The following is a 124,478-nucleotide window of genomic DNA, read 5'->3' on the forward strand; positions in this document are numbered from 1 at the left end:
GGGTGCGGGGGCGGTGAGAGCTGGGTGGGAGAGCTGCTCGCGGCCCTGCCTCCCTCCGCCCTGCCTACCTCAGTTTCCCCATCTGGTCTTGGGACCTAGACGGAGACCTGGGCTAGTGGGGGCGGGGGGTCATCCCTGCCTCCGCGGGTGCATGACCTGAAAGTGGAAACGCTTGGGACCGAGAGGGGCGCTCCAGAGAAGGCCGGGGGGGGGGGGTGTTAGCTGGACGCCCTCCTCTCTCGCCTACAAAAAAAAAGTGTTTTTATTTCTACAGGGACGTGTGCAGAGGCGGTGGGAGAAGAGAAAAGGGAGACCAAGGAGGTTGGGGGGAGGGGGCCAAGAAGCCTGATTCAGACTCGGAAATGGATATTGAACGTGGAGGCCTGACACCCCCACCCTCGGCCACGTGGACGCGCACAAGGGCTCGCAGCCCCGCCGCGCGCCTGGGCCGCAGCCGCAACCGCAGCCAGGGCGGCCGGCAGGGGGCAGCCCGAGCCGGTACCCAGGGCCGGGGACTGGTGGCGTGCTGACCCACCCCGCCCCGCCGGCTGATCCGGGATGGGACCGGGCGCTCAGACGCCTCTCCAGGCTGCAGCATCTCCCTGACCGCAGAGGGAGGTGGCCTGGGTGCGGGCTCGGCCTCAGCAGGCTTTGAGCGGCAAAGATGCCCCCACATGTGGCTGCCACGTGCACCCACCGCTGACATCCCAAGGCTGCTGGCCAAGCCCCAGGGACTCCAGTTTCTGGCTCCACTGGCAACTGGGCTCCAGCCCAGGTTACCCTTGGGCATCAAAACGGAGAGGGGTGCTTGGTGGGGAATGGGCAGAGGGGACGTGGTGGGGCAGGTCCCAACCCCCCACTGGACTCCTGGGCTTGCAGCTAACCCTCACCCACCACATCGGTCACCCCTCTGCTCCTTGGACTCCTCATCTGCCTGCTGGGCATAATGGATGGCCCGGTCCTCCCTGCCTTCCACCCCAGGGCTTCGGCACGGCCCAGCGGGGCAAAGCACACGCAGCCGGGCAATAGCCCCCCCATCTCTCCTCCGGCCAGCTCCCCGGGAGGTCTCCAGGGCCAGGTGAGGGCGGGGCAGGCCGGGGTCTCTATGGCAGAGGCCCCCCCAGGGGCTCAATCTCTGAGAAAACTCAACACAAATCCAAACCGGCCGCAGAAGGCAGGGTGGCTGGCCAGCAGCGGGGCGAAGGGAGGAAGGGAGGAAGGGCAGGTTCCCCATCTCAAACCTGTGAGCCCTGAGTGGGAGGCCGGGAGACAGAGTTTGACAAGCTGGGAGGAGAGCTGTCTGTCTCCTGTCTGTGTGTCTTCCAAGTGGAAGCTGGGGGTGGAGCAGGCAGGGAGCGAGAGGCCGCCTCGCTTGTAGCATTAACAAGCTCCACAGTTGGGCAACACCCAGACACACACTGAATACAGACACGCGTGTACACACTTCCTGGCTCCAGGCCAACAGGTGACACCAGTATTTCCAAAGGTTGCATGACGACATGCGCACTCAGGGACACACGTGTGGGGGGCACTCTGCAGCGTGTGGAGCAGGCACATAGCCCACCCCCCCCACACACACACACACACACTCACCCCCAAAACCAGACACCTGTGTGCCTGACACGGGGCTCGGCGGCGCGGACAGATGCGAGAGCGCACAGCCAGCCCGTAGCCCCGGGGTGCGCCAGCCCTCTGGGTCCGTTCCAAGTCGGGGCCTCTCACATGAGGCCCAATGTGTCATTTCCCAACAGAAGGAACAGCGCTCCTTCGCAGCGGGGGGCGGGGGCAGGGCTCGGGGCCGGTGGTGGGCGCGCGGGCACGTGCAGGGGCAGAGCGCGGGTGAGGGAAGGAGGCGCGGGGCGGGGGGCGCGGGGGGGGGGGTGCGGGCTGGGGCTGGGGGCTGGGGGCTGGGGGAAGGAGCCCCAGGAACAGAGTGCCTTTGTGAGGGTGTGTGCGCCGCCGAGCCTGTGTGCGCTGGGTGTGGGTGTTTGTCTCCCTGTATCCGCCTTCTCTCCCGCTCTGGACTTTTAGCCTTCCTGGGCTCATCGTCCTCATGTGCTACCCTCTCCGTCTCGGGGCTCAAATTGGGGGCCCTGGTGGAGGAGGGGGGCGCGCTCCAGGACCCAGTCCAACCCCAGACGTTGCCTGAGGCTTCCCTCCAGCTCCCCTCCCTTCCTTTCCTCCCTCCCTCTCTCGCTCTTCCTCCCCCCCCCCCCCAGGGCTGGCGTGCCAGGGGGTGGGACATGCCAATCACTGGCTGTGTCTCTCCGCTGCCAGCACAGGACGCAGCTCCCCCCGGAGCCAGGTGTTTGGGTCCCTGGAGACACCGCCGGCCGCCCCGGGAGGCAGAGGCGTGGAGGACCCCCCCGGACCCCCGTCCAGCCCACGTGAGTGCACTTGGAAGGGTGCGGGAGGGGCCAGCAGGTGGGGCCTGGAGAAGCAGGGTCCTGGGTTCAAGGTGGGGACCGGAGCACAGGGAAATGTGGGTGGACCCCAGAGAGAGGAGGGGGCCGGGGAGGGGTCTAGAGACCAGGGGGCTCGCAGCATTGGACATTGGCTGCCCCAAATGCCCGGTCCCCTGTCTGTGAGTGGACACACCTGGTGTTTTTCTGGGGTTCAACCGGCAGAGGAGATGGAGACCCCCTTAGGGAACTGGACCCGGAGCCAGAAGGGATCAGGCTGCCACGTAGCAGGCACAGCCCCCAGGACCCCAGGGACAGAGGGGAAGGGCAGGGGCAGCCCTTGTCATCAGAGCGCCCTGAGGGAGGTTGAGCCCTCCAATTGGGGTACCAGTCCCAGAACCCCTCCTCTCCTCCCTCAGGGAATTCTGAATCCCACCCCCCCTCCACCTTCAGCGCCCCCAAGATGGACTGAACCAGGCTGCTGGCCAGATGGACAAGCTGGATGCCAAGGTGGGTGTTAGGCCAGAAGCCAGCAGGAGACCAGGCCAAATGCCCCGGGGCTCCCCGGGGACACATGGGCACATGGATGGCCACGCGGCAGGGAACATGGTGCCGACATGTGAGGCGGCCGGAGAGCACTCCCCATGGTCTCGGTCCTGGGCTTCTTCAGGGGGGGGTCACAGCGCCGTGCCCAGGTAATGCACAGGTGCCCTCCCCGGACCCCCAGATCCACAGCGTGGGCATGGGCTGGGGGCCAGGAGCTCTGCTTGTGCCGGGGAGAGGGGGGTCAGCTGGCACCGGGTCTTGGGGCTGCTCAGGTGTGTCGGTGCCAGTAGACAAGGGTCCACCTCTTCCCACAAAGCAGCACACCTGCGGCTCCACCGGACTGACCGGCCCTGAGCCACGGCCGGAAGGAGCCCGTGTGCCCTGCAGCCACGCAGTGTCCTGTCGCCGGGTAACCAGCTGCTCGCTGAGCTGTCAGATGGGAGCTGCTCTGCCCCGACCTCAGCCATCAGGCAGCCGATCGCCACTGCGATCCAGGAGGGGAGGCGGGGGAGGAGATGGCGAAAGCGGGCTGCAGCAGCTGTGACTCCTGGCTCCCCGCCCCCCCCCCCGGGCTGGGCCTGGGGGTCTCAGAGCTGAAGCCCGAGGCACAGAGAGGATCCGGAGTGTCAGCAAGGGGCTAGGCAGAGGTCATGTCAGGCCTGGGAAGCAACCTCCCCATTGTACAGGCGGAGAGACTGAGGCTGAGAAAGCGGAAGGGACGTGCTCATGGTCACGGAAGGGATATTTAGGGGCCCACCCTCCTGGCCCTCAGCACAGCACTTGGGCCTGCCTGAGCAGGATGGCGGGGTTGGCGAGCTTTGGGGAGCGGCGAGCTCTGGGAGGCGGGAGCTCGGGCTCCGCGGGTGGCGGGTGGGGAGAGGTGGGTGAGTATCTCCCTGGGTTTCTGCTGGCTGTGATGCCATGGTGATGCCTAGAAGGGTGGGTGAGGGAGGGAGGGAGAGGAAAGGAAGTGGGGAGAGGAGCAGGAGGAGGAAGAGCAGGGGGCACAGGGAGAGGAGGATGAGGGCCCAGCACTTCCGAGGCCACCTGGAGGGTGGGGCCCAGGGCCCAGCCTGCTAGCGCCAGGCCCTGGTGAAGGTCCACCCACAGCGAGGGGACCTGGGGGGGTTCCAGGCACGAGCAGCATTAACTGCTGGCTGCTGCCCTCTGGGGAGTGTGGGGGGGCTGTTGAGCCTAAAAATGGGATCAGTTGGATCTGCTTATGCCTGGTCCCCGAGGCCGGGCATCGGGGGTGGAAGTTTTGTGCACCTTTGGTGGGTCAAGAGCTACCTTCAGAGCTAAGTCCGCCCAGGGGGAGAGAGCGCTCTGACTGCCGGCTTCGGGTTAAGGCCCCATCAGAAGGGACAGGTCAGGTGCCCAGCCCCCACCCCCACCTCGTACCTCCGTCTCCCCAAACTGCCCCTTCTCTCCAGTCGGGGCTGCAGGCTCCCAGGCCCAGAATCACAAGATGGCTTCACTCCTCCTTCCTGAACCTTTCGCCAGCACCCCCACATTCCGGGCCTCCCCCCTCCACGCCTTGGCCAGTGGGAAGATCCCAGAGACCCCGGTGTTCAGGAATCCCTTCCCCAGCCTTCTCTCCCGGCCTCCCGCCTGGCTCTCTCCCCTCCCCCTTCCTCTCATCATCCAGATCCCCAGCCCCCCGGGGATCTGTCCAGGGCGCTGGCGGTCAATAGCCTGGCTGGCCCTGCTAGAGGCTCTGACCTCATCCCTTAACTCTTTGAGTCCAGGGTGGCTTTTTCCTCCCTGGACACTGACAGGCCCCATCCATGCCCACGCCTGTCTTACCTCCTCCCCGCTTCCCGGCGGCGGGTGAAGCAGGGCCCCCTTGGTCCAGCCCCGGCCCCCAGGTGAGGATGCCCGCGGCTGTTCTCCTGTGCTCTCAAGCCAGCCCGCAGGGCCTCGCCCAGGGGACAGGGACCTGGCAGGTGAGGACATACAGGCCTGGAGGGCACAGAGGGACCACGCTCAGGAGCTGGTCCTGCTCCTTGCAGGCTCGTCCTCATGCCCCGGCCTGGAGCCAGGCAGGACGACGCCACGTGCACACACATGTATCTGTTCCACAGATGTTTAATGAGCAACTACTGTGTGCCAAGCACAGGTTCAAAGCCGTGAATGAGGCAGGCACAGCTCCTCCCCTGCCTCTCAGAGCTACAGTTGCACCTCCCCCTTCCCACCACACTGTCATCGTACATCACACAGACAGACAACAGGCACTGCCACACACACACACAAGCCAGATCCTAACGGAGGGCTGACACCTCCCCAGTGACTGATCCAACCCGGGGTTCGGCCAAGCTTGTCCAGATGGACAAGGAGGCTGCTGAACCCCCTCTCTCCACAGAGCAGGTTTTTTAAAAATATATTTTTATTGATTTCAGAGAGAAAGGATGAGGGGGAGAGAGAGAGAGAAACATCAATGATGAGAGAGAATCATTGATTGGCTGCCTCCTGCACGCCCCACACTGGGGATCCAGCCCGAAACCCAAGCATAGTCCCTGACCAGGAATCGAACCGGGACCTCCTGGTTCATAGGTGGACGCTCAACCACTGAGCCACGCCGGCCGGGCCCCACAGAGCAGTTTAGAATAGAGACTCAAGAGGTTCGCCTCGGAGGAGCTGCCGGCATCCCAACCCTGGTGGCATTGCTGACCAACTCGCGGGGCGCTCCTTCGGTCTCTAAGCCTCAGCACCCCCTAAATAGAGGGGGCCCCTAAATATCCCTTCCGTGACCATGAGCATGTCCCTTCCGCTACTTTACAAGGAGTTATAACAGGTCGAGTAAGCATGCGTATAATGCTTACAGCCACGCCGGGTATATTGCAAGCAGTAAGTACCAGTTGCTGCAATAATATTAATGAGATTACGTAACGCTTCCCAACAACCTTCATCAGGAGGCCGCAGTCCTGGACGGAAAAGCCCCTCCCCGCCTCCTTGCCCCCCAGGCGTGACACCCTCGGGGGATGAGTCCCAACCCATCCCCACAAAGCTACAGAGTCACCCACCACTTCTGACTCTTACTCAGCAAGGACACGCCCTCACGCTCACACACTCATCCCGCAGAAGGGTCACCAGGTCGGAGCGGGGCCTTGCCCAAGGTCACACAGCCAGAGGAGAGCAGAGATAGGCAGAGGCAGCGCCCAGGACGACTGGGGGCGGCGGGGGGGGGGGGGGGGGGAGTCCTCCCCCAATCCCCTGCATCCCCCATCGACTAACTCCGCCCCCAGGGACGTTTCACAGAACAGGCGAGGCTAATGCGGCCTCCGGGTTCCCTTTCGGTGGGTGGGATGGCCAGGTGGGATGGCGGATGGCCTCTAAGCCCCTCCTCTGCAGACGTTCCGGGGCTGCTGGACCCTGGCACCCTGGCTTAGCCCCGGGCTCCGTCCCCAGGAACCAGCCACAGTCTCAGAGCCTGGTCCCTTCACAACCATCATCTCCTGACCTTCGTGGCCTTGAACAGGCAGAGGGCTGTCCCCCTTCAAGGTTAAGGAGACCCACCCAAGGGCACACAGCAGGGACCAGAGCAGGCCTCCCGGGGCTTCTTCTGAGCACATCCCCATCCGGCGAGGTCTGGGGGGGACCCGCTTCTGGGTTTGGCGGACAGGCCGGCCGGGCCCGCGGCTCAGAGCTGCATCCCCGGAGCTCAGAAGCCCCAGGGGCTGGCAAGAATCAGGGTTCAGTTCCCCAGAACCTCTACTCTCCTCCCTCCCAGGCGGGCGGCCTTGGTCCTCCCAGTGGATAGACCGGCTGAGGGGGAGGATGCAGACCCTGGAGCCCCAGGTCGGGCCGAGTCCCCCATCGCTCCCGCTTCCTGGGAGATATCAGGGAGTCCCTTAGCCCCCCCCCCCCCCCCGCCCAGTGTCTTCATCTACAACGCAGAGCTAGGAGCCCCCCTGTGGATTAAGGGAATCCTGTGGGGTGTCCTGTGGATTAAGGGAAATGGTATGCCACAGCAGGGGCCCGGCATGCAGGAGGCGATTAATTATGGCGGTTATCAATATGAAAATGAGGAAGTGGGAAGGGACGTCCGCCATCGAGGAGAGGGACTCCGCCTCCTCGCCTCCAAGGACCGCTTCTTCCCTCGGAGGCTTTTTGTGATCCATCAACGCCCTCGCCGGCTCCCCACAGGAGCCTGGCAGCCCTGATGGGCAGTGGTGGCCGCGGGGAGATGGCAGTCCAGCCCCGGCTGAGACAACATGTGAGCCGCCAGCCCCTGCAGCCTGGCCTCGGGGATGTGGGTCCTTTCTGTTCAGCGTCCTGAGATGTTAGTTTCAGGATCCTGCACCATCCTCCCAGATCCTGCACCATCCTCCCAGATCCTGTACCATCCTCCCAGACCCTGTACCATCCTCCCAGACCCTGTACCATCCTCCCAGACCCTGTACCATCCTCCCAGACCCTGTACCATCCTCCCAGACCCTGCACCATCCTCCCAGATCCTGTACCATCCTCCCAGATCCTGCACCATCCTCCCAGATCCTGTACCATCCTCCCAGATCCTGCACCATCCTCCCAGATCCTGCACCATCCTCCCAGACCCTGTACCATCCTCCCAGACCCTGTACCATCCTCCCAGACCCTGTACCATCCTCCCAGACCCTGCACCATCCTCCCAGATCCTGCACCATCCTCCCGGCTGGCCCACCGCCCCCGCCGTGCGTGCGAACAGCAGTGTGGGGCCAGAGAGGGCTGTGCCGGGGTCTGCTCGGGAAGGGCCAGAGCGGCTGGGCGTGCATCGGATCGGGGAGTCGGGAAGAGGAGCAGGCCTTTGACTGAGTGGCATTCCAGGGCCAGGCGCTCCGGCCAGGGGGCCGCAGGGCAGCCAGAAAGCAGGGGTTACGCCATGGCGGATGATCACACGGCTGGGAAGGGACGGCTTTGAGATTCAGAGCCAGGAATGCTGGAATCGGGGTGAGGCGAGCGAGGCCCTCGTCCCAGAGTACAATTGAAGAGGGGCACGCAGAAAGCCTCCGTAATCAGGATAAACACTATAGCAATGTAATATTTCTAGAAATCAAATGGCAAACTACCCTCCGCGGTGGGTGCGCCGTGTGCTTTTGTAAGTTCCATCGGACCCAGGGCCAGGATTAGGGCAAGGCGTGGGTGACGGGGTGTGTGCGCGCGCAAGTGCAGGGTTGGATCCTGTGTTTGTTCAGACTTGTGATTTATTACGGATGTTTTGCATTGTTTTCCATTTTTAAATATTGCATTGAACTGTCCTTTGCTTGATTCCTGAGTTTTGAGGCACTTCCTGAAGTGGCCCACCCAAGGGGAGGGCCTCCTTGCCCCACCTGGTCTGGTCCTGTGAGGTGTGGGGCGCGGGTCAGGGGTGGGCCAAGCGCCTGGCTGAGCGTTGAAGGCTGCCCCATCGCAGGAGGCGCAGCCACAGGCCCGCAGCTCCGCTTCTCACGGAGCCCTTCAGGGCTGGGCCCAGGTCGCCGCTGGGGCTACGGAGCAGGCAGCACCCAATCTAAGAGCCAGGAGGCCTGGGGCGACCCGGTGCCTTCTCTCCCTTTCTCTGGGCCTCAGTGGCTCCATCTGTGCAAAGGGCATGACACAGCACTGAGCTCAGACCAGAGGGACCCGCGGGGAGGGACCCTGTCAAGGGCGGTGTCCACCAGCTGCCTCGCCGGGAAGCCCGCCAGGCACATCCGATCCCAGCCTCCCACCCAGCGCCTGACTTCGGTTAAGAAAGGGAAATATTGCCCTAACCGGTGTGGCTCAGTGGCTAGAGCGTCAGCCTGCGGACTGAAGGGTCCCAGGTTCGATTCCGGTCAAGGGCATGTACCTTGGTTGCAGGCACATCCCCAGTAGGAGGTGTGCAGGAGGCAGCTGATCGATGTTTCTCTCTCATCGATGTTTCTAACTCTCTATCCCTCTCCCTTCCTCTCTGTGAAAAATCAATAAAATATATATTTTTAAAAAAAAGAAAGGGAAATAAATAACATTTCCACGTAATACTTTAAAGATCCAAACTGGCAAACTCTGCCCGCCCCCCCCCCCCCCCCCGAGGCCGAGCATCCGTTTTTAAAAAGTTTCCCTGGAACCAACTGCTTGGGCTCAAATCCTGGTTCCGACCTTCCTTGCGTATCTTGTGCAAATTCTCTGGCTTTTCTCAGCCTCCGTTTCCTCATCTGTAAAATGGAGAGGGGAGCCATGACCCGGTCACAGGTTCCCGGCTGCGGTGGGACTGGCGCTCAGGGCGCTAGGTCACGGCCATGATCACGGCGGTCACCAGGAGTCGGTCTGTGATTAGGGACCCGGAGTCCGAAAGCAGAGGCGCCCAGGCGGCAGGGAGCCCTCACGCGGCCGGAGCTGAGTCCGCGGGCGCCGGGTGTGCCCGGGGCCGTTCCAGGCGCGTCTCCCCTCTTGCCTCCCTTATGCCCCACAGCAATGCCTTGATTTGTTAGCCAGGAACGATTACCCCCATTTTTCAGTTGAGGAAACCGGGGCACACAGCCGCCGTGTCGCTCGCAGAGATCACGCCCCCCGTCGGCGGAGTAGCCAGGATTCCAACGCAGACGGACTGGGTCCTTCCCCGAGGGCGTGAGCCGCGCCCCGGTGTGCACACGGGCCGGACACACCGACAGCCACAGTCCCTCTTGCTCGGGGTCACGCCCGGACCTCTCCACACTGAGAGTGGCTAGCACGCACCGACAGTTCACCTGGAGCTGCGATGGTGCCCGCCGCCATGTGCACCGCGGTCACACGCCGCCACAGCCACTCGCCCCCGAGGCCATCTGTCACGCAGCGACCTCTCACGGGCACCGCATTCCAGTCTCCGTCACAGACCGGGTTTCCGGGGATGGCGGGCCTCGCGGGCCCTTGCCCAAAACCTCCCCTTGGCATGTTTCCAACGGTGCCGCCCCTGAAGCCACGGCCGCCGGTAGGGGGAGACCCCGGTGTCGTGGGTGGCCAGGCGGACACCTGGGGCCCCGAGCGGAAAGGGAGCCGCAGAGGCACAGCGCGCGGCCACGGCCGGGTGGTGGGGCCTCCTGCCTGGCCAGGAGTTGCTAAGTGCCCGGCCTGGGTTTTTTCTTTACCTGAACTTGTGCTTGGGCTGGACTCCGGGGTCCAGAACAATGTGGGGGACCCTGGCTGGGCAGCTCAGGGGGTTAGACCATCGTCCCGATACGCCAAGGCTGCAGGTGCGAGCCCCGGTCAGGCCACATACAAGAATCAAGCAATGAATGCATAAGTAGGTGGGACAGCAACTTGATGTTTCTCTCTCCCTCTCTCTCCCTTCCCCTCCCCCCCCCAAATCAATCAATAAACCTAAAAAACAATTTTTTTAAAGAGAGAAATCTGGGAGATCTTCCTGTTCCCCTTGCTGCCCCCATGCAGCTGGAGCCCAGGAACAGAGTGGGGAGGTGGAGAGGCCTCCCACACCCCATCTGGGGCCAGACCCCGCGCCTCTGGGAGCTGAGTCCCTGCCCCTGCTGCCTGCTTTACTGCAGATCGTCTGCCACCGGGCGAGGGTCCAGGCCCAGCACGGCCTCCCTGCTGCCCTCCTCAAGGGCCTGACGCAGCTCCAAACACCGCTCTCTCTCCCTCTCTCTCTCCCTCTCTCTCTCTGTCTCTCTCTCCCCCTCTCCCCCCGCCCCACCGCACCGCACAGATACACACTCACACAGGCCCCCTCTGCTCCCATCTCTTCCCCCTTATCTTCTCGGGAGCCCTCCCCTGCCGTCTCTTGTCTCCTTATTTGACGGAATTATCCCCCTGGAGCTCCACGTGCTCAGAGAGAGAGAGAGAGAAGTGGGTTCTAATCCCCCACCTGGGTCACCCTGACCAGGCCTGGCCGCCACGGCTGCCTCGGTGACCTGCGGGTCCTAAGAGACCTTCCCCCCGGAGCCGCACGACAGTAAAATTAGATAATCCAGGGAAGTGCTGAGCATTGTGTCTGGTGCGCAGTAACTGCTCAGTAAATGAGGGCTTTGATCAAATTTAGAGAAATGCTTTGAAAATGTGGCAGTGCTGTCTACAAGAGCGCGTCTCCTGCGCCCGAGAATTAGCAGCAATTTCCCAGCGAGGAGAGCACTGAGTCTGCAGCCCGAATGGAGGAGCTGGAACGAAGACTCGGCTCCCCAGATTCCAAAGCCGCCCCCACCCCCAGGCGGCGGGCAAACCCATGCGCGGCTGGGAATGTGCGTTATAATGACTGTGTGTGTGTGTGTGTGTGTGTGTGTGTGTGTGTGTGTGTCCGCCAGAGCAGGAAGGGCCCAGCCTGCCCAGGAGGGTGGCGCTGTCTGGCCTGAAGTCCTGGGAGGGTGGGGCTGGGTTCCTAGCCCCGCCCACTCCAGGCGGTGGATGGTGTCCAGCCTCCCAACCGAAGCCCGTGTCCTCTCTTCCCAGGTGATGACCCCCCACTGAGGAAGCCCGCCGTGTGACCAGAGGAAGGGGCTGCCCCCTCAGCCCCACCCGGCCACCATGAACACCTCGGCCCCACCCGCCGTCAGCCCCAACATCACCGTCCTGGCACCAGGAAAGGGTCCCTGGCAAGTGGCCTTCATCGGCATCACCACGGGCCTCCTGTCCCTGGCCACCGTGACGGGCAACTTGCTGGTGCTCATCTCCTTCAAGGTCAACACAGAGCTCAAGACCGTCAACAACTACTTCCTGCTCAGCCTGGCCTGCGCCGACCTCATCATCGGCACCTTCTCCATGAACCTCTACACCACATACCTGCTCATGGGCCACTGGGTCCTCGGCACGCTGGCCTGCGACCTCTGGCTGGCCCTGGACTACGTGGCCAGCAACGCCTCGGTCATGAACCTGCTACTCATCAGCTTCGACCGCTACTTCTCCGTGACCCGGCCCCTGAGCTACCGCGCCAAGCGCACGCCGCGCCGGGCGGCGTTGATGATCGGCCTGGCCTGGATGGTGTCCTTCGTGCTCTGGGCCCCGGCCATCCTCTTCTGGCAGTACCTGGTGGGCGAGCGGACCGTGCTGGCCGGGCAGTGCTACATCCAGTTCCTCTCCCAGCCCATCATCACCTTCGGCACAGCCATGGCCGCCTTCTACCTCCCGGTCACGGTCATGTGCACGCTCTACTGGCGCATCTACCGGGAGACGGAGAACCGGGCCCGGGAGCTGGCGGCCCTGCAGGGCTCTGAGACGCCAGGCAAGGGCGGAGGCAGCAGCAGCAGCTCAGAGCGGTCCCAGCCGGGGGCTGAGGGCGCGGCGGACACCCCTTCGGGGCGCTGCTGTGGCTGCTGCCGGGCCCCCAAGCTGCTGCAGACCTACAGCTGGAAGGAGGAGGAGGAGGAGGACGAAGGCTCCATGGAGTCCCTCACGTCCTCGGAGGGTGAGGAGCCGGGCCCCGAAGTGGCGATCAAGATGCCCATGGTGGACCCCGAGACGCAGGCCCCCTCCAAGCAGCCCCCCAAGACCTCCCCGAACACAGTCAAGAGGCCGACGCGGAAGGGCCGGGAGCGCACGGGCAAGAGCCAGAAGCCGCGCGGGAAGGACCAGCTGGCCAAGCGGAAGACCTTCTCGCTGGTCAAGGAGAAGAAGGCGGCGCGGACCCTGAGCGCCATCCTGCTGGCCTTCATCCTCACCTGGACGCCGTACAACATCATGGTGCTGGTGTCCACCTTCTGCAAGGACTGTGTCCCCGGGACGCTGTGGGAGCTGGGCTACTGGCTCTGCTACGTCAACAGCACCGTCAACCCCATGTGCTACGCGCTGTGCAACAAGGCCTTCCGGGACACCTTCCGCCTGCTGCTGCTCTGCCGCTGGGACAAGCGGCGCTGGCGCAAGATCCCCAAGCGCCCCGGCTCTGTGCACCGCACCCCCTCCCACCAGTGCTGATGGCCCCTCGCCCTCACCCTCCACCCCGGTCCCGGGAGCGCCCGGTCGAGCTGGCAGCACGGGGCTGTGACCTGAGACCTGGGGCCCTGCTCCGTCCCTGCAGGCTTCCCAGGCCCCTAGGTCACCTTCTTGGACAGCCAGAGAGACCCTGCCAACCACTCTGCCATTCCCAGGCAGGGAGCGACCCGGGGAACTGGTTTTTCTGTCCCCTGCTGGGTGGGAACGGGCTCTTCACCCGGAAGGAGGCCGGGAGGAGGATCCAGCCCTTGGATTCCTTGTTTGCATTTAGGCAGGAAGTCTGCCTGGAGCCAGCGGGGCGGGCCAGCAGAGAGCTTTACCTCGGCAGTCAGCCCCGGCCCCCTGGCTGGCCTGGAGTGCGGTGGGGAATGGCGCCCTCTGTGGCCGCAGCGGGGAACTGGCACCAAACACTGAGAGAAAAGCTTGGCTCAGAGGGACCAGCCCCTGGCCCCTCCGCAGGCACAGCCCACTCTGCTGGGCTCTAGGCTCACTTTCCGAGAATGCCCAGCCCCCCTACCAGTGTCCGCAGAGCATCCCCGTGGGGTCCCCCTCCAGGCAAATGTCCCAGCATCAGCAGGACAGTGGCCCCACAGGGCACCAGCTCGGCTAGTCACACGTCAAGTCCCGAGGCAGCAGCAGGACCGGACGCCTGGTGTCCACTAGGTCATTTCCTGGGGAGTGAGGGCAGGGTGCCTGCTGTCCAGCCTCACGCCCGTACCCCCTGCCCCAGAGAAACCCTCAGTTCCTCCTGGCTCACAGCCGCCATGCAGATCTAGCCAGGCCTCCTGCATGCTGCCTGCCTCCAGCCCACCCCACACAGGCCCGGCCCGGCCAGCGGGTCCTCTCCTGTGAGCTCCCCAGTCCCGCCCATGCATGGCCTCCCAGCCACCCTCATCTCCAGACCCCGCCTGGCCCCAAATACTCTTTCCTTCCATCTCAGCAAGTGCTGAGTCTGAATAAAGCCTCATAACCCCAAGGATGCCGAGGTCCTTCCTCCCTGTGTTGGGTCCAGCACCTGGTCTTGGGCCAGGGCAGGATCGGGGCGGGGGGTGGGGGGGACAAATACTGCGGGATGTGCACCGCTGCCCTGACGGTGCCCCCCGAAGGGCAGCACGGAGAGGCTGGACCTACTGACACCTGTGGGCCCAGCACCCAGCCCCGGCTCAGGTGAGTAGGGCTGTATGGGCAGGCCTGGCTCCTGGCGGTAGGCAGGCTGGGCCTCCAGGCAGTAGCGCTTCCCAAATGTGCTTGTCGTTGGAGGTCAGGAGACCACCCTTAAGGTCGGTGACTCACGAGAAGGACACAGAACTCGCGAAGCGGTTACACTGGCGGTTGTAGTTTATTACGGTGAAAGCACACAAATTAAAGCCACAGAGCGGAGTCCAGTGAGGCCGGGGCAGCTTCCAGGGCGTCCTGGGCGGCACCTCCCTCCCCAGCAATGGTGTGGCGACCCGCAGGGGAGCAGGGAGCGGGGAGCTGCGCAAGCAGGCTCCTCCCCACCTCCACCCCCACCCCTGGCCCCGCAGGCTGCTCTGCTCGGCCTCCAGCCCCTCCAGAGGCTAAACTGCACCGCGTGGCCCGGGAGCCCTCTGTGACCCCCACGGCCCGCAGAGCCCTGGTGTGGCTGCAGGCCCCAGGCGGGCTCACCAGGCAGGCCAGTCAGGGCGCAGGCGCGCGCTCCCGGCCAGGCCAGGCAGGGCCACGCTGTTTGGAACGTGCGGGTTTGGACAGCCCAGACCTGCGTGGCGGATCCTCGGCACACAGTGGCCCTGACCAGGAGCCCCTGGGAACTGGAGGGATCTGTGCGCTCTCGGGGTCACCCCAGACTGACTGAGTCAGAAACTCTAGGGCGGAGCCCAGCCACGTTTCAGCACGCCCTCGGGTGAGGACTGCTGGCCCGCAGGGCTGGGGTCCAGAGAGAGGGGGTGGAGATTCACCCCCACAGCTGTCAGGACTCCCAGAATCCTTTGGAAAGGAAGCTTGTGGGGCAGCCCATGAAGAGGTGGACAGAGCAGGCTGGCCAGGGACTGTGAACAGTGACTCCAGGACACAAACCCCTCCCCCTTCCCCCAGCCCCGTGTCCTCAGGCCCCTCCCCTGTGACTGCTCCCCTCAGCCCTGAACCCCCTGTTGGAGGCGGGTTCTGGGAGGCGGGGGCCCAGGAGCGAGCAGTGCTGGAGAGCAGGGCGCTGGACTCACACCGCTGGCTCCCATGGGGACCCGGAGTGGACGGTCCAAGCCGGCACGTGGATCAGGAATGGGGCCGGCACTGCCCCTGTCCCAGGCACAGGTCCTACCGGCCTGCGCCCCCTCCCCACCGCCTGAGGGAGTCTCATCTTCAGCGTCCTCGCCTCTGCCCGGAGCAGCCCCGGGGAGGCGCTAGAAGAGGGGGGGGGGGGGCCTGGGGAAAGCACCCCACGGGCTCCATGTCAGTCACCGCAGGACCAGGCTCTCCCAGGTGAAGGCCAGGAACGAGTCTAGTGTCAGACACACCCCTTTCCACACGCCTCCGGCCGAAGTCCCAAGGAATCCAGAGTCCTTCCCCCAACCCTGACCCTCCCCCCCAGCCCAGCCCAGGGAGGAAACGGCCCGGGGGAAGGAGTATGGGGAGCAAGCCTGGTGGAGGGGCGTGGGGCCCGGCTGCTTCCCGGAGCTGTGCCTGTGCCCCGCAAGCCTCTGAAGCAAGAGCCCCACCGGTCCAGCCGCCAGTCTAGCCGCCGGTCCAGCTGCCGGAGCTGCAAGAGGCGGCTGAGCCAGACGTGCACCAATTCACCCCAACGCTGCCCCCCACCCCCACCCCGAGGAGCCCTTCTTGGCCCCAGAGATAAGGGCCCTTTCGTGCCTGAGCATGAAGTTGGGAAAGAATAAGGTGGTTCTATGCCCTGACCGGCGTGGCTCAGTGGATAGAGCGTCGGCCTGCAGACTGAAAGGTCCCAGGTTCGATTCCGGTCAAGGGCATGTACCTTGGTTGCAGGCACATACCCAGTAGGAGGTGTGCAAGAGGCAGCTGATGGATGTTTCTCTCCCATCGATGTTTCTAACTCTCTATACCTCTCTCTTCCTCTCTGTAAAAAATCAATAAAATATATTTAAAAAAAAAAAAAAAAAGAATAAGGCGGTTCTGAACGCCACCCCGTCCCTGGCAGGTTGTAGCAGGCCTGGAGAAGGGCACCATGCAGGTTCTCTGTCCTCTCCTCGCCCCCCCCCCCCGGCCATCCCTCCCGCCCCCTTCCTCCTCCCACCCCTCCCCCCATTCGCAGCATATCACTTTAGCTCCACCTGCAGGCAATCGAGGGAACAGTCCTGCAGGCTGGGCTTCCTTCCAGACAACAGGACTGTAGGACCCCAGACAGAGCAGATGGCTTGGCCGCCTGGGCTCCTGCCCCCGCGCCCGGGCAGGGACCAAGGCCCCGAAGGACCAGCTCGCGGCTTGGCCGCTATTGTAAACCTGCAGAGGCAGCCCTCCCTCTCCCCCGTGGGCCAACCTCCCCAGACAGGGGGGATGGGTGAGGGGAGACCTGGCCCCTGGGGCATCTCCCCGTCCTTCATGGATCTGCCTCCCAGGCGTTGGGGACCTTTGGAGCCTGGCTCTGATTTGACGAAACGGATGGTGAGCCAACCAGAAATTCAGGCAGGTACCCGCTCGCCTGTACGGCACAAGGGCCTTTGGAACGCCAGGTGCCCACACCCGCCTCGGCCCTCACGGGTCTGAGTGCTTAGGCAGGGGTCCTCAAACTTTTTAAACAGGGGGCCAGTTCCCTGTCCCTCAGACCGTGGGAGGGCCGGACTATAGTTTAAAAAAAAACTATGAACAAATTCCTATGCGCACTGTGGGCCCGGACGCGTCGGCTGCTAAGCAGGACAGGCAGCGGCACCCGGCGGGCCGGATACATGTCCTCGGCGGGCCGCATGTGGCCCGCGGGCCGTCGTTTGAGGACCCCTGGCTTAGCGGGTGTGGAAACGCACACAAACGGCGTGACTCTAGGGAGCAGACGGCCACACGGAGCGGCCGGAGAACTTCTCCCTCCTCCCTCCCTGCCCCCGAACTTCCCGCCCCCAGTCCCAATCTCCCTCTTGGCATTCCGGGCACCCCACTCACTCAGTTCTCACCAGAAATCTGGGCATCGTCTCAGATTCTGTCTCCTTTCACCCCCGTGCCCGGTCAGCCTGTCTACCTGCCGAATAGATCCCAGATTCACCCAGGGTCCTCCATCCCACCTCACTGGCCCCGGGCAGGCCTCTTGCCCGAAATGCTAAAATAATCCCTTCATTCAGATGTTAGCAAGCTTTGTCTGTAGTGGGGCAAATAGCCGACGTGTGAGCCTTTTGTGTAGGCCCGGGTCTTCATTACAGTCTGCCGCAGCTCTGCCACGGTCGCCAAGAGCAGCCATAAACAGTACGTGAGTGGGTGAACTGGGCCGTGTTCCGATAAAACTTTATTTGAATTTCGCTGAGATTTGAACTTGTATCATCTTCACATGTCACAAAATATGACTCTTTTGATTTGCTTTTCAGACACTTAAAAATGCAAAACCTGCCCTGACCTGTTTGGCTCAGTGGATAGAGCGTCGGCCTGCGGACTGAAGGGTCCCGGGTTCGATTCCGGTCAAGGGCATGTACCTTGGTTGCAGGCACATCCCCAGTGGGAGGTGTGCAGGAGGCAGCTGATCGATGTTTCTCTCTCATCGATGTTTCTAACTATCCTCTCCCTTTCCTCTCTGTAAAAAATCAATAAAATATATTAAAAAAAAAAAAAAGCAAAACCCGTTCTTAGCTCACAGCGGGTACAAACCCAGGCCCGGCGGCCGCGGTGTGCCGGCCCCTGCCTTCACGCCCATCCATTCTCCATGCCTCCGCCAAGGCGATTTCGCCAAAACGTAGATCCGATGCCGGCAGTCCCTTGCGTGATTCCACTAGTCCCGTGGTCAACAAACTGCGGCTCGCGAGCCACATGCAGCTCTTTGGCCCCTTGAGTGTGGCTCTTCCACAAAATACCACGGCCTGGGCGAGTCTATTTTGAAGAAGTGGCATTAGAAGAAGTTTAAGTTTAAAAAATTTGGCTCTCGCCCTAACCAGTTTGGCTCAGTGGATAGAGCGTCGGCCTGCGGACTGAAGGATCCCGGGTTCGATTCGGGTCAAGGGCATGTACCTTGGTTGTGGGCACATCTCCAGTAGGGGGTGTGCAGGAGGCAGCTGATCGATGTTTCTCTCTCATCGATGTTTCTAACTCTCTCTCCCTCTCCTTTCCTCTCTGTAAAAAATCAATAATATATATATATTTTTAAAAATTTGGCTCTCTTGCCAAAACCGGTGTGGCTCAGTGGATAGAGCGTCGGCTTGCGGACTGAAGGGTCCCGGGTTCGATTCGGGTCAAGGGCATGTACCTTGGTTGTGGGCACATCCCCAGTAGGGAGTGTGCAGGAGGCAGCTGATCGATGTTTCTCTCTCATCGATGTTTCTAATTCTCTGTCCCTCTCCCTTCCTCTCTGTAAAAAAATCAATAAAATATATCTAAAAAAAAAAAAAAAAAAGAGTTTGGGAGCCAGAATTTGTGAACTCGAACAAATGACTTCCTCGTCCCAAGCCTCGGTTTCCTCGTCTGTAAGAGGAAGAGAAGCAGGCTGGGCCTGTGGGACACTGAGCACTCAGAAAACACGTTGTGGTCCTCACATTCCCGCTCCGGCTCCTCTGTCTCTGCCCAGCCAAGTCCAGGGGTGCGCGGTCGGACCAGGCCCCCCCCCCCACATCAGCACAGCACTGGGAACGTTGGGGCCCAGAGGACAGTAACTGGTCATCATATTGCTGCCTGGGCAGCTGGGAACAACAGGCTCCTACGAGCATTCTGCCCGCCCCGACGTGTGAACAAACTCGCTCTTTGAATCTCGAAAATCCCTCAAGATGGATGTTGCTGTCCCTCTCTGTGATATAAGAAATATGTATTTGTGCCCGGCCAGTGTGGCTCAGTGGTTGAGTGTCGAGCTATGAAACAGGAGGTCACCGTTCAATTCCCGGTCAGGGCACATGCCCAGGTTGTGGGCTGGATCCCCAGTGTGGGGCATAGATTCTCATCATTGATGTTTCTCTCCCTCTCTCTCCCTCTCCCTTCCTCTCTGAAATCAATAAAAGTATATATTTTTTAAAAAGAAATATGCATTTGCTTTTTTGTCTCAGTTCCTGACACAGAACTTCTAAAACCCTTGGAATTTCCTGAATGACGGAGGTGAGAGGAGCATCTTTTCCTATTCACAATAAACACCTTTAAAAATAAATATATTGCCGAAACCAGTTTGGCTCGGTGGATAGAGCGTCAGCCTGCAGACTGAAGGGTCCCAGGTTCGATTCTGGTCAGGGGCACATACCTTGGTTGTGGGCACATCCCCAATGGGGGGTGTGCAGGAGGCAGCTGATCGATGTTTCTCTCTCATCGATGTTTCTAACTCTCTATCCCTCTCCCTTCCTCTCTGTAAAATATCAATTAAATATATTTTAATTAATAAATAAATAAATAAATAAATAAATAAATAAATAAATATATTGATCCCTAGCCGGTTTGGCTCGGTGGATAGAGCATCGGCCTGCAGACTGAAGGGTCCCAGGTTTGATTCCCATCAAGGGCACATGCCTGGGTTGCGGGCTGGATCCCCAGTGGGGGGTGTGCAGGAGGCAGTTGATCAATGATTCTCATCATTGATGTTTCTATCTCTCTCTCCCTCTCCCTTCCTCTCTGAAATCAATAAAAATATTTTTTTTAAAAAAGAAATATGCATTTGCTTTTTTGTCTCAGTTCCTGACACAGAACTTCTAAAACCCTTGGAATATCCTGAATGACGGAGGTGAGAGGAGCATCTTTTCTTATTCACAATAAACCCCTTTTAAAAAAAAAATGGAGTTCAGAGAGGAAGGGAGAGGGAGAGATAGAAACATCAATGATGAGAGAATCATCGATGGGCTGCCTCCTGCACGCCCCTCACTGGGGATTGAGCCCGAACCTGGGCACGTGCCCTGACTGGGGTCGCTGCTCCTGAGTGAGTAGTGAGAGAATCCTGGAACCTGAGGAGGGGCTGGGGAACCCCCTGGGTTACAGCCGGGTGGTCACAGGTACCGGTGACACCTGAGACATCTCAGATGAGGCCGGCCGTGGGGATGAGCGGGGACCTGCGGCCCCACGCTGGCTGCCGGCCGTCAGAGCTGAGCTGGATTGATTGCGGGCCACCCATCAGAGGCGGGAGCGGCTGGGGAGGGGGAAAGACAACACATTTGGTGTCGGAAGTGTTGGGAGAAACAGCAGTTCCCACCACCTCACAGGTGAGGGAACAGGCTGAGGTTTAGTGGGGGGCAGAGCAAGGAGGCCGCCCCCCGTGACCGCCAAGCCCACGCTCTCCTCCTGCCAGCATATCCACAGGCCCCAGGCCCCTGGCCCCTGGCCCCTGGCTTCCACCTCCCCGGTCAGCCATCCCTCCCCCTTCCCTGACCCCACACAGGGCGGAGCCGCACTGCTGGGGGGAGCCTGAGGATTGGCCCTGAACGGGCACAGGCCCCGGCCCTCAGCCAAGGCGCCCAGGGTGCCATGTCACTCCCCTTGGACCTGTCCCCCTCAGCTCCTTGCCTTATTCCCAGAGGAATTCCCAGCTTTGCCCTCCGTCCTCCTGCCCCTCCCCGCCCCCTCACAGCAGGTGTGCTGGCCTCCTGTGCCTTCATTCAAATGAGACCAGACTTGGCCAGTGTGGCTCAGTGTGCTGGAGCATCTTCCCATGCATCAAAAGGTTTTGGGTTCGATTCCCGGTCAGGGCACGTACCTAGGTTGTGGGTTCAATCTCCAGTCGGGAGGAGTATGGGAGGCACCCTATCTCTCTCGCTCTCTCTCCCAGTGAACATATTCCTCAGGTGAGGATTAAAAGGATTAAAATAAAAACCTTGCCGTCACTGAGTTCATTTTACCTCCTGCACGTATCTGCCAGTGCTCCCCTTCCGGCTTAACAAAACCCTCACAGGGGTTTACACCTCCTGAAAACAGAGGTGTTAATTTAAATGTTATTGCCAGGGCAACGCATTGTTAAGGAAGACAAGCGATCAGAATCGCAAGCTTTTCCCAGTTAAAGGTGACTTTCAAAAGCCAAAGCAGCAGCCGCCTACATCTCATTGTCTTGACAAGACTCCTTTGTTAGAAATGACATTTGCAGGGATGGCTTTGTGGTGCAGAAAGGAATCAGCGTTTATTTCTGTGGCTTCCGAAGAAGAGGGAACGTTTTTCTCCTTACCGCACTGATATTTGGGGGTGGGGGGTAGGATCCACCAGTTAGAGCAGTGGTTCTCAACCTTCCTAATGCCGCGACCCTTTAATACGGTTCCTCGTGTTGTGGTGAACCCCAACCATAAAATTATTTTCGTCGCTACTTCATAACTGTAATTTTGCTACTGTTAATGAATCGTCATGTAAATATCTGTGTTTTCCAATGGTCTTAGGCGACCCTGCTAGCGGTTCTCAACCTGTGGGTCGCGACTGCTGCAGAGCCTAAGACCATCGGGAAACACAGATATTTACATTACGATTCATTAACAGTAGCAAAATTATAGTTATGAAGTAGCGACGAAAATAATTTTATGGTTGGGGGTCACCACCACAGGAGGAACCGTATGAAAGGGTCGCGGCCTTAGGAAGGTTGAGAACCACAGCGTTAGAGGGATCTAGAGTTGTCAAGGTCAAGCGCTGATTGGTTACCTCCAAGAGAAGCAAAAGCCTGTCAGTCAACCTACCTGTCCCTTGAACAGCGGCTGTGCATTCTCCTGCATCAGGGCTTGTCCGGCCGGAGCCGGCAGGGAGGCGCCTGGGATCCGCGCTCAGACTCCGATGCGGACTCCACAGGTCTGGGGCGGGCCCGAGATTCTCACAAGCAGGTGACGTGGCTGCTACTAGCTCCCAGACTGACACTGTGTGACTAGGATGGTCCTGGGCGCTTACCCCAGTCCTCACTCTCCGCTGATGACCTATTTCCTGTTTCACTGCCAAAGTAAAAGCAGCCTGCGGGTGGAATCCCGCCAGCTCCCACCTCGTCTAGGCACCGGCTCTGTGCTCACATACTCCACCTGCTCCGCCACCAGCTTCCAGGAAGGCCCACCCTGCTCCCCCCACACCCCACCTCACTAGATCCCACCCCCTCGCCCTGCCTCCAAGGCACCCACCCAGCAAGGCTCCTTTCCCCACGACTGAAGCAAATATGCTGTCGCTGCTGCCAGCTTTAGGGGGGAAAAAGCCTCGCCCTGGCCAGTGTGGCTCAGTGGGTTGGGCGTCATGCCGCGCACCAGAAGGTTGCCAGTTTGATTCCGGTCAGGTGCCTGGGTGGCAGCTCCATCCCCAGTAGAGGGCGGGAAGGAGGCAGCTGATTGATGTTTCACTTTCACGTGGATGTTTCTTTCTCTCCCTCTTCCTTCCTCTCTCTAAAAATCCACAGCCCTAGCCGGTTTGGCTCAGTGGATAGAGCGTCAGCCTGTGGACTGAAGGGTCCCGGATTCAATCCCAGTCAGGACACATGCCTGGGTTGCGGGCTTGATCCCTAGGAGCGGGGGGGCGTGCAGGTCTGCACCAACGCCAAGTGCATGTCCAGCCAGCGTCTGACATTGCCACTTAGAGATCTACTTGTTCTCAACGGCACCGAGCCCCAAACAGCTGCTCCCTCCCCCTGTCTTTCTTTTTTTATTAAATATGTTCTTATTGATTTCAGAGAGGAAAGGCGAGGAAGAGATAGAAACATCAATGATGAGACAGAATCACCCCTCGGCTGCCCCCCGCTGGGGATTGCACTCACAACTGAGGCCTATGCCTTGACCGGGAATCAAACCGTGACCTTCTGGTTTACAGGTTGATGCTCAACCCCCGAGCCATGCCGCCAGGCCTCTTCCACTTTTATTTATTTATTTTTATTATTTTTTTTAATTTATACTTTATTGGTTTTTTACAGAGAGGAAGGGAGAGGGATAGAGAGTTAGAAACATCGATGAGAGAGAAACATCCATCAGCTGCCTCCTGCACACCCCCTACTGGGGAGGTACCAGCAACCAAGGTACATGCCCTTGACCGCAATCGAACCTGGGGCCCTTCAGTCCGCAGGCCGACGCTCCATCCGCTGAGCCAAACCGATTGGGGCCACTTCCGCTTTTAAAGCCAGATCCCGGCAGGCTTCCCCACCTCAATAAATGGCAAATCCAATCTCCCAGCTGCTCAAACCAAGAACCGTAAAGTCACGTTGACTCTGCTCTGTAGGGCCACCCCACGCCAATCAGCACCGTTGTGTGAGTGAGAAACGGGCCCCCTAGCCGAAACCGGTTTGGCTCAGTGGATAGAGCGTCGGCCTGCGGACTGAAGGGTCCCGGGTTCGATTCCGGTCAAGGGCATGTACCTTGGTTGCGGACACATCCCCAGTAGGAGGTGTGCAGGAGGCAGCTGATCGATGTTTCTCTCTCATCGATGTTTCTGACTCTCTATCCCTCTCCCTTCCTCTCTGTAAAATATAAAATATCAATAAAATACATTTTTTTTAAAAAAAAAAAAGAGAGAGAAACGGGCCCCCACTCGTGAAGGCAACTGGACCCAGGACACGTCAGGGCCAGGGGAGCGTGTTCCGAGGGTCAGCATCGCCCACACTCCACCCCAGCAGCCGAAGGCTTTGTGCCCAAACACAGGGACACTGGCAGCGTGTCCCCCCCGGGCAGCCTCCAGCCGGTCCAGTGGGAAGACAATGGGACTTCCTGCTGCCTGATGCTGGCTTCCGGCCCTTTTTGCAGATCTGGTCCTGCCTCCTCCTGGCAGTTCCTGGTGGCCTTTCAATGAATTCTTCTGCTGCTGCTTAAGAACACCACGAACTCCCACTAATACGATCTAGAAATGTGTACAAGTACCACCCACCCTTGAAATCAGAAAAACCTTTTTCTCCACCGATGATCTCCCAGTCACCAAGGCTGAAGGCTAGCTGGGACAGCCCGGCTCCATCCGACCCGGGCCTGGCCTCCCTCCTGGTCCCCGTCCTCTCCCCGCCGCCTCCCCAGACCGCCAGGCCTTCTCCTCCTCCGTTGTGGGTTCCTCTCCCGCTGTCTGTCCTGTAAGTGAGGCCAGTCTTCAGGGCGCCAGCCTTCTCACCCCGCACAATCACAGGCATGATCCACACTCGCAGTCTGCACCCCCACCTCGACGCCTAGGGCTCCCCCTCCCCCTGCTGAAAACCTCCACCTGCAAGTCCAAGGGCGCCTGCCCCAGCACACGTACCCGGAGCCCACCCCACCCCCTCCACCGCAGCTACCTCTCCTCCTGCCGCCCCCACTCAGCTGCATGCCCCAGCCTGCTCCCCGCTCTCCCCGGCTACACATCCAGGTCACCATGCAGCTCCCTTGCCCCCTCACAGGCCACCCCCCTCCACCATGAAATCCTGCTCCTGCTGCTCTTGAACTGGCCACCAACCTGAGCTAAATGTACGCTGCTGAGTTTTCTGTGCATAAAAGTAATAAAAAGTTCTTCTTCAAAAGAAAGGAAAACTCCCAGGCTCACCCTTTTGGAGATTCCAATTGAGTAGGTGTTGAATGGGCGAGTTTTGTTTTGTTTTTAATTCTCATCTTATTGATGAGAAAGAGAGAGTGGGGGGGGGGGGAGAGAGGGAGAGAGAGAGAGCGAGAGAGAGAGAGAGAGAGAGAGAGAGAGAGGGGAGAAGAGAGAGAGAGAGAGACAGAGAGAGAGAGATGGGGAAGGGAATAGTGATGTGAGGGAGAAACGTGGATCTGTTGCCTCCCGTACGCACCCGGACTGGGGATTGAACCCGAAACCTAGGGATGTGCCCTGAGCTGGAATCAAACCCCCCACCTTTTGGTGCAAGGGGCGATGCTCCAACCAGCTGAGCCACACCGGCCAGGGCGATGGGAGAGACTGTCCCACAGGCATCTGAATAACCAGGTGGAGAACCACACGCGCCAGGTGGGGCTAACGTGGGCACAGCTGTTGTCGCCCTGCGCGCTTCAGCCTGCTTGGCTCACACCACTCCCCAAAACTGTCCAAAACTGTGCCCCCTGGTCCCTCACACTCACTGTGTCTCAATTCAGTGGCTGGACGTAATGTCGCCTGTACCGCAGAAATGTCCGCTCCAGTGAAGTCACCACTACCCCGATCTCTCCCGGATTAAACACTGCCTCTCTGTCCCCCCGGGCCTGGCTCCCAGTGGCCTCGAAGTCTTTTTTTTTTAATTGATTTCAGAGGGGAAGGGAGAGGGAGAGAGAGATTGAAACATCAATGATGAGCCCTATCCGGTGTGGCTCAGTGGATAGAGCGTCGGCCTGCGGACTGAAGGGTCCCGGGTTCGATTCCGGTCAAGGGCATGTACCTTGGTTGCGGGCACATCCCCAGTGGGGAGTGTGCAGGAGGCAGCTGATCGATGTTTCTCTCTCATCGATGTTTCTAACTCTCTATCTCTCTCCCTTCCTCCTCTCTGTAAAAAATCAATAAAATATATTAAAAAAAAAAAAAGGAAACATCAATGATGAGAGAGAATCATTGATCAGCTGCCTCCTGCATACCCCCTTCTGGAGAGCGAGCCCGCAACCCAGGCATGTGCCCTTGACCTGCATCGAACCCGGGACCCTTCAGTCCACAGGCCGACGCTCTATCCACTGAGCCACACCGGATAGGGCGGCTCGCAGCCTTGATCTCAGGGCTGCAAGTGCTGGCACACCTGCTACCCCTCCCAGTCAACAGAGCCGGGAATGGAGGGGCAGGGCCCGCACCTCGACCCCTTTGTCCCGACACTGCGCACACTGCCTGCAGAATGTCAGTCCCTTCCCCGGCCCAGGCAGGTGTTGGCCAGGGCCCCGGGGAAGGGGGAAGACGGAGGCTAGCGCCACAGGGAGCTGGACAGGGGGCGGGGCCTGTGTCCAACGGCAGCTCCAGGGTGTCCAGGAGGCCCTTTCCCGCTCTGGGCCCCCAGCCTTGTCCTCGATGACTTGGAGCGGAAAAGTGAGTCTCATTAAACCAGGGGTGGGCAAACTTTTTGACTCGAGGGCCACAATGGGTTCTTAAACTGGACCGGAGGGCTGGAACAAAAGCATGGATGGAGTGTTTGTGTGAACTAATATAAATTCAAAGTAAAGGAGTGGAGGGGAGAGCAAGAGAACCCTCCGCTCTTTCGGCTCCGCAGGCCGGATAGAACAGCCGAACGGGCTGGATCCGGCCTGAGGGCGGTACCAGGATCAGAGCAGTAACTCAAAAATGCGGAGGGAATGAAGGAGCCCCTGCCGCTGCCCCCACCCGCTTCAGGGGCCCTGCCCTCAGCTCAGGCTGCCCTGAGGCCGGCATCCTGGCTCCTCCCTCATGACCCAGGGGTGAGAATTCCCACTGCGCAGGGTAGCTGGGGGGCTAATGCAACAGCTCTGTGACCGCTGATGTCTTCCTTCCAGCTGGAAGGTGGGAGGTGAGGGGCAGGCAGCTCATGGAACAGCTTTTCCGTGTGTGTGTGTGTGTGTGTGTGTGTGTGTGTGTGTGTGTGTGTTTCATTAATTTCAGAGAGGAAGGGAGAGGGAGATAGAAGCATCAGTGATGAGAGAGAATCATTGCTCGGCAGCCCCCTGCACGCCCCCTACTGGGGATCGAGCCTGCAACCCAGGCATGTGCCCTTGACTGGAATCAAACCCAGGACCCTTCAGTCAGCAGGCCAACGCTCTATCCACTGAGCCACACCGGCAAGGGCCATGGAACAGCTTTCTCAAACTCCAGGGTGTGCAAGCTGATGTTCTCACCTGCCCCCCGCAGCACAGAGGCCAGGGACCCACAGGCCCCCGCCCGGCGGTGCTGAAAATCTGACCGTGCTCATTCAATTCTTGGTTTATTCATCTTCCATTTTAAAAACAGATTTGGGGAAGTCAGTGTCCAATGGGGACCGTCTCCGCTTGGCATCATGATGCGCTGGAGGTGGTGGTGGGGGGGGGGGGGTGGTCACACGGTGTCAGACGGTACTTACTGCCACTGAACTGCATAGTAAAAACGGTGAAGTTTTGTGATGTGTATTTTACCACTTCTTATTCGTTTGGCTCAGTGGAAGGAGCATCAGCCCGCAAACTGAAGGGTCCCGGGTCCAATTCTGGTCAAGGCCACGTACCTAGGTCGCCGGCTCAATCCCTGGCCCTGGTTGGGGCGCATGCGGGAGGCAACCAATCCATGTGTCTCTCTCACATTGATGTGTCTCTCCCCCTCCCTTCCACTCTCTCTAAAAATCAATGGAGCCCTCACTGGTTTGGCTCAGTGGATAGAGCGTCGGCCTAGGGACTGAAAGGTCCCAGGTTCGATTCCGGTCAAGGGCATGTACCTTGGTTGCAGGCACATCCCCAGTAGGAGGTGTGCAGGAGGCAGCTGATCGATGTTTCTCTCTCATCGATGTTTCTGACTCTCTATCCCTCTCCCTTCCTCTCTGTAAAAAATCAATAAAATATATTTAAAATAAATAAAAACCAGTGGAAGGATATCCTCGGGGAGGATTAACAACAGCAACGTCCACAGTGAATCGCAAAGCACGCAGTCACGCGGAGGCCCCACCTGCAGCGACGCCACGTCACGAACGGTGGGTCAGAGGGGCCAGGAGGCCCGGGGAAAGCAGGGAGCTGGGGCCCTGGGGAAGGAGCCGAGGGGGAGGAGGTGGGGCGCCTCCGGGAGAGAGGCCTGGGTTAGACAAAAGCCAGAGGGGGAGGAGAGGGGAAGACCTAGGCAGAGGGAGCCGGTCCAGCTGGCTGGCGGGCTGGGTGTGTCTTCCCGGGAATTGTGCTGGACCCGCAGAGCACGTGCTGGCGTCCGCGCCTTCCCGCAGGCAGCCTCAGGCACAGGTGCAGAGCGGGCAGCCGGGGCGCAAACAGGACTGGGCCTGGACTTGACCTGCGCCCTCCTCCAGGGCACCCAGAGGCCCGGCCCAACCCTCAGGAACTAGCGTTCTTTTTTTTTTTTTTTTTTTTTAATATATTTTATTGATATTTTACAGAGAGGAAGGGAGAGGGATAGAGAGCTAGAAACATCGATGAGAGAGAAACATCGATCAGCTGCCTCCTGCACACCTCCCACTGGGGATGTGCCCGCAACCAAGGTACATGCCCTTGACCGGAATCGAACCCGGGACCCCTCAGTCCGCAGGCGGACGCTCTATCCACTGAGCCAAACCGGTTTCGGCAGGAACTAGCGTTCTTTTCGGTAAGGCGAGGAGGGCCAAACTACCCCGACCACGACAGAGAACCTCGTGATGACCCCGGAGGCTCCGACAGCAAAATAAAAAACAGCAAAATAAACGCGGGACCCAACCACTGGTGGCCGCACCCCTGCTCCCACCCTGGCGCGTCCTCTGAGCAGTAGCGACCCCCACCCCATCAGCCAGCCTCCCTGCGGAACGAGCAGCCAGGGAGCCGGCTGAAACCCGCCAGCCTGCGCCCCGGCTCAGCACCCCGACACCGCCACCCTGTCCCCTCAGACTGTGGTGAGGATCTCATCTGGGCAGCCCAGGAGGTCATGGTTCGGCTCCCGGTCAGGGCACAGGCCCAGGTTGCAGGCTCGCTCCCCAGTGTGGGGCGTGAGGGAGGCAGCCGATCAATGATTCTCTCAATGATTCTCTCTCATCATGGATGTTTCTATCTCTCTCCCTCTCCCTTCTCTCTGAAATCAATAAAAACATGTATTTTTTAAAAAGAACTAGCCCAGCCGGTGTCTCAGTGGTTGAGCGTTGACCCATGAACCAAGAGGTCGCAGGTTCGATTCCCGGTCAGGGCACAGGCCCGGGGTGCAAATTCGATCCCAAGGAGGGGGGTGGGCATGCAGGAGGCAGCTGATTAACGTTCTCTCCCATCCATGTTTCCTTTGCTCCCTCTCCCTTCCTCTCTCGCAAATCAATAAAAACATTTTTTTTAAAAAAGCACTCATCCGGTCTGGAGGTCAGCCTTTGCCCTCGGCTCTGGGCGGTGACCTCCAGGCCCCGGATGCCCTGACGTGAGCATGGGGACTTCAGACCGCCTGCACGGGGATTTATGAGGAGGCTGTGGGACACGCTATCTCGGGAGGACTAAAGGTTTTAGCCTGGACTTCTGGGAGGGGCTGGGACTAAAGGTCAGCTGTGGGAGCGAGCGGTATGTGATTAAGCCCCAAGTACACTCTGGAGGCCAAAGGCTGGGGGATGCCCTGCTTGCCCAGTGTTCTATGCCAGGTCTGGGGGGCGCCCTGCCTGGCCAGTGTTCTATGCCAGGTCTGGGGGGGCGCCCTGCTTGGCCAGTGTTCTATGCCAGGTCTGGGGGGCGCCCTGCCTGGCCAGTGTTCTATGCCAGGTCTGGGGGGCGCCCTGCCTGGCCAGTGTTCTATGCCAGGTCTGGGGTCCGGGACTCCCCGGGAGGAGCTTCGTGGTTGGATTCCGCCCTGAGAGCTGTGCACCCCGCCCTCGGGTCCGTTCCAACAGGCACCCTCTCGCTATAATAAAACTAATCTCAGTGCTTCCCGAGTTCCGTGCGTTGTTCCCGCAAGGAGCCGGAGGGTCACAAGCTGGCAGCGGGTGTCTGAGGGGGGACAGTCTGGGGGGGCATGCCCTCACTGTTTGCCCAACTCTGCAGCTGCGGTGTGACCGCCCCTGCCAACTAGCCCTCATCCCCCGCCCCTTCCCTCCTCTGGGTCCTCAGGGCCAGGCACGCCCACCCCAGGCCGCCGGGAAGCTCCTTCCCCATGTACCTGCCCCGTTATTTCAGGCCCTTTGTTCAAATGGCACTTCCTTGGTGAGTCTCCCTAGCTCCCACCCCAAACGCCCACCTCTTCTCCTGCTTTACTTTTTCTTCTTTGACAACTACCACCGAAAAGTTTATTCATCTTACTTCTTTCTTCAAAAATATTTTTTATTGATTTCGGAGAGGGAGAGATAAACATCAATGATGAGAATCACTTAGCTGCCTCCTGCATGCCCCCCCACTAGGGATCGAGCCCACAACCCAGGCATGTGCCCTTGACCAGAATCGAACCCAGGACCCTTCAGTCCGCAGGCCAATGCTCTATCCACTGAGCCACACCAGCCAGGGCCATTTAATCTGCCTCGCCAGGATAGAAACCCCAAGGCGATGGGGAGTTTTGAACTTTGTTCCCTCCTGTACCCCAGGACCCAGAACACTTCCTGGCACATGCTGAGTGTGCAATCAAGGCCTCCTGAATGAGTGGCCTCTTGTACCCTTTAGACAACAGGCCGCCCCACTCCCACTCCACCCCCTGAAAGGCTGTCTGCAAAAACAGGAACACGGACCACACTCAGCTGCAGACCCATTGCTGAGGGAGAGTCAGCAAGACCGACACCTCAGGAGAGCACGCCCAGCGGGGGAGGAGGCCTGGGCGCTAGGCCCAGAGACCCGGCCGACACCTCCCTGTCCAGGCTGGCAGAAGTATGCAACTCTCAGACCCTGATCAGCGTGGGGAAGGCCCGGGCGGGGGGAGAAGAGGAGGAGAAATTCCTGCCATAACAGAAGGTGGAGGGCAGACAGGCCTCACTAGGCAGGGGTACCTTTTATTTGAAGCCAGAAAACACCCTATTGGGGGTTCATCTGTAATCTGTGACAGTAAAAAAAAAAAAGGAGAAACCAGAACCCAAAGGGCCTGGGGAGGGGAGGGGAGGGGAGGGGAGGGGAGGGGAGGGGAGGGGAAGGGAGGGGAGGGAGCAGGCCACGGATCAGGCCACGTAGGGGAAGCTGAGCAGCAGCCCCTCGTGGGGCTCCAACTTCAGGCGCTCCAGCTCGAGAGAGGCGCCCTCCTCCCGGCCCGGCCGGGTGCTGAGCAGCAGGTCGACCCTGGCGGGCAGGCTGGCGCTGGCGGGCAGGCTGCTGGAGGCCCCCAGCCGAGCGGCTTGGCCCACGTCCCCGAAGTTGAGCACTACCAGGTACCGCTCGTTCTGGTCCCAGTGGCGGACGTAGGAGAAGAGGTTGGGCCCCGAGGGGAGCACGTGGAAGTCTCCGTGCAGCAGGGAGCGCTCCTTGCCCCGGTGGTCGCTCAGCCGCCGGAACAGGGTAAGGAGGGAGCCAGTGTCTTCGCTCTGGCCCTGCAAGCGATGGAGACAGAGCGGGAAGGGATGAAGAACTCGGCTGGCTGCGAACTCCTACAAGCCACCGGCCCGGCTGCTGGTCAGGCCCTGCCCCTACAACCCGTACCTTCACAGTCATGTTGGAGCTCACAGGTCCCGAGGTGTTGAGGGAGCTGGATTCATCCCACAGCATGACCGGGGCCTGCTCAGGCTGGAAGGCAGGGAGAACAGGACTTGGGGAAGGCTGGCCCACTCCCCCTTCTCCTCCTCCTGTCCCTCCAGCCCCCCGCAGGCCCTCCCGCCCCCACACCTGACATCTACTGGGCTGGCTCCCCCTCGGGTCCTTGCACTGCCCCTCGGCCAGGGGGCTCTTCCCCCAGACAGCCCCGAGCCGGCTTCCTCGCTCCCCGCCTCTGCTCAGCTGTCTCACAGGGCTTCCTGCGGCCACTTGGAACACAGAAGCAGGCTTTCTTCTGCGGAGCTCTGTGCTCCAGGCTCGGCGCACGGGAATCACTCCGTAAAACGTGGGGAATGAATGAATGAATGAATGACCGGCTCTAGAGATGCCAGCTCAGGTGTCAGCCTCCACGCCTGTGGCCAGAGCTAAGCGAGTGCCTTCCGGTCTTACCCCATCCCTTCTCTCACTCACCTGGCTCCCCCACTAAACCAGGAGAGCCCAGCAGAGTACCCACTGTCCAATGAATGAATGAATGAATGAATGAATGAAGTGACGGCTATCGTACTGAACACTATCTGTACGACACTGCATTTTAAAGTAGCCGTCACTTTATCTGAACCACCTACAAGAGAGGCAGCCTCACAGAACCGATGACCGGGACGTGGAGACGTGAAACCGCTCGCCGCGGCCACACAGCTACGGCCAGGTGAGTGACTAGGAAACCAGCGCAGCGCCCCCGGGAGTCACGCCTGTCCGTGGCATCCACGACTATCTCGGCGGATAAACACGGCTCCCCACTGCGCCGAGAAGGCAGCACCCAATACCTGTCCGGGAAGGGCAGCTGCCTTCAGGCCGATCTCGTCCCCGTAGCTGAAAACCGGGGTCCCCGGCAGCGTGAAGAGCAGCAGCTGGTAGAGTCGGAGGAGTTGAGCCGGCACGAAGGACGTCAGGAGGCCCTTCTGAGACAGCTGTAGGAACGGGCGCGCTGGTGAGCCCCAAAGCCCCCGCCGCCCGTCTCGCAACACCCCTTTCCTCCAAAACTCACCCCGGCCCCCTCCCACCACTGCGGCACTCACACTCCAGCTGCACCAGCGACTGTCATTGGTCAAATGCCCGCGAGTGGCATTTAGGTACTGGGTGACCAGCACTTCTGCATGCTCCCCAGTGAAAGGGGAGGCCGACAGGTACGAGCTAGTCAACAGCAGGTCCTTGGTCGGTTCGAGCAGGCTCAAGATCTCATGAAGGTTGGAGGACCCAGTTCCTGCAATCAAGAGCCTGCAGAGAGCCCAGCAGAGGTCAAGGTTGGTACAGGACAAGAAAGGAAGGAAGGAAGTGGGGAAGACATCTGAACTAGGAACTCCCCCCTTCCCAGGGCCCAGCACTCCACTGGGGGCACCCCCCCCCCCCAGAGCTAAGTCGGGGACAAGGGGTCTGGCACTCACCTATCTTCACTGAAGCTCTTGGTGATGTTCTGCCACTCGGCCAACAACAAGGGCGCGTTCTAGAAGGCAAAAAGCAGAGGCCACTGCTACCGGGCCCTGGCGAGTCCCGCGTGCTCACCGAGGCTGCGTCTCTCACGTACAGGAAACTCACCTTCAGGTTCTCCACGTCCCGAACCTGGAACCCATCCACACCGACCTGCAGCCAGAAACTCAGAGCATCCTACGGGGGGCGGGGGGGGGGGGGGGGGGCGGGGGGGAGAAACACGGGACGACAGAGGAAAGAGTGACACTCTGCTGCAGAGGCCCACAAAACTCCCGCCCCCTCCGAGCCTGCCTGCAAGGTGCTTCCTCGTGACCTGGGCCGTCACCTGCAAGCGAGCCTGGAAGGGCCTCGTGTTCCCACCTCCGTTATAAAGGTTTAGCCCCGGTCCCGCCCCTCCTAACCGATCAGTGATTCTCGTAGTGATACTTCTCTACTCCAGCCCATGGCTTCACCTTTGATAACCACAGAGGAGGCCCAAGAGAGAAAGTGTGTTCGTCACCGTAACCTCATCTGATACTCAGCACGTGTGGAGTGCTGGCACGCCCATTTTAGAGATGTGCAAAGAGTCTCAAAGAAGCCAGGAGGCATGCCCAAGGCTCGATAAGAGAGCAGCAGTGACGGGGCTCAACCACCAGTCAAAATCCCAAGACAAGTGTATGACTCCTCTCCCATGTCCTAAGGCCTAGGAGTGGAGCAAAGGGCTGTGGGTCAGGGCAGGGCTGGGCAGGGCCACCCAAGGATGAAAGACTGAAATGCAAAGCATCCCCCCTGGGCAGTTTCCATGAAGGTTTGGGACAAAGAGCCGGTTCTGTGGGACAGGCCCAGGCCTGAAGCCCTGGCGTGTGAGGCACAGAACATGAAACCCCATTCCCACTGCCCGTTTTCCCTTTTTCTCCCTGCTCCATCTGCTCCCTCCTCTCGTCTCCATTTTCATCGAAGGCTCCCATCTTCATCTCATTACCATGGGAAAGCTTCCCCATCAGCAACGTTTACAGGGTCTGCCAGCAACTTGCTGACGGATGAACTGGATGGCTCCAAGGGTCCTACAGAAATGCTGGGAGAACAGAATCCTACCCCAGAATTAGGGCTGCCAGCCACGTGTGAGGGTCTGCCTCCATTTCTGTTCTGCCCGTTCTCCCATAACGCAGGCATTAGGAGCCTGGGTGACATTCACAGCTCCTCCCCCAGCCTGTTGGCTAGAGAGCTTGAGCCTACACCTTCAGGGAAGTAGTTAAATAAGTTTACTTGGACCTCAAATCCCAGCGCCTGGAACCCTCTGAGCCTTAGTGTCCTCGTGCAGTTTGGGGATCATGAGAGGGACCTTGTGTGGGTACACAGGGGACTAGAAAACATCTATAAAGTACTTGGCATCGTCTAGACACAGGAAGATCCCCATGCTTAGAGTTTCAGGCGGGGCTGTACTTCAAGACATCAAACAGGGACTGGGAAAGCAGTCAGGACAGACTCCCGCTGAGAAGCTTTCCTCTCCCCAAAGGAAGAACAGTCAAACCCAGATTAACACCTGAGAAGCTCCCTTCCTGGCACAGTCACCACCAGAGTGGAGGAAACAGGAAAAAGGGGCGCCCCAGAGAAACAGGCAAAAAACGGGTGCGCTGCTGGCCGCTGTGGGGGGAGCGTGCCTGCTTCACTGCAGGAGCCAGGGCCCCTGCGGGAGGGGGGCCGGGTTCACTACAGGGGCTGCCGTGCGAGGACCCCACAAGCCAAGGACCTGGCTCCCGCCGGCCATCGGCACCAGCACACTCACGGTTATCTTGGTGGCCACGGTGTCCATCTGAGTGGGGAGGAACCACGAGTCCTGGCCCCTGTAGTTGGGAGTGAGGTCCAGAATGACCCGGATGCCTGGAACAGTGGAGGGAGAAGCAGGTGTTGAGAAGGGAGGGGATCGACAAATACCTGTCCGCAGGGTAATTCCTTTGTATTACTTGCTACGAAAGCTTAGATTTGAACCCTGGCAAATCTCAGTCCATTGAAACAGAGACAGGAGCAAGAAGGGGCTTTGAAATCTCATAGGGCAGAAGGTGAACGGTATTAACAGAGAAGGCTGATCTATAGGGTCCTGGGCTTCCCACCCCAAAGTGAACCCTTTTAAAGTAAGACAAGATTTTATCAGGATTTCCTTTCCAAAAGGATCCACTCTTTTCAAGTTTAAAAACCATCAAGTTAGTGGAAGCCCATTTTGAAAACGGCGCTGAAGCCCTGCAGTGGAAGGATGCACAGGCCAGCGGGGCGGCCCTGAACGGCTGGGCAAACCCGAGGCAGGCCGAGGCCTCACAGTCTCCTGTGCCTGCGAGGAACGCTCCGAGCCAGCGGGAGCGAGGCACACAAAAACCCTACCCCGCCTTGCCCCTGGCCAGGAGGCCAGGCCCTTCCTAGCTGCTCCCTTGCCAACTCCAAGGTCCTTCCGGGACCCTAACAAAGGCACCCACTCTTTTTCTTGGCCGCCTGCAGGAGACTCTCAAAATCTTCCTTGGAGCCAAAAGTGGGGTCGATCTGTTCCAAGTTGGTCCCATCGACGTCGTCTTTCTGGGTTTTGTGAATGGGGCCCAGCACCAAGCCCTTCACCTTCAGGGAGCTCAGGTAATCCAGGCGCCCCTTCAGGTCTGCAACGGGAGGGAAGAGGTCAAAGCGGGCGGCTCTGAGGCCTCAGTGCGGAGGGTTGAGCCGCTGATGTAAAGGGCCGAGCACGTTGCTTCAGGGGGAAGGGAAGAGGCTGAGTCAACGTCCCACGTGAAAGAGGGAGAAAGGGGAAGGGGAAGGGGAAACTCTGAAGAAAGGCAGGAGGCGCTACGTCCCAGGCAGCGGCCGCTACGGGGGTAGTCGGGGGGAGAACCGTCCGAGTCCATGGGGGAGAGGGGGGGTGCGAGCGGCTCACCAGTTAAACCAGGGGCGCGAGGGTCAGGGCTGGGGTGCAGGCGCTCACCTGCTAGGCCGCCCGCGCCGGGGCCCTGGAAGGCCTGCAGGTCGCCGACGCGGTAGAGGGCCCCCTTTTGCCACCAGGTCTGCGCCGGCAGGTCGCGGCAGCGCGGCGCGCGCACGATGATGAGCACGGCGCCCGCCAGCATGCCCAGCCAGCCGAGCCAGAAGAGCAGCAGCAGCGCCCAGCGGGTGCGCACCCAGCCGGGGCTGCCCGCCACCTTCAGCAGCTCTTCCTTGGACAGGCCCGTGAACTTGGTCGCCGCCGCCTCCGCCTCGTCGTCGGCCACCTTGATCTTCACCAGGCCGTTCTTCTCGGCGCCGCCCGCCATGACCGCGGACACGGCCGCCCCCGAGGCCGCGTTCATCGGCTGCTTCTCGGGTTCCAGCTCGTTCAGCTCCACTTCCTTCATGTCCACCTCGGCGTCCTGGCTCATGGTGCCTGCGGAACCGGCGACACGACGCAGTCTGCGATCAGGTGGTGGCTGGACACGGGTCTCGACCTCCGGAACCCAGAACGCTCTCCCCCGCGGGCCGCTCCGAGCGCCTGACCTCGTCTGCGGTGGGGCGGGGCGGCGCGACCTCGGGGAGGGGCGCAGGGAACCCCGCCCCGGCCCGCCTCCCCTTAAAGTGGAACCTCCCGGGGTGCTCTTTCCGGACCGCTAGCGTGCGGGGCAATAGTGTCAGCTCCCCAAGGTTCCCTCCAGCCGGCGCTCAGGAGCCACCTTAGCACGAAGCCTCCTGTAGGTGGGCAGTCTGTGGTCCCCCTGCCCGGTTCCCGTAGGGCATCAGCAGCACACCCAGCAGGGTGCGGTCCCGAGGCCCCTCTTCAGGGCCCACACGGAAGGCTAGCGACTGCCCAACACCATGGGACCTATTTGCCCCAAGCAGGGCTCAAGCCACCGCCCGCCTCGCCTTCCCCGCCTGCCTCGCCTTCCCCGCTCGCCTCGCCTTCCCCGCCTGCGGGAGGCCCTAAGGCCCAGAGCACAACCACCCTGCGCCCTTTCCGCCCAGGCCTCTGGGGGCTCCGAGACCTCGCTCCCCGCAGGGCCTGGCCCACTCCAGCAAGACTCATCGTGACTTCAGTTCATTCGGGAGGCAGCAGTTATTTGTGGAACGCCCGCTACAATACTTTGCTTTATTAACTTTACTGAACTAGCTCTAGCCCAGTCTTCTCGGGATGTTTTATGATGACTCTGCCTGGACAGGAGATGCTGACACTGTGGTCTTACCCTCCCCTCCCCCAGGGTCTGGCGCCAGGATGTCGGCAGCTAGGAATTGGACGTCCACAAGAGACTGATGGGCAACCTCTGGGCTGTAGCAAACATCCCGGGGCTAGGCCTCAGTTAGAGGCATGTGGGTATTTCCTACAACAGATCGGAAGATGCCATGGTCAGACCCTTCCCCACCTCGCAGGTCCTCCCAGAGTCCCAACCTCCCCAGCTGCCCTCGCCTCCCCACCACTTCCCTATGGAAGCCCCCGCCGCAGCTCTGCTCAGAGGCCTTGAAGACCACCCCACTTTCCAACAGGCAGGTCCCTGAGCCAAGGGTAAGTGAGCACAGCGGCGACTGCTCGACAGCAGCACCGTGAGGTGCCAACACCCTCAGGAACTCCTTGTTCCTGAGCAGTGCCAGCTGGGCCATTTTCAGAGGAGCTGAAGGAAGGAAGTTCTTTCCCCCTCCCTCACGTGGGCTGGAAGCCAAGATGGCTGTGTATTTGGAAGAAAGCAGAAACCAAGATCTGAAGCAGGAACAGACAAGAAGGGGGGCCACAGGAGAGCCAACGGTGTGAAAGGCCCATCCTCTGCCATCACATTCTTCACCCCAGAGCCCATACCCCAACCGAAGCCTGGTGAAGCCGGACCAATTCCTAAAGGCAGGCAGCCAAGTGGGTAGAGGTTGGGGTTCAGTCCAGTGTTCAATGATGATAAGACGTCCAAGGTGCCTTGAACATGCAGTTAAGCGCCAACCTGGGGCTCTGCCCAGATTTTTATCCCCAGCACGAAACCTCAAGGTTGAAAACGGGGTCAGAAGCTCTCTTTGAGATGGTCCACATAACCACCCACCCCAGGAACACAGCATCTCCCTCAGTCCCCATGGCTCCAGACAGATACAGCCAATCCCTTCTGCATGGGATAAAGTAGCTAACAACTCACCTCCCATTTGTCACCCACCCCAGGGACTACCCTCCAGCCACCGCAGCTTCAAGCACCGGCCAGCCTGACAGCACCCAGGCCTTTTTCTGGCCTCTGCATCTTTTTGCTCAGGCCATTCCCTCTGTGTTTTGCCCTTCCTATTCTGCCAGTTTTGCTTCATAAACTTCCTATCCGTTCAAGACTTAGCTCAAATGACAGCTTTCCTCAGCTCCCCCAAAAGGATTACTTTCCAGCCACTGTGCACCTACCTCTGCTACCATTCATGTCCCCTTTGTTTATTGCATTTCCTTTTCTGAGCGGCTGTTTGCACTTGAAACGGGGCAGGGCCCTTGTGCTATTTGTCAATGGACCTGCCTGCTCAGAGGTAGCATAGAGCAGGCGCTTGATAAATGAGTGGATGAACTGTATCAATCAAGCCCAAATAATTCCTTTCTTAGACACAATTCAACAAAAGTAGCATGTGAAGCTGAAACCGGTTTGGCTCAGTGGATAGAGCGTCAGCCTGCGGATTGAGGGGTCCCGGGTTCGATTCCGGTCAAGGGCATGTACCTTGGTTGCGGGCACATCCCCAGTGGGAGGTGTGCAGGAGGCAGCTGATCGATGTTTCTCTCTCATCGATGTTTCTAGCTCTCTATCCCTCTCCTTACCTCTCTGTAAAAAATCAATAAAATATTTAAAAAAAAAAAAAGTAGCATGTGAAGATAGATAAAAGTGAAAAGGAATTTAAACTGTTAATGTAAAAAACCATTGAAACCTGTAAAGAATTTTTGTGATTTGAGCCAAACTGTCGACATATGCCAGGAAGCAGAACCTCAAGGAATTGAGATAATGCTCCCGAGAATGGTGGGTTACATCTGTATTTATACACTAGAGGCCCAGTGCACGAAATTCGTGCATGGGGGGGGTGTCGCTCAGCCCAGCCTGCACCCTCTCCAATCTGGGACCCCTTGAGGGATGTCCGACTGCCCGTTTAGGCCCGATCCCGCTAGGATTGGGCCTAAATGGGAAGTTGGACATCCCTCTCACAATCCAGGACAGCTGGCTCCCAACTGCTCGCTGGCCTGCCTTCCTGATTGCCCCTAACCGCTTCTGCCTCCCAGCCTGATCACCCCCTAACCACTCCCCTGCCAGCCTGATTGATGCCTAACTGCTCCCCTGCCAGCCTGTTTGCCCCTAACTGCCCACCCCTGCAGGCCTGGTCACACCTAACTGCCCTCCCCTGCAGGCCTGGTCACCCCTAACTGCCCTCCCCTGCAGGCCTGGTCCCCTCAACTGCTCTCCCCTGCAGGCTTGGGTCCTCCCCAACTGCCCTTCCCTGCAGGCCCAGTCGCCCCCAACTTCCCTCCTCTGCCGGCCTGGTCACCCCTAACTGCCCTCCCCTGCAGGCTTGATCACCCCCAACTACCCTCCCTTGCAGGCCTGGTCCCTCCCAACTGCCCTCCCCTGCTGGCCATCTTGTGGCGGCCATCTTGTGTCCACATGGGGGCAGCCATCTTGTGTGTTGGAGTGATGGTCAATTTGCATATTGTTCTTTTATTAGATAGGATAGAGGCCTGGTGCACAGGTGGGGGCCAGCTGGTTTGCCCTGAAGGGTGTCCCGGATCACGGTGGGGGTTCCCTGGGGGCATGGGGCAGCCTGGAGAAGGGGCCTGTGGTGGTTTGCAGGCCGGCCATGCCCCCCGGCGACCCAAGTGGAGGCCCTGGTATCTGGGATTTATTTATCTTCTATAATTGAAACTTTGTAGCCTTGAGTGCAGGCCTGGGCCGGCCAGGGTGTGCAGAAAGCTTGGCTTCCCCATTGCTGGGGAAACCCAAGCCTCCTGCTCGCTCCATGGCCACAGCCATCTTGGTTGGGGTTAATTTGCATACTCACTCCTGATTGGCTAATGGGCGTGGCTTGTAGGTGTAGTGGAGTGATGGTTGATTTGCATATTACTCTTTTATTATAGAATATTGCAATCAAAGGAAAGGGACGTAGGTGGGTTACATGAAATCCATTGGTGAAAGACTAGAGAGGCGGGAGAAAGCAATGGGGGGGGAACCCCTGGGACTGGATAAGAAGTAAAATGATAGACACATACTTAGGTGGGTGCAGGAACAATTAACATAACAATGAAGGAATCTGTGGTCTCTGTCCTGGCTCCCAGCACATTAGGGTGTGCCCTGAGGGGCCCAGAAAAAGGGAAGTTACAAGCTACCCAGACTTTTCAAAGGGTATGTTATCACAGATGCAAAAAGACAAATAGGGCCCTAACCAGTTTGGCTCAGTGGATGGAGCTTCCGCCTGCTGACTGAAAGGTCCCAGGTTCGATTCCGGTCAAGGGCATGTACCTTGGTTGCGGGCACATCCCCAGAAGGCAATGTGCAGGAGGCAACTGATTGGTGTTTCTCTCCCATCAATGTTTCTAACTCTCTATCCTTCTCCCTTCCTCTCTGTAAAAAAATCAATAAAATATATTAAAAAAAAAAAAAGACAGGTATGATCAGTTAAGGTAAAGGTTGACCTTGTCAGTGAAGATACCGGCCTAGGATGTAACTACCCACCATCACTGCTTTTAGTTAAAGTTTAATTTCAGACCATCCTTTGTGGTGACTTTAGGTCTCTGAGTTTGCAAGACCGCCATGCAGGCCTCCCCTGAGTTTGTCAGGTTAGCATGTGGCCCCTTTCGTCCACAAAACAGTATTTATAAAGATGAAGCTGTTTATGCAGGGGACAAGACTCGGAACTGTTCAGCCAAAACAAAACACAGTACCAAATCTGGGGGAAGGGGAGGACAGAAAAGCAACGGTGGAGAAAGAGGGCAGGAGGTGGCCAGAGAGCCTCGGACTCGACAATGTATGTTGACAAATATAAAATTTAGTATTTAACACAGGAATGCAAAGTACAGAATCTGTCAAAAAGAATTTAGCCTTCAAGAGAAAATGAGACAAAGCAAAGAAAAAAAGCAGTAAAATGGTCCAGGAGCCAATAGGACCACAGGCAGCCAGGAGTCCTCAGGACTTCACACTCAGGCTGGCAGGTGGAGGCGGGGCCCTGAAATCTAATTCTGTTGCAAAAATTCATGTCACTGGTTTCCCAACAGATGAGGATTACTTGATCTTGGCCAAAAGATAAGGACATTATTTCCCCCCAAAGTATAAAAAAGGATTTCCAAAGAGAGCAAAGATGGGGGGATAGTTAGAAACAGGAGACCGTCTCCCAAGCCCAGGATATTATTCCAAAGACCCAGGAAAAAGCATCGGGGCTCCGCCTCTAAAACACCCATCACCCCACCCCACCCCCCCAGCAGTTCAGCCATCTGAAAGGAGGTGTTGCCTGAAGTTAAGAAACTGAGCATTTGGAAGTCAAAGTGCAGCTGAAATGAAAGCGAAGAAGGAGGCAGACCCTAACCAAAGGGACTGAGTTGGCCCCTGTTCTGGGCAGAAGTGGTGCTGGACTATTATTCCAAAGGCTGCAGCAGGGACACTGGTTCTAAAGAGGAGAGCTGTCCTGGGGAAGGGTGAGGAATGCGAGGGGGGTAAGAACCAGAGAGAGTAAACGCAACTAAAAGCATCTCTTAGGCAAAGAGAAATACACGCGCCAGCCTACGCTGGACACGGGCGTCCAAAACGGTTCACTGCTACCAGAGCTTTTCAGCAGTAAATTCTGAAGACACATAATGAGAATCTGGGAGCGTGGATTTCAATATAGAGTCTTAGGTGAAGTCACCACTAGGATAGGGACTGAAGAATTACATCTGTTACATGATTATCACAGCCCCAATTTCACACGTTTTCTGACCACTGTGAGTCCCCCAAAGCACATATTCCCAGAGGAGCTGCGATACGAGGCTGTGATATTGGGAGATAAGAAATACAGATGCTCCCTGACTTACGATGGGGTTACATCCCAGGAAATCCATCGTCAATTGAAAATGTATTTAATACAGCTAACATCAGAGCTTAGCCCTTCTACTGAATTCTTACTGCTTTCACACCATGGTAAAGCAAAAAATCACAAGACGAACCATCCTAAGCTGGGAACCGTCTGTACACACATTTGGTCTTCATCCCTGTTTCCTGGCACGAGAGCCACTAACCCCTTGTACTTCCTGAACAACAGAGGCGATAGGCCATCTTTTGTTCTAATATTTGGTCTTAGTCCTCCCAGACACAAGGGCTCCTCAGACCCTTGGAGTCTAGTGTAGTAAGAGTGTCATTTTGTATGTTAAGGAGGTGCTGGGGGGAGGGGGGAGGCCTAGATAGTCCCAGGATAGGGGGTAAGAGTGTCATTTTGTATGTTAAGGAGGTGCTGGGGGCAGGGGGGAGGCCTAGATAGTCCCAGGATAGGGGGTAAGCGTGTCATTTTGTATGTTAAGGAGGTGCTGGGGGTAGGGGGAGGCCTAGATAGTCCCAGGATAGGGGCTGGTTGCCAGAGGAATTACCAGTGATCAGTAGGTTACAACTTTCAGCCCCACCCTCTGGACGTCCAGAGAGGGGAGAGGCTGAACGCTGGGTTAATCACCAGTGGCCATGGACATGCCTGCACAGTGGCACCTCCATAAAAGCCCGACACACAGGGTTTGGAGAGCTTCCAGTTGGTGAACACAACCATGTGCCTGGAAGATAACACACCCCAAGCTCCTGTGCTTGGAACTCTTCCAGACCTCTTCCCGTGTACCTCTTTTCTGGCTATTCATTTATGTTATCCTTTACTAGAGGCCCAGTGCACGAAATTTTGTGCACTGGTAGGGTCCCTAGTGGCTGCCAGCTGCCAGCAGGGTACTCCCTCCCTTCCCCCAGTCGCCTGCTGCCGCCGCTGCCACCAGCCAGGTCCTCTCTCCCTTCCCCCGGCCGGCCCGCCCCCTGGTTGAACTCCTAGAAGAACTCCCGGTTAATGGAACAATATGCATGCTATGCTTTTACTATCCTATATAACAAAAGGCTAATATATGCAAATTGACCAAACGGCAGAATGACCAGTCACTATGATGCACACTGACCACCAGGGGGCAGGCGCTCAACACAGGAGCTGCCCCCTGGTGGTCAGTGCACTCCCAAGGCGGGCAGGGAGCGGGCCTAAGCCATCAGTCAGACATCCCCCAAGGATTCCCGGACTGCTAAAGGGCGCAGGCCGGGCTGAGGGGACCTCCCCTCCACAGTGCACAAATGTCGTGCACCAGGCCTCTAGTATAGGATAATAAACTGGTAAAGGGAAGTAAAGGGGTACCCTGAGTTCTATGAGCTGTTACAGCAAATTCGAACCTGAGGAGGGGGTTGTGGGAACCCTGATTTGTAGCCAACTCAGATAGAAGTGTGAGTAACCTGGGAACGGAGATTGAGATTGGTGTCTGAAGTCGGGGACAGTATGTAAGACTGAGGCCTTCACCTCTGGGGTCTGTACAAACCCTAAGTGTTAGTTTCAGAACTGAATAAATTGTAGGACATCCAGTTGGTGTTTGCACAGAAGTGGAGAATTACTTGGTGTGGAAAACCCATACATTTGGTGTCAGAAGTATTCTGAACAGAAAACAGATCATAGTGGATGGTAGTAAACTGGTCATAACAGCAGATTCTTATCTAGACCCTTGGTCGAATGCACTCAAATATGGGAATGTTATTTAAGAAAGTTTTTTCTTATTCATTACACTAAACAGAGAAGGTACAAAATATATATGGAAATGCAGACATTTAGCAAGACATTATGAAATAACAGAAATTTAGATTCTAACTACCACTCTTCCATGAAAAGAGCAGGTAAACTCAAAACAAAAATCTGTACTATTAAGGTATTGACTTAAAACTCAGAAGTTTAAGAAAAGTGGATTTTACCACAAGTTTGGAAGGGGGATCCATCCCTTTTTATCCTCAAATTAGCAAGCAGCATTAGAACTGAGTTACCATATAGTAAATTTCTTTAAAATAATGTCAGAAATTTACAAAAACACTTTTATCGATAACTAACACTTGATCTGGGGAAAAATACTGAGACCTAAATATTTTTATCTACTTCCAGCAAATAAAATCCTAAACAGAAAAATAAAACTGAATCTATAGACAAATTATTAGGATAAGAGTTCAATAAAATACTAGAGACAAGACAAGATGCAAAAATAATTCTGTTCTGAACACTAGTAGCAAACTACTAGGAAAAAAATGTAAGTTGCCACGTCCACTAGCAATGAAAACATTCACACACAAAACACTGAGTACCTGCTATGTTCTAGGCATTGTTCTATGAGCTGGGGAGGCAGCAAGGAATGAGTCCCTGCTCTCATGAAGCTTAATTCCACTGAGTGGAAGAAAGAGAATAAAAATAAATATTCAAACATATATCAAATGATTACAAGCCACAAATGTTAAAAAATATAGTATCTGAAGCTAATAAAACTAATAAACTCTTGTATAAAGCATATAAAGTATACCTAACTGTCAGTAAGGCCTGGCTGGCATGGCTCAGTGGTTGAGTGTTGACCTATGAACCAGGAGGTCATGGTTCAATTCCCGGTCAGGGCACATGCCCGGGTTGCTGGCTCAATCCCCGATATGGGGTGTGCAGGAGGCGGCCGATCAATGATTATCTCTCATCACTGATGTTTCTCTCTCTCCCTCTCCCTTCCTCTCTGAAATCAATTAAAAAAAACATATATACTAGAGGCCCTGTGCATGAATTCATGCACAGGTGCGGTCCCTCAGCCTGGCCAGTGATTGGGTTGATCGGGGCATCTCGCCCAATCCCGATCAAGGCCACGGGAGGTTAGCTGGCTGATGGCGGGGGGGAGGGACCACGGGAGGTTCCTATTGGGGTGATCGGGGCCAGCCAGCCAGGGGAAGGGGCCACGGGAGATTGACTGGCCGGGGGTAGGACCACAGGAGGTTGGCTATGGGAACACACTGACCACCAGAGGGCAGATCCAGCATTGAGAGTCTGCCCCCTGGTGGTCAGTGCGCGTCATAGCGACTGGTCAACCGGTCGTTTGGTCCTAACAGTCATTTAGGCTTTTATATATATAGATATATGCGCGCACGTGCGCACACACACACACACACACACACATATACACAACATCTGACTAAACCAAGTGATGACAAGGTTATGAAAATGCATAACATTAATTAGAACAACCACTCCAGGTGAGCTATGTGCAAAAGGCTGTAGCATTGAAAATATAACCATAACCCAGCAATGTCACTCCTAGATTCATACCCCAGAGAAACTCTCACGCATATGCACAAAGCAACAGTCAAAAGATTTCACTGCAACGATGCTTTTTATAGTAGTAAAAATTTGGAAGTCTGAAAGAGGGCCTATCACTAGTGGACAAAATCATTTGTAGTAAACTTCTAAAGAGAAGTTAATTTATTGATTTGAGAGAGAAACATCGATTTGTTGTTCCACTTATTTATGCATCCACTGTTTGCTTCCTGTGTGTGCCCTGACCGTGGATCCAAACCACAACCGTGGCGTATCAGGACCACACCCTAACCAACTGAGCTGCCCAGCCAGGACAGAAAACACTAAATCTCAAGACAGGCCAAACGTGTCAAACACGTAGCACTAAAGGAAAAGAGGAAATAGCAGCTTCACCTTAAATTTTTCCCCAAAAAACTGAAAGGTACAGTGTAATGCCAACCGTCTGCACTTTAACTGACCTCTGTCCCAAAAGGGAGACCGCACCATTCCTGGAGGTCCCGCGCTATCAGGCTGGTATGTGGAGTGGATGGAGCAAGTCCTTTTCCAATCTCCTGGTGCCAACAATCTACTTGCTAACGAACCCTTTGGGAGACAATTTATCAGAGGTGAAAGGGTAAGCACAGCCCTAGTCGGTTTGGCTCAGTGGCTAGAGCATTGGCCTGCGGACTAAAGAGTCGTGGGTTCGATTCCAGATAAGCGCACATGGCCAGGTTGCAGGCTCAGTCCTCAGTAGGGGGCGTGCAGGAGGCAGCCAATCAATGATTCTCTGTCATCATTGATGTTTCTCTCTCTCCCTTCCTCTCTGAAATCAATAAAACTATACATTTAAAATCTACACTCATGCCCTAACTGGTTTGGCTCAGTGGAGAGAGCGTCAGCCTGCGGACTCAAGGGTCCCGGGTTTGATTCCGGTCAAGGGCATGTACCTTGGTTGTGGGCACATCCCCAGTAGGGGGTGTGCAGGAGGCAGCTGGTCGATGTTTCTCTCTCATCCATGTTTCTAATTCGCTATCCCTCTCCGTAAAAAATCAATAAAATATATTTTTAAAAAATCTACACTAATAAAAGAGAAAGATGCAAATTGACCGTACCTTCGCAACGCCCACCAGCCAATCAGGAGTGAGTATACAAATTAACCCAACAAAGATGGCGGGCTAATTTGTATACACAGGTGCCGAGCAGCCGGGGGTGGGACGCCATGGCAAAGATGCAGGCGTTCTGCACCACGCCAGCCGCTCCGGGCCTCTGGGCAGCATGGGAAGGCGGAAAGGCGGCTCTGGGCCAGAGCGAAGGTGGTGCTGGCAGCCAGGGGAAGGAAGGCCCATTCTTGGACTAATCTTCGTGCATTGGGCCTCTAGTCCTATATAATAAAAGGCTAATATGTAGCCGAAACCGGTTTGGCTCAGTGGATAGAGCATCGGCCTGCGGACTCAAGGGTCCCGAGTTTGATTCCGGTCAAGGGCATGTACCTTGGTTGCGGGCACATCCCCAGTGGGAGGTGTGCAGGAGGCAGCTGACTGATGTTTCTCTCTCATCGATGTTTCTAGGTCTCTATCCCTCTCCCTTCCTCTCTGTAAAAAATCAATAAAATATATTTTTTTAAAAAAAAGGCTAATATGTAGGTTGACCAAATGGTGGAACGGCCGGTAGCTATGATGTGCACTGACCACCAGGGGGCAGACGCTCAGTGCAGGAGCTGCCCTCTGGGGGTCAGTGCGCTCCAACAGGGGGAGCCCCACTCAGCCAGAAGCCGGCTCACAGCTGGTGAGTGCAGCAGCAGCGGTGGGAGCCTCTCCTGCCTCTGCGGCGGCGCTGAGGATGTCTGACCATCAGGCGGACATCCCCTGAAGGCTCCCGGACTGCAAGAGGGCACAGGCTGGGCTGAAGGACACCCCCCCTTCCACCCCACCCCCCCCGAGTGTACGAATTTCATGCACTGGGCCTCTTGTAAATAAATAAAAATCAATGGTAAGAGCAGACATCTCTCTTGATCTTGGGCCAAAAAAACAAAGAAATGAGACCTACAATTAAGATTCCTAGTGGGCCTTGCTTCCATAAATTTCACTCAAGGTTACAGAAGCATCCTGAGCTTAGCCAGTTTGGCTCAGTGGATAAAGCGTCAGCCTACGGACTCCTGGGTTTGATTCCGGTCAAGGGCACATGCCCGGGTTGCAGGCTCAATTCCCAGTAGGGGTCATGCAGGAGGCAGCCGATCAATGACTCTCTCTCATCACTGATGTTTCTATCTCTCCCTCCGTCTCCCTTCCTCTGTATCAATAAAAATATATTAAAAAAAAAAGCAGCCTGAAAGCTGTTCCTTATATAAAATTCTGCATTTTCAATTCTCCCCCCAAAACCAGCCTGATCCTTCCCTTGGAGAGCTCCCCAGTGGCACCTTCCTCGGCAGTTCGGGAAATAAGGAAATTCTGTTCTCAAACTGAATTTTTGCCATAAAGGTGAATGTCCTACTGCCAGCTCCCAGCAGAGCACTGGGCATTTGCATATCCCTACTCCTCTGGGAATCCTGGCAGTGCTTCTTGCTGCCAGGAGGGGGCAAAGGATGCCGAGAAAAACGCCTGAGAGCAGCCTGCATCCTCCAAGACAGCGATTTCCAACATTTCCACCTCATGGCACACCTAAACTAATGACTAAAATCCCGCGGCACACCAAAAAACATGTATTTGCTGATCTGACCAAAAAATATGTATGGTTTTGATTCATTTAGGCTCAATTCCCAGTAGGGGTCGTGCAGGAGGCAGCCGATCAATGACTCTCTCTCATCTTTTGATGTTTCTATCTCTCCCTCCCGTCTCCCTTCCTCTGTATCAATAAAAATATATTTAAAAAACCAAAAGCAAAAACAAAAACTAGATGGCTATTGCCATGTTGGCTGTTGTAATTTTTTAAAAATGTGTTGTTATTGATTTCAGAGAGAGGGAGATAAAAACATCAATGATGAGAATCATTGATCAGCTGCCTCCTGCGGGCCCCCTACTGGGGATTGAGTGGGAAACCCAGGCATGTGTCCTAACCTGGACTCAAACCATGACCTTCTGATTCCTGGGTCCATGCTCAACTCCTGAGCCACACAGACCGGGCTTGGCATATCATTCATTTGTTTGTTTCTCTTTGTCTATCCACCAGAATATAAACTCCAAGGGTGCTTTGTTCCCTGTTGTATCTCCTGGCTTAGTAGGTGCTCAACAAATACTGGTAGAATAAATGTTAAATGAAAGTCACCTATAATCCCAACTGCCAAGAACACTGTTTTTTGTTGGCACTTATTCCCTTCACCCCCTTTATAGCTTACAAAAAGAGCATCCCCCTCTACATTCCCCCTTTCTAGTGGATTCTGTGTCACTACACAAGAGGTTGCAAACTCAGTCTAACCACCTTTGGCTCACAGGCATATTCTGATTGGCTCACAGAATATGCTTTAAAAAAACGGACGTGTGCCCTGGCTGGTTGGCTTAGTGGGTAGAGCGTCGGGCCTGGGAACTGAAATGTCCCAGGTTCGATTCTGGTCAAGGACACATGCCCGGGTTGTGGGCTCAATCCCCAATGGGGGACTTGCAGGAGGCAGCCGATCCATGATTCTCCCTCATCATGGATGTTTCTATTTCTCTCCCCCTCTTCCTTCCTCTCTGAAATCAATAAAAATATATTAAAATAAATAAATAAACAGACGTTAGGTGTTTACCACAAACGACTGAAATTAGCACTAGCCAGTTTGGCTCAGTGGATAGAGTGTCGGCCTGCGGACTGAAGGATCCCAGGTTCATTCCGGTCAAGGGCCTATGCCCAGGTTGTGGGCTCGATCCCCAGTGGGGGCCATGCCGGAGGCAGCCAATCGATGATTCTCTCATCATAGATGTTTCTATCTCTCTCTCTCTCCCCCTTCCTTTCTGAAATCAGTAAAAATATATTTTTTTAAAAGAAACACTTTTTTTAAAAAATTGAAGTTAAAAGTCAACACTTAAAATAGGCAAATATACAATTTTTGATTTCTTGAACCTCTTGGTCATATTTCTTTAGAGACCACTCAAGCAAGGCAATCAGCTGGAACTAAGGGCCACCTAGGCTCTCCAGAGGCCCTACCAGTTCATATGGCTTATCTGCATTCCTGACATTTTTGTAGGTCTGAGTTGGAGGGAGACCCAGACTTAAATCCTCTCCTTTCCATTCCCACTGCCATTACACTTGTTAGTACAGAATCCACTCACCTGTAGCCTAAACTACTGAGACAATCTAATTAACGTCTTCGTCTCCATCTTATTCCTCAATTTGTAATCACCACCCTGCTTAAAAACTATGGGCTTTTTTCTTACTATCTATAGTTCAATGATTTGGCTTTGCCATCCAGGCCCTCCTCATCTGGCCTTCCCCACAAAATCTTTCCCAGTTTTGTTTTGTGTTTTTTTAATATATTTTTTAATTTATTTATTTTTAATAGAGAGGAAGGGAGAGGGATAGAGCATTAGAAACATCGATGAGAGAGAAACATCGATCAGCTGCCTCCTGCACACTCCCCACTAGGGATGTGCCCACAACCAAGGTACATGCCCTTGACCGGAATCGAACCTGGGACCCTTCAGTCCGCAGGCCGACGCTCTGTCCACTGAGCCAAACCGGTCAGGGCTCTTTCCCAGTTTTATATTCTACTATTCCCTTCAGCCCACACTTCATGCATTATATCCATGCACTTTCTTCCTTTTCCAGATCCTCCAAGTCTGTGTTCAAATTGTTTCTTTAACTTAAATTTCCTCCCGGGGTCGGTCTATCTACCCTTCAAGATCCAGACACTCCATAGAGCATTTCCAATCTCCATTCCCACATGCAACCTCCCTCGCCCTGTCTGCCTACCCTGGATTTCCCATAAATTTCCTGCTCCATCTACTTGAACAAAGCACTTAATAGTTACCGAGCAAATGAATTTATTCGTCCATAATAACTTTGTTCAAACTGGAATTCTCTCCATATTGTGTACACTGTCACTTGTTGTATTATCCTGGGACACACGGGGACCGCATTGCCCCCAAAGAAGTGAAAATCGGTTCTCGGTAGAGGAAGGAGAGAGAGGCAGGAAAATCTTAGATACTGAAAAGGTTTCTGGCCCTCCAAAAGGCCACAGTACACAGGCAGATACACGGTGTATCAGTGGTATTACAATTCCATGGGGCCCTAGCTGGTAGAGCATCAGCCTGTGGACTGAGCAGCGGTCGCCAACTGGTGGTCCGTCTGTGAGGTCCGAAAGGTTGGCGACTGCTGGACTGAAGGGTCCCAGGTTCGAGTCCAGTCAAGGGCACATGCTCGGGTTGCGGGCTTGATCCCCAGTAGGGGGCTGCAGGGATCCATGATTCTCATCATTGATGTTTCTATCTCCCTCTCCCTTTCTCAATAAAAAAAAAATATTAAAAAAAACTTTTCATGGGGGGGAGGGGCGGGAATTAGAAGGGAAAATGTCTTTTTTTTTTTTTTTTTTTTGAAAATGTCTTTTTAAGGCGCCTGTGGAGCGATAATAATGAGGGAAGACTGAGAAACGGTACCCGAAGATCATTCCATTTGTCTCCTGTGTATCTGCTTGGTCCCCGGCTACCTTGAGAACAGTGTGATGATGGCAGACAAGCATGGATGTCCAAGGGCAGGGTCTGGAATCAGGCGGCCTGGATTTGGACCTTGGCTCTCCTATTTCTTGGCTGGATAACACAAGCAAGGTACCTAAGGTCTCTAGGTCTCGGGTTCCTCATCTACCACCTTACCTGAATCCCTCTCCCTGGGGTTAGGTACTAAGTGAGGTCGCACAGCAGAGCACATCCCAAGGGCTTTGTGCACGTTTGTAAACCACCCACGACTGGTGACCGAACGCTGGCAGGTCTCAGTAACGAGTCTCCAGGGGACGGGAACCCTGGCAACCAGGCGGGAGCTGCAGGGGGTCCCTCACCTACAAAAGGGGGTAGTAAGTGTACCTACCACTTGGGATTTGGGGACTCATCCATTCATGCAGGGTGCTTAAAACGGTGCTCCTAACGCGAGCCGTGCTGCAAGTCAAGATCCTAGCAACACCAGACCAGACCGCAGGACGCGGTGGCCAGCCAGGAAAACCAGACCCTGTCCTAAGACTCGAGCAGAGCACCTCCGACCTGGTTCACTCCCGAAATGGCTCCATGCAAGGGACCTGCAGCTGAGCGCGGCCCAGCCCGGACCTCAGTACCTGAGTCGCCTCCCGCGCCGGCACCCTGCGCACCAGGCCCGGTCGAGGGTTCAGGAGGTTCGGGATCCATGGAGGTGGGCCCTGCACACGGGTTTAGGGTGTGTGGGGGCAAGGGGAGCTCAGGGGAGGGTTTGGGGGTGGGCGGCTCTGACCCAGACGTAGCGACAATCCGCGGGAAGCCGGCCCAGGCCTCAGGGCTCCAGTCCCACGGAAGGCGGCGGTAGAGACCCCGCCGCAGCGCCCAAGGCGTGCCTGCGCGCGGCCCTAAGGCGCCTGCGCAACTTTTCGCGCCGCTGGGGGCGCGCGCGCACGTCCTCTTTGTCTGGAAATCTCTACCCACAACTCCCCAGGCTCGCACGCGCTCTCCCCATGCGCGTGCGCCCGCCACAGCCCCGCCCTCCAATCCCGTGGGCCTCTGCGAGAGGGTATTTAAGTGCCTCGCTGGGTCTTGTAGGTCTTGTTTTTTCTCTGCTTCTCTGGGTGAGTGTCCTTTCTCCTTCGGAAAGGAATGGCCGCGTGAGCGTGGCTTGCTTTAGGTCGTCTTCTGTGTTACATCTGTTTGGCGGGGGGGAGAAATGGGGCGACTTGGCCATGGCCTCCAGTCCTCGAAGCTACCGCATGGCTTTGTGAAGGACAAAATGGCGATGGCGGGCGGTGCCGGCGGCCTTCTCTGTGATGAGAGCCTTTCACAGACCTGTACTGAACTCCGTGAGGATCAGAAACTCTGAGACTGGCCTCGCACAGCCGGTGCAGTCGTCGTTCCGGAAGACAAAGCGTTGGGGCAATGTTTAATTACCCACCTAATGTCCTCGTCTGCAGGGTTCGGGCGCACGTTTGAACGTCAAGGCCCCGGAACGTGCCTCTTGTTCGAGTAAGTGCTGAAGGCCACCCTGGGCGGCTATTCCTCCCGTTGTTGAGTGCATGCAAGTCCTATGCGATGTGCTACGGGGATGATAAAAACTGAACTCTCTCTTTCTGATGGATTGGTGGAGAACTAGAAATTCTGAGTAGCACCATCCGCAGCAAAAGTTCTGTGTTTTTCCATGCTTGGGTCTTTTTAGCTCTGAAGCGGTGAGGCACGAACACAGACAAGGCTGCAAGGCATGAAACTTTAAGTGAAGGGTGCTCTCCGCTCTTTTCCAGGTATGGCTCCGTTCCAGAGAGCTTGCGGGTTGGAGGATGGGACCAGACCTCTCCTGGTGCAGATCGGTCCTGGCAGCGATGCTCCGGTGGGCACAGAGTGGTGACGCAGTTACGGGTAGGGGCGCAGTGTGTAGATGGGTGGTGTCCGGTTGGGCTGGCCACTCCGTGATGAACATTCAACGACAAGCATATGACTGAACTTCAAAGTGATGTCATCTAAGTCCTGAGAAGTTGGCCCGGAGCATTCAGGGGACTTGGAGCGGCTGTGACTGGGTCGATGTAATGCCTCCTTTTTCTGTCCCTAGCATCTCATCCGTCCTGAGGGATTCCGCCGCCTACCAGGGTGACCACAGGTAATAGTTTAGAGGAGGGATTGAGGTGTTCTCTCTCCAGAGTTCCCCACAGCCAGGAGAGAGCATGGCCCTTCCGGCCTGTTTCTCTTGGAATGGTTTTGCTGGGGAGGGGAGAGAACAGCCCAGTAGTACATCGGGTTCTTGAGGGTGAGGTTTCCCCCCCTCACCCACGTGTCACTGTCAGATGATTTGAATTGTTACGCTGATGCTCTGTGAGGTGTGACAGGTAATAGCATGTTAGAGTTCTGATGGCAGTTTCTGTTCAATGATGAAATCTTACTCCTTTCTAGTATTTCTGGGTAATAATTTGCTCTTCATTTACAGGTTGTCCTGATGATGATCTATTCATCTACCTAAATGGTAAGTAGCTTCTCCCAGTACTCCAGTACTGTGGTAAACTAACATGTGAACCCACTATCCAAAGAATAACTTGGCAACCTGTGGGTTTTTTTTTTTGTCACCAGAGCCCTGACTGACCCATTTAGCTTTCTTGTAGTGATGTTTCCTGATCTCTTGCCTTCTAGATCGCCATTGATCTGCCCGGGGTTGAACTCATGGAAAGAGGTGGAAGTGGTGAGTATGTGTAACTGTTTTTTTGTTTTGTTTTAAATATATTTTATTGATTTTTTTTTTTTTACAGAGAGGAAGGGAGAGATAGAGAGTTAGAAACATCGATGAGAGAGAAACATCGATCAACTGCCTCCTGCACACCCCCTACTGGGGAAGTGCCCGCAACCAAGGTACATGCCCCTGACCGGAATCGAACCTGGGACCCTTCAGTCCGCAGGCCGACGCTCTATCCACCGAGCCAAACCGGTTTCGGCATGTGTAACTGTTGTAACGTGCTCCAGAGTCCAGTGCCAGTGAGGAGAGCAAACATCCTGTCTTACCCCAGTACTGGCCCCAGAGCCAGTAATGGTGAACCCACTGGGGCTAACTGGGAGAGAGGATGAGAATTTGTTCCGTAAGGAACTGTCTGAGGTACAACAAACAGACAGTATTTGCTTGGTTTTTCTTGATCTGCCCATTAACCATAACTGGAATCACTTTGGCTGTCTTAGATGCTTTGCTAATGGCGTGATCTCATTTAGGAGCGCTGGGTCCTGTATGCTACGGAAAAACCTCCGGAGTTAAAAGGTTAGTTGATTGTCAGGCTTATGCCACCAAGTATTCGGTTTCTATGATGAATCGAACTAGCTCACTATGACTCACATAATGAAAACATCTGAACACCTGAGAAACTGGAGAAGATGATGTTTGGCGGGGATGCCGAGTTGGAATTTTTATCGACCACACCCTTGTCTTTCTAGGCACTGTCAACCCTAACCTGCTTGCTTGTCCACTCAGAGGTGAGTGATTTCCACGTGTGTTGGTGCGTGCAGCATGCCGGGTAGAAAATGCCCCTTAGGCCTCTATATATGATGACTGACCTGGAATCTCGTTCGGCTGATGACTTGCTGTTGAGACTCGGAAATCTGATTTTCTCGGAACTGGTTGAAGCGGGCACAGCTTTTAGTGCAGGACGTGCATGCTGACCGTCTTGTTTTTTGTTTTTGTTTTTCAGGTCCAGCACCTTCGCGGGGGCCCTGGAATGATTTGAGGTAAATCTCTAACTCCCTCTGTGGCTGCCATATGAAATGTGCCAGTTTGGCTCTTTGGATCACTCACCAGTGATGAGTTTAATACCGCCCCAGTCTGATCACTGTGACTGAAAGGTATTTCTGAGCTGTGAGCTTGCCTTGGAGTGAGTGGCCTGGGGAAGCTGAGTAGGCAGTACAGCCAATAGGACATTCTTTGGACTGCCTCATTTCTGTAAAGTGCGTGCTTTATTTTTTTAAAATATATTTTATTGATTTTTTTTTACAGAGAGGAAGGGAAAGGGAGAGAGTTAGAAACATCGATGAGAGAGAAACATCGATCAGCTGCCTCTTGCACACCCCCTACTGGGGATGTGCCCACAACCAAGGTACATGCCCTTGACCGGAATGAACCCCGGACCCTTCAGTCCGCAGGCCGATGCTCTATCCACTGAGCCACACCGGTCAGGGCAAGTGCGTGTTTTAAGACCTCTGCAGCCTATGCAGGAGTGCCTGTCCTCCAAACGATAGGGCTTCCTAGGACTGGTTGACTTAGTTCCCAATCATTCTTTTGCAGGGGAAGTGGGAGCTGTATTTCTGCTCAACTTCCGTCTGAAGTTAGAGGTGAGTAATTCAGAGGGGAAGTGCAAGCCAAGCCACAATTTCCCAGTGAGGAAACATTCACATGTCTTACCTCCTGTCCTTGTCCCAGAGCCTGTAAAGGTGAACCCACTGGGGCTGGCTGGGGGAGAAGAGGAAAGTTTGTTCCAGAAGGAACTGTCTGAGGGATCACAAGGACTTCTAAACATCGGAAAGGGGAAAATAAATAACTTGTTGAAAAAATTGTGGGTTTTTTTTTTTTTTTTTCAGGTCTAAAGAGAGAACAAAGCATGTATAATGGTAGGTATCTGCCCGTTTTCTGGTGTGTAACCAAAGTTACTGACATACAGAAAACCTAGAGGTGTGGGTGGGTTAAAGGTTGGCCCCTTGTAAGCTCACAGTGCATATTTCCCATCCAATAAAAAACTCACCTTTTTTTTTTTTTTTTTCTACAGGAATTCAACTCTTTGAAGACGAGAATTTTCAAGCAATTGCTTGTATAATCTGGCTGTTTAAATTTTCAAATAATTTCCATCCTTAAAAATAAAGGTTCTTTTTTATCCTTCACCCTGGTTGATGTGTTTGAGTGAATCTAGCTTGCATAAATAGGTTAAACTTCTAGGGCAGTGGTCAGCAAACTGCAGCTCGCAAGCCAGGGTTTGCTGCTCTGTTGACTAATGAGTTTGCCAACCATTGTTCTAGGGCATCTGGGAGGGGTGCTTAGGTAAACAATTGTTGAATGAAAAATAGTTGGCACTGAATATTCATCTTGATCTGCATATGCTATTATATCTGAGCATATGCAAATGACTACTTGAGAAGTTAGTCTCATCCGATTGGGTTGCCTGTGTCCACTTAATACCCAATGTTTTCAAACCTATCTGGTCCTGGGCAAGCTGGCTTTGGCTTTTGGTAGTGGCAGGCAGCATGGGTGGGAGGTGGGGTGTATGTGTGGTTAGGTCTGATTCTGAGCCTTTTAAAGCCGTTGCATAGTTCTCCAAGCCCAGAGGCTCAAATCAGCGTGGTTAACACGCACACAGGCTCACACCTTAACAAGGTCTTCTCTCTCCTGGACTGCTGCTTCCAGGGTCTTCATGGGCACCAAAATCCAAAGGTGCCCAAAACCCTTATAAAATCCGGGTTCAAGTGGAGGGCGTGTCAGCCTGCTCCACCCAGAGAAGTACACTTGAGAACCAGTCGACAGGAGCCTCCGGTGATGGTGCCCACTCCCTGGGAGTTTATGGCATGTGTCAAATAAGGCTCTGCTTTGAAATCCATCTGCGATTAATTTAGTCCACGTGTGGGACCTGCAGATAATGAAGGGCCAACTGCGCATTTTGTATAAAAAGGCAGGTTAATGAAGTGGTAGCCATACAGATTTGAGTTGTCAACTAATAGAATGAGAGGGTTGGTCCTGAAAATGGGTCAAATAAGACCCACCCCAGGATCCTGGGGGGTGGGGGAAGGTGGGAGATGCACCAGCATTTAGACATGGGGAGCAGCAGAGGGGAAGCCCAGAAAGGCCCTGCAACAGTGGGGGGACCTGCCGAGGTGAAGGGGTAACCAGGAGAACCCACACGAACACCTGGGGAAGGGTGTGTCAAAGCAACAAAGGTCAGAATAGACGGAACAACTGCAAGCAGGTGTGTGGAGCTTTAGCTACAGACTGGTCACTAGTGCGTGCATTACCTCAACCGAGGGAGGCAAGGAGAACGTGATTGAATTACCCATTGTCACAACTGCAGGGGAGGAGGGTCAGCTGTCCAGGTCCCAGGGGTGTAGCCATTAGACCAGGCTCTAGGGGTGTGGAGGCTACTGTCACTCTAACGCAGGTCTGGGGGATGCAGCAAGGAGGTGATGGAGCCAAAGGGAGATAGGCTGGCGTGGGGGCAGGCAGGAGCCACTAAAAGTGTTTGGTAGATAATGACACTTCCCCCAAACGATTTTCACCATTCGGCAAATGCGGAATTCAAATTAAAGCCCAAGTTAATGGCTACTTGGGCTAAGAAATGAAAAAAGATGGATGGAGTATATGGAGCAACAGTGAAAAGCGTCAGAGCGATTGAGGTCTGGCTCCTCACATTCCTTCCGTACATTGTCTACGGCATCTCTGGCCTGGACCTCCTCCCTGGGCACCCAACCGCCCCATGACCTCCCCACGACCTCCCCACCAGGGACCCAATCAGATAATCAGACCCTTGATTCCCTGGTTCTGTCCATGCCTTCTCCCCCAGTCTCCCCACTTCAGTTAGGTGGTAACAGCACCAACAAGTTCTCCATCCAAACCTAGCAATGCACTAAACCCCGAGCCAAGGCCTCGCTCCTGACTTTGGGTTACGCTCCCTAAGAGGCAAAGTAAGACATCCAGCAAGTGAGATTATTGGAACTAGCATAGTGGTTCTCACCCAGGGGTGGTTTTGCCCCCAGAGACATTTACCAATGTCTGGAGACATTTTTGGTTGTCCCCACTTGGAGTGTGTGGGGTCAACTGGCATCTTAATAGGTAGAGACCAAGGATGCTGCTAAACACCCTACAATGCACTAGACCAGTGGTCGGCAAACTCATTAGTCAACAGAGCCAAATATCAACAGTACAACGATTGAAATCTCTTTTGAGAGCCAAATTTTTTAAACTTAAACTTCTTCTAACGCCACTTCTTCAAAAGAGACTCGCCCAGGCCGTGGTATTTTGTGGAAGAGCCACACTCAAGGGGCCAAAGAGCCCCATGTGGCTCGCGAGCCGCAGTTTGCCGACCACTGCACTAGACAGACAGCTGCGTCTCTTCCACTCTGCAAACAACGAATTATCCAGCCTAAAATGTCGATAGTGCTGTTTTACACACCCTGAGGTATGTGATAAATGCCAACAAGCCCCAGCCGGTGTGCTCAGTGGTTACAGCGTCAGCCCGCACACCGAAGGACCTCAGGTTTGATTCCCAGTCAAGGGCACATACCAGGGTTGCAGGTTAGATTGCCCCGTCAGGGTGCTTGTGGGAAGGAGGCAACCAATTTTTGTGTCTCTCACACATTGATGTTTCTCTCCCTCTCCCTCTCTCTCAAACAAGTCCATGAAAACACATCCTCAGATGTGGATTTAAAAAAAAAAAATAGCGTTAACGGCAGTCTCTGCCATAATGCATTCTCAAAAGCCTTCACCCCAACTACAAAGGAACTCTTTCCATGTAAGATCACACATTCAGAGGTTCTAATAATTGGAACATAGGCACCTTTGTGGGGGCAGCATTCTACATACCACACCCCCTTAATGCAGCCCCTTGCTGGAGGCCCTGGTTTTACGCTTCTCTTTATTAACATCGGGGACACAGTGCTGAGAACCTTGACCTTGTTCTCTAAAATCATGGCTTTTCAGAAAGCTTGCCAGTTGAAATTACATTAGGGAATGGAATGACCTACTCTTGCCTGAAGGATCTCAGCCATGCCTGTACCTTTGACACAGAGCCGAGGCCTCTGCTTTCCAAGGAAACAGGACCTCAGGTCCCTTCTAAGACACTGCCAGATCTAGAATCCTATATAATAAAACCCTAACATGCAAAGCAACCCAAAGGTGGAACCACCCGTCATGGTATGCGCTGACCACCAGGGGGCAGATGTTCAACCCAGGAGCTGGCCCCTGGGGCGCACCAATCAGCCAGAGGCCGGGCGCAGGCGCACGACTGGCAAGCCCAGCGGTGGTGGGCGGTAAGGAGCAAGGGGTACTAGACTGTGCCAGGGTGCAGGCCGGGCTGACGGACCCCCCCCCTCCCAGTGCACGAATGTTGTGCACCGGGCCTCTAGTCCCTTCATAAAGCCTTTGCTTTGAGCCTATAAAAGAATTGCTCATTTAAATTGGACCTACACTGGCCCCACCACCTCTCCCAGCGTTGGATCCGGGGTGCTGGAATCAGGAACCTCTGAAAGGCCTTGTTGCTCCACGGGGTGGGTGTGACAAGTCAGGGAGGAGCACAGGAAAGAGCCAGGATGCGAGGAAAACTCAGTTCTAAAGGCCACCCTTCACTGTGTCCCCACTTCTCACGACCAGCGCCTAAGCGCGGGATGATTTCCCCATGGAACAGGGCAGGAGACAGGGACCTGCGCCACGTGGAGGATCCCAACTCAGCAACTTGGACTCCAAGACCCGAGCTCGGGAACCGCGGCCTCTTCAAACGTGTCCCGCAAAGGGGGCCACCGCCACCCGCCGCATCTTCAACCCACGGGTCGCCAGCGAGCCTTCAGGACGGGAGACTAAGCTACAGTCTGGGAGAAAAAGAGACCAAGCGGGCACTGAAATGACGACTTGTATGTGGACCAATCCCAAGATGGTTACAAAGAGGAGGGGCGGGTTTATGCAAAACACACCCAGCAGGGAGCGTGTGGGAAAAGCAATAAAGAATTCTATTTAAGTCTGTTCCCCACAATCTGCTGTTATTTTTAAGAAAGAGAATAACGAAAAACTGGGTTTAAGAAACACGACGTATTGAAGACAATCTAATCGTTATGCCATAAAAGTAACCACAACTGTAAAAGCTACAGGAACGGTAAGCCTGGCGCAGAGGCGAGGACAGGGGTATCGCTTCTCGGCCTTTTGGCTAAGATCAAGTGTAGTATCTGTTCTTATCAGTTTAATATCTGATACGTCCTCTATCCGAGGACAATATATTAAATGGATTTTTGAGACTGGGAGATGGAATAGGAGCTTGCTCCGTCCACTCCACGCATCGACCTGGTATTGCAGTATCTCCAGGAACGGTGCACCCCCTCGGGGGAAAACCACTGGTTCAAAGAAAGACTAAACCTGAATTACTTAAGTAACCGGAAGCAGAAAATGTCCGGGCATAATTAGCTGAAACCCTAAAGACTGGTCCTCCTTGTCCCATTTCTTATTTGACTTTTTCTCTCTTTCCAAAGGCAGAGTTCACCCGGGCCAGCGTGATGCCGTTGGTTGGAGTACAGCCCTCACCCAGAAGGCTCACCGTTCTAAAGGCCAGTTTTAATTCTGCTCAAGGCACAAGCAAGCCTTGTTTCCCTTTCTCCCCCTTCCTCTAAATCAATAAGAAAAATACATCCTCGGGTAAGGGGCTTTTATTTTTATAGGAAAAGAGGGAAAATTAACGAGAAACAAGCACAGATTCCCACGTGAGGAGGGGGAGAGAGTCCCTCGGCAAGGATTTTTTAAAAATATATATATATTTTTAAAATATATTTTATTGATATTTTACAGAGAAGGGAGAGGGATAGAGAGCTAGAAACATCGATGAGAGAGAAACATCGATCAGCTGCCTCCTGCACACCTCCCACTGGGGATGTGCCCGCAACCAAGGTACATGCCCTTGACTGGAATCGAACCCGGGACCCTTCAGTCCGCAGGCCGACGCTCTATCCACTGAGCCAAACCGGTTTCGGCTAAAATATATTTTATTGATTTTTTACAGAGAGGAAGGGAGAAGGATAGAGTTAGAAACATCGATGAGAGAGAAACATGGATCAGCTGCCTCTTGCACACCGTTACCTACCAGGGATGTGCCCACAGCCAAGGTACATGCCCTTGACTGGAATCGAACCCGGGACCCTTCAGTCCGCAGGCCGACGCTCTATCCACTGAGCCAAACCAGTTTCGGCAAGGATTTTTTTAAAAGGTAGATTTCGCCCTGCCCAGTTTTGCTCGGGGGTTGGAGCATCGGCCTGCGCACTCCAGGGTCACGAGTTCTATTTCGGGTCAGGGGCGTGCACTTGGGTTGCGGGTTAGGTCCCCGGCCCCAGGGCGGGGGCAGAGGAGGCGCGCGGGAGGCAAGGCAACCAATGGATGTGTCTCTCTCACATGATGTGTTTTTTTTTTTTTTCTCTCTCTCTCCCTCCCTTCCACTCTCTTATCAAAGCAATGGAAGAAATGTCTTCGGGTAAGGATTTTAAACAATAAAAAACAAAGGCAGATTTCTAGGTCTAATCCTATCAGCCTTAAAAACCCAGACGTCTCCCCCGACTTTACCATGAGGAAGACCGCACAAATGAGGAATGGATGGATGCCTCCCAAAAAATAAGTTATAGTATTATAGGGAAAGATGGAGTTTGTCCTGATAGGCTCGATACAGAGTAGAACTGTGTGCAAAGACGTCCGCCTCCGGTCCGGGCTGTGAAGGGTACCCAGGGTACGGTTTCCTTGGTAATAGAGGAAATGTGGAATGTTACGCTCAGGATTCTTATCGGCAGCTCTGCAGCTGCGCTGACAAGGCTGCTTTTCCGTGGGAGACAATCTGCCAGGCAAGAGGGGGATGCTTTATTTTTACCGATACAACGTCGAACAGCAAAGCTTCTGAGAGTCTACGATTTCAGAGCTCAAGCCTATTTCTCAGGAAGAAAACAGTCACCCAAGGAAGGGGGCCGTTATGACATTGCAGGTTATCCTGTTTCTATTAACTTTGCAGAGTTTTACTCTGAGCTAGTTTTTACCATCACCAAACCTCAAAGTGAGGAAATAAAAACGGCGTCTCTATCTCCACCTTTCCAAAACAGAGATCTGTTTTAAGGTCGTCGGTTTCATTGCCCCCGTCTTTTCTTTGTTTTGTGTCTTTTATACTCGAGTTAGAAATCGTGCGTCGCAAAAGTGATTGGAATCGCGTCTGCAGCAGAAAAAAACAAGCCACGAAGCTCGGGGGCAGGGCGGCGGCCTGGGGCTGGCTCGCCCGGCACCGCGGTCCACTGAGGCTGAGACCCGCTGCAAGGGAAACCGGGTCGAGTTGCTCTTCAGATCCGCACAAGAATCTCTACATTTAGACTCCGCACCGCGATGCGGGAGGGAGCAGGCGGGCGGCTGACACTCCGCGGGCCCTTTAAACGTCCGGATCCCACGCGGCGCGCGCTGGTGACGCGACGCTGCGCCGGAAGTGCGGCTGTCGGCCGGCTCCGTTATGGCTGCTGCCGGGGCACGCTGGAACCATGTGTGGGTCGGAACCGAGACCGGGATCCTGAAAGGTGGGTGGCGGGAGCCGGCGTCGGGAAGTGGGGGGCGGGGTCGCCCGCTCGCGACCCGGTGTGACTGACGCCCGCGTCCCGCAGGGGTGAACCTTCAGCGCAAACAGGCGGCGAACTTCACGGCGGCGGGACAGCCTCGGCGCGAGGAGGCGGTGAGCGCCCTGTGCTGGGGCGCGGGCGGGGAGACCCAGGTGAGCGGCCGTGGCCGGGCCGGAGCGGGGGGGCCGGTAGCCTCGCTCTCCTCGCCATCCTGCCCTCCTCTGCCCGCAGATCCTGGTGGGCTGTGCCGACGGGACGGTGAGGCACTTCAGCACCGAGGAGGGCAGATTCCAGGGCCAGAGGCACTGCCCCGGCGGGGAGGGCACGTTCCGAGGCCTCGCCCAGGTCGACGGGTAAGACCGAGCCCCTCGCTGAACGCTTAGGGAGAGCGTCGAGGCTCCCGTAGGACGGCCGAATAATGGCGATCAACCCTTAGGGGACTCGGACCTGGACTCGGCGACAGGGACGTGTGTCCTGCCTTCTTTCGTTCATTCCTGTAACAAGCGTTTATTTGAACACCTACCGAGTTACGGGCACTGAGCAAAGTGCAAGGGCTGCAGGTAAACCAGACGCGCACACAGTACCTACTGTTACACAGTTTGCATCCCCGAGGGATTTCCTCCTGATTCCATGACCTTTGCGTGACCCTGAGCAAGTCATTTCCATAGTTTGCTCGGAGAGGATGCCTTTAAATGGGGATGACAACCACTAACACTGTGATGAAACTCCCAAAGGAAAGGGTAGGAGGAAAGTACCGGTGGTCAGTTACTGGCCTAGCTTTCTTCCTAAATGGAGAGAGGAGGTTGTGGGCAGGCTGTGTGGGTTTGATGGGGATAATGCTGACAGGTGAGGTCTAGGAGGCTCGGGGGGAGTGAGAAGTTTAAAGCAGGCCTTGAAGGGTTGGTAAAATTTTGACAGGTGGAGAAAGGGGTAAGGGCATTTTGGAAAGAGGCTACTTCCTGGGCAGAGGCCAAGGATTGGTGTCGGGCCACAGGGTACCTTTCAGGGAAGATAAATCGCATTTGGGGGGTGGACGCCGAGGAAGCATTTTAATGCAAGATGGGCAGGGTAGGTTGGGGTTGATTGTAAAGGGCCGTAAGTGCCAGGCTGAGAGACTGGCATTTTTGTTTTGTAGGTGGTGGGGAGTTAACCGGTTTTGAGCAGCAGTGCTGTGGTCCAAGCTGTGAGCCTGTAGGAGTGTGGAGGGTGAACTGGGGAGAGAGCAGTTGGGAGACTATTGCCACAGCCGAGGCAGGCGATGCAGACCCTGAACCAAGGTGGAGAGGGTGGGCAAATGTGAGAAAGAGCATAGGCTGGGGCTGGACAGCTTCTAGGGAGAGACTTGCTTGGGCTTCTTGGGAGGAGAGCACCGTGGGGGGCGGGGGGATGGACAGTTAGCACGTGGAACCCAGACAGGGAACTCAAGAGAAGAAGCTGGTGTTTGACTTGGGCCAAACCCTAATTCCCGACCAGTCCCATTTCAGTCCTTTCAGAGTGACTGATCCTGACCCCCGGTGACCGAAGAAAGATTCAGAAAGACTACAGGGCCAGGTGCCCCTAGATGTGGCTGTGGATTACAAAGGCACTTTGCTTTGGAGAAATCACAGACTTGACTTCTGGTTCTGACATTTGCTGAGTGGGCAAACATTTTCATTGCTCAGAGCCTCCGTTTCTTCACTTATAAAACCTCACGCTAACAAGGAAATTAAATAATATACTACTAAACTGAAGCCAGAAATTGTCCAGACCCACGTCACCTGGACGCTTTCTTAGGAAGAGGGCTGGTTAGAGCAGCCGTGGGCAAACTACGGCCCGCGGGCCGGATCCGGCCCGTTCGGCTGTTCTATCCGGCCCGCGGAGCCGAAAGACCGTACCCTTTTATGTAATGATGTTTACTTTGAATTTATATTAGTTCACACAAACACTCCATCCATGCTTTTGTTCCGGCCCTCTGGTCCAGTTTAAGAACTCATTGTGGCCCTCGAGTCAAAAAGTTTGCCCACCCCTGGGTTAGAGTCTAGTTAATGTGGCGGGGGGAGGGGGGGCGGTCGACTGGGGCTTAGAGAATATTTTCACACTTTTTTTTTTAAAAACCTAACTCTATCCTTCCTCTCCCTGCAGCACCCTCATCACATGTGTGGATTCTGGGATTCTCCGAGTCTGGCGTGACAATGACAAGGAGACATCCTCTGACCCAGTGAGGCTCCCCTGCCCTGATGCTCTTGGTTGGGGAAGGTGGGAGCCAGGGTAGGAGCTGAATGAGGGCTTCTGGGGAGGATGCTTAGGGATTCAGGAATGGACTCCCATTTCCCCTCTCCTCTCTCATTCTTTTCAGCTCCTGGAACTGAGGGTGGGCCCTGGGGTGTGTAGGATGCGCCAAGACCCAGTGCACCCCCATGTAGTTGCCACAGGTGGGAAGGAGAATGCTTTGAAGGTGTGGGACCTGCAGGGGTCTGAGGAGCCTGTGTTCAGAGCCAAGAACGTGAGTGACGTGTAGGGAGGGACTGGGTCTGAGGTCCAGGGAGGCTGGGGCCACTGACCATGAGTCAGAGACCAGATGGGCTTTAGGGATGATGACGGAGGGCAATAGGAAGGGGCACACTAGCTCCCCACTACCTGTCCCCCACTGACCCACTCCACCAGGTACGGAATGACTGGCTTGACCTGCGAGTTCCCATCTGGGACCAGGACATACAGTTCCTCCCTGAGTCACAGAAGCTCGTCACCTGTACAGGGTACCACCAGGTGAGGTACCACCCCACCCTTACCTCCTACTGGGCTTAAGCAGCCTCCTAAAGAAACAGCTCTCTGCAGGGGCTCTGCCCCGTCCTCCGTCACAGCCATCCTTCTCACCACCCTCCCATCCCTGGGCTCAGAGGAGGGGGCGCCTTTGTCCATTTCAGCCCCGCAGCCTTCTCTTACTGTGCTCTGGGATGGAGTTTGCTGAACTAGGACTCTTCACGTTCCTCCATCTAGAAGAGAGGAGAGGTGGAGGGGAGGGAGTATTTCCTTCCCAGTAGAGTTACAGGGTGCAGGTGTCACGAGAGGACATTGGGCTGCACGTCAAGAGACCTGGGTTTCGCCGAAACCGGTTTGGCTCAGTGGATAGAGCGTCGGCCTGCGGACTGAAGGGTCCCGGGTTCGATTCCGGTCAAGGGCATGTACCTTGGTTGCGGGCACATCCCCAGTAGGGGGTGTGCAAGAGGCAGCTGATCGATGTTTCTCTCTCATCGATGTTTCTAACTCTCTATCCCTCTCCCTTCCTCTCTGTAAAAAATCAATAAAATATATTAAAAAAAAAAAAAAGAGAGAGAGAGACCTGGGTTTCTGGTCCTGATGCAGCCTCTGATTTGCTGCAGGACCCAGGCTTGCCTCTCCTCTGGCCTCAGCGCCTCAGCGCCATAGGAAGGGCCCAGCTGGGGATCTTCCAGCCCTGACCCGGGCAGGACGGGTCCATGGGTTTGCTGTTTCCTTCGCTCTGCACATTGAGGTCTGATCTTGGTGATATGCTTCTGCTGCACACACTTGAGGGCTTCCTCTGTCCTCCCTTGTTCAGGCTAAACCTCTTGGCTTGAAATTGAGCATCTGCTGACGATTGGACTGCCTCGCTTTTCCATGCCAGGATGGGAGTATGTGGGGAGGGGCTGGTCACACATGAAGGAAGACCAGGGATGCTGCCACTTCCCAGCCTGGGGGATCACTCCCCTCGGCCCTGTCCATTTATGCTGCTAAGCAGTTCTCCCCCACCCCCAACACTCGGGGAAGAGGGCTACATTCCAAATGAGAAAGTTTCTCTAAGAGTGGGTCATAAACAGGAAAGCAGTATATGAAGGAGGGGGTGAAGATGTGGGGGGTGGGGTGAGGGTACCCTTGTGATAGTTAAGTCTTCTTCCAGGTCCGTGTCTATGATCCAGCCTCCCCCCAACGCCGGCCAGTCCTAGAGACCACCTATGGAGAGTACCCACTGACAGCTATGACTCTCACTCCCGGGGGCAAGTGAGTGTTTAGAGGGCACAGAGTGGGGTCAGGAAGGACTTCAGGGGGCTCCTGCTGACCCCACCTGCCTCTGGTCTACTCCTCAGCTCGGTGATTGTAGGGAACACTCATGGGCAGCTGGCAGAAATTGACCTTCGGCAAGGTAGGGGACTGGGGAGCCTTTTGGGGCGGGGGGGGGGGGGGGGCAGGATTCCCCCTGAGGCAGTACCTGGGGCAGTTGAACCCTCATTTAGGTATCAGTTTGGGTTCAAATCCTGGTTTCAAAAGCTGTATTGAGCCCTAACTGGTTTGGCTCAGTGGATAGAGCATCGGCCTACGGACTGAAAGGTCCCAGGTTCGATTCCGGTCAGGGGCATGTACCTTGGTTGCGGGCACATCCCCAGTGGGAGGTGTGCAGGAGGCAGCTGATCGATGTTTCTCTCTCATCCATGTTTCTAACTCTCTCTCCCTCTCCCTTCCTCTCTGTAAAAAATCAATAAAATATATTTTAAAAAAAGAAAAAAAGCTGTATGAGCTTGGACAAAGTACTTCCCGAAGTGAAAAACGATCCCAACAATAAATACTCAGTTCTGGTGGTTTGCTCGCCTAATGCCTCCCCCTTTCTCCAGGGCGCCTGCTGGGCTGTCTGAAGGGGCTGGCAGGCAGTGTCCGAGGGGTGCAGTGCCACCCTTCAAAGCCTCTCCTAGCCTCCTGTGGCCTGGACAGAATCCTGAGGGTGCACAGGATCCGGAACCCCCGGGGCCTGGAGCATAAGGTGAGAGCCTGCTCTCTCCTGTGCCCCCATTCCTATTTCTGTGCATTTCATTGGTTTGACTCCTTAAGGTCCCTGCTCTCTTGCAGGTTTATCTGAAGTCTCAACTGAACTGCCTTCTTCTGTCGGGCCGGGATAACTGGGAGGTGAGCAGTTGGGTCTGGGAAGGTTGGAACCAAGAGCATAGATGTGAGAATTGCTTTCCCGTGGGGAGAAGGAAGCAGCTGGGACAGAGACTGGACCTGTCCCTCTCCCTGCCACATTACTTCATTTTTGTGAGGAGTGTTAATGCAGGCGTCCTCAAACTACGGCCCGCGGGCCACATGCGGCCCGCCGAGGACATGGATCCGGCCCGCCGGGTGCCGCTGCCTGTCCTGCTTAGCAGCCGACGCGTCCCGGGCCCGCAGTGCACATAGGAATTTGTTCATAGTTTTTTTTTTAAACTATAGTCCGGCCCTCCAACGGTCTGAGGGACAGTGAACTGGCTCCCTGTTTAAAAAGTTTGAGGACCCCTGGTTAATAGTTAGAGTCCTGACAGGTTCCTGCCAAGAGTGACACAGGAACATGGGTGGGAATTGTTTCCCAGAGCGGGAAAGAAAGTGGTGGTACCTGGCAAGAGCGCTTCCCTGTGGGTCTCCTCCTGTGCCCCTGACTCCTAAGCTTTTCTCCACTCACTAGGATGAGCCGCCAGAGCCTCAGGAGCCCAGTAAGTTGTCCCCAGAAGACACCGAGGCAGATGAACTTTGGGCCTCTTTGGAGGCAGCTGCCAAGCGCAAGCTCCCTGATTTGGAACAGCCATCAGGGGTCTTCCAAACCAGACGGAGAAAGAAGAAGCGGCCTGGCTCCGCTAGCCCCTGAAGGGCCTGATCTCACTTTGTAAATAAACAGCTGACACCCATCGTGACTCTGCGCCTGCGCCTTTTGTGATGGGAGAAATTAAAGGGGTGGCTGCCCTCGGAGCTGGGGCGGCGGGATATCTGACGTCACAAAAGCTGGTGGGAGCCAGGTGGGCTGGAGTGGTGGCACCGAGTGCGAGTGCCGGGCGAGCCCGGCCCTAGCGGGCCATGGGCTGCTGCCAAGACAAGAACTTGAAAAGCTCCAGTGGGAAGCCCAAGGAGGCCGGATTGGAGGAAGTCGAGGAAGGTGGGAACAGAAACACAGCTGGGGTGTCCAGGGAACGGGAGAGGGGTCAGGGTCAGGAGGTGGGAGGGGGGAGTGGAGTTCAGCGGCCGCTTCATCCTCGCAGACACCGAGGAGGTCGATGTGAACTCGTCGGACCACCGGAATCCCAAGTCTAACGAAAGCCTTTTGATCACCGTGCTGTGGCGGCGGCTATCCTTGTTCAGCCGTCGGGGCTCGCGGTCAGCCAAGAGGCAGTCAATCAAGCATGGGTGTACGTTCCAGGAGAACCCGGAGGAAATCCGGGAGGAGCCGGAGAAGGGATGACCCCAGCCCTGCTCTCAGTCCTCCCCAGCTTCCAGAGAATAAAGTTTCTAACGTGTACTAGCCGAAGCGCTTGTGCCTCTGCTGCCCCTCTGCCCGCACCACCCGGGCTGCGGTCTCTTTAAGGCTCCTCCGCAGAGGCTGGCCCAGCCCAATGGGCCCCTGCTCTAGTTCCTAGAGGCGGGGCCACGGCAGCGGCCTAGCCAATGGGAGAGCGGAGTCGTTCTTGTATTTGGGTGGGGAGCGAGTCCCTCGGGTTGCCGGGCTCGAATAGGCGTGTACCGCCCTCTAGTCACCGGGGGTGGGGTTACGTGTGGGTGACGTGGCGGCTTCTAGTCTTTGGTCGAGTTTCGGAGGCTTCCGCGCCCGGGGAGTAGGCGGTGACGACCCAGGAGATTGTGGCAGCGGCGGCGGCAGGCGGCGGAGAGGAGGTAGGACTTGCTCTAAGAGTGGTCTGGCCGCCGTGTCAGCTCGGGGCCGCGGCTTTCCGAGGGCGATGACGGGTGGGGGACGGGGGGGAAGGAAACTAGGAGCGAGCGGACAAGTCTTGCCGGCCGGACTCCGGGTGAGCGAATACCTCGGTGTCCAATCAGGAAAGCCGCTATTAAGAAGGACGTCGGCATTAGCTAATCAGTAGTTGCAGTCCCCTAGAAGGCGGAGCTTGAGTGGGGGGTGGGACTTCCTGTTTCAAATAAACACCCAGAGATTTCTCCCCCTCCGCCCACCGAAGTGTCCCCCCCTCAGAAGGCCCGTTACCCTTTCTCCCTGAGGCGGGGAAGGAACCCGTGGATCCGAGAGGGCCCCGTTAGGGCCTGGGGCAGTTGCACAGGCCGAGCTGGAGCTTTGGGGCCGCGGGTCCTGCCTTTGGCCCTGTCTCTGCTTCAGGGCCCCCGGCCCGCGCTCCGGCTGCCCGAGCCAAGTTGGAAGAAGAGTGAGGAGGGGAGCGGCTTAGGCCGGAGAGGAAGTGGGGCCCTGCCTGTTGCCGGCCGGCCCCAGGTCTGCGGTTGGCTTTGGGGCATAAGAATTTGCTGGTTGGGGGGGATTTCTGGGGAAGAGGCCTGGGAATGACACTCTCCCCTCCACAACAGTCCGAGGTTATGCGTCTCAATGATCCCGCGGAAACGCTACGGGACTAAGAACACGGATCAGGGTGTCTACCTGGGTCTCTCAAAGACACAGGTCCTGTCCCCTGCAACTGCTGGCAGTAGCAGCAGCGACATCGCCCCTCCGCCCCCCCCAGTGGCCCTGGTCCCTCCCCCTCCCGACACCATGTCCTGCCGGGATCGGACCCAGGAGTTCCTGTCTGCCTGCAAATTCCTGCAGAGCCGTCAGGTAAGGACCAGGAGTGGGCAAGAGAGGCAGGGGTGAGCTCCACTCGGAGCTGGGAGAGGCTGGGTCCCCGCACTGCTGGTTGCGGGCATTCTTGCGGGAGCCTGGTGGAGAACTGACCAGTCTTGGAGGGGGCGGTGGGATCCATGAAGAGGTGGGCTCGCTACCTACAGGCAAACATACAGACTTTATCCTGTGAGGAACCTGGAGGGTAGGGTTGCTGGTCCTGCAGGAATATCTCGGGATGAGAGGTGGCTAGGATATGTTGGGTTTGGATAAGGAACAGGTTCTAGAAAGAGCCTTTAGCCCAGAGACAACCACTTTGAATTCTAGTTCTGGTGTCGTTCTGCCACAGGTTGGCTCTGTTTTTATATCTGTAAACTGAAGGAAGTGTTCTAGATGAGGAACTTCTATCAAAATCAGTCTGGAGTGCTTTTGAAAAAGTTGCACTCCCTGGTCTTGATCCAGACTTTGTGCGTGTAGGTGGGACCTGAGGGACTGTCATTTCCAATACGTTCACTGCTCGGCACTGGTTAACACCTGCTCCCCTGTATGCTCTCCAAGAGCTTGCCAGTCATCCTCTTCGATTCCCAGATGGGAAGACTAGAACGGTAATCCGAGCTATTTATCTAGTCTTTAGTGCACCAGCTATTTCGCTGAAACACTTTTACAACCCTGTGTCCTTTAATCTTAGCAACAACAGTAAGGAGGTGTGGATGGTCTTGGTTTTATAGGAGAGGAAATACAGATTCAGAATGGATTAAGTAACTTGCCTGAAACACCCCAGCTACTAAGGGATGGAATCAAGATTTGAACCCAGGTCTCTTTGTCTTTAAATCTGGTCTCTCATCTACTGCTACTACAGACCCTCTGGTCGAGAATACCGTCAGTCCTAGAGAGAGCGTGTAGTGGACAGCTGAGAACAGTGAAAGCTGGTCATGGGGAAGGGGGATTCAAGTTTCACCTCTTGACATTGCTTTTCAGAATGGAATACAGACGAACAAACCGGCTCTCCGTGCTGTCCGGCAGCGCAGTGAATTCTCCCTCATGGCCAAGTGAGTTGAGAGAAGTGAGGCGGGCGGACGCAGTGTCTGAGGAGAAGCAGGCTTGCCTGTGGTGGCCTTGGCTGTGGTGGCCTTGGCTGTGAGGGCTGGAACGGGTTGTGCTGGAGCTGATGGGGGAACAGGCTCTCTCCTGCTCTTTCCCACGGTGTTCTCCCTAATGCTTGCTTGCAGGCGCATTGGGAAAGACCTCAGCAACACATTTGCCAAGCTGGAGAAGCTGACAATCTGTGAGTGTTCTTGGGGTGTTTCGGGGATGGGGCAGTGGACCAAAGAGGGTCGGGGAACCGTACTCCCCGAGCCTCCTCTTTGACGTCACCCGTCGTGGCTTCTTTATCTCTGCAGTGGCAAAGCGCAAGTCCCTCTTTGATGATAAAGCCGTGGAGATTGAGGAGCTAACTTATATCATCAAACAGGTGAGCGACGAGCGATCAAGAGAGGCCAGATTTCCAGTCAGATCACTTCCGTCCTTTTCCATTGCCGTGGAGGCTCAGAGCAAGTTTCTGGAGTTAGCCCCAAACATCTTGCTCATCCATTGAGTCTCTAGATCAGCCGTGGGCAAACTACGGCCCGCGGGCCGGATCCGGCTGTTCTATCCGGTTCTCTTGCTCTCCCCTCCGCTCCTTTACTTTGAATTTATATTAGTTCACACAAACACTCCATCCATGCTTTTGTTCCGGCCCTCCGGTCCAGTTTAAGAACCCATGGTGGCCCTCGAGTCAAAAAGTTTGCCCACCCCTGCTCTAGATATTGTTTTATTACCTACTGTGTACAAAACACTGCGCTGGCCACTTGTCTCCCAAACATGACAAGATTCTGCCTTCGAGGGTTTATTGTCTAGAAGAGTACCCAGCCCCATAACATGAATAGGAGATGAGTGTATAGGGAACCTTTTACAAAAAGATGAATGAAAGGGGGGCAGGTGTCACACTTTCAGCAATACAGATTTTTTAAAATGAATGAAACAGCCTGGAACACTGGAAAAGGTTTTTCAGAGGAGGTCACATCTGAGCTAGTTTTAAAGCTTGTCGAGAGCCAGTGAAGAAAATTCCAGACAGAAAACTGAGTGCAGGGGTATGGCTTTTAAAAGGGAAAGCTCCGGGCTTTGCTCAGATGTCACCTGCTCAGGAGGCCTACCTGATGGTGCGGTTTAATAAAGCCAGCAACCAAAGCTCTGACCTCCCTTACCTTGCTCTGTTCTTCGTGTTTGTTTGTTTAGTCACTAGAGGCCCGATGGAACAGTAGGCTTTCCTTCCCCCGGCTGGCTGCGGGCGCTGGCTGCCCTCTGGCACCCGGACCCGGGCTGCCCTCGCAGCCCCACCTTCATCCCGAAGGATGTCGGGTCTAATTAGCATAGTACGCTTTTATTATTATAGATTACTATTTTAATGGATTGATTTTAGTGAGGAAAGGGGAGAGAAATATTGATTTGTTCCACTTATTTATGCATCATTGGTTGATTCTTGTATGTGCCCTGCCCGGGGATCAAACCTGCAACCTTTGTCTATCAGGGCGATGCTCTAACCCAGTGGTCGGCAAACTCATTAGTCAACAGAGCGGCAAACTGCGGCTCATGAGCCACATGTGGCTCGCGAGCCGCAGTTTGCCGACCACTGCTCTAACCAACTGAGCCACCTGGCCAGGGCTGTTTTCTTTTTCATAGCACTTGAATCATTTCAGTGTTTTGTATAATTAGCTCATTATGTTTATTGTTTGTCTTTGTTCTCTCCCAACTACCTCATTTCCCCTCAAAAAGGAAGTGCCCCCAAGAGCGGAGATCTTTTTCCTTTCTTTTTCCTGTTCACAGATGAGCCCCAAATGCCTGTGGCAGTGTCTGGCATTTGGTAGGTACTCGGTACTTGTTGACCGGATGAGTCATTGGCAGGAGATGGATAGGCTTTAAAGGTAGACTGGTGGCTGGCTGTGAAGATGGTTGTGGGCCTTTTTAAGGAGTGTGGACCCACTCTGAATGCCGTGGGCTGCAAAGACGGTTAGAACCGGGATCCCAGTTCTGTCTGAGAGACACTGGTCTGCACAGGTCTCCACAGTGTGACTCCTTGCCTTCCCAGCACACTGTAATCAGAATAAACTGCGAGGCTGAAGGACCTTGGAAGGAGGGGAGAAGACACTGGAGCATGGATGGGCAGGGAGGCTCGGAAGGACCCTGCTGCCGTCCCTGCAGTTATCCAGGGCAAAGGTGCTTCTGGCAGAGGCCAAAGGGCACTCTGTGCTGGGTAGAAAGGGGGTCCGCTAACGATTGCAGTGTTACTGATAGGTACTCAAGAACCACAACTGGATTCAGGCAGACCTGCGTTCAAGTCCCAGGCCCACCCCTTTGTTGTCTTGGGAGAGAACAAAGACCTAAGCACCTACCTGCTCTGAGCTTCATTTCCCTTAGAAATAAAAAGGAGCCCTAACCAGTTTGGCTCAGTGGACAGAGCGTCAGCCTGCAGACTCAAGGGTCCCGGGTTCGATTCCGGTCAAGGGCATGTACCTTGGTTGCGGGCACATCCCCAGTAGGAGGTGTGCAGGAGGCAGCTGATTGATGTTTCTCTCTCATCGATGTTTCTAACTCTCTATCCCTCTCCCTTCCTCTCTGTGAAAAATCAATAAAATATATTTAAAAAAAAAAAGAAATAAAAAGGAGCTGGTAACAGTACCTACCTCATAGGGTGGTTGTCAGAGTTCCCTTGTGTATTTTCCAATCACTCACTCACATTATTGAGCGCATTTGGCTGCCTGGTCCTGGGGATTGGGCCGCAAACAGACAGGTGTCTGTGTGGTTTCTGTCTTTGGGAAATCCCTTTCTGAATGGGTAAACGAGGCACTAGATCAGTAAACAGAAAAGGCAATCTCAGGCAATGGTAAATTTTTTAATAAGAAATAATGTAAGCCCAGCTGGCGTGGCTCAGTGGTTGAGTGTCAACTATGAACCAGGAAGTCACAGTTCAATTCCTGGTCAGGGCACATGCCTGGATCCCCAGTAGGGGGTGTGCAGAAGGCAGCCTGTCAATGATTCTCTCTCATCTTTGATGTTTCTGTCTCTCCTTCTCCCTTCCTCTCTGAAATCAATAAAAATATATATTTTTTAAAAAGAAATAACGTAAGTGGGTTACTCAGGGTAGGAGCCTACTTTAGATGGGGTGATGTAGGTTGGGGGTAAACAAGTGACACTGAGACCTGAATGGTTAGGGAAAAGCCATTCATCCAAGATATGGGGGGAGCACTTTCTAGAAAGTGAGAAAAGCAAAGGAAGAGGCTCTAGAGTGTGGGAGACTTTGGTAAACATGAAAGAGGCTAATGTGATTGCAGCATAGCAAGTGTGAAGGAGACTGGGAGGGGATGAGGTCAGAAACGTGGGGGCCAGACCACTGAGCATCTGCGCAAGCCAGGCATGGAATTTGGGTTGGATTTTAAATGTAGTGGGAAGATTGCAAGCAGAGGGATGTGTGTCCCGCTTCGGGTCGAAAAGACCACGCTGGTTGCTGTGTAGAAAGGGATTGTAGCGGGACAGCCCTGGGAGGAAGGCCACTTAGGAGGTCGTGGAGCTGTTGTTTTTTTGTTTTTGTTTTTTAATATATTTTATTGATTTTTTTACAGAGAGGGAGAGGGATAGAGAGTTAGAAACATCGATGAGAGAGAAACATCGATCAGCTGCCTCCTGCACACCTCCTACTGGGGATGTGCCCGCAACCAAGGTACATGCCCTTGACCGGAATCAAACCCGGGACCTTTCAGTCCGCAGGCCGACGCTCTACCCACTGAGCAACACCGGTTAGGGCTCGTGGAGCTTTTCAGAGAGAACAGACAGTTGGGCGAGGATGGGCTCCGTAGAGGGGAGTGGGCAGATTCAGCTGGGTTCTTTCTTCTTTCTAGGTTCCATATGGGTTACGGGAAAAGAGGAGTTGAGGGTGGCTCTGAGTTTTTGGTCTGAACAGCTGGTGACTGGTGGTGCCGTTTACCAAAATGGAAAAGAAGGAAGATGGGGGAATGGCTTCGAGGGGGAATTAAACGTTGTTTTCTGTGTTAAGTTTACGAGGGAGGTTGTAAGCTGCCTAGTGAGTTGCATGACACACAGTAAACAAACCCGAGGTTGCTGTTGTGTTTGCACGGTGCTGAGTACACAGTAAGCGCTCGGTGGAACATGGTTGTGTTGTGGTATATGGGCAGGTGGGTTGGGGGTGTGCGAGTATGTGATCTAGAAGCTTCTAGCTTGGGCGCCGTGGTGGGACATGGTGCCGCTTTCTAAGCTAGAACCCTGGGAGAAGAGATCTTTTTTTTTTTTTTTTTTTAATATATTTTATTGATTTTTTACAGAGAGGAAGGAAGAGGGAGAGAGAGTCAGAAACATCGATGAGAGAGAAACATCGATCAGCTGCCTCCTGCACACCTCCCACTGGGGATGTGCCCGCAACCAAGTTACGTGCCCTTGACCAGAATAGAACCTGGGACCCCCCCAGTCCGCAGGCTGACGCTCTATCCACTGAGCCAAACCGGTTTTGGCGGGAGAGGAGATCTTATGGGGAAAACCTGAAATGTAGGTTTGGACCCATGACTATGAGGGGCTGCATCAGCTTTCCAAAGGGACGGACCCACAGCCTGTGAAGGCGTCCGAGGGCCTGGAGAAGGGTTGGGGCAAGGACACTATTTGGGGAGATACTGACGGGGGAGACTTTGGAGTGGTAGACGTTGTCTCATCTGGTTTTTCCAGCTAGCTGTTTCTCTTGTTGTTTGTTAATCCTGAGGATATTATTTTCCCATTGATCACAACAGAACCCTGTAGTCCGCGGGCTGACGCTCTAACTACTGAGCAACCAGTTAGGACTCGGCTATTTCTTGAACTTACTGTTCTGGGCCTCCTTCCCCTTCCCTTTTCTTCTTCCTCGGAGGCCTCTCTGGCTGGCTGCCCTGGGCCACACTTTCTCTGCCATTCTCTGGCGGCCTCCATGGCCTTTGTCTAACGTGGCCCTTGGCAGGCTGGGTTGGGCAGTGGATGAGGCTCTGGTCTGGTATAGAAAGCCCGACTGTGCTACTCCTCCTGTGTGTGACCTTGAACAAGTCACAGCTTTCATTCTTGCGATATTTTTAATTAATTTAATCTCCATCTGAGGACCTTCTTCCATTGAGTCTTAGAGAGAGTGGAAGGGAGGGAGAGAGTCAGAGAGAAACATCGATGTGAGAGAGACATTATCCATTGGTTGCCTCCCGCACGCACCCCAACCAGTGCTGGGGATCATGCCTACAAACAAGGTATGCGCCCCTGACCGGAATTGAACCCAGGACCCTTCAGTCCGTGGGCCAACACTCTCTCCACTGAGCCAAACTGGCTAGGGCTAATTTTTTAAAAATCGATTTTAGAGAGAGGAAGGGAGAGAGAGAGAAACATCACTTTGTTGTTCCACTCATTGATGCATTCATTGGCTGTTGCTTGTATGTGCCCTGGCCAGGGATCTAACCCATAACCTGGCATATCGGGATGATGCTCTAAACCAACTGAGCTATCCGGACAGGGCGCAGTGAAACTTTTTTTTTTTTCTTAAGAACTATGACTTTGTTAGGTCATCTGGAAAACCAGATGGGCTGAGCCTCAGAATGGCGCCAGCCTAAAAGGAATTGTGTATGTAGAAATTGTTTCATGGATGCTTCTGGAAAATCATGTTGCCTTTGACTCCTCTTTTCTCCTGAGTACCACATAATGCGTTGTTGGTTAACATGCTCTAGGTTGAAGATTTGGCCTTTTACGTGTTTCTGTGACCATGAACTTGGCATCATGGTGTGAAGTAGGGCAGTGGGGTGGAGGGGTAAACAAGTCATTTATCTGCACATCGGTGAGGCCATATTTCATCTCTTTGTTTCTCCTCTGCAGGGACTGAACCTGAGAAAAGTGCAGAGCTTGGAAAATCCCAGCGGGCCCTTTTGGGCTGCCTTGTAACTGCTAGTAACTCCCACTCTGTCCTCCCTGCCAGGGCTGTCCATGCGGGAGAGACGCTGGCCAAGGACTCCTTGGCTGATACGCTTTTTCTGTTGGCTCTTTCACCAGGATATCAACAGCCTCAACAAGCAGATCGCCCAGCTTCAGGATTTTGTGAGGGCCAAGGGCAGCCAGAGCGGCCGGCACCTGCAAACCCATTCCAACACCATAGTGGTCTCCCTGCAGGTGGGACCTGGGTGCGGGAGACGGGGAGACGAAAGGCAAAAAGGTCTTGTCTTCCTTGGCTGACTCTCTCTTTTTCTTCCAGTCAAAGCTGGCGTCCATGTCTAACGACTTCAAATCCGTTTTAGAAGTAAGGACAGAGGTGAGTAGAGTCTGTGTAGGAGGGATGGGAGTCCGAAGATAAGGGTCCAAGAGGGAAAGGGGAGAGAGACAGGTGGAAGGCAAGGGAAGGGTGCCAGGGCCGTGGGCCCACAGGACGGGGCCTAACACACCTGCGTTCCAGGAGCCTCAGGACCTTTGCGTTTCTTCCCCAACCCCAGAACCTGAAGCAGCAGAGGAGCCGGCGGGAGCAGTTCTCCCGAGCGCCTGTGTCAGCCCTGCCCCTGGCCCCCAACCACCTGGGTAAGTCACAGGCCATCCGGGGAGTCCTGAGGGGTACAGCTTAGTTCCTCTGGTTGTGATGGCATCTTCTAAGGGCAGGGGTTGGGGAAGAGAATACGGGGGCAAGGAAGTTGCTAAGCTTTCTCTCTCCAAGGTCAACTTTATTGATGGTGTCCCGGATCCACACTTGCTTTCCCACGTTCTCGCTGTTCGGGATGAATTCAGTCATGTTCAGAAGAATAACAGTTACTAATATTTTTTGTGCACTCACTTTATTCGCTTTCTTAAATGACTTGTCCAGGGTTATAAGGCTAGTAAGTGGGATTCAAATCGAGAGCATGCGGGCTTTGAAACTGCTTTTAACGAATAAAAAAAAAAAATACCGCCCTAACCAGTTTGGCTCAGTGGATAGAGCGTCGGCCTGCGGACTCAGTGGTCCCAGGTTCGATTCCAGTCAAGGGCATGTACCTTGGTTGTGGGCACATCCCCAGTAGGGAGTGTGCAGGAGGCAGCTGAATCGATGTTTCTCTCTCATCGATGTTTCTAACTCTCTATTCCTCTCCTTTCCTCTCTGTAAAAAATCAATAAAATATATATATTTTTTAAAAAATACCATGTAAAACACACACACACACACACACACACACACACACACACACAAACACCCTGTCTTCTTCCTTCAGGAGGAGGTGCTGTGGTTTTGGGGTCAGAGTCCCGTGCCTCCGGGGATGTGGCCATCGACATGATGGACTCTCGGACCAGCCAGCAGCTACAGCTCATTGACGAGCAGGTACGTAGGTTCTGAGCTGGGGAGGAGTTGCCCCAATGTTCTCCGTGGGCCACAAGTGTTTGGAACGTGCCGTGTGGAATGGCACGCTGGGAGGGTCCTCAGGCGGCAGGCTCTGCCCTCGGAAGCTCCCAGCGCTCACGTCCGCTCTCTGCTCCGAAGGACTCCTACATCCAGAGCCGCGCAGACACCATGCAGAACATCGAGTCCACCATCGTTGAGCTGGGCTCCATCTTTCAGCAGTTGGCGCACATGGTTAAGGAGCAGGAAGAAACCATTCAGAGGTGAGACTCTCTCTCTCTCCCACCCCAGACAGAAGAGCTTTCTCTCCCTGCGGGTGGCTGGCACCCTCAAGGTCCGCAGGGACAGTCGTTGGGAGAGTAGGGTCCGGACACCGCCCGCCGGCTTCCGTGGACTGCACCGGTTGTGGCGCACCTGGTCCCTGGCGGGCTGTGCCAGGTGCGGGGCCAGCAGTGAGGAGGAAAGCAAAACCTCTCCTTCGTGGAGCTTAACTTTTGTAAGTGTGTGTGGGATGCATCGCACCTGCTGAGGAGGATTGACGAGTCCTTTTCAGAGAGTGAACGCCGTGTGCAGAGTTAAAGCGGGGTGATGTGTTAAGAAAGTGCTGACTAGAAGGTATATCAGACTGGGTGGCGGAGAGGGCCATTCCGAAGACCGTGATGCTGATTAAAGCAGAGACCTGAATGACAAGAGGGATCCAACCATGCAGAGGAGAGAGAAAGAGTATTCTAGGCAGTGTGGACAGCTAAGGCTCCAAGGTGGGACGTTCCTGCTGCATTCAAGAATCAAAGACCAGCCCTCACCGGTCTGGCTCAGTGGATAGAGCGTCGGCCTGCGGACTGAAGGGTCCCAGGTTCGATTCCGGTCAGGGGCATGTACCTTGGTTGCGGGCACATCCCCAGTGGAGGGTGTGCAGGAGGCAGCTGATCGATGTTTCTCTCTCATCGATGTTTCTAACTCTCTCTCCCTCTCCCTTCCTCTCTGTAAAAAATCAATAAAATATATCCTTAAAAAAAAAAAAAAGAAAGAATCAAAGACCAGCTTGGCTAGAAAGTAATGAGCAGGGACAGAGAGGGACAGGATGAGGTGGAGGGAGGGGGGCAGAGCCCACCCATGGGAGGGCCTCTCTGCCCCTCTGGTGCCACCTGCTGCTGTAAGAGGCCTTTAAAAACATGTATGTATGTTCTTACTGGTTTCAGAGAGGAAGGAGAGGGAGAGAGAGAAACATCAATCTGGGACCCTTCAGTCCGCAGGCAGACGCTCTATCCACTGAGCCAACCCAGCTGGGGCTCTGAGGCATTTTATCAGCTCTTCCACTTTGGCAATTACTATTCATTCAATCGGTTATAGCAGCAATTTCAACCCGTGTGCAGCAAGAATTTTGAAAATACACACTATCTGACTATTTAGTGAGGGACACGGACTTCCCCCCCTTAGATTGTCAAATAAAAAATGACAACAGAGCTCTGGCCAGTGTGCCCAGTGGATAGAGCATCGGCCCACCCACCAAAGGGTCGTGGATTGGATTCCCAGTCAAGGGCAGGTCAAGGGCATGTACCTGGGTTGCAGGTTTGATTCCTGGCCCCATTGGGGGCTGGTGCAAGAGGCAACCAATCGATGTGTCTCTCACATGGCTAAACAGCAATGGAGAAAATGTCTTCAGGTGAGGATTTAAAAAAATTGACAACAGCCAACACAATAATAAACTGCTTATGTGAATGAATCAAAATTACTATTTTTTGTCAGGTTGGCAAAACATATAGTACATTTCTTAGTAGTTATGTGTGCTGTGAGATGAAAAAGGTTGAAAGTCACTGGGTTATAGAGATACAGGCACAGCCTTGGACAAAAGAGATAAACAGTCCTGCACTTGCAGAACTTAAAGCTCAGTAGGGGAGATTTATTATTATTATTATTATTTTAAATATATTTTATTGATTTTTTCACAGAGAGGAAGGGAGAATGATAGAGAGTTAGAAACATCGATGAGAGAGAAACATCGATCAGCTGCCTCCTGCACACCCCCCACTGGGGATGTGCCTGCAACCAAGGTACATGCCCTTGACCGGAATCGAACCCGGGACCCTTCAGTCCGCAGGCTGACGCTCTATCCACTGAGCCAAACCGGTTAGGGCAGGGGAGATTTATTATTACAACTACACGTACGGCCCGGCTGGTGTTGCTCCGTGGTTGAGCGTTGACCTATGAACCAGGAGGTCACAGTTTGATTCCTAGTCAGGGCACATGCCCAGATTGCAGGCTTCATCCCTGCAGGGGGCATGCAGGAGGCAGCCGATGGATAATTCTCTCTCATCATTGATGCTTCTGTCTCTCTCCCTCTCTCCCTTCCTCTCTGAAATCACTAAAACTATATTTTTAAAAATATATAAAATTTATTGAAAGAGGAAAAAATAGTCTTTTATATTTACTCATGTTTTTACCATTTCCAATGCTCTTCCTTCCTTCCTTCCTTCCACTTTCAATCTGGTATCACTTTCCTTTAACCTGAAGAACTTCAGGATTTTTTGCTTTTTGTTCATCCTTACCCTTGCTGAGAAAAATATCTCTATTTCACTTTTTTTTGTTTTTGTATCGATTTTAGAGAAAGAGGAAGGAAGAGAGGGAGAGAGAAAGGAGAGAGAAACATCGATGTGAAAGAGAAACATCAATCGGCTGCCTCCTGCATGTACCTTGACCGGTGACTGAACCCAAAACCCAGGCATATGCCCTCACCAGGGAACAAACCAGAGACCCTTCAGTGCACAGGATGGCACTCAACCAACTGAGCCACACCAGCCAGGGACTTCATTCTTTAAAATAATGTTAAAATTTTTTAAAATTATAGTTTACACTCAATATTATTTTATATCAGTTTCAGGTGTACAGCACAGTTGTTACCTTCATTCTTTTTTTTTTTAAATATATTTTACTGATTTTTTACAGAGAGGAAGAGAGAGGAGAGGGATAGAGAGCTAGAAACATCGATGAGAGAGAAACATCGATCAGCTGCCTCCTGCACACCCCCTACTGGGGATGTGCCCGCAACCAAGGTACGTGCCCTTGACCGGAATCGAACCTGGGACCTTTCAGTCTGCAGGCCGATGCTCTATCCACTGAGCCAAACCGGTTTCGGCCATTCTTTTTTTTTTTTTTTTTTTTAATTTCTTATTGGTTTCAGAGAGGAAGGGAGAGAGAGATAGAAACACCAATGATGAGAATTATGGATTGGCTGCCTCCTGCATGCCCCACACTGGGGATTGAACCCACAACCCAGATATGTGCCCTAACTGGGAATCAAACCCATGACCTCCTGATTCATGGTTCAACACTGAACTGAGCCAGCAGTAAGATGTTCTTTTGTCCTCCTCACCATGTAAGCCTTTTCTTTTCCATTTTCCTTAGACCTCTCCTTCCCAAGCCCTTATTTTCTGCCCCATTCATTTTCGTTTTATAACTCCCTTGCTATTTCCTCTTAGTGTCCTATTGATTTGCAGTTTTTTTTTACCACCCGTGTTCCCTTTTATATAGTTTCATTCATGGACTTCCATTTTAAATCTTTTATATGCCAAATTGCATTTATTATTTCTCCATTTTTGTTAGAGCCAATGTGAGCTTGATTGAATACTAGTGACCCAGTGCACGGATTCGTGCACATTGAAAGGAAATTAATTAGAAGGTGGCCGGCAGGGTGGGACTGGGCAAGATGGGCCGGACATGCCCTGGAGCCAACCTCCTGTGGTCCCTTCCCAGCGTCTGCAGAGTGAGCAGGGTCCCTTCGGCAGGTGGGGTCGCTCGGCCTGGCCTGTGGGGATCAGGCCAAAACCGGCTCTCCGAAATTCCCTGAGGGTTCCCAGAGTGCGAGAGGGCACTCGCAAAGTTGCTGTTGTACAGGGTGTGGAATGCAAACACAAGAGTGCAGTAAACCAGATTTGGGGCCCACAGTGCCCCAGCAACAACATAACCCACGGCTAAAGGTGGAATTGCAAGGCCCCATGAGGGATCGGGCTCCCTCCTGTCTGGTTTCTGGTTGTGTCACCCGAGAACCTTTGCTGCCAAGTCACTGCAGCTAACAGCTCCTGCGTTGAGTGTCTACCCCGTGGTGGTCAGTGCACGTCATAGCGACTAGTCGGACATTTAGCATATTAGCCTTTTATGTATGTAGATGAGATGACAGATGCACCCACACTGAGAAATGTAATTATAGCCAAAAGCTAGAAAACCTGATACTTTAGTTAGCCTCTCTGACGTAGATAGGAAATCAAGTACAATCCAGGCTCCTGTACTTGGACAGAGATTAGCTCACGGTCCTCATGACACAGGACCTGGGGCTTGCAGCCACGGCCTAGCCTTTCCTCTCACTCCCCAGCTGGACTGCCTGCTTCACTGACTTTTCTATCCTCACAACTTGGGAAAGTCTCTGCTCCCAGGGCCTCCCTTTGCAAAGGTCAGGATTGTGTTTGTCTTTCAGGACTGCATATGCAGGCTGGCTGGGAAATGTTTCCTTTTTCTCAGCAATTTCTCAAGAGATTGCCCTTCCTCTGAAGACTTCTCTGTACTCTGGCAAGACATGGTCTCCTAATGTGGGGCTTTTCTTACCCCCTGACTTCCTGTTCATGTAATTAAGTTTCTCTTTCTGTTATACTTAGAACCAGGATTTCCTGACTGGAATGGCCTGTGAACTTCTTTTTTTTTAATATCTTTTTATTGATTTCAGAGGGGAAGGGTGAGGGAGAGAGAGAAACATCAATGATGAGAGAGAATCATCGATTGGCTGCCTCCTGCACGCCCCACACTGAGGATCAAGCCCACAATCCAGGCACGTGTCCTGGTCAGGAACCGAACTGTGACCTCCTGGTTCATAGGTTGATGCTCAACCACTGAGCCTGGCCAGTCAGACTCCAGAGCTTTTTCTACACACACACACACACACACACACACACACACACACACACGGGATCATATTGCATATAAACACTTTGTTTCAAATTCTAAGAGAAAGTTTATTTGGAAAGTTAGAGAGGTAGGAGAAGCGAGCCAGCTGGACTGCATCGGCTCAGGAAACAAGTTATAGAGGCAGAAGAACGGCCCTTGGAGCTTAGGAGAGAGCAAGGCAAAGGTAATGCCTGGGGGAACAGCGGGAAGGGAAAGACATGCTTAAACGTCTTTTACTCCTACGCACTGTGACCATCTTCCCATGTCACCAGATAAGCTTCAGTAGCGTGCTTTCTAATCAGAGTCCCGTTTCCTCTCCTCCTTGCCTACCTCCAGGATTGATGAGAACGTGATGGGAGCCCAGCTGGACGTTGAGGCCGCCCATTCAGAGATCCTCAAGTACTTTCAGTCCGTTACCTCCAACCGGTGGCTCATGGTCAAAATCTTCCTCATCCTCATTGTCTTCTTCATCATCTTTGTGGTCTTCCTTGCCTGAACCTTCTCCACTCTAAGGCACTCCGTGGGGGTTTGGAACCCACGTGGGAGGGCAGGTGGCCAGTGCTGCCACTGAGCCTGTGCAGGGTGCTTGGGAGAAAGGCCCTGTTTTCCTGGAACTGCTAAGAATGGCCACTGCCCCTGGACCCCCACCCCTTGCCTCTAGCCAGCCACCCTGTCCTCCCCTCACCACCCTCGGGCCCTGAAACACGGTTCTGGATTTGGTTTCTGCTGTGAAGTGGCTGGAAAGGAGCAGTGGCTACCTAGGGGCCAGTGGAGGAGGTGGTCTCCACTAGGAGATTTTTATAAACCCTCCCCAGCCTCTCCCAAAGGGAACTTGGGCAGCAAGGGGAGAGGACACCCTTCCTCACATCCTGAGAGTGAGGACAGGAAGCGAACCTGCCCCGGGACCAACTTTCCCATCTGGGTTAAAATTTGACCTCTTTCTTCCTCTCTTCACTATGTGAGGCAGGGGCCCTGAGCACCTCAGCTGCCTGCACAACCCCACCTTTGGCCGATGGTGACTCAGTCTGCCAAATGAGCTGCAGCTGTTTTCTCCCAATTACAGCAAGACTGACAGCCTCACTAGCCATGTCGTCATTTCTGGGTGGGAGCGTCGAGGGTACTAGGCAACGCGTGGAGAAAGCCCATATCCAGGTGAAGAACTGCAAGGGCTGGGCCAGTGGCTGTGAGGGGCCAGGCTGTGGGCTCTGTGCACAGTGGCCTCCAGGCAGGAAAAGCAAGTACAGCAGCATTTCATTAGCACGGCGGCTCCCCTTCAAAGGGGCAAGCAGGACCTCGGTGCATTCCTGATGGGTGGCAACTTCCAGGACCATCTCCAGCAGTTTTTGGACCTGTTTCATCTGCATCTACCTGGTTGGTCCCGGTGTTTCCTCGAGCTGGATGAAGCAGGAGCTCTGCTGCCAAGAGGGAAGGATGAAGTGAAGAATTCATTCCCAGCTCCAGCCGAGGTTCTTGGTTCCCTCCAAGCCCCTCCCCAACTCCAAGCCAGTCACAGGAGAATGCGACCTGCCTGGAATACCCACCCTCCAAGGAGGTTAATATGCCTTGTCATTCCTAACCAGGACCCACCACCACATCATTATGAGGTCATTGGAGTCCTCTCATCTCAACACGAAGGAAGCTCAAGCAGTAGAGACAACAGTCACCATACACTGGCTTGGCCCTAGTACTTGGGGCGGGGGGGTGTCTAGGAAAGCCCACGCCTTTTCTAGCCCTGGCATTTAAATATTTCCTCTCCCCTTGGCCTCTGTTCAGCAGGTGGTCTTGCTAGACCCTTCAGTACCCAGTTGACACACAGTGTGGGCCTGGCGGAGCACATCTGTGGTAGATGGGGAGGTTTGTGAAGACAATTGCTCACTAAAGCCTGGGAAATGTATCGTTTGACTCTGCCACGCTTCATGGAGGGGTGCATAGTTCAGAAATTCATTTCACAAATATTTTGAATTCCTGCCATGTGCCAAGCATGGTACTGAACCAGCTGCTAAAAAAAAAAAAAAAAAAAAAGCCATGAATTAGTCAAGGGCCCTGCTCTTTTGGAGCTTATGTTTAGTTTTCTATTTCTTTTTTTTTTTCTTTTTTTTTTTTAAATATATTTTATTGATTTTTTTACAGAGAGGAAGGAAGAGGGATAGATAGTCAGAAACATCGATGAGAGAGAAACATCGATCAGCTGCCTCCTGCACACCTCCCACTGGGGATGTGCCCGCAACCAAGTTACATGCCCTTGACCAGAATCGAACCTGGGACCCTTCAGTCCGCAGGCCGATGCTCTATCCACTGAGCCAAACCGGTTTTGGCAAGTTTTCTATTTCTTGACTGACTTTTTTTTTTTTTTTTTTTTTAATGATTTCAGGAAGGGAGAGGACGAGAGAAACATCTGTGAGAGAGTCATTGATTGGCTGCCTTGGGCAGGCCACACTGGGAATTGAGGCCACAAAGCATATGCCCAGACTGAAAATCGAACGGTGATCTCCTGGTTCATAGGTTGACGCTCAATCACTGAGCCACGCTGGCTGGGCTAATTTTATTTTTAGTGTTTTTACTGATTTTAGAAAAGAGGAAGGGAGAGGAAATGAGAAACAGGCTGCACACCCCTTACTGGGAATCCAGCCGCAACCCGGGCATCCTAGGTGGATGCTCAAACACTGAGCCACAATGCCTGGCTTGATAGTCCAATTTAGAGGCAAGAAAAGCGAAGTGTAGATCCGCAGCTGGCAGAGGGCTGAGCTGAGACAAACACTGGCTGGATCCCTCCAGGGATCTGTGAGCGGTCACTCGGATCTCCCTTTCCTCGGAAGCCCTTCGTGTGGCCCCGGGTCCCTGTTCCTTTCGGGGTCCTGGGCTTCTCCAGCCTTCTCGCTGCTCCAGCGATTACCCTGGAGGTGCGGGCGTAGCAGCGGGCGGATAAAAGCAGGCGCAAAGCAAAGCCACCACCTCCCTGCGGTCGGCGACCTCTCCTATGGGGAAGGGCGTGCGGCGGAGGCCCCGCCCCTAGCCGGCTGCCGGGCAGTGCGCACGCGCGGTGGGCGGTGCTGCTCGCGGCACCACCCACCATCTGGGTACGTCGACGGCGCGCCGCGCGCTTCGCCTCGTAAATGCGGTGGCGCCGGGCGTAGGGGCGCTGCGACCCTCAAGTACCTGGGCATTCTGACGTCTGGTGGCGTCGCACCTGCGCCTGAGCGCGTCCTGCTTCTCGCTGTGCCATGGCGGACGGAGGGAAGTCATACAACGGTGAGTGCTGGCCCGGCTCAGAGGGCGGGGCGGGGCGCTCGGGCCCGGTGGGCGGCGTCGGCCTAGGCCGCAGCCCGGGGGCGGGAGGCCGCGAGGGGCCCACGGCCGCGGGGAACGGTGGCGGCGCGGGCCGGGGGGCGAGGCAGCCCGGGCGGCCTGGCCGGACTCAAGTGGGGGGGCGAGTTGTTGACTCGGGAATCCTGACGTTGCGAGCCCCGCGGGCCCGGCGGGTGGCCCGGCGGTGCGGTGACGAGATTCCTTGGAGCTCCGTGGGCAGGGGATCCCTGTCATGTCAGCTTGGCGGCCAGACTCCTTCCGTGTGAGTCAGTACCTGCTCGCTACCTGTGCCCTATTATCTGTCGCGTCCAGTCGGCCTTGCCCACTTCCTGCGGCTTTGACTTTGGCAACATATTTTAGCCTAACACACCAACTCGACCTCGACCGAACGCCTCCTGGGCCTGGGTGGTGGCCCGGAGCGCCCCGCGTGGCTCTGCTGGGCCGGGCAGTGGTCTGCACTCACTGACAGCCCAGGCTTCGGGCCTGCGTTGGCTTCCCCGAACTTAAACTCGGGCCGCGGTTTCCACCCCCTGCATGCAGGGAGAAACAGCCCCGACCGCCTAAGTTGGTGCCCCCCGTGTGTGTGTGTGTGTGAGAGAGAGAGAGAGAGAGAGAGAGAGAGAGAGAGAGAGAGAGAGAGAGAGAGAGAAAAGGAGACCATTCATATTGGTCTGGAGCATCAGTGCCCGGCACTGGAGAAAGTTCCTAGCTGGGCCTTCTGTTCACTTACCCTTTTTCCTAGGGTCCTTTCTTGAAGTTCATTGTTTGCAGAGTACCGCGTGAGACCCTTTTCGGAGTCCTGGGTCTTTTTTAGGAAGCCATTCCTACGCCGGGCTTGAGAGGGGGGTGTCCTGGAGAGTGCAGTATTTGAGGACCTGCCCCTGAGCCTGCAGCAGGATCTGTCTTCTGAGTAGAAGACCCTCTGGCCAGAGAAGCGGAGAGCTCGCTCCCCACACTTCCGAGTGGCCGTTTGAGAACGAGGCCTTTAGAGAAGTCCTTACTCTGGTCGTGTCCGTAATGGGCATTTGCACTGCAGAGGCAGTAGCAGCGCTGTTGACTGAGGGCGGTTGTAAAGGTTGTGACTGATGGGTGGAGGAGGCTGTCATCCATTACTGAGTGGGGAAGCAGGTTCAGGTGACTTGCAGAGGTCTGCGTGGTGCCCATTCCACTCGGAATCACACCCTTCCACATCTGCTTCTCTTCTCTGGCTCCAGCTTCTGCTTCATTTTTCAAAAGCCCCGCAGTTTCCCAGTGGTTTCCCCCCGAGGCTGTCATCCCACAGAGGGGGTTCTTTCTCTGGACAGCGAGGGGTGTGCGTGGAGCGTGGCCGCTGTGGTGGGCACCGCAGGGCAGCCAGACCAGTGATGCATCTTCTAATTTGTATTCTCTTTCCAACCCCAGAGCACGATGATCGAGTTAGTTTCCCTCAAAGAAGGAAGAAAGGCCGGGGTCCTTTCCGGTGGAAGTGTAGTGAGGGGAACCGCAGGTCTGGGAGAGGCGGCACTGCCCTTCGGACGGCCCGCCTCGAGGACGATGACAGAGACGTGGCGATGAGTGATGCCCAGGATGTTCCCCGAGTGCGATAGTAAGTGACCTGCTTTCGTGCAGCCTCCCAAGCCTACTCCTCCCAGTGACTGGATGATGACCCCTCCCTCCCCGCTCACACCCATCAGTCACAGTCCCCACGGCCGTCTTCAGTCCACAGTGCTGCTTTGGCCTGTACAGTTGTCTGGTTGACTTCAGTGACTTCACTTACACAGTCACCTCTCTTCCTGCCTACTGGAGTGAGAAATGCCAGGGCCAGCTTAACGGGTGAATATTCTCGGATGTCTTATTCTTGGTTTCCCCACAGCAACCCCTATGCTGTGCGACCCAACCGTCGGGTTGATAATTGGCATGATCGAGACCGAATTCATGTTACTGTGCGGAGAGACAGAGTTCCTCCACAGAGAGGAGGGGCTGGCAGCAGCCAGGATGGGACCTCGAAGAACTGGTTTAAGATTACAGTGAGTATCTCGGAAGTAGATGGAGCAGGCGAAGTGGGGGGTGGGGGCTGGTCTCAGCGAAGGTGCTTACTCTTCACACAACGAAGTCAGTCTTCTCAGCTGTTTACTCCACAGGCAGGTATCCATCCTTTCTCCTAAGGATCAATATCTTAGAGCCGTGGTCGGCAAACTGCGGCTTGCGAGCCACATGCGGCTCTTTGGCCCCTTGAGTGTGGCTCTTCCACAAAATACCACGGCCTGGGCGAGTCTATTTTGAAGAAGTGGCGTTAGAAGTTTAAGTTTAAAAAATTTGGCTCTCAAAAGAAATGTCCATCGTTGTACTGTTATTTGGCTCTGTTAACTAATGAGTTTGCCGACCACTGTCTTAGAGCACCTGGTTCAGAAAAGGGGTGGAAGGGACTGGCAGGATTGCAAGGAAAGGAGAGGCATCTCAAGGGACGCGTGGCGACTGGTTGGGAGGTGGTGGAGTAAGTCCTGGATGTCTCCGTTTGGCTCACGCTGAGCTGTGGGGGTTGGGTCTCTTGACTTCTCTGTGGGGCAGACAAGTTATAGATAATACCTTGGGACTTTTAGAATCCAACCATTTGATTCTTTTAAAAATAGATACTTTAGCCCTAACTGGTTTGGCTCAGTGGATAGAGCGTCGGCCTGCGGGCTGAAGGGTCCCAGGTTCGATTCCGGTCAAGGGCATGTACCTTGGTTGCGGGCACATCCCCAGTGTGGGGTGTGCAGGAGGCAGCTGATCGATGTTTCTCTCTCATCGATGTTTCTGGCTCTATCCCTTTCCCTTCCTCTCTGTAAAAAAATCAATAAAAATATATTTAAAAAATAAATAAAAAATAAAAATATATACTTTTTTATTGATTTCGGAGAGGAAGGGAGGAGAGATAGAAACATCAGTGATGAGAGAGAATCATTGATCAGCTGCCTCCTGCAACCCCCACTGGGGATGGAGCCCACAACCCGGACATGTACCCTGACTGGGAATCAAACCGTGACCTCCTGGTTCATAGGTCGATGCTCAACCACTGAGCCATGCTGGCCGGGCAACATTTTGATTCTTTTGGTGAATAATAAGTATAAACAGATAGGAGGGAGGTTGAGGAATCCATGTCTGGCTTGAGTTAGAAAACCTTTAACTGGTGTTTTCTTTTTATTGTTGTTGGTTTTATTTATTTGTTTTTTGGTGTTTTCTTTCATTTTTAAAAATATTTTTATTGGTTTCAGGTGGTAGGGAGAAGGAGAGAGAGATAGAAACATCAATGATGAGAGAGAATCATTGATCGGCTGCCTCCTGTATGCTCCCTACCGGGATCAAGCCCACAACCTAATCATGTGCCCTGACCAGAAATCCAACCTTGATCTCCTGATCAATCAGTGAGCCACACCAGACAGGCTAAGTGGTGTTTTCTTTAGAAAATCTTTTCAAGCTTGGCAAACTATATGAAGGAGCACTAGATTGGATCTGCCCTTTAGCCTTAGTTACACGTTGTTCCCTTCTCTTCCTCTCATGTAGATTCCTTATGGCAGGAAATATGACAAGTCATGGCTCCTAAGTATGATTCAGAGCAAATGCAGTGTCCCTTTCACCCCCATTGAGGTAAGATACGGCCCGAGTGGCTGTGGGAGGGGCCAGGTGGGCCAGGGGACTGGGCTCCAAGTCTGCTGCTCTCGTTTTCTCTTGCAGTTTCACTATGAAAACACACGAGCCCAGTTTTTTGTTGAGGATGCCAGTACTGCCTCTGCGTTAAAGGCTGTCAACTATAAGATTTTGGATCAGGAGAACAGAAGGGTGTGTATAAAGGGCTTGGCTGGAGGCGGGGGCTGGTACTCAGGGTACCGGGTCTTCGTCCTGGGACTTAGCTTCCCTAGAGTCCACCCTTCCTTTCTGTCTTCCCTGCAGATATCTATCATCATCAACTCCTCTCCTCCGCCCCTTACTGTACAGAATGAACTGAAGCCAGAGCAAGTGGAGCAGCTAAAGGTGAGGCAGGTTCAAGTCACACGTGTTTCCCCCCAGTCCAGGCGGCTCTCATATCCCCGTGCCCCTCCCCTCAAACACACAGCCCCAGTGACCACTGGAGCCTTTCTCTTCCCTGCAGCTGATCATGAGCAAACGATACGATGGCTCCCAACAAGCGCTTGACCTCAAGGGCCTCCGTTTAGACCCAGGTATTGTCGGCAGCAGTTCTCAGATAGGTGGGGACCGAGGGGACCTTTGAGGCGGGAGGTTTGGCCTAGGCAAACCCGCTCACACTCGCCCCTCTCTCCTGAAGATTTGGTGGCCCAGAACATTGACGTTGTCCTGAATCGCAGGAGCTGCATGGCGGCGACCCTGCGGATCATTGAGGAGAACATCCCTGAGGTGAGGCCTGGGCCCGTTACTAGGCAGGAGGAAGCGGCGGGATAGATAGTGGGTCGGAGGCAGATTCTCTCTGATCCCCTCTCTGGTGATGCTTCCTCCAAACTCTCCTCTCCCCACAGCTGTTGTCCTTGAACTTGAGCAGTAACAAGCTATACCGGCTGGAAGACATGTCCAGCATTGTGCAGAAAGCACCCAACCTAAAGATCCTAAACCTCTCTGGAAACGAGGTGAGAACTGAGACCTGACGCGTTGGGTTTGGGATAGGCCGAGGGTGCAGAGGACCGGCCTGGTGGTGGCAAGAGGCAGAGGAAGGGATCGAAGAGGTGAGGACGGAGGCTGCGGTGTGGGCATCTTCCTGGCTCTCTCACTAGGCTCTCCTTCCTGCCTTCTCTCCCCGTCCTTTGCAGTTGAAATCTGAGCGGGAATTGGACAAGATAAAAGGGCTGAAGCTAGAAGAGCTGTGGCTCGAAGGAAACACGCTGTGTGACACCTTCCGAGACCAATCCACCTACATCAGGTCAGTTGTGGCCTCTGTCTCCCTCCTGGGGACCGTCACCCCTGGGAGGCCGAGTTAGCGCACCCTGACCAGTGCCCGTCTGCAGCAGACGTGCAGCCCTGAGCTGGAACCACCTGTGCGTTGGGAGGATCACACGTGCCTCCTTTTTGTCTGTCCATGTGTCCCCGCTTTGCCCACCTCTCCTTTCCTTTTTGGTTTTAATCTGACTGCCTGTTTGCTGGTTCTATGGCCTTTCTCCTCCCCTCCTGAACGCAGCCTTTTCTAGAATCTCCCTACCCTGCTGTTCCAGGAAGGGCACCTCCCCTTTTCTGCCGTGACGGGGGTGTCTGGTATATGCCCCATACATGGAGTTGTCTTGTGCCAAGGGCCTGACATCCTGGGCTGAGAAAGCCCTGTCCCTGGGACTACATGCTGATAGGCCGTTCCTCCTTTGTCCTATACTGGCCCCTCTTGCCCTTTCGCCAAGAGGGACCCTCTTCTCACAACCCAATTGCCCACAGCTGTTGCCTGGGCTTTCTGTTCATGCTGAGGTTGAGGCCTCGTGGTGGCTGGTACCATGGATCTGTCTCTCGCCCAATGGTGTGAGCTGGGCCCTCCCTGGAGAAGAAACCTGGGTTCCCCAAGATATGTGATCAGTGCCGGGGCCCCGCCAGCAGGCGAGGGCATCCCAAGGCAGGTGCTGGGCGTGGAGGCCACGGGGGCACAGGCTACCAAGGAGACACAACTGAACCTCTCGCAGGGGGGGCGCTGCCCCTCCCTCATTCGCACACCTCACATCACCCTGCTTGGCCCCGGAGGATGGCTGGTTAGCCAGAGACGGGTAAGATTCCTCAGGGAAGGAACAACCTAAGACAGGCACAGTCGCAGAGGGGCCATCAGGAGAGAACTTGGGGGTCAACAGAGGTGGGGCACAGACCCTCACCCCCCCAACTTTGCAGGGGCCTGAACCCTCACGCCTTCTGAGGGAGGTCTCCTGCCCCCATGGCTGCTTCGCTTCCCACGCCCAGCTCAGATCGGGACCCAGGTAACAGACAGAGACTTGGCCGACAGCAGCTGCCCTCTCACCGCAACAGGACTTGTTCCCATTTCTGCCTTGGACCACGGGGCACGGGGCAGCTGAAGGAAAGGGCTGTGTCAGGGTGCTGCCTTCTTCCCTTCTTCCTCTTTTTCTAAACGCTTCCTTGCCTTGTAGCTCTTCTGCTTTCTCTTTTCTTTTTCTCTCTACTCCCCTACATCTCCCCCATCTCTCCCTTGGCCCTGTCCCATCCTGCCTTTCTCTCTTTCCCTTCCCTCACTTCTTCCTTGGCCTTCCCTCTTGATCCCCGCCTGGCTCATCTCCCTGCCCCAACTTCCTGTGCCATCCCTGTGGTGTGTTCTGGTCTTGGCCACAGCCAGACCTGGCAGAAGTGATGGATACCTGTTGAGGCAGCGGAGCCCCTGGGCTCCCACCCCATTCCCTCCTCCCGGGGCTGCACAGGTGAGTAGGTAGAAGGTAAGGGGGCAGGGAGGGAGAGGAGGGCCTGGGCTTCAAGCCTGGGCTGAGAGCGCTGCTCTTCGGCACTCGGGTCAGGCAGAGGAGAGAGTCAGCCTGCAGGAGTCATCTGGGCGCCCCGGGCGGGGAGTGGGGCCGTGCTTCCTGGAGCTCAGCGGCTGGGCGGAGCGGGGAGTCAGACGAGCTGGGCTGTCCCTCGGGCGTGGGTGTATCTGCTCCTAGAGCAGCCCAGGAGGCACGGTGGCTCTGAAGCATCACTGACTTCTGTCCCGTTCTTGACAGCGCCGTTCGTGAACGATTTCCCAAATTACTACGTTTGGTAAGTTTATAACTTTTTTATGCTTTTCTAACAAGCAGAGTACCTCCCACCAGTGTCTTGCGTAACGTGGTGGTATGACCATTAACTTGGGGACATGCAGCCCTTTGAAAATCCCAACAAGATCTAGTGTAATCCTCCCTCCTGGAAAAATGCTTCTTGACAAACTGGCATCTGTCAGGGTCCCAGGTCCCTTTTACACTTGATCTCTGTCCCGTACTCTTAGTTTTTCCACTTTATTGCTCACCCCACCTTTAGTCTCCACTTCACACTCCCAACCTCACTTCCTTTCTGTAGGACGGCCATGAGTTACCCCCGCCAATTGCCTTTGACGTTGAAGCCCCCACGATGTTGCCACCCTGCAAGGTGAGAAGAGGGGACAGAGCTGGGACTTGTGTGGGGAGGAGAGGATCGGTCCCGCAGGCCTAATACCTGTTTGGTCCCAGGGGAGCTATTTTGGCACGGAGGCCCTGAAGAACCTGGTCCTGCACTTCCTGCAGCAGTACGTATCCAGGGCCCGGTGTGGGGGAGGCGGGCTAGCCTCAGCGCAGCTCTCTCTTGAGAGCACTTGGGTCCTTTTGTGGATCCAGACTGTGAAGCACAGACCTCCCCTTTTGTCTCCCCCACAGGTACTATGCAATTTATGACTCTGGGAACCGGCAGCGGCTCCTGGATGCCTACCATGACGGAGCCTGCTGCTCCCTGAGCATCCCTTTCACCCCCCAGAACCCTGCCCGGTAAGCATCACATCTCGGGACCAGAGTTTCTCAGTAAATCCAGGCCGGCACCTGTTGGCACCCACACTGCTCTCACCACCACCTCCTTTTCTTCTTATTTCCCAGAAGCAACTTGGGCGAGTACTTCAAGGATAGCAGGAATGTGAAGAAACTGAAAGACCCGAGTAAGTGTGTGCTGTGAGCCAAGCAGGGTGGGAGCAGGGGATGGGAAGGAGTCACGGGGCTGTGGAGTGCACGGCAGCCCCTGACCTCGGCCTCTCCTTCTCCCGCAGCCCTGCGCTTCCGGCTGCTGAAGCACACGCGGCTCAACGTGGTTGCCTTCCTCAACGAGTTGCCCAAGACTCAGCACGACATCAATTCCTTTGTGGTCGACATAAGTGCCCAGACGGTAAGCACGGCTCTCCCCTGACACTGGAATTGGAGGAGGGGCTGTTCGTAAGCAAGAGGGCCCTGGCCCCGGCCGGAGCCCGCGTGGTGACTGTGCCGCTTCTCTTCCAGAACACGTTACTGTGTTTTTCTGTCAATGGAGTCTTCAAGGAAGGTGAGCATCTTGGGAGTCCTGTCTTCGAGGCAGTCCTTTCCCCAGCTCGTCTTTCTCAGAGTCTCAGCTGTCTTCTCTTCCTGACCTCCTGCTCTGCCCCCAAGCCATCTTCACCTGGCCTGTCCCCTTCCTACCTTTCTGCCTGGGACAAGGGGAAGCCTGAGGGTTCAGAGGACACAGGCAGGGCTGAGCTTCTGGCCCAACCTGGCCCGTGTGTGAGCCCTTTACATTACGGATGAGCCTCGGAGGGTCTATTTGCCAAAGGGGGTCAGTCACAGCCATCTCCTAGTGGTGCTGTGGAGAGACTTACGATGCTTGTCACACACAGACTATCAGGGGGGCAGTGGTGGTGGCTGCTGTCCTTTCTGACTTCTCACACTCCCCAGCTCTGCACAGACATCATCATTCCCTTCTGGCCCGGAGGGTTCTTTGTATCGAATGCAACAATGTTTTGAGAAGCTGTTTGTAAACAGTGTGAGCACCTCTCAGGTCCTTGGCTCTGTTGTTATTGCAGTGGATGGAAAGTCCCGGGATTCTTTGCGAGCCTTCACACGGACGTTTGTCGCTGTCCCAGCCAGCAATTCAGGGTAAGCGTTGGGCCTGTCAGATGGCTTCTAGCGCTGTGGGCATTGGAGGGGGAGGGGTAGAGTCAGTCCTCGGGGTGTTTGCAGAATTTCAGGAAGGCAAGGAGGAGTCAGAGTAGGAGGCTCACAGAGGGGCGAAGAGCTTGCTCTGGGGTGGGGCTGCCTGGGCTTTTCAGCCCGCTCTGCTCTGCCACTTCGCTAAGGGCCAGTTTCCTCATCTGAAGATCGGTGTAACTATTTGCTTCCTGACTCTGTTGTGAAGACAAGTGGGAGGCAAGAACGGTCTGTGGTTTGGGCAGAATGTATATGATTCTGGGTTTGGTAGATGATTCCCTCTGTGGAGTCCATGGGAAAGTCCGTATCAATAAAAGGAAGCAAGGAAATCGCTAAAAATAAGGTGATCGCTAAGAGTGAGAGCGGGCCTTACAGGGATTTTAGAATCTGAGTGTGAAATTTCAGTGAGAACAGGAATGGTGTTGGGAGGATGAGGTTATGTGTGTGTGTTCAGCTCTCTAAGGCGCTTTTTGTCCCCAAGGCTGTGCATTGTAAACGACGAGTTGTTTGTGCGGAATGCCAGCCCTGACGAGATCCAAAGAGCTTTCGCCATGCCTGCGCCCACGCCCTCCTCCAGCCCGGTGCCCACCCTGTCCCCAGAGCAGCAGGAAATGCTGCAGGCATTCTCCACGCAGTCTGGCATGAACCTCGAGTGGTCCCAGAAGTGAGTGCTGGGCGTGTGTACAAATAGGGGTAAACTGAGGCAGAGCTGGTAGTGAATAATGGGTGCTCCTGAAATTTTGAAAGTCAAATTGTTTTATTGCTTTAAAAAAAATAAGAGCCCTGGCCGGTGTGGCTCAGTTGGTTGAGCTTTGTCCCATGTACCAAGAGGTCCCTGGTTCGATTCCCATTAGGGCACGTGCCCGGGTTGCAGGTTCAATCCCCAATGGGGGCATGCAGGAAACAGCCCGTTGATGTTTCTCTTTCATTAATGTTTCTCTCTCTCTCTCCCACTTCCTCCTCCCTCCCTCTCTCCCTTTCCCCTTTTCCCTGCCTCTCTCTCTCAAATCAGTAAAAACATATTTAAAAAAAATTTTTATAATGGTCTGAAAAAGTTTCCGGTGGTTATAAATTAACCTAACAAAATTTAAAGCCAAAATGAAGTCCCTTTATATGTACTGTTGTGCAACTTTTTTTCCTTATCCCATGAACATCTTCCCCTATCAGTATAAAAGTCACCTTAGTCTTTTTTTTTTTTAATTTTAGAGAGGAAGTGAGAGAGAGAAATACCAGTGAGAGAGAGAAATACCAATGAGAGAGAGAAATATGGATCGGTTGCCTCCTGCCCGTGCCCCCAGCCAACCAGGAATTGAACCCGCCACCTTCCGTGTATGGAAGATGCCCCAACCAAGCAGGCCACACCAGCCGGCGTAGTCCTGACAGCTGTTGCACATGTGTTCCTTGGTGTTCAGTAGGCCTCTGCATTGGTGCCAACTGTGCAGGCGTGTATGCAGCCGTTGGGAACTGGGCAGTGTCTGTGTCGGATGGGTTTGGAAGTGGCATTTAGCGATGAGGGTGACTGCATTGTGGTTTTAATGGAGGTGGCCTGCCTTTCTCCCTCCAGGTGCCTGCAGGACAACAACTGGGACTACACCCGATCTGCCCAAGCCTTTACGCATCTCAAGGTAAGTTTGGGGCGAGAAAGCAGGTCTCCGGGCCTTCAAGAGGGGGAGGAGTGAACGGGCGGCGAGCCTGGCTCTGCTGACCTTCCCTTTTTCTCCCAGGCCAAGGGTGAAATCCCGGAAGTGGCGTTCATGAAGTGACCCTGGTCAGGCCCGGAGCCCCTGTACATAGCCCTGGATAGCCATGTCTCCTTGCCATGGTAGTCGTCTCTTCCTCCCCGGCCTGGCCGAGGCCCCCCCTGCCGTGACCGTGACCGTGACGGAGGAGGGAGGCTGCCGCACCTCCCCTCGCCTGCCTGCCGGAAGACTCTGGAAGAGTTTCAGAAAATTGAGCCTCAACTGGTGCCAGGAAGCCAAAGGCGCCGTTGTAGAACTGACACTAAACGACCGGAAGGACTGAGGTGCTTTGTGTCCTTAACCCCAGGATCCCGCCTCCCCTACTTTTTAAGATAAAGAGTGATATTGTATTTTGCCCTGCGCGCTTTCTTGTCTGGCCGGGTCTGTGGTTAAAGGGGGAAAGCGGCTGGGACGGAGGCCGCCTGCCTCTGGGAGCCAATGAACAGGCTGGAGGTGGGCCCCGCCGACAGGAAGTCCCGCCCCGGAAGCTGGCTGCGCTTCCATGGCGGCACCCGGGCGGCGGTGGCTGGTGCGGCTGCTTGTGGCGGTGCGGGACTTCCCCGCGCGCCAAACCCTGCACGAGTGGGCCCCGCCGCGGGATGTGCTGCTCTTCGAGCACGAGCGCGGCCGCTTTTTCACGGTCCTCGGGCTCTTCTGCGCCGGCCAGGGCGTCTTCTGGGCCTCCCTGGCCGTGGCAGCCTTGGCCCGACCCCCGGTCCCGGCGCGGCCTCCGGATGCGGAGATCCCAGACCCCGGCCGTTTGGACGTGCGCTCCGCGCTCTGGCGCTACGGCCTGGCCGTGGGCTGCGGCGCCATCGGTAAGGCATGGGCTGACTTCCCACCAAGGAGCTGGGCCCGACCCTCCAGGATGATCAGGAGGGGGGCAGGCCACCCCCAATATAAGTGAGGGACACTGGAGGCGGAAGGCCGGAGCACCAAGCCCTCGGACAGGCCTAGGCTGAGGTCAGCCACTCACTGTGCGATCTTGAGCAAGTTACTTGACCATGGACCTGTTTTGTCATGAACACGGGGTTGGGCATCTATTAAGTCATGTTGGGAGGAATGAGTAACCCAAGGATCTGGGGTCTAGAACTGTCCTGCCATCGCAGTCATGCCTTTCGCCCAGAGGGCACCAGGGCTGCTGCTTGGCGCTCCCGTGAAACGCTTCCCCCCTGATCTGCTCTTCCCGCAGGTACCCTGGTCCTTGCTGCCGGGCTTCTCTTCTCCCTCCGCTCCGTGCGGTCAGTGATACTGCAGGCTGGAGGGGAGCGGGTGACCCTCACCACCCACGCCCCCTTTGGCTTGGGTGCTCACCTCACGGTCCCCTTGAACCAAGTATCCTGCATGGCCCACCGGGGCGAAGTCCCTGCCATGTTGCCTCTAAAGGTCAAAGGCCGACGCTTCTACTTCCTCTTGGACAAAGCTGGATATTTTCCTAACACAAAACTCTTTGACAACACTGTGGGTGCCTACCGTAGCTTGTGAAAAACCCCTCCACGAGGGGAATAAACACTGAACCTTTAGGTTCTGCCCAGTGTGGCTCAGTTGAAGCGTTGTCCCAGTACATCCAACGATCTTGGGCATGGTGGTGGCTCAGTGGTTAAGCATCAACCTATGAACCAGGAGGTCACAGTTCAATTCCCCATCAGGGCATATGTCCGGGTTGCAGGCTCGATCCCAGGAGGCAGCCAGTCAATGATTCTCATCATTGATGTTTCTCTCTCTCCCGCCCTCTTCCTCTCTGAAATCAAATCAATAAAGACATTTTAAAAAGAAGGATCTTGGGTTTGATTCTATGCAGAGCACATGCCCAGGTGTGGGTTCCATCCCTGGTTGGGGTGCATATGGGAGGCAACTGGTATTTCTCTCACATGCATGTTTCTCTCCCTTGCCCTTTCTCTAAATCAAAAACAAGTCCTCAGTGATAATTAGAAAGCACACAACTGAACCCTAGGGGTGCGGTGACAACCACAGTAATACAAGGGGGTCCGAGATGACATAACCGCAAATAAGAGAGTCATTCCGAGGGCACACACCTGAATGTACTCAACCTGGAGAGCCTTTACTCTTTCCTCCCATCCATCTGCCTGCAGTGCTTTAACACTAAGGACTCAGTACCAAGATGAAGGAAGGAAGTCATATAATATTCTGGTACAAAAACAGCTGTGAGAGAGGTGGAGGGGCGCCTGTCTTCATGTTTCCCTCTTCGAGGGAACTGAGGCTCTCAGCATAAACAGGCCCGAGGGGGGCAGGAGGATTGCAGGCACTTGGGCAGGGAGCCATCGGCGGCATGAAGCACTCTGCTTACTCTTCAGGAATGGGAAAGGCGTGGCCCAACTAGGACATCTGTTTCAGAGCTCCATTCAGGGTCCCCCCTCTCCAGAAGCCGGTATGGGGTGGCTTCGGACTTCAACTGCACGACCTGGAGCACCAGGACCACACACCACAATACCAGATTGACCCAAGAAGCATTCTGTGGGAGACAGGAACAGGTGTGAGGAGCGGGGTCACCTCCATCCAGTTCCGCCCACACACCACTCTTAACTGCTTGCTGTGGGGCTGACAAGCCCTTCAGCTCTTCTCAGCCTCCTTGGGGGGCACCCTTAAAACTACACAGGTGCTTCTACGAATCTGCGCATCCCTGGGCCTCCACTCAGTCTTTCATATCCCAAGACCTCACTTCAGCATTGTGTAGGTTGGAGTAAAAATGCAGAGCGGTTCCAGGGGGTGTCCATGGAATTTTCTGGGCTTCAGAGCAGCTGTGAGGTCAAAAAGACAGTTGTGAGAAGGGGGGGCGGGATGTAACCCAGATACTCTTGTGCCTGAGTGCCCTTTGAGATAAGAATAACTGGAATAAAACGGGGAGTACAGGATCCCCTCTGCAGAGGGAAGTCAGCCCACGGGGTCAGGCTTCCCCCACCGCCCGTTACCTAATTGTAGTGTTGTGAGAGACGATGGAGCTGCAGAGGGAACCGGTGCCAAAGCGAAGGACACAGGCCGACACTAAGACCAGGAAGATGGCTACAGCCGAGATGGCCAGGGCAATGCGGAGCCCTATCCGGCCTCTGAGGAGGGAGAGAACGGCCTTGTGGTTGAGTGGGACTCCTCCCCCCTCAGCCCCTGGCCCTCCGGGTGGGGCAGTCACCTCTGGGAGTCCTCGATGCAGCTGCTGTAGACCCAGAAGAGCAGAAGCAGGAGGCAGTAGAGCGCCAGGAGGCCAGAGGCCCCAGCCACAAAGTAGCAGAGGGAGGGGGCTGAGCCTCTGGCTAAGGCCAGGGAGGAGCGGTTCCAGGCCGCCACGCCATACAGGGGACAGCGGCCACTGAAGGAGCCCTGCGGAGAGAAGCCGCCGGGTCCGGATCTGCGGTGAGCGCCTCGGGATGCAGGCTCCGGCAGGCGCCGGGGTACAGGCCACACGAGCAGCTATTTGCACTGTTCCTTACGGGGCCTCTCACTAGCTAGGAGGGGGAGGGGGCCTTACAGGGACTTTGGAATCTGAGTGTGAGGTTCCAGTGAGAACAGGAAAGCTGTTGGGGGGATCCAGTCTCCCCTTAGCCTGCTGGGGCGGTCACACCGGCGGTGGCCAGAGGGTCAGCAAACAGGCGGCGGTTAGAGAAGACCCTGAGCTCGACCCCTCGCCAGCCCGGCCTCCCGGCGTTCCCTAACCTGAAACCAGTGCCTGCTTCATGGGGGTCCCAGGGGCCTGCTCCCTGGCGAGACCTCCTGCCCGGGGGACCGGCTAAAGCGCTGGCTGCTCCGGGGCTCTTGCCCATCGCTGTCACGCACCGCAAGGCACGTGCAGTCACGTGGCCCCCGGTCGCCTCCCCACTCCCTGCGGGGCTCCAGGCGCAGCTCAGCACAGCGCGTCTCCCGTGCGGACGCGGCTGGGCCTCGCCGACAGGTCCCAAAACCGGGGCAAGGGCGCCGGGGCCACCGGGTCGGGCTGTGCCTGGCGCGGAGGACTCGCCCGCAGGCGGTCCCTTGGACGAGAGAAGGACTGAAACACGACCTGGGAGGAGTCGCCGAGCGCGCTCAGGGCCGATACTCCGCGGCGGCGGACCGGCCCGCCGGGCCCCACGGAGAGCCGTGGTCTCGGCCCGGCCCGGCCGCCCCACCCCACGCCGGTCCGCCCGCCGCCGCACCTGGGTCCGGGTCAGCGTCGCGGCCGCCAAGGCCCCGCACAGGAAGGCGGCGGCGAACAGCACGAGCTCGACGCGCTGCAGGCAGGGCAGCGCCATGGCTCCCCGGCCCCCAGGAAGCGGGGCCGCCACACAACCGCCCAAGCCCCGCCTCATCCGGCGCGACCACGAGCGGAGACTCCAGCGGGCGGGCGGGCGGGGTTTATTGCGGGCGGCGCCGCCTAGAGCGGCAGGTACAGCGAGTAGTCGGAGAGCGCCCAGCGGCGGGCCGGGCGGCCGGTGCGGCCGATCATGGGCAGCTTCTGCACGTAGCGGGAGGCGGGGCCGGGCCCGCAGGGCGCGGGGAAGGCGGTCTGGAAGCGGCGCCCGCGACAGCGCCGACCCGCCTGCCGCCCCGCGATGATGAACCGGAAGTGGGGGGTGCCGCGCGGGGCGAAACGGCTCTTCTGGAAGACGTCGCGGGGGCCGGCGCCCGGGCCCTGCTGCCGAGGCGCCCCCCGCGCCCGGTGCACGCGCGGCAGCGGCCTGTTGTCGGAGGCGGCGGGCGCGGAGACCGCCGGGGGCCCGCTGCCGCGGGGGCTCTCGTCGCCCTGCGGGCTGACCACGGCGCTGGCCGTCAGCTGCGGCATCTTCCGCACCGAGTCCGGGGCCGCCGCCGGCTCCTTCTTGTCCCCGGGCGGCCGAGGGGTCGTGGGCGAGGGCTGACCCGTGCCGAAGCGGGTGGCCAAGCTGTCCCCGAAGAAAGCGTAGAGCTCCCGGTAGATGTCCGCCAGGGTCACCGAAGGGGAAGGTTCCGACGGCCCCGCGCTGCCCGGCGGCAACGGGAGGCCAGACCCAAAGCCGGGCTCCGCGCTGCCCCCCGAAGGAGACTCCTGCAGGAGGAGGCTGTCCCAGGGCAGGTCGTCGGGGCGCCGGCACCCCCTGCCGCCAGGCCCGCTCCTGTGGGGCTCCAGCGCCTGGGCCTTCATCTTCAGCAGCCGCTCCACGGCCACCTGGGAGAGAGGACAGGCGGTGCAGGAGCCTGGAGGACCGCGGGTTGCGGAGGAAGCCCGCCGCGCTCACGCGTGGGAGGGCCGGCACTCACCAGAATGGCTCCGTACACTTTGTGCCCGTCCGCTTTCACCTGGGCATTGGAGACCGAGTAGTCGTCCAGCACAGCCTGCAGATTGGTCCAGTAGGTGGACAGGTGTGGGTACAGGACGCGCTCCACCGCCTGCAAGAGAGAGGCATGCAGGGAGGGCCTCTTGGTTGCGTATGGCCTCACATACCCTTTCCCGTGAAAGAACTCCCTTTATCCCTGATACCGGACCGGGCGGGCTCCACCCTCCCAAATTCCCTGCGTGGCATACTCAACCAGCATTTATTTGGAGCCTACTGTATGCACAAGCTTCACTGAGCCCTGGAAATTAAGATTGGGTACAAAGACAATATAAAGCGATCCGCTATCATTGACAGGTGCCCTATCACGGACATAAGGGCCAAGAGGGTGTTAAGTGATGGCCAGTGCTAGCAACAGAGACGTTTAGGTTGCCAACTGCTTCCCTAAACAAAAAGTACTGTCCTCGCCTAGAGTGAACTGGGTCTCAGCTCAAACCACAAAAACAAGTCCAAGTCCTGGACTCTTGATTATAGAATTTTAAATCCTGAAGTCAAATTGGGGAAAGCAATGAAGACTTCACAGAGGAGGTTTGGTGAGTCATCCACAGCCTGAGGATCTGAAAATACTGACAAAACGGATAAGCTCCTAGAAAAATATGACTTGCAGCAGACTCAAGAATTCAGGGGTCCTCAAATTTTTAAACGGGGCCGGTTCACTGTGCCTCAGACCGTTGGAGGGTCGGACTATAGTTTAAAAAAAAAAAAACGATGAACAAATTCCTATGCACACTGCGGGGCCGGGACAAGTCAGCTGCTAATCAGGACAGGCAGCGGCACCTGGCGGGCCGGATAAATGTCCTCGGCGGGCTGCATGTGGCCCGCGGGCCATAGTTTGAGGACGCCTGCATCTATGAAAGCGTCCTAACGGATTTGGCTCAGTGGATAGAGCGTCGGCCTGCGGACTGAAGGGTCCCAGGTTCGATTCCGGTCAAGGGCATGTACCTTGGTTGCGGGCACATCCCCAGTGGGGGTTGTACAGGAGGCAGCTCATCGATGTTTCTCTCTCATCAATGTTTCTAGCTCTCTATCCCTCTCCCTTCCTCTCTGTAAAAAATCAATAAAATAAAAAAAAGATCTATGAAAGCTTAAATAATTTTGTAACGGCAGTAATTAAAAAATCTAACGACAAAACTCCATGCCAAATTTGACAAAGTCTACGACATTCAAGAAAAAGCATCTCAATCTTATTAAACCAGATATAAAAACGGAATACTCCCCACCTCATTCTGTAAAGTCCATGTATACCTGACCCTAAAACCACACAAGGACAGTCCATGAGAGAACACGTCTAATTTCATCATGAATATAAGGAAATCCTTTAAAACGTTAGTAAACTCACCAGTATACAGAAAACGCACTACATTCTAATTCAGTTTTGGATCTTTTCAAAGACTATACCATGACCAAATTGAGCATATCCCAGAAATGTACAAATCGTTCACTAAGAAACTCTCAGTCTCCACTGCCCCCACCCCCCGCCGCCCCACTGGGACTCCTCACACCTCCCTCCCCTAGCTCTGCAACCACATCTGACAAACCCCATGTGGCTGAGACTGAGAAATGTGAGTTGAAATTGAAGACAGAAATGCAAGAGAAAATCCACTGCCTTCAAAAGAAAAGAACTACCGACAAGAAAGGCTGCACCTGCCTCTCCCACCGGCCTGCCTGGCTGGCAGGGAAGAAAAAGAACCTGCATGTTGGCAGAGGAAGAAGCTGGGTGGGACCACAGTGAGGTTTACAGTAAAAGCAAACACGTGCAGGTCCAGGTGTTTCTCTTTCGAACTGTGACCTCTTGGTTTATAGGTCAGTGCTTAACCACTGAGCCACACCAGCTGGGCTGCCATGCAGGACTTTGGAAAGGATAAGACATTTATATACAGAAGATCAGTGAACCAATGTCACCCCAATCTATATATATAAAAGGCTAAGTGACCAACCGGCCGGTACATATGACCCTCACTGGCAATTTAAAAATAAACATTGGCTCCCGCATGCGCAATACATATAAAGCTCTCACTGGCGCCAATCACACGTGTGTTTTGATCTGTCATTGTTGATTGTGAATTTGGTTGACACTTCTATTATAGAGAAAGGGTGAATAGCGATATTAAAATACTAGTGGTCCAGTGCACAAATTCGTGCACATTGAAAATAAATTATAAGAAATATTTTAATATCACTATTTGCCCTTTCTCTATAATAGAAGTGTCAACCAAATTCATGATCAACAATGACAGATGGAAACACATGCGTGTGATTGGCGCCAGCAAGAGCTTTATTATATGTATTGCGCATGCGCAAGTCAACTTAGCCTTTTATATCCTATATAATAAAAGCCTAGGTGGCATCACACCCTGGCACGATGCCCTCACGTCATCACAAGATGGCTGGCAGGGCAGTTGTGGGCGATCAGGCCGGCAGGGGAGGGCAGTTGGGGGCTATCTAGCTGGCGGGGGAGGGCAGTTGGGGGCCATCGGGCCGGCAGGGGAGCTGTTAGGGGGCAATCAGGCTGGCAGGCAGGTGAGTGGTTAGGAGCCAGCAGTCCCGGATTGTGAGAGGGATCCCAGATTGGAGGGTGCAGGCTGGGCTGAGGGACCACCCCCCACCCCAGTGCGTGAATTTCACGCACCGGGCCTCTAGTATAGAGAATAAACTTGCTTAATTAGATTTGCTTTCTGATGTAGCTAAACTTTTTCCAGCCCAGTGAAGCACCCCAACTTCTCTTTCAGGTAATTGTCAGCAACACAGCCGTAAATATCAACACGGAGCAGATTATTGTAGATCACACAGGGAGAACAAAGGGTGAATATTTAACTGCAGCAGTGTTTGACTATATTCTGCGCAGTGAGAAAACCTGAAGTCATTTTCCAGGCCCACCATTTCTTACTTCTTTTCAGTCAGTCAAGTTTCTAAGCTTTCTAAATTTCTGTTTTCCAGCTAATGAAAAGAAAATAGGATTCCACTGAATCTCCTATGTACCTACTCCAGGACTTCTGTCAAGATCAAATGAGATGAGGCATGGGAAAATGCTTCACAGACATTTGGTTAAAGTGTAAAATGTTTGCACCTGGCTATAAAGCAAGTCGTGTTTCTGGGCTGAAGAAACTCCAAGGATAGTCATCGCTAGGGAGAGGAAGCTGGACATTGCTATGTGACGTCATTACCCGGATGGTCACTTAGCATATTAGCTTTTTATATATATAGATTTCTTCCAATTCATTTCCTTTCAATGAGCACAAATTGGTGCACTGGGCCACTAGTAAATTCAATAAAAAAGAAATAAATAGTCCTGTCTGGTTTGGCTCAGTGGTTGAGCGTCAGCCTGCGGACTGAAGGATCCCAGGTTCGATTCCAGTCACGGGCATATGCCCGGGTTGCAGGCTCAATCCCCAGTGTGGGGTGTGCAGTCAATCGATGATTCTCTCTAATCACTGATGTTTCTATCTCTCCCTCTCCCTTCCTCTCTGAAATCAATAAAAAACATATTTTTTTAAAAATAAAGAAAATAAATAAGCCCTGGTCTGTGTTGCTTAGTTGGTTGGGGTGTCCGTCCTGTACATGGAAAGGCCACGGGTTTGATTCTCAGTCAGGGCACATGCCAATTTGTGGGTTGATCCCCAGTAGTTCTCTCTCATCGATGTCTCCCTCCCTCCATCCCTCCCTCTCCCTTCCTCTCTAAAAAAAATAATAAATAAATAAAAATATATTTTTCAAAAAACTTACCCAAAAATATAAGTAGAAGAAAAATAGAAGTATCTAATACATTTGGACATAAGCATAAAATAAATAAAAGGCTATCACTGAGCCTGGCCTAAGGCAAGAACTCAGTGCACAGCAGCAGCAAGCATACACCATTTTTATGATCAAAGACACACGAATACCATTTTCCTAATTACAAATGGCAACTCCTAAGGCCCTGAGAGAGGCCAGGTCCTCACCTTCCAGCCAAGGGCGTGCAGCCCCACCACAGCCCCGTAGTGAGAGCAGAGAGGCCGCACAGGGTCTGCCAAGACCTTCTGCAGGGACAGCAGGATCTGCTGATAGAGGCCACTGACAAGGTCCCCGTGAGTCCTGTGGGAGCAGCAGGCAGTCAGAGGGGCCGAGGCAGCGCCTGCCCAATACGATTCAAGTCACAGCACGCGGAGAAAATGGCCCCGGCATGGCACTGGGGCGTGAACGAGGGCCCAGGGTGACCGAACCCTCGGTATGTTTGTCACCCACCTGTAGCATCCCAGTGCACCACGAAACACCGAGCAGGGAGCCCCAAGGGAAGAGGCTCCCCACCTCTCAACACACGGCCTCCAAGGCAGAATGTAACCCCATCTCCTCCCCACCCCTCAGCTCTGCGGGGTCCCACCCTTTCTTCAGCTCTAGGCCCAGTGCTACCAGAAGATGTGGCTGAGGAGGAGGGCAGCACCATCCCGCAGGGTCCAGTGGTCGTTCAGGGGGTTGATGGAGGCAGCCAGGGGCTCCAGGACGCAGTAGAGGACGCTGCCGACCAGAGAGCGGACGTAGGGCCCCAGGCAGAGGTGTGGGTTCCGCGCCAGGCTGCGTGCCACCTGCAAGAGCCGGTGCAGCTGCTCCAAGTCGTGGCTGACGGATTTCACCTGTCGGTGGAAGAGGACCGCTTAGGGGCACGCGAGGGTGCACAGCAGCCTGCACGCTGACGGCCCCTTCCACGCGCCCGACATGCTGCTGGGTCACCTCCTCCCACCAAGCGTTCGCCCCTGTCCCGCCTGGTCACTCACCCCGCTGACCACATAAACGAAGTACGGCAGCAGCGCTGCGATCTTGGAGTTGGTCTGCAGGTCCTGGAGAGCAATCTGAAAAGGAAGGGCAGCCTCACTGGATCCACCAGCCCCAGGCAGAACCAACTTCTTTTCTTTTAATATATTTTATTGATATTCCACAGAGAGGAAGGGAGAGGGATAGAGAGCTAGAAACATCGATGAGAGAGAAACATTGATCAGCTGCTTCCTGCACACTCCATACTGGGGATGTGCCCACAACCAAGGTACATGCCCTTGACCGGAATCGAACCCGGGACCCTTCAGTCCACAGGCCGACGCTCTAACCACTGAGCCAAACTGGTTTCGGCTGTATTGATTTCAAAGAGGAAGGGAGAGGGAAAGAGAGATACAAACATCCATGATGAGAGAGAATCACTGTTTGGCTGCCTCCTGCACACCCCATCCTGGGGAGCGAGCCTGCAACCAGGGCAGGTGCCCTTGACCAGAATAAAACCTGGGACCTTTCCGTCCACAGGCCGACACTCTATCCACTGAGCCAAATCAGCTAGGGCAGAAGCCAACTTTTTTTAACGGACAGTTTAGCACTTAGGTATTAAAGTTTTAAATGTTTTCATTCAGCAATTTAACTTCTATAAATTTAACCCACTGTAAAAGAAACCCTCTCGCACACATACCCACACACAGCACTGTCTGTAATGATAAAAAATTGGCCCAGCTGGCATGGCTCAGTGGTTGAATGTCCATCCATGAACCAAGAGGTCACGGTTCGATTCCCAGTCGGGGCACATGCCCGGGATGCAGGCTCAATCCCCAGTGTGGGGTGTACAGGAGGCAGCCAATCAAGGATTCTTTCTCATCATTGATGTCTCTATCTCTCTCTTCCTCTCCCTTCCTCTCTGAAATCAATACAAATATACTGAAAAAATAAAAATTTTAAAAATTTAATGCAACCTAATGCCTAACTTTATTTTTTCATTTCACTTTTTGTTTTTTGGGTTTTTTAAATACATTTCTTTATTCATTTCAGAGAGGAAGGGAGAAGGAGTGATAGAGACATCAATGATGAGAGAATCATTGATCAGATGCCTCCTGCACACCCTCAAATGGGGATTGAGCCCGCAACCCAGGCATGTGACCTTGGCCGGAATCGAACCTGGGACCCTTCAGTCTACAGGCCGATGCTCTATCCATTGAGCCAAGCCGGCCAGGGCTCATTTCACTTTTTGTTGTTGTTGTTAATTCTCACCCGAGGATATTTTTCCATTGATTTTCAGGGAGAGTGGAAGAGAGAGGGAAAGACAGAGAGAAACATTGATGTGAGAGAAACATCGACTGGTTGCTTCCCGCACTGCGCCCTGACCAGGGCCCGGGCCAGGGAGGGCCTGCAACCAGGGTACATCCCCTTGACCGGAATCAAACCTGGAACCCTTCGGTCCGCAGGCCAATGCTCTATCCACTGAGCCAAACTGGCTAGAGCTTCATTTCACTTTTTTAAGTTAAATTTACTGGGGTGACACTGACTAAGGAAATTATATAGGTTTTAAGTTTACATCATCTATGATACACTGCATTGTGTGCCCACCACCCAAAGTCAAATCTTCTTCCAACATATTCTTAACGGAGAAAAGCAGTTGTTCTAAAACCAGATGTTCTGATAGAGCCCGCTGGGTTATACTAATCACTATTTATACACAGAAAAAAGGTGGCGGTTCAACGGGAGACTTTCACTTCCTACTTTGTATGTCTGTGTGTTACAGTACTTCTACAATAAACATCTGCTGGCATTACTTTTATAAGCAGAAAAAACACACTAAAGTAAATGAAGAAAGTCTTCTTAGCCCAGCACCTCCACCACCTGTGCCCTCCAAACTGCTCTGGATGAATCCCAAAGCTTCGGCTCTGGGAGCGCAGACGTCAGGCCCGTGGGCAGGGAGTCAGCTCCCAGGCCCGCAGCCGGCCCTGCCCTGTGCCCGGGGAACGGGAGCCAAGCTTGTGAGGCCGGAATGGAAGGGAGCAGCATTCTGCATTTTCAAGGGAAAAACAGCAGCAGCCAGAGACGTGAAGATGTGGAGGATGGAACACCCTAAAGCAGAGGCCACGTGGTTGGGCAGCCACCGAACCAGCCCTCCGACTCTGGACAGGACTCACGGGCACTGCCCAGCAGGCCTGCGGAGCCCCCGAGCCCACCGCAGCAGCAGGGGCTGTCTGAGGCCTGGGGGGTCGCGGACCAGGCCTGGCTCCCTCTACTTCCTCCGCTCCCACTGCTCACTCCCACCCCCACCCCACCCCGAGCTCAAGTCCAGGCAAATGAAAGCTGCAGTGTGGATGCCCGCCTTGCCCCACGTCCTGCAACAGACTCTCCAAGAGAGGGCTCTGGGACGGAGGTGTGGGGCGGCCCCACAGGGCCCTGCTGAGCAGCCCACCCCTGAGGATCAGGGTTCCTCCTGGCGCAGGAGGGGAGTCGGCCCTGGAGGAGGCACCCCCCCCCCCCCCCGGAACAGCTCCCACCCACGGCAGCCCGCCCGTGTGCAGAGGACAGGAAGTGGGCGTCGAAAAGAATCTCACGCGAATTCGAAAGCTGGACTTAGTGTCCCAAATGGGGGCCACTCGCTACCTTCATCAGCTGTGGGTCGTCCCCCAGGACAGCGCGAGTCACTTGCTGGTAGTACTTGAGCAGGTCATCGGTCAGTGAGGACACAGCGCTGGGCACTGCGAGACGACGGGCAGGAGGTGGTCAGGGTGGAGAGCCCAGCCCTCTTGGCCTCCCTTGCCTGCTCCCCCACCCCCATCCGCACCCCCACCCCCAGGAGTCTGCTCAGACAGAACCCCCCCGAGCACAGAGCCGCCAGCCCCACTGAGCAGCCTGACCCTGCAAGCTCTCCGCCCCCCTGTGCTCTGGACGCTGCCTCCCGCCCCCCCTCTGCCAGGCAGGAGCTCAGTCCTTAAGCCCAGCTCTGCTCAGGGACCCTGGGAGTGAGGCACGGACCCTCAGGGACCCAGCGTGCTGCCCAGACTTCTGTGCTGGCACCGCAGCACCCTGAGTGGGTACAGGTCTGAGCCCCCATCTCCAGCTCGGAGCCCGCTGGCAGAGACCAGCGCCCACTCAGAACAAGGTGTCGATAAATACTTGTCAGATGAAGTCTCAGGGGTGCAGAGGCACCACCCGCAGCTCCTCCCGGAGGAGGGTTCAACCCGGGGGCCCGCTCCCCACAGCGCGCCTTACCCGACCCTTGAGGCGCCAGGTTCCCTTTGCCGTCCAGGTAGGAGACGTGAACTGGAACCAGAGCAGAGAGCGGGCTCAGCCTGGGCGTCGCCCTCGTCGCACCGCACCCCCCCCCCCCAGCTGTGCTCCACCCACCAGGCCGCCAGCACCACTCCTGACGGCCTCGCTCTCGTCCCCACTCCACGGAGGACCCGCATTCACCTCTCACGGCCGTCTCGGCACAGCCTTTGGGGATGTTGGTGGCCAGGGCCAGCTCCACCAGGTTCACCTCCCGGTCCTCAGGGAAGTAGAGCTCACCCTCCCTGACGGGGCGCAGGGGCAGCGCCTCCTGGGCTCCGTACCCACACACGGCCTGACAAAGAGCAGAGAGCAGGCTGACTCCGGGGGGTGTGGGGGGGGCTCTCCCGCCAGGCCGCAGCCTCACCCGTGCAAAGTCCAGAAATCCTGAGAAAAGGCGGGGGGGGGAGCCCGCGGGGGCGGGTGCCTGGGGCTTTAAGCCCATCACTGGAAGCTTAGCCGAAGGACCCAGTGCTCACTGGGTCAAGATGTAGGACATGGTTCTTCCTCCCACATCCACAGGGGCTCGGAGCCCCACCCCCGCCACTGGTCCTCCTCCTCACACTCACCCAACTGTGAAAACACGACTGTCTTCTACACAAGACCTCCACCCCCGACTCCCTGGCCCAGAACAACTATCAGGAGAGCGCACCCACCACCCACGCTGCCCCAGGCTCCTCCCGCGCCCAGAATGCCTCTCCTCCTCCCAGCCGGTCTACTCCAGCCTCCTCTGCAGGCCCAGCTCAAGGCCCCTCTTCCCAGAAGCCTCCCCTCCCTAACCCCTGGCCCCGTGCCCACTCTCCTTCTCTGAACTCAGAGGCCTAGGGGCATGCGCCCAGCCCGTCCAGCAGTGGTGAGCTTTCCTTCCTCGTGTGCATTCGGGCTTCACGTCTCACCGCGCTCCCAGCCCGGAGCTTGGCGCGGAGGTGGGCTCACGCCAGCCCAGCCCGCTGCGGCCTGCCACTCACCTGCACGCTGCTCCACCTGAGGGCCCTGTTGAAGTCTTCCACCGTCAGCTTCCTCCGTTTGGTGTGTTTCATGAATTGAGAGCTATTCTGGGAGGGGAGGGGCAGAGTCAGGGGACAGGGAGCAGGGGACAGGGAGCAGGGGGCGGGGCCTGCAGTGCACAGAGGCAGCGTGCGGGGGGGGGGGGGGAGGGGGGGGGGAGGGGGAGGCAAAAAGGATGCCAGGCCAGCAATCCAAAAGCCTGGATTCCAGCTCTGCTCTTACGCAGACAACACCCAAAGGCACAGGCCCCCTGGGCCCTGGTTTCTCACGTGCAGGAGGTCAGCAGGCACCTGCCTGGGCTGCCCAGCGGGGCGGCGGCGAGCAGCACGAGAAGATGCCCAGCAACGGCTCCGTCTGCCCGGGGGGTTAGAAGGGGATCCCTGGGAAGGGCAGGACTCCCTCAAAGCCCAGGGCAGGTGCCCAATACGTTTGGTGAATAAACCCCTGTGTGTGTGTGGGGGGGGGGGGGGGGGCGGAGGAGTAGCCAAGGAGAGTGGGGTGGGGAGTGGGGGTGCGGACCTGGGTAGCCTCTCTGAGACGGTAGCACACGTCCTCTGCGAGCAGGGCCGCCACCTCGTCGCTCAGCTCCAGGCCCGTGCTCTCGGCCATGAGTCGCACTGACTCCCGAGGGATCTCCACAAACCGCCGCTCTTCTCGCTCTGACATGGCCCCGGCGGAGCTGGGGGAGGGGAGGGGAGGTTTGAAAAGCCACCCGTCCCCCTGAGCACCCTGAGCACCCGGGAGCCTGCCTCCAGGCCTCTCCCCTGGGTCTTGCAGCTCCGGCTCCCGATTCCCCACCGGAGCAGCCACAGAGGCTCTGAGCCACTCCCCACAGCGCGTCCAGGAAAGGAACTCTGAGTCTCAGACTGGAGCTGGGCCCGAGGGCAGACCGCAGTGCCGCCTGAGAACGTGCCTGGCCTTGGGATGCAGGGAACTGGCTCCCAGCCCAGCCCGACCACTTCCTGTCTGAATTTGATGGAGACCTTCATCAGTCTGAGCAACTGGTGTTCTAAACTGTAAATCAAGGTAATAATCCCCACCCCACCCCCAACTCACAGGGTTGCTATGAGAATAAAATGAGATGATGTGTAAGAAAGCCAGGAGCCGAAACCGGTTTGGCTCAGTGGATAGAGCGTCGGCTTGTGGACTGAAGGGTCCCGGGTTCGATTCCGGTCAAGGGCATGTACCTTGGCTGCGGGCACATCCCCAGTGGGGGGTGTGCAGGAGGCAGCTGATCGATGTTTCTCTCTCATCGATGTTTCTAGCTTTCTATCCCTCTCCCTTCCTCTCTGCAAAAATATCAATAAAATATATTTAATAAATAAATAAATAAATAAATAAATAAATAAAATTAAAAAAAGAAAGCCAGGAACCATGCCCTAGTCCAGTGGAGAGAGCGTCAGCCTGCGGACTTCAGGGTCCTGGGTTCGATTCCAGTCAAGGGCACATGCCTGAGTTTGGGGCTAGATCCCCAGTGGGGGGCGTGCAGGAGGCAGCCGATCCACGATCTCTCTCATCATTATGTTTCTCTCTCTCCCTCTCCCTTCCTCTCTGAAATCCATAAAAATATATTTTTTTAAAAAGCAAGCAAGCCAGGGACCAGGGCACTACCCAAATGGAAGGCATTACCATGGCTCATTGTAAACAAAACCTTCGTGCCTCTTCCTTCTGATTCTTGCTACAACCACTATCTACCAAACCTTGATGAAAACACTACTTTAGCCAAAACCGGTTTGGCTCAGTGGATAGAGCGTCCGCCTGCGGACTGAAAGGTCCCAGGTTCGATTCCGGTCAAGGGCATGTACCTTGGTTGCGGGCACATCCCCAGTAGGAGGTGTGCAAGAGGCAGCTGATCGATGTTTCTCTCTCATCGATGTTTCTGACTATCTGTCCCTCTTCCTTCCTCTCTGTAAAAAATCAATAAAATATATTTTTTTAAAAAAAGAAAACACTACTTTATGGAACACTCCCTTGCTCAAAACTCTCCAGTTCTTCCCTGCTGCTTACAAAACTCAGCCCACACTCCCCAGCGTGACATTCTGTTTGGTCCCAAATCCCCCCAGCTGTTCAAGCGGGTCCCCCCTCCCAGGAAGTCGGGCCTGGCGTCTTGCAGCCTCCCTGTGCCCACCACCAGTGCCCAGGCTTGTCTGTCGCCCTCTCTACTCCAAAGCCCCCGCACCCTCCTCTTTGCGGAGGCACATCCAGTCTCTCCATGGAGGTCTTCCTGCCCCAGATGCCATCTGGGGCTGTCAGGCGTTTAAAAAATTTATTTATTTTTTTTTGTCCATGTGTCTCGTCTTCCCCAGTTTGGCTGTGAGGCCTGAAAGTAGGAACCTGCCCTTCCATTCACAGGATACGGCAGAATGTGAACCCCACAAAAAACCGCAGCTGTGACCCACACCAACACCACACAACACAGTGAGAAGACAGGTCCCCATGGGCCACAGTGCGGCCCCAGCCCCTCGGGAGGCAGGGCTGAGTCCCATGGCAACCCACCCAGGCACTGCCCCACTGCTCCTCTCTGGCAGGGCTCACTGGGTGACCTCCAGGTCCCTAAATCCAATGGGCACCCTACCGGCCTCCCCACAGCATTTCTCCCAATGGGTCCCCACTGCCTTTGGAATAAATACACCTGTTATTTACAGCTCCACGGCCCAGCATGTGCACCCACTTCTGCTACACCTCCTCCCACCCTCTTTGTGTTCTGCATTCCTGCTCTCGGCTGCTTTTCATTTCCTCAAAAACACCTGATGTGAGGACGACCATATATTCTGTTTCCTCTACTTAACACGCTCTCCTCCGCCTTCTCCACCCCCAATCCCTTCGCCTAGTGAATGCCTCGTACTTCGGATCTCAATTCAAATGTCACTGGCTCAGGGAAGTCTTCTCAGACCGTCCCAGTACTTTGCCTTCAAAGCAGTGACTGCAATTTGTAAGGACACGTTTGCGTCCTTTTAGATTAGCACCTGCCTCCCCGTTGGACTGTAAGCTCCGTGCCAGCGAGGGTCATGCCTGTTTGCTCACCTTTGCATCCCCAGCGTCCAGCAGTGTCAGCACATAACACGCCCTCAATAAGCACTTGCTGAAAAAGATGAAGGAAGGCTGTTTTTCTAAGCACATGCTATGCCTGAGGCCCTGAGCTAAGTGCTTCCAGGCTTATACCTCCACCGCATGGGTTATGTAAGTACTGTGTCTATTTCACAGCCCAGAAGTCACCGCTCAGAGGGGTAAAATGTCACATGACTTGTCCAAGCTCTTCCAGCGAGCACCCAGTAGGTAGCGGGGACTCAAAGCCTTGTTCCTCATCCTCGGGGCTAGGAACAAGGGTTGTTTCCAGCGCTCAGACCTGGCGTTGGAGCCCCGCCAATAGAGGATGGTTAGGTTTCTGTTTCCCCATCTGTAAAATGGGAGCGTGAAGGCCAGCCCCGTGAAGGCGCGGAGGGAGTGTCCCTATCATGTGCCCCCATTCAGACCCACAAAGTCCGGTCTTGGACCAAGATCGCCCGCTCCTCAGCCTCCCCTCGGCATCCGCCAGCCACTAGCCAGACAGGTAGGGAGGCGTGGGAACTGACCGCTACCGGCCTCCGTGCTGCGCATCTTCCCACCCGGCTGCACGCATCCCAGATCCAGAGGTGGTGGGGTGCGGTGCAGGAGGTCAAGGGTTACCGAACTCGGGTCACGTGGTCGGCGAAGGGGGCGAGCCCCCCCGGCGGAGGGGGCTCTAGGCGGGTCTTAGTGCGCAACCCGCAGCAGGGCGGGGAGAGCTTGGGTCTGCGAGGGCTTGCTCACCTGAGGGCTCCGGCAGACGAAGGTGGCTCCCGAGACCGCGGTGGCGGCGGCGGCGGCGGAGGCCCTGCTCACCCCGCCCACACTAATTCCCTCTCTCAGCGCTCAGGCCCCGCACTCCGCGAGCACAGCCAATCCGAGAGCACCTGGCGAAGTTCCCGCCCTCCAGGAGGCTTCCAGCCACGCGATTGGTCACTGGGAAGGGGCTGTGAAAGCCCCAGGCGCCGGGGCCACGTGACGTTAAAGAATCGCGCTTCTTAAAGCAACAGCTCCTGGGAGGTTGCGGAGTCGGTGTGTGTTTGGTGTAGTTTTTAATAGCCATGCTTTCAAGGAATGCGTCCCCAGGCCCTTGGTCTTGTCTGCAGCTGAGTTTCCGGGCACTTGCATTTATGCGACTGCAGCAAGCTTTAGACTGGCTTCGTTTTCCTGCCCTCTTAGTGCAGCTCAGCTTCCCTCTCCAACGTCACCTGCCACTTACCCTTCCCAAAAGAATGGATAAGGCTCCCGGGTAGGTGCTCTGCGGCCAGAAAGGTCTTCTGACTGGGCCAAACCCACGTGCAAGTTGCAAACCCCCGTCCTCTGCTCATCTGGGCACCCTACCTCGTATCTTTCCCCGTTCCCGCCCTATAAGCCAAATACAAACCCTCACTTACCTCGCAGACTTCCTTGACCGGTTACACGCACACATTTCCTCAAAGTTGGGCAATTCTCAATTGAGAAGCAAGTGGGCTTATTGACTAAAAGATGGTATTTGGAGTCAGACCAACCTGGGTTCAAATTCGAACACTGCTTTTGGGCGAATTACCTAACCACATTTCCCCCATCTACAAAATGGGTAACAATACCCACCTCAGAGTTACTGTAGATTGAGAGGTTTGTGAGAGCACTTTGCAGAGCTGGTGGTTGAACTTTCTTTCACTCACACATCATGAGGCAGACAGTAAATTCATTCCTTTATGTTTATCCAAGAAGGGGCAGTTTGCATGAGCGATTACAGAATGGAGCTTTCTGCAGGGGAGCGAGCATGGATGTAACATCCTCACTCTCCCTCCCTCTCGGGGTAGGTGCTGCTGCCTCTAGAAAAGATCCTCTAAGACTAGAGCTGGGAGATCCAGGTGGATATGAGTGGTGTTGCCATGGCAACACCGCCTAAGGGGACTGCGACTCCCCTGAGTTTCCTCTAGCCACATTCAGGATGGCATCTGCATTGGGAATAGTTCCAGGATGGCGCTTGGGCACTGGAGTGTCTGTCCACCTGTGCATGAGATCAGCTCAGCAGAATCTGGGCCACTGGCAGATCTTGCTAAGACACTGGACTGGACAGTCATTGGCAACCTTGGAGGCAAGAGACAATCAAAAGAGGAAGGCCGCCGAAACTGGTTTGGCTCAGTGGATAGAGCGTCAGCCTGCAGACTGAAAGGTCGCAGGTTCGATTCCAGTCAAGGGCATGTATCTTGGTTGCGGGCACATCCCCAGTAGGGGGTGTGCAGGAGGCAGCTGATCAATGTTTCTCTCATTGATGTTTCTAACTCTCTATCTCCCTCCCTTCCTCTCTGTAAAATATCAATAAAATATATTAAAAAAAAAAAAAAAAAAAAAGAGGAAGGCCCAGGGACCTGTGGGATGTTGGGAAACCATCCAAGCTGTCTGGGACTCATTTGCTCCCAACCTAAGTGGGGACAAAGGCCAGGCAAAGCGGTAATTATAGGAAGCGTGGCCACAGATCCAGCACAGTAACTTTCCTGGGTTTAACAAACTTGGAAAAGCTGGCAGTGCCGAGAGCTGGAGATATAAAAAAGACAGGGATGCATGTGAATCTACAATTATCTCAATAAGATAATTGGAACTTTACATCATTAAAAAATGAAAAGGGAGACAATAGCAAAATAACGTTTCTGACCCACCACAGAGGCCTGAAAGGAACCGCGTCTAGCAGTCCAGGAGTTGGGAAGGCAAGGGGAACAGAACCACATCCTCACCATGTTCCAGGCCTTATTCTGGATGCTTCCGATCGGGGTTTCTGGACCTTGGCACACTGATGTTTGAGGCTAAATAACTCTGTTGGGGGGCTGTACTATTTACCCTGTAGGATGTTCAGCCTCATCCTTGGCCTCTTCCTACTAGAAGGCAGGAACGCCCCCACCCACTTGCAACATCCGAAAATGTCCATTGCCAAATATCCCCTGGGAGCCAAAGTCACCTCAGACGACAGCCACTGCATTGTGTAGTAATTACAATTAAGTTGAATGCCTCTCATGGGCCAGCCTCTATGCCAGCCACTTGCATATACAGTAATTCCTCACTGGATGCTGCTGCTAAGTTCTGCAACTTTAAACAAAATGACATATAAGAAAGGGAGAGATCAACCAAAGGACTTGTATGCATGCATATAAGCCTAACCAATGGACACAGACAACAGGGGGGTGAGGGCATGAGTGGGGGGAATGGGGGGATAAGGAAAAAATAAAAAAATAAAAATTTTTTTAAATGACATATAAGGAAACCAAGTTTATGAGACTAATTGACACAAGCAAGAGTTAAGTTGCAGCCCGGCCGGTGTGGCTCAGTGGTTGAGTGTGGACCTGTGAACCAGGAGGTCACGGTTCTATTCTTAATTTATTTTATTGATTTTTTTTTTTTTTTACAGAGAGGAAGGGAGAGGGATAGAGAGTTAGAAACATCGATGAAAGAGAAACATCAATCAGCTGCCTCCTGCACACTCCCTACTGGGTATGTGCCCGCAACCAAGGTACATGCCCTTGACTGGAATCGAACCTGGGACCCCTCAGTCCGCAGGCGGACGCTCTATCCACTGAGCCAAACCGGTCAGGGCTGGTTCTATTCTTGGTCAGAGCACATGCCTGGGTTGCAGGCTGGATCCCCAGTAGAGGGCATGCAGGAGGCAGCTGATCAATGATCCTGTCATCATTGACATTTCTCTCTCTCCCTCTCCCTTCCACTCTGAAATCAATAGAAATATATTTAAAAATAAAATTTTAAAAATACGTTTTTTTAAAAAGTTAACTTGCTAAGGAATCTTACCAATGTTATAAAGAAACGTTGAATGAAACAACGTTGAAACATTATTCCAGGGCCTGCAGTAGCCACCATCCAGAGGGTGGAATGCCCAGTTCACAATGAGGAAACGTAGCACGAGCTGGGGCTGAAACCAGCGCTGCAGCAACTCAAACACCAAGCTTCCTGCTGCACAGCTGCTTCCCGAGGGAGTCAGGAAGAACTACGGAGATTTGCTAGATCAGGAGGCAGCAAGCAGCCAGGCTGGGAAAGGGCACTCCAGAGTAGACCAACAGTACTGCAGAGTGAGGGAGAGGAGGGCGTGCGCTTAATTCTGCACGTATTCTTCTTGTCACTCTAAGGAGGTTATGAGCCCTTTCGCACCTTCAGTTCAGGTTAGAACAGTGACTGCTCAGCACATAAAGGCCTCTGTTGTACGCATCCTAGGAAGGTCTGTGTGGGGACCCCCCAGTCTGTGTTCTTACTGTCCTCTTGTTCACCTCTCCTTGCTTGCTGTCTGCTCTCCCAGGTATGCTCTTAATTTTTTTAAAAATATATTTTATTGATTTTTTTACAGAGAGGAAGGGAGAGGGATAGAGAGTTAGAAACATCGATGAGAGAGAAACATCGATTCAGCTGCCTCCTGCACACTCCCTACTGGGGATGTGCCCACAACCAAGGTACATGCCCTTGACCGGAATCGAACCTGGGACCCTTCAGTCCACAGGCCGACGCTCTATCCACTGAGCCAAACCGGTTAGGGTGCTCTTAGTAATTTTTAAGGATGAGGGAAGGGAAAGTATCAGGAAACTAGACTGGTATTCAGAGCGGCTCTAACGATATCATTTGCTGGAAGCCAAAGACGAAACATTAGTACCTTTCCTTCAATTAGGGCTGCTGTAGACTTTGGCGAAAGGGTTACCAGTCTGATCCCCTGTGGCGGAGCTAGTTGAAGCATCAGGCCAAGCAATGAGGGGCAAGCAGCAACTGCAGTTTAAAAAGGAGCTGTTTTACCAAAGAAAGAGGATAACACTTCCTCGAGAACCAGAGGCCATTTAGGGTCAGAACAGTCAGAATCTGGGAGTGGCTGCTAAGCCGGAAGAAGGGTCGGATGTCTTCTGGGGCAAGGAGCCTTCCTTGCCTCCCCCACAGCAGCCAGACTGGGCCTCTGGACAACATGGGAAGTGTGACCACCACGCTCCCTCGATAAGGGTCAAACAGGGGAGGAGGCGCCGGTGTTCAGCTCACAAGCCCTAGGAGAGAGGAAAAGCAGCTGGTTAGACCCAGAGCCTGGGGCAGCTGTACCTGCACTGCCCATCCCAAGGGCACATGTCCTGGATCTTCCAAAAGCAGACAGCAAGACAGTTTCCTTCATCTGTGACTCAAGCGTTAAATCCCACCTCCACCCCTGTCCCCACACACCCCTTCCCCGGGCAACAACCCGGTCAGGCGCGATCGGACACTCACCCAAGTAATCATCCATCAAGGAGCCGATAGCAAACTGCAGGAGGGAAGGTAAAAAGGAAATGAAGCCTTAGCGAGCGCAGGCCTATCCTCTAAGCCCCAACCGCAGACTTTCTGCCCACCCCGCCCCGCTCCGGGCACAAGAGCACAAACCCCCAGGAAGTCTCGGCGGTAAGAGACCAAGAGCTCCTGGCTCTGCCTGGCTCGGGAAGGGAGGCAGACCAGAGACTCACAATGTCGTTCTTATCCACACGGGTCCCCACAATCTTCAAGCGGATCTCATCGTCCTGCTGAATCACAATGTCCTGGGAGGAGGGAACAGAACACTCAGACTGCCCCCCTCCTCCCCCACAGCCAATCCTCTCCCTCAGAGCGGCTCACGCCCTCCCGTCTCTGACTTCTTCCTACCGACTCACCTCATCCATTGTCTTGTAACACGGTGGGTTGGAGTTAGGATCAAACTCCATCTCGGACGGGATGGACTGAAAGGAAAGTGAGACTTGGCTGAGCACTTTAAATGGATGCTGCAGTAGATGGTCAGGAATGGGTGTCTCTCCTCAGCCCCGCCCAGCGTGCCCAGACTCACATGTCGGGAGATGAAGCAGGACATGGGTCCAATTTCTGTGAAGAGTCCAACCTAGAAGGAAAATGTGCCCTTGCTTTTTCTTTTGTGTCCACGTCTTCTCAGCTTCTCATCTTTCTCTGATTCCTAATAAAGTCTCCGTGTATTGAAACCACACCACACTGTAACGTTTTCATTTCTCTTTTTTTCAAGCTTTTGTTGTAAGGTAAGCAAATACAGTACAGTAGTGAAGCGCTGAGGCCTGGGACTTGTCTGTCCAGGATTTCAACACTTGTTGGTCACATGACCTTGGCCACTACACATAGTTTCTCTCAGCTTAAGCTTCTATAAAAAGGGATAAAGCACCACCTGTCAGTCACTGGGAGGCTTTACACGTTACCGGGCTCACAGTAACTACTCCATCGGTGGATGCTACCATCATCGTGACTATTAACACTGACGTACATGCCCCTGGGACAGGACCATTCGACAGGTGAGAAAACTGAAGCACAAAGAAGTGATGTGGCCCTAACCGGTTTGGCTCAGTGGATAGAGCGTCGGCCTGCGGACTCAAGGGTCCCAGGTTCGATTCCGGTCAAGGGCATGTATCTTGGTTGCAGGCACATACCCAGTGGGGAGTGTGCAGGAGGCAGCTGATCGATGTCTCTCTCTCATCGATGTTTCTAACGCTCTATCCTTTTCCCTTCCTCTCTGTTAAAAATCAATAAAATATATTTAAAAAAAAAAAAAAGTGATGTGGCCAAGGACGCACAGTTAGCAAATGGAGTTGGGACCCAGCCTACATCTTCTGAGGGACCATGCCACTTCCTCCCCATGTGTGGTCTCACCTTGTTGACCTGAGTGACAACAGCATCCACGACTTCCCCTTTAAAGGGCCGGAAAACAATGGCCTTGTACTTAACCGGATAAAGGACAAAGCCCCTGCCGGGCTGGATCACACCAGCACCAATGTTGTCGATGGTGGTGACAGCAATGACAAAGCCATACCTGCAAGAAGGAGGACAAAGAGAAAGGCACTGTGTGTGCAAGAGCCTCCAACACCACCTGCAACAAGAATCAGAGCACAGCCGAAACCGGTTTGGCTCAGTGGATAGAGCGTTGGCCTGCGGACTGAAGGGTCCCGGGTTCAATTCCGGTCAGGGGCATGTACCTTGGTTGCGGGCACTTCCCCAGTGGGAAGTGTGCAGGAGGCAGCTGATCGATGTTTCTCTCTCATTGATGTTTCTAGCTCACTAACCCTCTCCCTTCCTCTCTGTAAAATATCAATAAAATATATTTTTAAAAAATGTCCCAGAAGGCTGCAGTCCTTGAGCCAAGAGACCCTCAGAATCGCTGGGAGGAGCCTATTAAAATGCAGATTTCCAGCCCTGTCTTGAGTCTTGAGTATGTAGTGATAGGGTGAAGCTCAGGAACCTGCATGTTCAAAAAATGCCCCAGGTTATTTTAATTATGGAGGCCAAGTACTGCACAGTGCTAGGCTCCTCCCAGCTCACGCACACATGTGAGTCCTCTCTGTGCACAGCCCAGAGATGTGCCATGTCAGGTCCCTGCGCATGGGGGGCAGGGAAACCAGCAGAATCACAGACGGAGGGCAGGTGATGAGAGTGTGAGCCCCACCAGGGCTGGCCTCCCTCTAACTTTGAGGTCATTGTTCCCAGCGACCAACACAGGACCTGGCACCCAAGGGAGCTTTAGAAATGCTGGCCGAGTGGATGCATGGCCAGCCTCAGCTGAGCGGGAAAGTCTTGTGATCCAGCTCTGCAGAAGGCGCCCTGGGACCCGAGGCAGGAAGTCATTGACTGCTTGGGCGCCTGGGCGTGTGTGAGGGGGCTCCCCAGAGGTGGTGGCAAGACCTTGCAGGAGGAGGAGCTGGGGACAGGGCTGCGAGCGGCCCGGAGAGCGCGGCACTCACTTGCCGGTGCAGGTCCCCTCCACCTCGGTGAAGAGCTTCTGCTTCACCGTGTTGAGCAGGTTGGGGCCGAAGTAGCGCGGGTGCAGCAGGATCTCGTGCTCCAGGGAGATCTGCGGGGAAAGCGGGATGGAGACCAGACAAGGCTCAGCGGGAAGACGGGGCGAGAAGCGGCCGCTGATCCCGGCGCCCCGCCCCGCTGCTGCTCTCCAGCCTGCCCTCGCCGCCACCCGGTGCCCCGCTCACGTGGTAGAACATCTTCCTCCCGGAGTTAGGAAACCAGCCGCGTCCACACCTTCCCGAGCAGCGGTTCCACCGGCACGACCGGAAATACACGCCGCCGCCCCAATACCGCTTCCGGGCCTCCGCAGACCCGATTGGACCTCGCCGTGGTGGGCGGGGAAACCCACGAAGCCCCGCCCCATCCCGCCCCCGAGCGACCCAACCGGCGGCTCTCTTAAATTCAGGGCCCAGAATAGATGCTCAATAAAGAATTTCTTTTGTTTTCTTTTTCTTTTCTCTTTTTGAATGAAGAATTTTAAACGGAATTAATTAATTAATTAGTGAAAGATGGCATGAATAAAACGCTTTAACAGAGGACACCCTTTTAGCACTCCTGGAAGATGGTATCAGAATTGAGTTAAATTGTAGGACACCCAGCTGCTGGTGTCTGGCAATTGCTTGAATGTGGGGGGTTAGGGGGAGGGCAGAGGAGGTGTAGGGAACACATTGTAATTGGAGCCAGAATCATTAGTAATAAATCGTTGAAACTCATCACCTCCTTTTCCCCAACAGGTTTGCTAACTGCCACTAAATCAAACGCCAAATGGGAAAGGCAGATTCATATCAACATCGTCATTATTGGACCCATAGGTTCCGGCAAGTCCACCACTACCAGGCACCTGACATACAAACGTGGTAGGATTCACAAGAGAGCCATCGAAAACTTTGAGAAGGAGGCTGCTGAGATGGGAAGGGCTCCTTCGCGTATGTCGGTGTCTTGGATAAACTGAAAGCTGAACGTGAGCGTGGTATCACCATTGATGCCTCCTGGTGGAAACTCGAGACCAGCAAGTATTATGTGACCATCACTGATGCCCCAGGACACAGAGACTTCACCAAAAACATGATTACAGGCACTTCTCGAGCTGACTGTGCTGTTCTGATTGTTGCTGCTGGTGTTGGTGAATTTGAAGCAGGTATCTCCAAGAATGGACAGACCTGCCGAAACCGGTTTGGCTCAGTGGATAGAGCGTCGGCCTGCGGACTGAAGGGTCCCAGGTTCGATTCTGGTCAAGGGCATGTACCTTGGTTGCGAGCACATCCCCAGTGGGAGGTGTGCAGGAGGCAGCTGATCGATGTTTCTCTCTCACCGACGTTTCTAGCTCTCTATCCCTCTCCTTTCCTCTCTGTAAAAAATCAATAAAATATATTTAAAAAAAAAAAAAAAAAAAAAGAATGGACAGACCTGGCCCATGGCCTCTGGCTTACACACCGGGTGTGAAACAGCTGATTATGGGTGTTAACATGGATTCCACTGAGCCGCCCTGCAGCCGGAAGAGATCCCAGGATATTGTTAAAGGAGTCAGCACGTAGCCCTGGGTGATGTGGCTCCGTTAACTGGACATCACCCCCTGCTTTTGCTGGTTGGATTCCCAGTCAGAGCACGTGCCCGAGTTTCAGGCTCAATCCCTGGTGTGGGACATGCAGAAGGCATCTGATGGATATTTCATTCTCACATCGATGTTTCTCTCTCTCCCTGTCCCTTCCTCTCTCTCAAAATCAACACAAAATATAAAAAAATCAGCACCAGCATTAAGAAAATTGGCTACAATCCTAACACAGTGGCTGTGGCTGTGGTTGAAACACATGTGGCCTGTGTGTGGCCTGGGCTTCTTCACAGCATTGTGGTAGGGTTCTAGGAGCAATTATCCCAAGAGGACCAGCCAGAAGCTGTATCTCCCTTTAAAACATTGTTTTAATTGATTGCAGAGAGTAAGGAAGAGGGAGAGAGATAGAAACATCAATGATGAGAGAGAATCATTGATCAGCTGCCTCCTGCATGCCCCCCCTCCTGGGGATCAAGCCTGCAACCCTTGGCATGTGCCCTGACTGGGAATCAAACCATGACTTCCTGGCTCATAGGTCGACGCTCAACCACTGAGCCACACTGGGTGGGTTGTATCTTCTTTTATAACCTAGACCAGGGGTGGGCAAACTTTTTGACTCGAGGGCCACAATGGGTTCTTAAACTGGACCTGAGGGCCGGAACAAAAGCATGGATGGAGTGTTTGTGTGAACTAATATAAATTCAAAGTAAACATCATTACATAAAAGGATACGGTCTTTTTTTATTTCAATAGTTTTATTCATTTCAAACATTTTAACAAGAAGAATGTAAACACTAATTATTATAATTTGAAACTTCAAAAAATGGAGGAATCATAGCACAATAACATACCTTATATTGAAGATGGCAAAGGCAAAATAAAATTGCCTAACAAAGGAAAGGTACAAAAGCCTTTCAAATTAAACTTAAATATAATAAAATAATTTAAAACTAAAACAAATAGAAAAGAACAAAATGTGTAAACAGTAAATTAAACATTTTCTTTAGTGCAACTTCCAAATTATGCCCGGGACGTCGATGTAGATGGCAATGTAGACTAGGTTGAAAGGTTTTTGGTCTTTAAAACATCCACTTCAGTGGGAACAGTGTTGTTGGTCTCCTTTTTAGCTAATGCTCTGATCCTGTGCTCTCCAGGGGCGTGTCTCCCTACATCACCACGATAACGTGTCTCCGCATTCCCAGGGTGATGTCGGGGGACGGTCCTCGGGCATTCCAAGGAGCCTCTGGAAGATGGAGAGGTTGTTCCTTCTACTGAATGGGGGATATAAATCCGCCCACTCAGAAGAAGGAGCTGCGGCCGTGTTTCCGGACGTTGCCATGTTAACACTGCTGCTGGTGAAGGAGCGGAGGGGAGAGCAAGAGAACCCTCTGCTCTTTCAGCTACGCGGGCCGGATAGAACAGCCGAACGGCCGGATCCGGCCCGCGGGCCGTAGTTTGCCCACGGCTGAGCTAGACTCTTGAAAGTCACATCTCCCTGGAGGAGACAGTCCCTCCCAGACTCGGGTAAGAGACTTTCCTGATGGGAGGAGCATCAGTGTCAGATTGTACGATGAGTATGTGGAAGGGAAGATCTTGTCGAGGCCATCTTG

General features: G+C 54.8%; 10 protein-coding genes and 1 long non-coding RNA gene across 19 annotated transcripts; 7 read left to right on the top strand and 4 right to left on the bottom strand.

Moving 5' to 3' along the window:
• Positions 1–2,334: 2,334 nt before the first annotated feature.
• On the top strand, positions 2,335–13,765 carry CHRM1 (cholinergic receptor muscarinic 1). 2 transcript variants are annotated; one of them, XM_080642044.1, is made up of 2 exons: positions 2,335–2,387; positions 11,322–13,765. In XM_080642044.1, exon 2 carries the CDS (start codon positions 11,397–11,399, stop codon positions 12,777–12,779), a length of 1,383 nt encoding a protein of 460 aa, XP_080498170.1. In that variant the 5' UTR covers positions 2,335–2,387; positions 11,322–11,396; the 3' UTR covers positions 12,780–13,765. The 2 variants fall into 2 exon arrangements, with proteins under 2 accessions (XP_080498170.1, XP_080498169.1); XM_080642043.1 differs by lacking the exon at positions 2,335–2,387 and adding an exon at positions 2,790–2,912.
• A 16,542-nt stretch (positions 13,766–30,307) lies between these two features.
• SLC3A2 (solute carrier family 3 member 2) lies at positions 30,308–51,261 on the bottom strand. Its single transcript, XM_080688381.1, has 10 exons — positions 50,976–51,261; positions 35,442–35,876; positions 34,948–35,121; positions 34,266–34,360; positions 32,609–32,677; positions 32,458–32,516; positions 32,092–32,290; positions 31,840–31,983; positions 30,965–31,048; positions 30,308–30,855 (listed from the first exon to the last, which is right to left on the bottom strand). Exons 1-10 carry the CDS (start codon positions 51,043–51,045, stop codon positions 30,490–30,492), a joined length of 1,695 nt encoding a protein of 564 aa, XP_080544507.1. The 5' UTR covers positions 51,046–51,261; the 3' UTR covers positions 30,308–30,489.
• A 115-nt stretch (positions 51,262–51,376) lies between these two features.
• Positions 51,377–55,215, top strand: LOC308258125. Its single transcript, XR_013961659.1, has 12 exons — positions 51,377–51,455; positions 51,795–51,846; positions 52,119–52,204; positions 52,424–52,471; positions 52,796–52,831; positions 52,996–53,044; positions 53,563–53,608; positions 53,782–53,820; positions 54,036–54,072; positions 54,626–54,672; positions 54,919–54,948; positions 55,104–55,215. It is a non-coding gene; the product is annotated as an uncharacterized lncRNA (long non-coding RNA).
• A 5,199-nt stretch (positions 55,216–60,414) lies between these two features.
• Positions 60,415–67,303, top strand: WDR74 (WD repeat domain 74). Its single transcript, XM_080688462.1, has 11 exons — positions 60,415–61,614; positions 61,699–61,805; positions 61,885–62,006; positions 63,775–63,850; positions 63,989–64,135; positions 64,297–64,398; positions 65,549–65,649; positions 65,736–65,791; positions 66,258–66,403; positions 66,490–66,546; positions 67,079–67,303. Exons 1-11 carry the CDS (start codon positions 61,551–61,553, stop codon positions 67,256–67,258), a joined length of 1,158 nt encoding a protein of 385 aa, XP_080544588.1. The 5' UTR covers positions 60,415–61,550; the 3' UTR covers positions 67,259–67,303.
• Positions 67,304–67,464: 161 nt separating this feature from the next.
• TEX54 (testis expressed 54) lies at positions 67,465–67,846 on the top strand (the record flags this gene model as incomplete). Its single annotated transcript, XM_080688463.1, has 2 exons — positions 67,465–67,543; positions 67,647–67,846. The coding sequence occupies 2 exons, from the start codon at positions 67,465–67,467 to the stop codon at positions 67,844–67,846; spliced, it is 279 nt and encodes a 92-aa protein (XP_080544589.1).
• A 196-nt stretch (positions 67,847–68,042) lies between these two features.
• On the top strand, positions 68,043–83,588 carry STX5 (syntaxin 5). 4 transcript variants are annotated; one of them, XM_080639999.1, is made up of 12 exons: positions 68,160–68,274; positions 68,729–68,839; positions 68,932–69,175; positions 70,157–70,227; positions 70,408–70,463; positions 70,579–70,649; positions 76,274–76,390; positions 76,473–76,529; positions 76,708–76,789; positions 77,452–77,558; positions 77,718–77,839; positions 82,845–83,588. In XM_080639999.1, the coding sequence occupies exons 3-12, from the start codon at positions 68,951–68,953 to the stop codon at positions 83,002–83,004; spliced, it is 1,068 nt and encodes a 355-aa protein (XP_080496125.1). In that variant the 5' UTR covers positions 68,160–68,274; positions 68,729–68,839; positions 68,932–68,950; the 3' UTR covers positions 83,005–83,588. The 4 variants fall into 4 exon arrangements, with proteins under 4 accessions (XP_080496123.1, XP_080496126.1, XP_080496125.1 ...); XM_080639997.1 differs by lacking the exon at positions 68,729–68,839 and having other exon boundaries at positions 68,043–68,274; XM_080640000.1 differs by lacking the exon at positions 68,729–68,839 and having other exon boundaries at positions 68,141–68,274; positions 69,017–69,175.
• Positions 83,589–84,783: 1,195 nt separating this feature from the next.
• NXF1 (nuclear RNA export factor 1) lies at positions 84,784–96,521 on the top strand. The gene is made up of 21 exons (XM_080641917.1): positions 84,784–85,757; positions 87,216–87,399; positions 87,667–87,820; positions 89,337–89,420; positions 89,508–89,612; positions 89,724–89,804; positions 89,923–89,992; positions 90,097–90,185; positions 90,305–90,412; positions 90,593–90,702; positions 92,477–92,513; positions 92,808–92,876; positions 92,957–93,012; positions 93,140–93,247; positions 93,353–93,411; positions 93,520–93,635; positions 93,746–93,788; positions 94,303–94,375; positions 94,908–95,090; positions 95,991–96,051; positions 96,151–96,521. Exons 1-21 carry the CDS (start codon positions 85,730–85,732, stop codon positions 96,187–96,189), a joined length of 1,857 nt encoding a protein of 618 aa, XP_080498043.1. The 5' UTR covers positions 84,784–85,729; the 3' UTR covers positions 96,190–96,521.
• Positions 96,495–97,933, top strand: TMEM223 (transmembrane protein 223). Its single transcript, XM_080641918.1, has 2 exons — positions 96,495–96,983; positions 97,358–97,933. The coding sequence occupies exons 1-2, from the start codon at positions 96,668–96,670 to the stop codon at positions 97,648–97,650; spliced, it is 609 nt and encodes a 202-aa protein (XP_080498044.1). The 5' UTR covers positions 96,495–96,667; the 3' UTR covers positions 97,651–97,933.
• Positions 97,934–98,290: 357 nt separating this feature from the next.
• TMEM179B (transmembrane protein 179B) lies at positions 98,291–100,460 on the bottom strand (the record flags this gene model as incomplete). The annotated part of the gene is made up of 5 exons (XM_080643155.1): positions 98,291–98,638; positions 98,846–98,924; positions 99,096–99,230; positions 99,311–99,498; positions 100,308–100,460. The coding sequence occupies 5 exons, from the start codon at positions 100,458–100,460 to the stop codon at positions 98,477–98,479; spliced, it is 717 nt and encodes a 238-aa protein (XP_080499281.1). The 3' UTR covers positions 98,291–98,476.
• TAF6L (TATA-box binding protein associated factor 6 like) lies at positions 98,291–114,395 on the bottom strand. Of its 3 annotated transcripts, none has more exons than XM_080643152.1 (16): positions 114,291–114,395; positions 113,526–113,583; positions 111,021–111,180; positions 110,462–110,548; positions 109,638–109,788; positions 109,437–109,487; positions 108,828–108,922; positions 106,211–106,285; positions 105,849–106,069; positions 105,401–105,533; positions 101,389–101,517; positions 100,308–101,296; positions 99,311–99,498; positions 99,096–99,230; positions 98,846–98,924; positions 98,291–98,638 (listed from the first exon to the last, which is right to left on the bottom strand). In XM_080643152.1, exons 2-12 carry the CDS (start codon positions 113,531–113,533, stop codon positions 100,526–100,528), a joined length of 1,881 nt encoding a protein of 626 aa, XP_080499278.1. In that variant the 5' UTR covers positions 113,534–113,583; positions 114,291–114,395; the 3' UTR covers positions 98,291–98,638; positions 98,846–98,924; positions 99,096–99,230; positions 99,311–99,498; positions 100,308–100,525. The 3 variants fall into 3 exon arrangements, with proteins under 3 accessions (XP_080499278.1, XP_080499279.1, XP_080499280.1); XM_080643153.1 differs by lacking the exon at positions 114,291–114,395 and adding an exon at positions 114,074–114,092; XM_080643154.1 differs by lacking the exons at positions 113,526–113,583; positions 114,291–114,395 and having other exon boundaries at positions 110,462–110,543; positions 111,021–111,158.
• Positions 114,396–115,227: 832 nt separating this feature from the next.
• POLR2G (RNA polymerase II subunit G) lies at positions 115,228–121,608 on the bottom strand. Of its 3 annotated transcripts, none has more exons than XR_013959137.1 (9): positions 121,505–121,608; positions 121,262–121,371; positions 120,177–120,336; positions 119,353–119,403; positions 119,183–119,248; positions 119,000–119,071; positions 118,770–118,803; positions 118,069–118,555; positions 115,228–115,672 (listed from the first exon to the last, which is right to left on the bottom strand). XR_013959137.1 is itself a non-coding variant. In XM_080643156.1 (8 exons), the coding sequence occupies exons 1-8, from the start codon at positions 121,514–121,516 to the stop codon at positions 118,542–118,544; spliced, it is 519 nt and encodes a 172-aa protein (XP_080499282.1). In that variant the 5' UTR covers positions 121,517–121,608; the 3' UTR covers positions 116,931–118,541. The 3 variants fall into 3 exon arrangements, 1 of the variants encoding a protein (XP_080499282.1); XR_013959138.1 differs by having other exon boundaries at positions 115,228–115,663; positions 118,057–118,555; XM_080643156.1 differs by lacking the exon at positions 115,228–115,672 and having other exon boundaries at positions 116,931–118,555.
• Between the last annotated feature and the right edge of the window lie 2,870 nt (positions 121,609–124,478).

The sequence above is a fragment of the Plecotus auritus genome, assembly GCF_963455305.1.
Source record: "Plecotus auritus genome assembly, chromosome: 9".
In the NCBI taxonomy this organism is placed as follows: Eukaryota; Metazoa; Chordata; class Mammalia; order Chiroptera; family Vespertilionidae; genus Plecotus; species Plecotus auritus.

Bases quoted from the DNA above. Each gene is read 5' to 3' on its own strand.
- WDR74 (XM_080688462.1), top strand. From the start codon at position 61,551: ATGGCTGCTGCCGGGGCACGCTGGAACCATGTGTGGGTCGGAACCGAG. The intron at 61,615-61,698 runs GTGGGTGGCGGG...CGCGTCCCGCAG, and splicing joins CGAGACCGGGATCCTGAAAG to GGGTGAACCTTCAGCGCAAA. The intron at 65,792-66,257 runs GTAGGGGACTGG...CCCTTTCTCCAG, and splicing joins AGAAATTGACCTTCGGCAAG to GGCGCCTGCTGGGCTGTCTG.
- SLC3A2 (XM_080688381.1), bottom strand. From the start codon at position 51,045: ATGGATCCCGAACCTCCTGAACCCTCGACCGGGCCTGGTGCGCAGGGT. The intron at 32,678-34,265 runs GTGAGTGTGCTG...CGCCCCCCGTAG, and splicing joins CCGTGGCCACCAAGATAACC to GATGCTCTGAGTTTCTGGCT. The intron at 32,291-32,457 runs GTGAGTGCCAGA...GGCTCTCTGCAG, and splicing joins AAGAGCTTCAGTGAAGATAG to GCTCTTGATTGCAGGAACTG.
- TMEM223 (XM_080641918.1), top strand. From the start codon at position 96,668: ATGGCGGCACCCGGGCGGCGGTGGCTGGTGCGGCTGCTTGTGGCGGTG. The intron at 96,984-97,357 runs GTAAGGCATGGG...CTCTTCCCGCAG, and splicing joins CGTGGGCTGCGGCGCCATCG to GTACCCTGGTCCTTGCTGCC.
- POLR2G (XM_080643156.1), bottom strand. The intron at 120,337-121,261 runs GTGAGTGCCGCG...TCCTTCTTGCAG, and splicing joins GAGGGGACCTGCACCGGCAA to GTATGGCTTTGTCATTGCTG. The intron at 119,249-119,352 runs GTGAGTCTGGGC...CTTTCCTTTCAG, and splicing joins CCTGCTTCATCTCCCGACAT to TCCATCCCGTCCGAGATGGA.
- CHRM1 (XM_080642044.1), top strand. From the start codon at position 11,397: ATGAACACCTCGGCCCCACCCGCCGTCAGCCCCAACATCACCGTCCTG.
- STX5 (XM_080639997.1), top strand. From the start codon at position 68,951: ATGATCCCGCGGAAACGCTACGGGACTAAGAACACGGATCAGGGTGTC. The intron at 70,650-76,273 runs GTGAGCGACGAG...CTCTTTCACCAG, and splicing joins TAACTTATATCATCAAACAG to GATATCAACAGCCTCAACAA. The intron at 77,840-82,844 runs GTGAGACTCTCT...GCCTACCTCCAG, and splicing joins CAGGAAGAAACCATTCAGAG to GATTGATGAGAACGTGATGG.
- NXF1 (XM_080641917.1), top strand. From the start codon at position 85,730: ATGGCGGACGGAGGGAAGTCATACAACG. The intron at 90,186-90,304 runs GTGAGGCCTGGG...CTCTCCCCACAG, and splicing joins TTGAGGAGAACATCCCTGAG to CTGTTGTCCTTGAACTTGAG. The intron at 93,248-93,352 runs GTAAGCATCACA...CTTATTTCCCAG, and splicing joins ACCCCCCAGAACCCTGCCCG to AAGCAACTTGGGCGAGTACT.
- TAF6L (XM_080643152.1), bottom strand. The intron at 106,286-108,827 runs GTAGCGAGTGGC...CTTCCTTTTCAG, and splicing joins ACGACCCACAGCTGATGAAG to ATTGCTCTCCAGGACCTGCA. The intron at 106,070-106,210 runs GTGAGTGACCAG...TTCCACCGACAG, and splicing joins TCGTTTATGTGGTCAGCGGG to GTGAAATCCGTCAGCCACGA.